The sequence below is a fragment of the Eumetopias jubatus genome, unplaced genomic scaffold, assembly GCF_037043125.1.
Source record: "Eumetopias jubatus isolate StellerSeaLion01/CBP00866 unplaced genomic scaffold, mEumJub1_p1.0 scaffold_11, whole genome shotgun sequence".
Lineage (NCBI taxonomy): Eukaryota > Metazoa > Chordata > Mammalia > Carnivora > Otariidae > Eumetopias > Eumetopias jubatus.
The window spans coordinates 114819617-114963795 of NW_028274817.1; positions in this window are offsets into that span (position 1 = coordinate 114819617).

Genomic DNA, 144179 nt, shown 5'->3' on the forward strand with positions numbered 1-144179 from the left:
CCAGTTATGACTACATTTTGGGGGGAGGGTGAAACTGCAATTAGATTAGGTATTAAACCCTAGTTTAGGAGCTCAGCCTAAGTGATGCAGTCTTGGGCCTGTGGTTTTAACAGTGTCCATTGATGGATAAATGGATAAAGAAGATGTGGTGTGTGTGTGTGTGTGTGTGTGTGTGTGTGTGTGTACATATATATATGTAGTGGAATATTATCCAGCCATTAAAAAGAATGAAATCTTGCCATTTGCAACAACGTGGATGGACTTAGAGGACATAACGCTAAGTGAAATAAATCAAGAGAAAGACGAATACCATATGATCTCATTTACATGTGGAATCATAAAAAACTCAAGCTCCTAGATACAGAGAACAGACTGGTGATTGCCAGAGTCAGGGGATACCGGGTGGGCAAAATGGGTGAAGGGAGTCATTAGAATTCAAATCAAACACAAACTTGTACATAAACAAGTACAAACTCGCAGTTATAATATAAATAAGTCCACGATGTCATGCACAACATGGTTGACTACAGTTCACAGTACTGTACTGTGTTTTTGAAAGTTGCTAAAAGAATAGATCTTAAAAATTCTCATCACAACAAAAAGAAACTGTAACTGCGTGGTGATGGATATTAACTAAACTTATGGTGATCATTTCACAATATATACAAATATTGAATCATTATGTTACACACCTGAAACTAATATAATGTTATATGCCAATTATACCTCAATTTTTAAAAGAAAAGTAAGGAAATGCCACCCTCCCCGTCCGGGATTATAATGAGCTGACGTCTATAGAGGGGTTTCTCAGCTGTAAAATACCATGATCACAACAATTATCGTCATTAAAATTATTTCAGTTTGTCAGCCTCAGGTAACTCTTTCAAAATGCTATTTTCTGAGCAGAGGAGCTAAGATTGGAAGGTTGGAAAGTTCTGTGCATGGCACCGATGATCTGTGCCAGCTTTTCTGCACCCCTGAGCCTTTTGTGCACAGTCTCTCACAAGCCATTGCCTCTTCATTCCCCAAACACAGACTGAGGACTTCGGCTTCAAGTATTCTGGGCACTGTGGAGAGTGCAAGGATTAAAAAGTGACTAAGTAAGGGGCGCCTGGGTGGCTCAGTCGTTAAGCTTCTGCCTTCAGCTCAGGTCATGATCCCAGGGTCCTGGAATCGAGCTCCGCATCGTGCTCCCTGCTCTGCAGGAAGCCTGCTTCTCCCTCCCCCCACCCCCCCTGCTTATGTTCCCTCTCTCACTGGCTCTCTCTGTGTCAAATAAATAAATTTTTAAAAATCTGAAAAAAAAATGTGACTTAAGTAGTCAGGACCCCTACCCTTCACAAGTCATAGTATGCAAAATTTAACTGCCCTGTCACTTAAAAGAAATTTAAAAACCCAACTAACTTCCTCACCTATTTTTAAGTTGACATCTCAAATTTTTCATCAAAAATAAATATTTATAAAGGTTAGAATTACCAATGTATTATAAATATGAACATTTAAAAGTACCCAACAGGGGCACCCGGCTGGTTCAGTCGGAAGAGAGTGCAACTCTTGATCTTGGGTTGTGAGTTGAAGCCCCACGTTGGGTGTAGAGATTACTTTAAAATCCTTAAGGGGCACCTGGGTGGCTCAGTCAGTTGAGCCTCTGCCTTCAGCTCAGGTCACGATCCCGGGGTCCTGGGATCAAGACCTGCATCGGGCTCCCTGCTCAGCAGGGAGCCTGCTTCTCCCTCTGCCTCTGTCCCTCCTCCCTGCTCATGTTCTCTCTTTCTCTCAAATAAATAAAATCTTTAAAAAAAAAAACTTTAAATAAATAAATAAAGTATCCAACAGGATCTAAATACCATTTAATACCTATCATCATCCATTTTTTAAATATGGAAATTTTACAGTATTTCTTTTCCTCCTCAATCTCATATTTCCATTCTACTTCTCCCACAGCATTTTATCCTAATGATGTTTATTTTTATGTTTAAAAGACCCGGTCATCCTATAACACACACATGCGTGCACGCACATGTGCGCACACACACTTTTTTCCATGTGACCATCCAGTTCAACTTTCTCACCAAAATATAGCTGAGGCATGGCACCATTAGTTTCAAATTCTAGCTCTATTGAATAATAGTTGTATTTTTAGGTAACTTATTTAACCTCTATGAACTTCAGTTTTCTCTTCCATAATATTGGGAAATTAATGTTGCTTATTTTATGTAAGGTTGCAAGGATTAAATGAATCAGTATATTTAAACACTTAGTTCAGTGCCCAGTGTATAGTAAGCATTTAATAAATGATGGCAAATTATTAATCTACAATGCATAATACCTCTTCACTCAGCATGTAAGAGAGCCACCCTGTGCAAGATTTTCCATACATACTAAATCCGTGATATTTTGTCCAACCCTTCTTTTTTTTTTGAAGAATAATTGACATACAATATTGTATTAGTTTTAAGTGTACAATATAGTGATTTGATATTTACACACATTAGGAAATAAATGGTCTAGTTACCATCTGTCGCTTTACAAAATTGTTACAATACTATTCATTATATTCCTGTGTCTTATTTATTTTATAACTGGAAGGTTGTACCTCTTAATCCCCTTCACTTATTTGTCCATTCAGCCTTGCTTTTTTACTCCTAGAGTCCCTAACACAAACTACTAGTTTGCCAAGGATTCTTTTTCCAAAACTACTTCAAAATTTGATGGATGAGCAAATCACTACTTTCCTCCTGACTGTCTGCCCATTGCCAGGACAAACTGCCAAAGTTTTTCATGTAAAAACACCAGAAACTAGAGCTTTCTGGCCATTTTAAGGAGCTATGAGGAAATGATAAACTATCATGTATGTTTTTCCCTACATAGTTCTTTGTAAATCACACTGTAGCTTCAGGTTACTTTAAGATGATTTATGGCTAATCCTTTTTTTTTCTTTAAGTAGGCTCCATGCCCAATGTGAAGCCCAACGTGGGGCCAAAACCCACAACCCCAAGATCAAGACCCGAGCTCAAATCAAGAGTCGGACGCCCAACCAACTGAGCCACCCAGGCGCCCCTATGGCTAATCCTTAATCAAAAGTCACTTCCAATGTGATCGATGCGTTCTGTTTTTTGGGGTAATCCTATTAACTTAGGGTAACTTTTCAAGTGAACCTTTGCTAGTAACAGTGATCATCTCTGGGTGCCTGGGTGGCTCAGTTGGTTAAGCGACTGCCTTCGGCTCAGGTCATGATCCTGGAGTCCCGGAATCGAGTCCCGCATCGGGCTTCCTGCTCAGGAGGGAGTCTGCCTCTCTCTCTGACCTCCTTCCCTCTCATGCTCTCTCTCTACCATTCTCTCTCTCTCTCTCTCAATAAATAAATAAAAAATCTTTAAAAAAAAACAGTGATCATCTCTTTGGTTTCCTTAGGAACACACTGACAGGAAATGAATGCATATGATGAAAAGAAAAACAGAGTGGTCAGGGTGTGGAGCACATTGAATTCTCATATAGGGCTGGTGGTGGTGTAAAATGGTACAGTTACTTTGGAAAACTTTTGGTAGTTCCTTATAAAGTTAAAATCTACCTATCCTATGCCCAAGCAATTCCACTCCTAGGTATTTACTCAAGAGGAACAAAACCATATGTCCACTGAAAATTTGCACAAGAATATTTCTGCTTTATGTGTACTAGCCAAAACTCAAACATCCAACAAGACAGTGAATAAACAGTTTGTGGTCTATGTGTATAATGGATTACAACTCAGCAACAAAACAGGATGAACCACTGATACACACAGCAACATGGATGAATCTCAAAAACATTATGTTAAGTGAAAGAAGCCAGATATAAATAAGTACATATTACAGAGGTTCATTTATATGAAGACCTAGGATCTGTGTTCATAGAAATCAGAACAGTGATTACCTATGGATTGACTGATTACAATCCTTGATTGTAAAGGATTACAAAGAACTTCATGGGGTGATGGAAATATTCTATGTCTTGAATGGGGAAGGAGGTACATGGGGGTATATCTTTGTCAAAACTAATCAAACACAACACTTATTATCTGTGCGTTTCATTAGAGGTAAATTATACTTAAAAAAAAAGAATACTGAGTAAAAGAAAACATAGCAGTATCCAAACTTAACAATTGTAAGGGATCTTAAAGATCATTTCATCTTAATTTCCTCTATTTTGATGCCAGAAAATTCTATACAGCAGCACAAGTAGATGACTGCTAAACTTCAACTAGAGAAAACACAAAACCACAGCCCAGTCTTTGCCATTTTCCGGCATCCTCAGCTGAATCACACTGCTGTCTCATGTTGGGCTTGTAGTTTAACTAAACTTTTTGCCCCGACTGGCTAGGACTTCTCGTGTGAACTCTTGTCAATCCCAGAAGCTCTCATTCCGGTTTTTCACCTTAGCATAATTCGTATTTACACTAAGCAACAACAGTTCTCCAGGGCCTTTAGAATTCCTTCTCCATATCGCCACCTGTGGCCCCTAGAGTTGTCATTATAAGTAGATTATCTTAGGCAATTTTAGGAAATTTGGGGAGAAATTACCCCAGGACCCTTGAAAGATTAGTCTCACATAAACACATTCTGTGAATTCGCCAGGAAAGAGCGGCATTACAGCACAAGAACAGGAAAGCCGGCGGAGGATCTTGGTTGCCCACGTATCTTGTGTAGGAAGCCTTGTAATCAGGCTGTCAGACTTGAAACCAGGGTTGGGAACACAGCACAGATCGTGGCTGACGTGGCTCTTTGCTTCCTGCCTCACGCAACGTGACAGCACGAGGTTGTGCCCAGACTGCTGCAACAGGAAAGAAGGTGGAGCAGTGACCTCCTCATGCCTGGACTGGAAGGTCCAGGAAAAGCCAAACAATCCCATGAAGGGAGGTAGGGGAGCACTGCTGTCCACAAGGAAAAAAAAGGGGGGGAGGGGGAATAATACAAATATGCTCTTGGGAAATAATGTGATTTAATCAATCCTCTGCTTCAGAAATATGAAATGTTTCACTTTTTGAATTTTCCTTTTTTTGGTTTTGTTTTCAAACAAGATGGCGAAAAGTTCACTGGATACACACAAATAGATATTAAAATCCTAAGTTCTTTTTTTTTAAAGATTTAATTTATTTATTTGACAGAGAGAGACACAGCAAGAGAGGGAACACAAGCAGGGGCAGAGGGAGAGGGAGAAGCAGGCTCCCCACTGAGCAGGGAGCCCGATGCGGGGCTCGATCCCAGGACCCTGGGACCATGACCTGAGCCGAAGGCAGACGCTTAACGACTGAGCCACCCAGGTGCCCCTAAAATCCTAAGTTCTAAGTTCTAAGACTATGGCCCCACTGGGTAAGGAGGAGAAAAGAGGGAAGTGGTTAAAGAGACATCCAAAAGGTGAGCCATGTACAAATGGGAAAGATTTGCACAGGTGCATGTCCCCTACCCCTAAAATAGTAATAGCAGCCACTTACTGAATGCTTACTAGTTGCCAGTTGCTATGCCAAGTGCCTCACAGGACATTGTCTGATAAGTCTTATTATTATCCCTATTTTATAGGAGAGGAACCTGCGGATTGGAGAGGTTATACAATTGGAATTGTCAATAGTAGGGCTGGGATTGGAACCCAGACAGTTTACCCAGTAAGTCTGAACTTTCCATCACCACATTATACTCCCCCCAGGCCCCAAACCCCAACACATCTCCAACACACCAATGTCTCTTCCAAAGGTTTGCAAGGAGAAATATAGCCCCAATTGTCAAATCTGTCAGAGCAAAAGCAAGTAGTATCTCAAGTAAGTTTTTGACCTTTACGCCTGCCCATGGCTGTACAGCAAACAATAAAAGGAATCAAGAGGATTGTTAAAAATTACAAGCTCTACTGAAAATAGAACAAAAGAACTATACCATTTTCATTTTAATCCATTTTTCTGGGTTTCTGTTAAGTCAGAAGAATTATCAAGTAATAGTTTATTTTATTTTTTTTAAAGATTTTATTTTTATTTATTCATGAGAGACAGAGAGAGAGAGGCAGAGGGAGAAGCAGGCTCCCCGCCGAGGAGGGAGCCCGATGCGGGACTCGATCCCAGGACTCCGGGATCATGACCTGAGCCGAAGGCAGACGCTTAGCCATCTGAGCCACCCAGGCACCCAGTAATAGTTTACTTTAAATTCAAAACTGACACAGACTTTAGAGTTAAACGAACCCAAACTAAGGAGGAAAAAATAGCCAGCAGGTGAATCACTGAGTTGAGATCTTTGTTATGCATTATTTTATTCCTAGTGCATCTTTCTGATGACCACTTTGCGTCATTCTGAGCAGCACTGCCTGCACTCACTGTCTCTCATCAGCAACTGAGTGTTCCTGCTATTTACCTCTGGTTCTTCCAAATTTGCTAAGAGAGGTCAGAAAGACTTTCACACTGAGTTTTATTTTTCAAATTCTTTCTCAAAGGCCTTAATATTTCTCCATAAAGATTCTGACTCTCATCTTAGGGTTTACCAAAGTATAATGTTTTAAATGTTGAAAACATGACTCTCCTACAAATATAAAGTGAACACGAATCACAGACTTCTTTATCTCAGGAAATCAGAGAATAGCAAGGTAGTAAAGCTGGTTCGAAGGAGAATCTGAGAGACTGAGTATATACAGGCACGGAAAGAAAGAATGAAGGAGTAAGATTACTAAATTAGATGTAAAAGGAGTGTCCTACAGAGCAACAAAAATGTAATCTTTGGGGTTATGTATTTTATTGGACAAAAATTATTTACATCTCAACCAAATACAAAAAAAGGTTCAAGTTATCACATAACCTCTCAGAGGCGGGGCCCTAATCAAGAGCAAATAGTAAATCAAGTAAAGGTATGCTTTATGCTTCACTCTGGAATGCAATAATCCTGGGATGAGCCTGTTAGGAAAAGCTCCCACATGTCACTTAAAGGACATGCAGTCAATCTTTTGCCTTATGTCCAAGTTTTAGATAATTTTTCCAAGCAAATTTTATATCTACAAAGTATTTCATTAGCAGTAGGCATGGAATTTCAGTTTCAGTCTTCAGAATTCTCATGGGCAAAAGTATTCTTGGGAGAACCTACTTTGATTTATGACTCTGGACTTCCAACCCCACTCCTGGAAATCAACTTATTCTAGATGGTGTCAGGTAAACTCACTCCAATCCTGTGACTCCGTCGTTAAATTTGCTACTAACTGAATCCCAATCTAATTCCATGCTCCCTCCCCTCTCTTTCCTGCCACTGAATCCAAAGACTGAAGGATGCGGTGAAAAACTACAGCTAAGTGTCTTCAGAGCAAGGATACGATCTTAGAGTCACCCTGCCTTAGGTTCCTCTGTGTTCACTGTTGATGTCTTGTCATCTCTTCTTCCTAAAAGGACAGTTGACCTTGGGGGCCGTGGAAGGTTGTACATTCAGTTTCTGCTCACATAGTGCCTTCTCTCAATTCACCTTCACCCCCTAAGCAGGTTTGTGTGGCTCAGAAATACTTCATGGAGGAGGCCATACCTGACCTTGTCCTTGGAGTATGTGTAGGACTTGGAAGCATGGAAAGAAGAGTTGAAGGCATTCCATGCAGGAATAATAAGGTGAGCAAAGGCATAGAGTGAGAACAAGAATGCAGTTACTGTGGCTTGACTAGAACCAAGGTTTGGGGATGTGAGAATTAAAAGTGACAAGCAGGGGGTTTAGGTTATATGATGTAAGTAGAAGGTAACATTTGTCAAGTACCTACTATGTGTCGGGTACTTTTGACACTCATTTTGCAATGCCAATTTCAAATATTATTCCTTATTCCCCAAGTCAACATGTTAGAGAGAGACCTTTTGAAATTAAAATATAGAGGCATGGTGCCTGGGTGGCTCAGTCAGTTAAGCGTCTGCCTTCGGCTCAGGTCATGATCCCAGGGTCCTGGGATCGAGTCCTGCATTGGGCTCCCTGCTCGGTGGGGAGTCTGCTTCTCCCTCTGCCCTTCAACCCACTTGTGCTCTCTCTCACTCCCGCTCACTCACTCTCTCTCAAATAAATAAATAAAATCTTAAAAATAAAATAAAATAATAAAACAAAATATAGAGGCAGAGTATTCCTTCTCCTAAGATTATATGCCTTCCATTTTCCTTATCAAGAAACCACCATCAGATGCCAAATTTTGCTAGAAAATTTGACCTGAGAGTAGCATCAGCTGAAAACTGAACACACCTATTCTCTGATGCTTGGGTCTTACATGACAGATCATGCTCCAAATTGCTATAGCCACCACAATAGTCACAATCTTAGCTAATGTTTACTGAGCAATTATTATGCACCAGGCAATATTGTATGTAGTTTACATGTATTGTCCCCTTCAAACCCCAAGACAACCTTATGAGGTAAGCACTGCAATTTATTTCCATTTTGTAGAAGAGGAGTCTGTGAAATGAAGAGATAAGCAATAAAGACAAGGTCATAGAGTTGGTAAGTGGTGGCACAAGGATTTGGATCCAGGCCTCTGACTCCACACTGAAGAGACATCTAGAGAAGAAAGCCTGCTGCACTGACCACATGACTGTGGCTTTTCCAGGATGTCACGTTTAATATGTGTCTCTTCTTACCTCCACCCTCCCAGTCGGGCCAGAAGCCAAGAGCCAACATGCGGATGAAACTGCTCTAACTGAAATAGTAGACTAACGACGGTGGTACCAAAGGCAGACTGGCTCAGTCAAGTGTGGGAGTGAGAAAGTGAGTAAAGGAATGAAGAGACAAGAAAAGGAGAATGGATACAGTGTTTAGGCTTGGATTCTAGAACTAGACGTCCTGAGTTCAAATCCTGCCTTCATGACTTACTAGTGGTGTGACCTTGAGCAAGTTACTAACCTCTCTGTGCTTTAGTTTCCTCATCTGCAAAATGGAAATAAAGAGACACCCCACCTGAAGGTCCTTATAAGGACTAAATGAGCAAATATTTGTAAAGCATGCAGAAAAGTGCCCAGCGTATATTAAGTACATAATAAACTGAATGAGGGAAACTGCAGGTGGGCCAATCACAGTGCTTGTTCATGGCTAGAGTCACACTGAGATGTTTAAAAATGGGATAAAAAAATAGAGAAACAGACTGGAGGCTAGATTAGTAGCTCCTCTTCAGGCAAACACATAGGGTTTCAAAAGCAGTCGGTCAACTTTGTTTGCAAAGCTACACCAAGGGTAGCAATTGGCATGTATTGGGAGTAGGCATAATTAATTTGCTTTGGTTCTAGCACAGCTGCATTGATATGTATCATAGTGTGTGTCTTTAAGTTCAATAACAGAAAAGCTTCTGAGTACAAGGGTTCAATAAAGAGTGCTGAGTATCTTCTGAAAGTAATTCAGTTTTCCTAGTGGGTGATTCATTCATCGTGCTGACTAAAAATGGCCAGTCAGGGGCGCCTGGGTGGCTCAATCGTTAAGCGTCTGCCTTCCGCTCAGGTCATGATCCCAGGGTCCTGGGATGGAGCCCCGCATCGGGGTCCCTGCTCGGCGGGCTCCTCCCTCTCCCTCTCCCCCTGCTTGTGTTCCCTCTCTCGCTGTGTCTCTCTCTGTCAAATAAATAAATAAATAAAATCTTTAAAAAAAATAAAAATAAAAAAAATAAAAATAAAAATGGCCAGTCAGCCACATTAGATAATATTTCCCAGGAATAGGAATTATCCCTATTTGGATAACATCCCACCAAAAGTATGTAGTGGCAGTCAAAATTGCTGGCTCGTATATATCTCAGTAAGTAACTGGAGAGAGACAAGATTGGTAGGCTGAGTCTTGCCACCTTAGCCAGATTCTCCTATTTTTTTCCTCCTGAAGATTTCTGCCTTCTGGACCAGTTAGATCGTGCCCTTTCCCTTCTAGGACCCTTTTTCCATAAGCCTCACTGTAGCATCATTTTATCAAGGAACAGACTTAATGGCACATGATGACTTGCATACCTGGGTGCTCATATGAGTCCCTTAACTGTGTATTATAAAAGCACGTGTCCTCAGACACCCTGCATAGTTGCTCTGCTACCATTATTTATCTTTTATTTTCTTTTCAATGGTTGCTCTGCTTTTCTTCATTAATTCCTTTCTTCTCAGATCATTGCTAAACGCCGATGTTCCCACCCATGCAATGAAATAGGTTCTAACAGGTGTAGCTGTTATAGAATATTAGAGAAAGCAGGTTGAGAGAAACCGAATTATTTTTAGTTCCATGAAGTTCATCTAGATTCCATGTGACATTTAACTGTTGTACTAAATAAGCAAAATACTCTAGCAAAATTTAAAGTTTATAGAACTATTAACAATAATTTATCAAGTTATTCTTTTTTTCCTAAAACACAAATTTTGCTGTTAAAATTTTTTTCTACATCTTTTAATGTGATATTCTTATATCTTAGAGCCAAAATTTTCTTCAGTTGCTTTAGTTTTGAAATGTATCAATTGACAAATTGGCAGATTCATTTTTCAGACTGGTTACCTATTAGAAATGCTTTCACTTCTTCCTCAGATTTCTTTAGATTTTTCCCTAGATTTCTTTCCCTTTTCCCTTTACGGATGGGATATTTCCTTCTTGCTGAGGACTCTCACTTCTCCTCAACACACATAAAACACAAAGGTTCTAAAAAGAAAGCATGTAGTTTGATTGTAAGCAAAGAATCCCAACAGGAAATTAGTTATAATTTCATATTACTACTGATAAACACCAAGGTGTTGCTTGCCTTTTGTTAAGGGATTATTTGTATCTTCTGTTTTACCAAAATTACCCTATGTGAGGGTGTTTGGTTGCTAAGTCCCTTCCTAGTATTATGCCAGAAATATCCAAGACAGGTGTGCTTGGGTGGTTCAGTCGGTTAAGCGTCTGACTCTTGATTTCGGCTCTGGTCATGAGATTGAGGCCCGCATTGGGCTCCCTGCTCAGTGGGGAGTCTGCTTGAGATTCTCTCTCTCTCCCACTGCTCCTCCCCCCCACAAAATAAATAAATAAAATCTAAAAAAAAAAAAAAAAGAGGGGCGCCTGGGTGGCTCAGTCATTAAGCATCTGCCTTCAGCTCAGGTCATGGTCCCAGGGTCCTGGGATCGAGCCCTGCATCGGGCTCCCTGCTCAGTGGGAAGCCTGCTTCTCCCTCTCCCACTCCCCCTGCTTGTGTTCCCTCTCTCACTGTCTCTCTTTCTCTGTCAATTAAATAAATAAATAAAATCTTTTAAAAAATTAAAAAAAAGAAATATCTAAGACATTTAACTACAGTCCCTACAAAAGATGCAATTTTTTGTTTTTCAATACCATGCTGCTGATTCACTATCAGTACATATATATAATACACATATATTGTCCCACCAAACAGTTGCTTGGTCCCTTTTCTGATAAAGATATACAGATGTGCCTGTCAGCTGGCTGACATCAGGGGAGCAGGCTGTGTCCATTTGCTGTCTTCAAGAAAAGATAGGTGATCTATAAAGCTTTCTAACATAGAACCTTTGCCTTATCTAATAAGTAGACTTAGTGATTCTTAGTCCTCGATTTTTTAATCTTCCTATTTTTTTCCAACTGCTTCAAGGTGTATCATGAAAGCTTTTAAGAAATTAGCAAATGAAATTAACTTTGGTTCAACCTACACTTGGTTGGATGTGTTCATTTTGAAGGTAGTACACATCCATTAAATTAAATTAAAATGTGATAGAAAATTAAAAGATAGGGAAAAAAATCCTATCTTTTCCTCTGTAGTAGAAATAGATACTGATTTTTAAAGGTCTTGTAGACTAAAAATAAACAAAACAAAAGCAAAAACAAAAAACAAACTCGATATATATGTAATCGAGTATTGAAAGTTCTAACACTATTCTACCCTCTGTGGACTGTAATCCCTAAAACTGAGCCATGCTGTTATAATCACGTTGACTAACTCAAGGAAATGAGCCGACAATGAGATTGCAACTGTCAAAAAATAATCAGGAACAGAAAAAGGTTTTTAGGGGTGCCTGGGTGGCTCAGTTGGTTGAGCAGCCCCTCGTGATCTTTCTCTCTCTTTCTCTCTCAAATAAATAAATAAAATCTTTTTTTTAAAGATTTTTAAAAATGTATTTATTTATTTGAGAGAGAGAGAGCAAGCAGAGCGTGTGAGAGAGAACACAGGGCGGGGAGGGGCAGAGGGAGAGCGAGAAGCAGACTCCCCGCTGAGCAGGGAGCCTGATGTGGGGCTGGATCCCAGGACCCCGAGATCATGATCTGAGCTGAAGGCAGACACTCAACCGACTGAGCCACACAGGCACCCCAAATAAATAAAATCTTTAAAAAAAAAAGAAAAGGGTTTTTAATATTAAATAATATTCCAAATGTTAAATATCAGAAAAACACGCAGTCATGGTAGGTCTCTTTCTGTCTCCCAGGTTCTGAGATAAATGGGGACTTGCCTTAGCTTCAAGCAATCTTAGCTTTTACCCAGAGATGTAAAAATGCCAAAATTAGTCACTTTTATCTCGATCATATATGATAGCAAATACTCCTAAGGCTTACCTACAGACCTAAGGTATATATTAAGATAACTCACAGATGAAACAGACTTACCATAGCATCCCATGGTACCCGTGGGTTAAAAGAAAAAAATATATACATGTATTTACATGTATATATGATCTATACGACATATATACATCTCCCAAGAAGAACCCGGTTTCTGCTAAATTTTGCTTTTTGTAGGATTTCATCCTACTAATTCTCAAATCAACACCTCTACTAAATAGTTATTTCCTAGCCTTCTTCCTGTGAATATTTTGGCGTACTAAGAGGAAAAATGGTTTTTGTGCAATTAATAAATGGGCATTTTCATTCAAATAAAAGGTGATGTAATTTTCATTAGCTATTATTTTCCAAAATGCTCAATATTTGTGTGCACTCAGCAAGGATCTTAAGCCAAAATAAGATAATTACACAGCCAACAAATATAAGCTCAGCAGGGTTTCATCAGGGACTCATAATGGCTCTAGAAATGTGATTCAGGCCTCATATGTGCAAACAATAACTGACAGATGCTGCGTCAAGTTCGCAATGGACAAGCATTCTTTCCACCATTCCCACCTAGAAGCAGAGTTTATTTTGCCCCCATGCCCACCCCCAGATCTGCATCGGGTTGGAACTGCTTTACCAACAGAATAACAGAATGTAGCAGAAACGATGCTGTACCCATTCCAGACTTAAGCCTTTAAGACACTTGGCAGCTTGGCTATCTCTCTTGAAAGCTAGCTGCCATGTAAGAAGTGGACCACCCTGAGCCCATCATGCTCTGATAATCCCCAGCCACATGGAGAAACCCCAAAGGATGAGACACTATATAAAAAAGGAGCCAGATGAGCCCCAATGTACCAGATATGTGAATGAAGAAGCTCTCTTGGGAGTGGCCTCTCTACCCTCCATCCCCCTACCCCACCCCCACTCCCTCCTGCCTCATTGGCTGGACACAAAAAGCACAAAGGAGTTGTCCTGCTAAGCCCTTTCTGAATTCCTGACCCATAAAACCGTCATCAAAATAAAATGGTTGTTTTAAACCTCTCAGTTTTAGATTGGTTTGCTAAAACAAATGGATAAGCTAAGAGATGATTCCTTTTGCATTACTGAAAGCTCAGCTTTAAATTAACTTTTAAAAGTGAGGGGAAATTAAGTACAAATTGGATTTTTTTTCCCTGTAGACTAGTAAATTAATATTAGGAGAATTATTGCCTTTTTAGCTAAATTTGACTTCACTTTTCCTTATCTCCTCTAATCTAGTAAATGAAGACACTAGATTTTAGCCCCTAGCAGAGAACACATTCTCACAGCTCTGCTGCAGGACTGGTTGTCAGCAGCACTGGAAAGAAAAGCAGCAGCCCCAAGAGCCCTTATTAGGTTCACTGACAAAAAGAAGAGGGCACGTTGAAGTGTCAGAAATACGTAACTTCAGAGATGGCCTCAGGAAAAAAACACCTGTGGAAGACTGACAGAGACAGAGCCATTGATTTGTTTAACGATATTTATTGAGTATTGACCTTGTGCTAGAAATCTGAAGACACACACCAAAAAAGCCCCTACCCCTGCCATCAAGGAGTTTGTTTACCTGCTAGGTGAAGAGACAGGCAGGTAGACAATTACATTACTATGCGATAAATCCAAAAACCAAAGTGTGGGCCCAGTGAAGCAGGCTGAAAGAAGAAAGAGCCTGGTGTCCATAAAATTAGGTTGAATGAGAGGAAGTTGCCAAGGTTCAACTGGTTTTGATATACCAATATGGTCATTTCTTACAGTTTCACCTAATACTTTGGTCTATCTAGGACACAGTGTGAACAGGCAGAATATTGGACAATAGGTTGGAAAAGATGACCAGGCCATTTCAGATTCAAAAACAAAACCAAGGCTTCTTGATGTCAAGATAATTAGATTGCTTTTTATACTGGAGGAGACATTAAGTCTTTTAAGGAGAAGAATAAAAGTAGGAAACTCTTTCAGAAAGACCACCCTTTATTGTGGCTCACTTAAAACAAAAAAGAGTCTGTGCCTTTTAGAGAGATATTCTCAAATATTTATGGATGAAATAATACAATGTCTGTAATCTTCCTCAAAATAAGGCCAGAGATAGGGGAAGTTGATGGAAGTAGAGATGAAACAAGATTGGCAATGAATCTGATCATTGTTGAAGCTGGGGCAATGGGTACATGGGGTTCACTAGATATGCTGTCTTCTTTTGTATATGTTTTTAACTTGCCATAATAAAAAATAAAAATAAACAAATACAGAAAAGAAAAATATAAAAGGAAGGAGGGAAATAAGAAAAAAGAAAGAAAACACCCTTGTTGCAGTGTGGATCAATTTTGTGTGTGTTGTGGGTTGTATTAGTTTCTTAGGGCTGCCATAAAAAAATTAGCACAAACTTCATAACTTAAAACAACACACATCTATTCTCTCACAGTTCTTGAGGCCACAAGTCCAAAACCAAGGTTCTGGCAGGGCCACACTCACTGCAAGGGCTTGAGGAAAGAATCCGTCCTTGCCTCTTCCAGTTCCCAGTGGCTCCAGATATTCCTTGGCTGGACACATCACTCCAATCTCTGCCTCTATCTCATATCATCTTTCCCTCTGTTTTTGTGCTCTCTTCTCTTCTTACAAGGACACCAGCCGTTAGACTTAGGGCCCACTTCAAAGCTAGTATGAGGTTATCTCAAGATCCTCAACCCTATTTCCAAATAAGGTCACATTCTGAGGTTCCAGATGGACATGAATTGAGGGGGGCACATTTCAACCCATGACAGGGATATACACTGGAAGTAAAAACTGAAACTGAAGATAGGAGGGAAAATTAGAAAACCAATGAGTAATAAAGTTCAGAAATAAGAAAAGCTAGAAGGAAGGTATTGCCTGGGGGGATTCAGTTGGGTTTCACATGCAGATACATATGCCATAGTTGCTAATATGGGCAGCAAGTTAATGATCGAGGTAAGTTCATGGAGCAGCAGGAGGCCAAAGGGAACCTAGAGTCAACAGGAGGAGGGGGTTGGGTAGGGAAGGTTTCTAAGGACTCATCAAGTGTTGGCAGGCAAAGGAGGAGGGGGAGGCTTCACGCCAGAGAACAGTGGGAATAAAGACATAGAAGGAGAGGTCAGTGCGATGCCATGTGGAGAAAACAGTAAACAGTTTGGTGTTGTTGGAGTGTCAAATGTGAGGCAAGGAGAAGCAAAAGCAGAGGCTGAAGCAGTAGGCAGGGGCTAGATCAAGGACAGCTATGAAAGCCATCCCCATGAATTGAGGCCTTTTCTTGCTGGTTTTGTGGAGCCATTTCAGGGTTTAAGCAGGGGACTGGCATGACCACATTTTCCTCTTAGAACGACTCACCTGGCAAACAGAATTAAGGGCAGATTGGAGGCAGAGAGCTTAATTAGGATGCAATTGTGTTCCGGGCAAGAGATGATCGGGGCTTGACCTAGGGTAGCCATTGTAGATTCAGAGAGGAGGGTGTGGAATCAAGAAATAAAAGCAACAGGCAATTCACGGGACACTGGGGATTAGGGTAAGGGAAGAATCAAGGCTACCGACCAGAATGGGTGATGAGTGATGGTGATGTCACCCATTGAAACAGCGAATACAGGAGCAGGTTTGTAGTACAGATGATCGTGAGTTTGTTTTAGAATACTTTGAGTTTGTGGTACCTGTGGTACATGCAGGGGAAATAGCCAGCAGGCAGGTATAAATACATGAGTGTGAAATTTGAAGGAAGGGTCAAGTTAGAGATACAGATGTATAACGCATTAGGATATTAAAGGGGGTCAAAACTGTGGGAGGAGCTAAGAGTCCCAAGGTAGAAATTTCAGAATGAGAAGGAAAATGGGCAAAGGATGGAATTTGATATTCAACAGAGGCACATATAAAGACAATATATAATAAAGGTGGCACCACAAGTAAATGGGAAAAGGAAAGCTGTTTAATAGATGACACAGGGAAAAAAATGGCTCACTGATGAAGAAAAATAAAACTGTACTAATACACACACAAAGATTGATAAACAAACATGAAATGTTCAACTATAAACCTAATAGATGAAAAAGTAAGAGGAAATTTTTGTGAATTAAGAGTAGAGAGCTTCTTAAATAAGACCTAAAAAGCATAAGGCATAAGACAAAACAAGTTGATTAATTTCATTTAAGGGTATCTGTTCAATGAAGAACAGCATGAACAACATCAATCAACAAATGACAAAATGGAAGATATGTGCAATGTCAAACATTGACAAGGAAGGAATATCCAACATTTTCAAGAAACTCCTAAAAATGAATTATAAAAAGGAAGCAACTTACAGAAAGCAAAAGCCAAGGACCAACAAACAATATGAAGAGATGTATAAATCCATTAGTAACCAGAGAAATGCAAATCAATAGGATAATGCTCTATGGCTTGACAATCACCGGCAACAATAAAGAAACTGGATAATGCCCAGAAAAGTAGGATACAGGGATCCACATGCACCGCCAATGGAGTGACCTGGTGAACCTGTTCTCTATGGCCATCCTGCAGAATTTTGCCAAATGGTACAACTTCGTCAACTTCTATGAGTACTCAACTACTCAAGACTGCTACGAAGTGCATACTATTTGATCCATACATTACCCTTCCCGAATAATTCTATGGGGGAGGTAAGAACTTCGCAAGTGTTAAAAGTTGCTATTTAAGAATAGTCACTATAGGGGCGCCTGGGTGGCTCAGTCAGTTAGGCATCTGCCTTTGGCTCAGGTCATGATCCCAGGGTCCTGGGATCGAGCCCCACATTGAGCTTGGCATACGGCTCTTTGCTCAGTGGGGAGCCTGCTTCTCCCTCTCCCTCTGCCTGCCACTCCCCCTGCTTTTGCTCTGTCAAATGAAAAAATAAAATCTTTAAAAAAAAAGTCACTATAGCATCATTTATAATAAAAAATCGGTGGGGCGCCTGGGTGGCTCAGTTGTTAAGCGTCTGCCTTCGGCTCAGGTCATGATCCCAGGGTCCTGGGATCGAGTCCCGCATCAGGCTCTCTGCTCTGTGGGAAGCCTGCTTCTCCCTCTCCCACTCCCCCTGCTTGTGTTCCCTCTCTCGTTGTGTCTCTCTGTCAAATAAATAAATAAAATATTTTTAAAAAATTGGTAAAGCTTTAAATGTCCATCAGTGGGCACCTATTAATTATAAAGTACTCATACACAAAAAGTATATTCAGCTTGAATGCAAAAGCACAACTTAAGGGATAAAAAAGCAATCTGACCAGTCCAGATTCCCACATTTTAGTTATGGTATAGTTCTCTATGGCAGCAGTTACCAGACTTTTTCTGTGAAGGAAAAGAAAATACATATTTTAGACTTTGGGGGCATATGGTCTCTATCACAAGTACTCAACTCTGCCATTGTAGTGTGAAAGCCGCCACATATAAAACATAAATAAATGGGCATTTATTTCCAATAAAACTTTATTTATAAAAAAGGTAGCAGGCTGGATCTGGCCCATGGCTATAGTTTGTCTACCCTTGCTCTCAGAGGAGGAGATCTTTATACGTTCTGGTTCTGCAATCAGTTACTTAGTCTTGGGTAACACTTTTTTTTTTATTAAAGATTTTATTTATTTATTTGAGAGAGAATGAGAGAGAGAGCGAGCACATGAGAGGGGATAGGGTCAGAGGGAGAAGCAGACTCCCCGCTGAGCAAGGAGCCCGATGTGGGACTCGATCCCGGGACTCCAGGATCATGACCTGAGCCGAAGGCAGTCGCTTAACCAACTGAGCCACCCAGGCACCCGGGTAACACTTCTTCTATCCTATTTCATCTTATTATTGTGAGAATTAAATAGCATACGTGAACACAAATTAGCCGTTAAATGATATAAAAATATAGCCTGCTTTTATCATTTCCAAGTGTTTCTATCATTACGTTTACTTCACTCCAGCCTTGTGACCTGCCTCTGAAGGTAAGTGTTTGATAGGCTTTTATCTGAGAAGCATGTTAAACATTCACAAATCATTCTACCCAATGCTGGTCTTTGTTCACAGTCTTGCAGCCATGAGTTTCATCAAAGTCTTATTTAAAAGTCATCCTCAGGGGCGCCCGGGTGGCTCAGTCAGTAAAGCGTCTGCCTTCGGCTCAGGTCATGATCCCAGGGTCCTGGGATCGAGCCCCGCATCGGGCTCCCTGCTCAGCGGGAAGCCTGCTTCTCCCTCTCCCACTCCCCCTGCTTGTGTTCCTTCTCTCGCTGTGTGTCTCTCTCTGTTAAATAAATAAAATCTTTAAAAAAATAAATAAATGTCATCCTTAAAAGAAAAAAGTTATCCTCTTCAGATCATTCCTGGATTATTCCCATTTTTATAATTTGTAGAGCTATGCAGTCATACAGATCCTTATGCATAGAAGGGCCCCATGTTTGGTATGGGGGAGGAAAAATAATTTTCTCTCTACCCTCCAGGTTCTTTGCTGAGGCCCCCTGTAATAAAAGACAGATTAACAAGAGAAAAACAAACATAAGTTTAATACCATATATACTTCCTGTATATATGGGAGAGACCCAGAAAAACTCAGTACTTCCCCAAAATGGCTCAAGTCACCACTTTAAACATCATCTCCAGATAAAGACAAAGGGAAGGGGAAGCTGGTTTCAGGAGGTGACCAGGCAAAGGACAGTGGACAAGGGTAAGGTCATTATGATGAGGGAACAGAAGGCTAGCTGAGGACAAAGCAGAAGCTGACACCCCACAACTGCCCCCCTCTATGGGATCTCTGTGACATTCCTCAGGCACTCCTGGCTGCCCTAAAGCTAAGGAAAGGAAAAACACATAGTTAACTTGTAGAGATCACAATCCTGCAAGACTTGAGTCTCCCTCAGTTTACAAATGTCTTAGCAATTTACAAGAACAAAGCATTTCTATCAATGGCCTAGCTTCCAGAAGGAAACATAGATACAATTAAACGTCCTTATAACCTGCAGCCCATTGACAGATACTTGATGCAGCCAGAGTGTAATGTTCCTCCAGGAAGTTTCCAACTATCTTCATGTTAATGCCTTGCTAGAGGGAAAACAACCTTAACTTGACAAAGGCAAGGCCTCCAGTATCCTGTGAGTCTTTAGCATATGAAAGTTCTTTTGAAAACCTCCCTTTTCCTTACCTCCCCCAACCCCATAGTATATAATCAGCCACCGCTCACGACCCCGGGGCAGCAGCTCTGTCTGCCCACAGATCCCGTCCCCGAGCTTTAATAAACCACCATTTTGCACCAAAGACGTCTCAAGAATTCTTTCTTGGTCATCGGATCCGGACTCCACCCCACCGAACCTCACCTATATTCCAAAACCACATCAATTATGCAGATCTAAGTCCTTGCCTTCTCCATTGAAAAGAGTTTCTAGAGATTTGGTCATCCTCCTTTTCCCGGTACTGGCAGAGAGACACCCTTACAAATGGAAATTTACCTTATAAATGTAAATGTATCTTACAAATGGGTAACTTTTACTCAGCTTCACAGCTTCCCCTGCATTTTTTGTTTATTGAAAATAATCAGCTGAAGATAGTCCTTATGCCAAAGAGGCATATTTGTGGGTGGCAAATTCTGCACCCCTCACTGGTTTAATGTTCTATTGTTTCTGTCTTTAAATTCTTAATTTTTGAACAAGGGGCCCCGCATTTTCACAAATTATGTAGCTAGTCCTACTCTTACACACCAGGAAGAAAAATTAATTTCCCATTCCACATTTTTAACACCTTCAAGCCACAAAATGTTTGTGGTGATAAGAAAACTTAAATGACCTCTATTTGTATGTATAGCTCTACAGAAATGTTTCCTATATTCTTTTGTCTCTTGAGTCTAGTCCACCTCAATGAAAAGAAGGAAAGCTCTTTATGTTGTTTATAGAACCCCCCAAATTGGCAGAAATAAAATAACAAATTATGGATGCTTAACTATACATATTAAAGGTTATTTTTGTCCTCTTTTTTTTTTTAAAGATTTATTTATTATTTATTTTGAGAGAGTGAGAATGAGAGAGAGAGAGAGAGAGAGTACATGAGAGGGGGGAGGGTCAGAGGGAGAAGCAGACTCCCCGCCGAGCAGGGAGCCCGATGTGGGACTCGATCCCGGGACTCCAGGATCATGACCTGAGCTGAAGGCAGTTGCTTAACCAACTGAGCCACCCAGGCGCCCGGTTATTTTTGTCCTCTTACTGGAAATATAAAAATACTTGATCCATAAGGTAATCTTAATATTTTTCCTGTTATGATAGTATTGAGAATTTAAAATCAAGTCATAATTATATACTCTTTGCATAGTTATAAATAACTTAGTTATTTTGTGGTCAAAATGCAAAGACATACTTTTAAAGTACTAAATTAAACTCTTCCTAGGAATTCATCTTGCTATTCACATAGAAAACAAGAGGGTGCTGGTTTGAATGTGAAGACAGACCCCCCCCCCCAGAATGTGCCACTTTGGCATGTGGATTACTTTGAGCAGAAGGCACTTGAGACCCTGCAGGCTCAAGAGAAACTTTTGCCCTCTCTTAACCACACAGAAGCAGCAAACTGGGGGTCTTTTCCAGAATAAGGGTTATTAACAGAGATAAATTTTATCAGAGTGACCGATCTGTATCATAGGGCAAACATCTAATTACCAAACATCTGCTCTTCTTATCACCCTGTGAAGTGCATTCCTTTCCTCTGAAATCCCAGACCCCTACCCCCTCTCCTTAGTTCAGAATGATGTACATACCTCATTTTGCCTGTCTTTGGAATTTCCATCTATGTGGATTCCCCATACCTACACCTATTAAATTGGATTTTTCTCCTGTTAATCTGTCTCATGTCAATTTGTTTCTTAGTCCAGCTAGAAGGACCTTTGAGGAGACAGGAATTCTTGCTTCCCAACATATGTAACCCTAAAATATGCCCTTTTGGCATGTGGATTATATTGAGTTTAAGGCGATCAATACCCAGAAGACTCAAGAAATTTTTACCTCTCCCTTAACTACCTAAAAGAATTTAGATAGGGGGCCTGCCCTGGAAAGAGAGCTATTACCAGAGATAACTTTTTTTTTTTTAAGATTTTATTTATCTCTTTGACAGATACAGCGAGAGAGTGAACACAAGCAGGGCGAGTGGGAGAGGGAGAAGCAGGCTTCCCGCGGAGCAGGGAGCCCGATGTGGGGCTTGACCCCAGGACCCTGGGATCATGACCTGATCCGAAGGCAGATGCTTAACGACTGAGCCACCCAGGTGCCCCACCAGAGGTAACTTTTTGTTACCTCTGTTGAAAGATCTGTATGGCAGGGCAAACCCCTAATTAACAAACATCTGCTCTTCTTATCAGTCTGTGAATTATCCTCCTTCCCTCTGAAGCCCCAGGCTCCTATGCCATTCTTTAGCTCAAATGACTAAGCCTCATTCTAAGCCTCAACTGGCTGACTTGTCCTTGGGTCTCATATTCTTATGGGGCTCCCATACACATGCAATTAGTTTTTCTCCTGTTAATCAGTTTTACATCAGTTTACCAGATAAAGAACCTAGAAAGGTAAAGGAAAAATTTTTCCTCCCCAACAAATGCTTCAGTATTTTACTGATACTGTCTGGTACACAGAGGAGGATCAGTTGATTGCATTTGCCCAGAAAGCAAGTGTGAAGAACGATTGCTGTCTATTTTAGAAGAAGAGAGGAAGCTGCTAGTGGGACACAGGCATTGCCTAAGAGTAGCAGCAAGGTTTCAGCAGTCTGCCTTTGGTTTCTAAATCACACTGACCAGTTTCCAGAACTCTACAATTAGGTATTCAAAAGTAAACAGAGAACTGCATTGTTTCCTTTAAAGGGAGGGCTACTTTTTGATTTATTTATAATGGGGATAAAACACTCTTTCTTCAAAGAAAGCATATTTAGATACAATGAACCAATCCACTTTTTGTAAGTAGCTTACAAGTCAAGGGAAGAAAAAACAATATGACTTCAATAGTGTTTTAGTCATAACAAAAGGTTGTTTAAAATTAAGTTTCTACAGTCAGGTAAGCCAGTATTTGAGGGTGAGGTAGCCCTAGAAATTTTAACCCAAGATTCACTCTGTGCTACTTATGAGAATGATCTAACCTAATTACAGAAACTGTATACAAATATGTACATATGCATAAATGCACACATATATATACACACATTCATAAAATATTCACACACATATGCACACACATAGTAGCTGTGAATGTTTTAATTTTTCCTGACCATGTTATATAAAAAGCATTTCTCAGTTATAGCTGTTTCTTTACAATTTATAATATTCCCACGGCTTGCCATATGAATATCCATCAGTAGCATTTTTTTTTAAAGATTTTCTTTATTTGACAGAGAGAGAGAGTATGAGCAGGGGGAGCAGCAGAGGGAGAGGGAGAAGCAGGCTCTCTGCTGAGCAGGGAGCCCAATGTGGGGCTTGATCCAGGAGCCTGGGATCATGACCTGAGCCGAAGGCAGCCACTTAACCGACTGAGCCACTCAGGTGCCCCCATAAGTAGCATTTCTAAAATTTATATGGGTGTTTCCCTTCCTCCTATTCCAGATTTTTTACCATTTACCTTAAAATGTTAATTTCTTTGTGAAAGCACAAATAGTGTCCATTTAAATAATTAAAAGCCTTAGCTGACAAAAGGTAGTTAGTCTGGAATTTCCTTTAGTACAGCTTTGGATATGGAGGAAGATTCAGCAAATGGATTTAAATCAGTCAGTTTTCAATATTTAAAACTTTAGAAAATATTGGAGCATTTAGACCTTGAGATGGATTCATCCCATCATTTATTTCAAAAATCCAAGTTTCTATGTATTTCATGGTTGGCCATCCTAGTGATAGAAGTTTTATCTTTCAGGAAAGAAGCTTGTAAAAATGAATAGCTTTTATCCTGAGTCTTTGACCTGAGCAGGGAGTCTCTGCTTTCTGAAAAGTCATTTTTATCTGGCATTTTCTTATCTAAACTTTCCATTAATATCTACCATGCATGGTGCTCATTATAAAGACATGTAGCTTCTGAATCTTAAAAAAAAATTTTTTTTTTAATTTTACTGTGTTAGGTGTTTAGTATTTTATTGGATTTTAGGCTTTGAAAATTACTATTCCATGTATGATATACCAGAATTCTTGATAATGTAGCACACATTTGCTAATCATGCCAGATAATAAAGGAGTGTTCTATTCCCATAAGAAATTACACATGACGGCACTCATTTCCATCATTTATAATCAAGGGTAAGTTATACAAGCTAAATTTTTTTTTTTTTACTCTGGCTCAAAATTAATTTTAGTGGATGGGGAGCTGATCCATTTAAAAAAATTTTTTTAAAGATTTTATTTATTTGACAGAGAGAGACACAGCAAGAGAGGGAACACAAGCAGGGGGAGTGGGAGAGGGAGAAGCAGGCTCCCTGCTGAGCAGGGAGCCCGATGCGGGACTGGATCCCAGGACCTGGGATCATGACCTGAGCCAAAGGCAGATGCTTAATGACTGAGCCACCCAGGCGCCCCTTACATTTTTTTTAATTAAAATTTTATTTATTTATATGGGGGGGCACGAACAGGGGGTACAGGCAGAGGAAGAGGGAGAAGCAGATTCCCCATGGAGCAGGGAGCCCGATGCAGGACTCAATCCCAGGACCCCAAGCTCATGACCTAAGCCGAAGGCAGATGCTTAACCACCTGAGCCACCCAGGCGCCCTGATCCATTTCTTTAAATATAGTTTTAACTTATACATACTACAGAGTCTATATGAAGAAAACTTTAAAACTCCACTGCAGAGCACAACAAAGGAGAGAGAATTGGAATCAACTTTAAAATATATCTGATTTTTCAAGGGAAAGAGTCAATATCTTAAAACTATCAATTTTCTACTAATTTTATCAGAAATTAAAGCATGATAAAATGACTATAATGAAAATAGTTTGATTTTGGCACTTAAAAGAAAGATCAATGTAGGGGTGCCCTATATTAAAGATTTAAATTTAATAAAAATTAAAGCAAATATACAGGAAATCTCAAAGTTGTCTTTTTAAAAAGTATAATCTTGAGTAGGAATGTATTTTCTAATTAAGATGCAAAACCCAGGTGTCAAAAAACAGTGGCCCTCAACCTTGGCCACACATTAGAATCTGCTGAGGAACTTGTAAAAACTTTCAAACCTTGAACTCCACCCCAAATAAAATGATTCAGGACCTCTAGGGATGGGGCCCAAATCTGTTTTTGTTTTGTTTTTTGTTTAGGTGATTGATTAATACTTTTTTAATGCTCTATGGGTGATTCTGATACATGCTTAGACTTGAGAAAATTGCCACAAAATAAAATCTTTAGATTATCCCCACTCTGGAAACTATTCCAGATATTCTTTGCCAAGAGGGGCCCAACTGCCATTTTTATTTTGCAGCTGCCACCCTCCTCTCTGAGGCTTGCTGCTTTCTTGGCTTTCACCTACAAACAAAAGGACAGATCCTTTCCATTCTCAGAATGCTGAAAAATTTTTAAGGGTCCCTCAGTAGAGATGCTGGCAGAAAACAGAAGGCATGCTCAAATTGAGTCATTTGAGAAAAGTTTAATAAAGAGGTTGCATACAGATGGAACCATTCATATCTTGGTTGTGGTGGCGATTACATGAGAATCTACACATGTGACAGCATTTTATAGGACTATATAAAAAAATCAGTAAATTTGAAAACTAATGTAATCCCAGTAAAATCTACATTCTGGTCCATAGTATGATATCAATGTAAATTTCCTTATTTTGATACTCTTTCCTTTGTAAGATATTATCATTGGGAGAAGCTGGGGGAAGGTACACAGACTCTCTCTGTACTATTTCTTCAAGTTCTTGTGAGTCTATAATTTTCCAAAATAAAGTGTTAAAAAGAGAGACCGTATATGAGGATGTAAGTGAGGAGCAGGAAAATCACACAAGGGATGCTGTAGCAACCCAGAACTCAACTGTTGGGCCCAGTTTCCCACTCCCAGGCCTGAAATAACAAGAGGAGTCATTGGGAGCAGGCGTGAGGAGGGGGGAATGAGAGAGAGAGAGAGAATGAACACAAGCTGTACGAAAAGGGCTATCTGACAGGTGCTGTGACCTTGAGACAAGAGATGTCAAGTGAGCTAAGACATGGAATTCATTGAAACTGGGCTCTGGTTCATTGTCTGAAATTGATCAAAAGTAGTCTGGGGTCATGAGAGGAATTGTAAAGTTTGGAAGAGCCACTGGAAGGAAATTTATGAGGCAGGGTAAGATTTTACAAGGAGTCATTCTAGGAAAAGTAAATAATTACCAAACACATTTGTGATCATCTTTTAAACAGTAATAAATCTCACAAGCATTATATGATTGTATTAGTTGGGACTCTTCAGAGAAACAGACTCAATAGGATATATGCATCTACAGAAAATTTTATTATAAGGAATTGGCTCATGTGATTATGGAGGTTGAGAAGTCCTAAGATCTGTAGTTGGCAAACTGGAGACCAATGTCTAGTTCCAGTCTGAGCTTGAAGGCCTGAGAACTAGCACAGCTGATGGTGTAAATTCCAGTCTGAAAGCTGGCATACTCAAGAGCCAAAAAACTGGATGTTTTAATTCAAGTCCAAAGGCTAGAAGGAACTTCCCAGCTCAAAACAGTCAGGTAGGAGTCCTCTCTTACTTGTGTGAGAGTCAGCCTCTTTGCTCTTTTCAGACCTTCAGCTGATTAGATGAGGCCCACTCATATATGAAGCACAATCTGCTTCAGTCTGTCTGTCAGTTCAAACGTTAATCTCATCAAGAAATCTCTTCACAGACACACCCAAATATCTGTGCACCCTGTGGCCCAAACTGACGCATACAATTAACCATCACAATTATGGACATGCATATTTTTCTTACCAAGGAGTAACTCATCAGAAAAGATAGTTGAATGCCCCATTACTTTGTTTCACTCATAGTGAGATACTATGACTAATAAAACCCTTGGATATGGTCACTGAAAGAGTCTGATGAAAAAATTTTTTTTCTTTCCTCACGCTGGCCATCCTTTCTGCAAGAGTGAAAAATTAATTGAATTCAAATATATTTTGCACATTTTGGAAATGTGCTCACTGGCCTAAGAGGTTCATCTGTGTTTTCGGTTGGCCCCAGTAAGAGTGTACTCATACATGCCTATTACATTCCAACGGCAATCAACCTGATATAAACTACACAGAGCTCTTAATCTAAGAAGTGGTAAGTTGGAGAAGTAACACTCTGGGCACTAATATTGCCTATGCTTTTGTAAATCAATGTTACTTAATTTTTTTAGAACAGTAGGTAGCTAACCTCAAATCCCACTGTGCATGCCACAAACTACACCCAAAATACGATTCTTGACACAACTGCCACTTTTGCACTCAAGAGGCTATTGGTTTCCTCCTGGATCCTCCATCACCAGGGAAGGTAGGCTGAGACCACACACAAAATATCTTTGGTATAGGAAAAAAAAAAGGCCAAGTATCTACTATATGCATGAAAAATATTCCTTTTCATGCATTTGTTCATTTAGTCAACGGGTATTTACTGAGCACCTACTATGCACCTGGAATCATGACATGCTGGTATCTGGTGTAAGAGTCCTTTCAGGTAGAGGGAGCAGAAAGTACCAGGAAGCCAGACCATGTAGGGCTTCCTTCTAGTCCATGGCTACTCAGAGTGAGATAAGAAGCCATATTCAATTACCTTTCTACAAAAAAAAAAGAACGAACGAACGAAAGAAAAAAAGAAAAAGCTTTTTATTTTTAAGGTAAAACGTAAAATGAATAAATTATTTTAAAGATTTTATTTATTTATTTGACAGAGAGAGAGAGAGCATGAGCCAGGGGGAGAAGCAGAGGGAGAAGCCGACTCCACACTGAGCAGGGAGCCTGATACAGGGCTTGATCCAGGACCCTGTGATCATGACCTGAGCCAAAGGCAGATACTTAACCACTGAGCCACCCAGGTTCCCCTGATTAAATTATTTTAAGATAGTAATGTTTAGAGAAAGTTTTAAACAAACTGTAGAAACTTAGTGTTTTCCATCTGTGTCCACACATCCTAAGGTGACTCCCAGTGAGTCACACCCTTGTATAACCCTTCTACCACCACCCCACTGAGTATGAGTGGGAACTGTCACTTGCTTCTACTAAACTGAATATGACAAATGTGCTGGGATGTCACTCTTATGACTACTTTTCGTTACATAAGTTTCCATCTTAGAGTGGAGAGAGAGACTCTCCTGCTGGCCGTGAAGAAGCAGTCACCTTGTGACCTGCCTATGGAGAGGGCCATGGGGCAGGGAACTGTGGGAGGCCTTTAGGAACTGAAGCCAGTCTCCAGCTGATAGTAAGAAGCTGAGGGTCTCAGTCCTACCACCACAAAGATCTGAATTCTGCCAACAATACATGAGTTTGGAATAGGACCCCAAACTCCAGGTGTTTTTCTTACCAAGGAGTTCTGTACCAACTGACACCTTGATTGCAGCCTAGTGAGATGCTGAGCAGAGAAACTAGGTAGGACCTGGACTACTAACCTTCAGGAACTGAGATAATAAATGTGACTTGTTTTAAGTCCCTATGTTTGTGGTATTTTGTTACAGCAGTAGAAAGCGAATGCACTCTCTAACCTTGGTTTTCTCCTTAAGTTTAAGTAAAATTGTTTTTCCAACCTTCCTGGAGCCAGTTCTCTCTTGGGGCTTGTTCATAAGCTCAGGAACATTAACCAGTTCGGCATCAAAAACCCTTTTGGCTTCTCATAACCCCCCGTTTCCTGGTGAATATTCCTACTGCCACAGAGAAATTATCACTGAGGAACACTGATAATAGAAGTGGGAGACAGTATCTAGATTTCAGCATTCTTCTATGAGAATGTTCTTTTCTTCTTTCTTATCTTCATGCTCTCTACTTTGATGGCTCTCTTGGTTTTCTCAAAGGAAATCATGTCTGAAATCACCTATGTTGATGCTAAGTAAATAGGCCAGTGTTATTCATTTCCAATGAAGACTAGAGTTTATCTGCTACATTGTTTGACACAGAACAGGCACACAACAGCCCCAGCATGAAGCGCAGAGTTTTCTAAGAAGTAAAACAATGAGATAAATCAGATTGCTCCTAAATCATGTGCTGAAGTAACAATCCAGCCAAAGGCAGAACTTTGGGAGGATCAAGATTGTAATAACGGGAGGGGGCCTGAAGGGATGGAGTGGACATCCTTAGCGGCCCAGCCCAAATCCTAGGTACTGGCTGGCGCATCAGTCCTCCAGCAGTTATGACTATCAACTGCTAATAGGTCACAGCCTCCCCCTTCGAGAATTGGTTTTAGTCAAAAGGAAGCTGACTTACCCAGGACATTTTACACACACACACACACACACACAAAGGAGAGACAGCCCACAACCAATGATTGTCACGGACATGGATCTATTTTTAAAAAGGCAAGTGCTTTGTTACTGTATGGGTATATGGGACCACACTGTGGTGCTACTCATGTTCCAGAGGTCCCTGTTGGATCACGCTAAGGCTGGTCTTCAGCTGAGACCACATTTAGTTTTTTCCTGCTTTCCCCACTCATCTCCTAAGAGCCCCTCTTCAGGAAACCACTTGCACAAGAATCACCATCTCAGGTTCTGTTTCCAGGAAACCTAATCTAAGACAGAAGAGCTTCTTGGATGTTGGCAATGTTCTATTTCCTTTTTTTTTCTCATTTGACAGCTTTATGAGATATAATTTATGTACCACACAATTCATATATGTAAAGTGTACAATTCAGCATTTTTTCACATTTTCAGAGGACTGTGCATCCATTATCACCATTTCACTTTGCAACATATTCTTCCCCCCTTAAAGAAACCTGGTACCCATTAGCTGTCACTCCTCATTCCCAAACACCCCTCCCCACCCAGCCCTAAGCAACCACTAATCTACTTTGTATCTCTACTGATGTTGCCTATTCTGGACATTTTATGTAAGTGTCATTATAATATGTCATCTTTTGTGACTGGCTTCTTCCACATAGCATAATGGCTATAAAAAAAAAAGTGGACAGTGATGTTGTTGTTGACAATAACAGTTGTGGTCAAGGTTCATCCATGTTGCAGCATGTATCCACACTTCATTTCTTTGTATTGCTGGATAATATTCTAGTCTATGCATATACCATATTTTATTTATCCATTCATCTGATAATAGACATCTGGGTTGTTTTCGCTTTTTAGTTATTAGAAATGATGCTACTATAAACATTCATGTATAAGTCCCTTACGTGGACATAGGTTTTCATTTCTCATGGACATAAGCCTAAGAGTGGAATTGCTGAGTCACATGGTAACTTACTTTATTTTTTAAATATTTTATTTATTTATTTGACAGAGAGAGAGAGACATCGAGAGAGGGAACACAAGCAGGGGCAGAGAGAGAGGGAGAAGCAGGCTTCCTGCTGAGCAGGGAGCCCAATGGGGGGCTCGATCCCAGGACCCCGGCACCATGACCCGAGCCGAAGGCAGACACTTAACTGACTGAACCACCCAGGCGCCCCCATAGTTTAACTTACTTTAAACTTTTCCGAAGTTTAAACTCAAATTCTTTTTCCAAAGTGGCTATACCATTTTACATTCCCACCAGCCCCATATGGGGGCTCCAATTTCCCCACATCCTTACCAACACTTGTTATTATTCACTTTTAAAATTATTAGTATAGCCATCCTAGTGGGAGTGGAGTAGTATCTCACTGTGCTTTGATGTGTATTCACCTAATGGCTAATGCTGGTAAGCATCATTTTTGTGATTATTGGCCATTTGTATATCTTCTTTGGAGAAATGTTTATACAAATCCTTTGCCCATATTTTAATTATGCTGTCTTTTTATTATTTAGTTGTAGTGTTCTTTATATATTCCTTATATATGCATATATATGTATATTCTTTATATATTCTACATACAAGTTCCTCATCAGATAAGTGATTTGCAAATATTTTTCACCATTCTGTGGGTTGTCTTTTCACTTTCTTGATGATATTGTTTAATGTTCTGTTTCTTGACCTGGATGTGGTTACATGTGTGTATTCACTTTGTGATAATTTAATAAAACTGTGCACTTTTCTCCCAAATCTCTGCTCAGGTCCAGTCAGATGAGGGCAGCAGGAGCCTCTCCTTTTCCTTTCTAGAAGAGATTTTTCCAAAATTCAGATTTACAAGGGAAGGTTAGAACTAGTTCTTGGAATATTGTAACTCCTTTTTTAAAAATTTTATTTATTTATTTGAGAGAGACAGAGAGAATGAGTGAGAGCACAAGCAGGGAGAGGGGAGAGGCAGAGGGAGTGGGAGAGGGAGAAGCAGACTCCCTGCTGAGCAGGGAGCCTGATGTGGGGCTCGATCCTAGGACCCTGAGATCATGACCTGAGCCAAAGGCAGACACTTAACCGACTGACCCACCCAGGTGCCCCTGGATATTGTGACTCTTATAGACAGCTATTATGTCCTGTCTTCAGTAAGATCTGTTTGCCTGCACTTTGGAGAACAGCCTGGAGGAAGCAAAAATGGGAGACTAATGAGCATGCTCTCTCTCCAACTCAGGGCATGTGGAGATGTTCCATATCTCTGAGACTCTGAGACATAAAATCTCCTCAGGGCCTTGGGTCTTTAGGAAAGACCATGCCCATCACAGACATCCAAGTTTGCCTTTGTGATGCACACCCTAACTTACCACCAAGGTCTTTGAATCTTCAAACACTTCAGTGATGCTAATTTGTATGCACTTGTTACCACACTGCCCTTCATTGATCTAGTCTAGTTGTATTCAAACTTTTGTTTAATACTAGACTCCAATAAAACCGAACTGCTCTGGTTGGAGCTGGGGGATTCAGAGCCCAGTTTGAAAACCACTACCTAGTAAATATTTACAGTTAGTGTGGCTGTGATCTGTAGCAGTAGCCTGTACAAAATGACTGTGGATGATCACAAATAGGTAAAAAGACATTGTCTAAAATATTTTGGAAAGATGCAGGTGAGAAGTAGTGTTAGTTTAGCAGAAATATCAAGGATTCTGGATCCTAGCTCTCCCTCCATCTGGGCTGGCTCCAAATCTTTAAGAGCTTCTACTAAATGTATCTAGAAGAGTAAAATTACAAACATCCAAAATGTCTGACAACAGGGATTTAAAAATGTTCAGTATAGATCTGCATATTAACTATATATTATTTTGAAAATTTACACTAGAAGGTTAAGTTAAAAGGGTAGACATGCAAATTTCAAGTGCATTCTTTTCTTTTTTTTTTTCTCAAGTGCATTCTGGAGGACTGTGTAAAATATGTGTGTATAAATAAGAACAAAGACAAAAACAAAATTCACAAAGGAGAACCAGACTGTTTGGTACTACGGTGATTTATAAGGAGCTTTAAAATTTTTCAATAACATTCCTTTTAATACTATATTATCTTTTAATTTAAAAAGCCTCAAAAAAGCCTTATTCTTTTTTTTAAGATTTTATTTATTTATTTGAGAGAGAGAGAATGAGAGAGAGAGAGAGCACGAGAGGGAAGAGGGTCAGAGGGAGAAGCAGACTCCCCGCCGAGCAGGGAGCCCGATTGTGGGACTCGAGTCCCGGGACTCCAGGATCATGACCTGAGCCGAAGGCAGTCACTTAACCAGCTGAGCCACCCAGGCGCCCAAGCCTTATTCTTTTCTGAAAGATAAATTATAAAAATGTAAAAAAAAAGTACATATGCTATAAGAGCAAAAATGTCTTCTGAAGTGCCAAGCAGAAGAAAAGGTTTTTTCTCTCACTGTGGGGCCAAGGGCAGGCCATCCCAAGATGGGCCACTTTGGCATGAAGATTATTTTGAGTTAAAAGCAATCAAAACCCAGCAGATTCAGGAAAATCTCTTAACCTACCCCTCAACTGCCTGCTTCGACCAAGAAGACAGCTATTCACAGAGAGTCGTCTTCACCTAGGGAACTCATCTGCCTCATAGGGCAACCTTTGTTTTCCAAACATCTCCTTTCACCTTCCTGCCAATAGTCTTTCTCCCCTTACAATCCCCAGACTCTTGGGATGCCTGAGTGGCTCAGTCCTTTAAGTGTCTGCCTTTGGCTCAGGTCATGATCTCGGGGTCCTGGGATCGAGTCCCACATTGGGCTCCCTGCTCAGCAGGGAACCTGCTTTTCCCTCTGCCTGCTGCTCCCCCTGCTCGTGCTTTCTCTCTCTCTCTGACAAGCAAATAAATAAAATATTAAAAAAAAAAATCCCCAGACTCTTACCCCTCTCTTTAGCCCATAGAAGCCTCTTGTTGCCTCAGTGTCTTTAGAATTTCATTTCTGTGTGGATTCCCCATACTTATGGAAATAAATTTGGTTTTCTCCTGTTAATGTGTTTCATATCAATTTGATTCTTAGTCCAGCTGGAAGGATCTTGAAAGGCAGAGGAAATTCTTCCTCCCCAACAGTCCCATCAGCATCATTAAGATGGAAAATCAAAAGTTCCCAGGAACAATTGTTGGAGCCATGGGGATCCCAGTTGGAAATTTCATAACTGCTTTCTCAAGACATTATACAGAGGAATTATGAGTATAAAAGACAGCTTTGCAAGTGATAAGTTCTGCATGTTACAGAATACCCATAAAGCTAGTTCCTTAAATTACTACAGTTTATATGAGAATTCTCCATACTCAAATAATCATGTTATTTTCTAGCACAGATTTTTGTTTAAGCTTCATTTTGAAATATTCTTAATTGGCTTACTGATTCTCCTGAGTGTCTCTTATATATCACTTGCTGGGAATCTAGCCAACGTTTAAGAATTTTCTTTTCTTTTTTTAAAGATTTTATTTATTTATTTATTTGACAGAGGAGAGACAGCGAGAGCAGGAACACAAGCAGGGGGAGTGGGAGAGGGAGAAGCAGGCTTCCTGCCGAGCAGGGAGCCCGATGTGGGGCTCAATCCCAGGACCCTGGGATCATGACCTGAGCCAATAACGACTGAGCCATTTATTTTCTTTTTTGACTAATGGGAAAGAAAAATCATTTTCCCTTCACCTTTCTAGGTTCTTGGCTGAGACACCCGTGTAATAAAAAGACAAATTGACAGGAGAAAAACAAACAAAAGTTTAACAACATATACACTTCCTGTACACATGGGAAACACCCAGGAAAACTGAGTGTCTCCCTAAAATGTCCCAAGCTGCCGCCTTAAATATCTCCAGCTACAGACAAAGAAGATGTTGGGGGTGAGGCAGCCAGTTAAGGGAGGTTATCTTGCAAAGCACAGTAAACAAGGGTATGGTTGTTAGGCAAATTTAAGTTCTTGCCTCCTCCATTGATAAGAGTTTCAAGAGATTTAAAGTAATCCTTCTCTTCCTGGTACTGAGAGGGAGACATCCTTACAAATGAGGATTTGCCTTACACATGTCAATGTCTTTTACAAAAGAGTAACATCCACTGCTTTCAGAGTTTCTTCTGTGTCAGCTGTTTCTTACAAAATAATCAGCCTAAAATAATCCTTATGCCAAAAGGCATATTTTGAGGTGGTATGTTTTGCTCCCCTTCACTAATAAGCAATATCCTTAAACTTGAGAAGCTTTAGCAAAGTGGATGGCCTAGCATGTTTCCAAAAACATAATACTCACAGCCACCAGATTGGCATGTTCTGCTTAATTTAGGAAGAGTTAGGAGAGAGCCTTGGGGGGGGATTTGAAAGAGCAAAAGAACTAATATGACATTCTCAAATTACTAACATCTTCTGTTTTGAAAGCGAAAGGCTATTTGTTTTTAACCAATGGATCCGTGGATTAACATCTGAACTAATGTGGGAGAAGAAAGGAACATTTGCAAACCACCCCCTTCCATATAGTTCTATAACTAAGGTTTTTTGGTTTTGTTTTCTTTTTACCTCAAAGAAAACTGGAAGAACAATTTAGGATCTTTCAACTCCGCTGAATGTGTTTGAGATCTTTTTTTTTTTCCCTCCTTAATTGAAGTATAGTTGACACACAATGTTACGTTAGTTTCCAGTGTTATGTTTGAGATCTTTTATTCAGTTTTTACAACTCTCTTTGAAAAGCTTCTACACTGGAAAAAATTCCATGATTAAGAATCTCAGAATCAAGAGCCTTCCCTCCATCCCCAAGCAAAAGGTGCCATGTCTTACAGGTACACATTTTACAGACAGGCTTACTTTCTTTCTACTTTTTTCCTCATTATTTATCTCCCCACCTAATTGTCAATTTTTACTGTGGCCCTGAGTCGGGGTATTTATGGACCAGGAATAAAGTCACCCTCAACATGGGAACAGAGAAGTAGAAGACGTTGAAGGAATCAGAAGCCAGGCCGAGTTCTTGGGCAAAAAGGCAGCAGAAGAGAATAGATAAATGGTCTCATGGTGTAATCTTAAGGATTACTTAATATTTTCTGGAAGGCCTGAGAAAGTTCCTGGGTCTTGATAAGTAGTTTTAATTTAAGCCAGGAAAGTCCAACCCAATAAGGTACCATCCCTTCTACTATCAGATGACCCTCCTTCAGTGTGATGGCTGATGGAAAAGGGGGATGTTTCTTATTGTGAGGCCAGTAAGTGAGGTAAATATCAGTGTTAGCCTAGAGAAAGATGTCCAGAATAGTTTGTCAAAGCCAGGGTACCCAAAACAAGAACTCAGGAAGCAGGGATGATGAAAATGTGAGGAACAGCTCCCATCAGGCAAATGAGAAGAGTCTGGAAGTCCAGAAAGAGGAATAGAATGCCATAGTTGGGCCCTCCTGTTTGAATGGGTGGAACAGCTCCATTTGATGATAAATTGAAAACGTAACAGGACTCTGAAAGTCTGTGTGGATAATTGTTCATTCTAGTTGGATTCAAAAGATGACAAAAAAGACAATGGAACTTAGGAATTGAGGGTATCAACAACATCAAGAGACTGTTATAAAACAAAATTCAAATGAGTAAACTTTAAAGATCTTACTGGCTTTATTCAGTGATTCATGAATCCCTGAATAGTGAATCACTACCGTCTGGTAGATAGAAAGGAACACTGAAGAGCTAAACAAAACGGAAAACTTATAGGCAGAAGGGGGTACAGAATAAGGAAAGATTGGATTACCTCTTCTTTCTCTGGGGGATGGAAGGGGTCTTTCAGGTGGATTACATTACCAGGAAATTCCAGATTTACTAGTTTAAAATTACATTCCTGAAAGAGGTTGAAACTGCAATTAAGTTAGATATTAAGTTTTGGTTTGGTGACATGAGCTTAGCACAGCTTGACTCCACTTTGGGCCTGTTGTCTCTTTTTTAACAACCCTTATTCATGAATCATTCTAGGAACAAGTTCCCGACCCCCTCTTTATTTCCTAAACATGATGATGAGGTAATTTCATGAATACATGAATAGTTATGTAGTGGTGGCTAAACAACTAGTCTTCCAATTAGTAGCTCATAAAAATGTGTTTGCTTCAGTTTCAGTTGTTTCAAGACCATTTATGCATCCATATTGGGTATTAGTCAAAACTCCCTTTGTGGCAAAAAGCTAAAATCCAAATCAAACTGTCATAAACAAAGAAAGGGATTTATTAGCTCACCTAGCTAAGAAAGTTCTGAAGATAGCTCACAGAACTGAATGAGGAGATACAAAAGCCAACCCCAAGGTAGGCTGTCAGAGCTAGGGAATGTAAAGCAAGGGTTGAGAGTTACAAAGTCAAAGAACCAGGGATGATGAAATGAAAAGGAACATGATCCAAAAGGCAGATGAGAAGAGTCTGGAAGAAGTCCAGAATCAGGGGCTAGAATGAGGAACTCAATGCCCTCTAGCTTTCCATCTATCCCTCACCTCTACTGATTTCTGCTTCTACTTGTGTATTGTTCTCTATTAGAAATAGTCTTGCTATCTATGGTAAATTAAACACCTTTCAGCAGTCCCTGACATACATCCCAACACAAAATCCAAAAGGAAGAGACATCTCCCATGCACACACACTTTGAATCTAGAGAATTCTAAAACAACAACTCTAATTGGCCTAGCTTGGGTCACATGGTTATCCCCTGGACCAATCACTGTGGCTACTGTGTCAAATGCCCATTCCTGTGGCAAGGGAAAACAAGGCACTGTAACCGAAAATCCTACCAGAATGCATGGAATGGGGAGGTGGGTGGGTGGGGAAGAGAAATTCCCCAAAGGGAAGAGAATGCTGAAACAGAAGGGGACTATGGAAGGATCACGGACAGATGAGAATTAACAGCTACCTGAGTCCTTATACATCTTCCATCCTCCATATTATCAAAGGATGATTATTCCTGAGGGCAAGCCACATTCAATCATTGACAGCAATAGTATGAAGCCATTTATCTAGTAATGTCCTTCATTTACAATTACACTCAAAAGTATAATTTTTTAAAGAGGAAAGCTGAGGGTATTAGTAAAAGTGTAATAAAACTTACTATTTCCATGTTGTAGTCAGAGCTCCAGTGGTGGAATGGAATATGGAATCACAGAGTTTCAAAGCTAATTGAGACCTCTCTTCCAATTCCTCATATTACAGGAGAGGAAGCTTGGCTCTGGGGACTTCTGTGCCCAGACAATTCCCAGGGCTTGCAAGGAAAAAGGCCAGGATGAGAACACAGATCTGTCCGCCAACCCAGTATTCTTTCCACTGGAAAGAGCAGTATCTAAATACAAATAATAGCCCATTTTTCTACTTTTAAAATGGAAGAATATAGCATATTACCTTTTTCCATGAAGGATGTCTGCTTATTCATGGAAAATTTCATTTTCTACCCAACATAACTCCTTCAACACGACACTGATTGCATATTCCTTCAAAGTTAAGTGAACCAGTGGAGTTCCCCTCAAACATCAAAATGTACTTCATTAAAAATAAGAGAATCGAGCTAAAAAATATTACTGTCAGCAGACCACACACACACACACACACACACACACACACACACACACAAATGTTTTGAAGGAAGAGGGTGTAATATATGGAGGTTTACATGATTTTAAATAAGCTTGAATTATAAAATTTCCAAAAAACAATGCTTTATTTATATTTAAATTTTCTCATGACTTTTTATAAGGCAAATACATAACAAATTTAAATCACACAACCAAGTCTACACATTGAAAAAGGAGAGTCTAATAAAATATTGCTCTTCAGTGCCAAGGAAGAACAGAATATGGAAGGCAAAATATTCGTTTTCCTGGAAACTTGAGTAAGAGTCACCTTAGGTCTACTCATTTAATGTAATTTTTTAGATAAGGCTATTTTTTAAAAGGGAATTTTTAATATTTCAGGCATTATTTATGACAGTAGAATTAGTTTAAAAGATAATAATGGTCCAGTTTATACTCACATCAATCACAAGGCCTCTTTAATTCAATTCAATACATATTTTTTGACTCTCCCCAAGTTTGAGGTCTTTTAAGGGATAAAAAGATAAGGCATCCGTTCATGAATCCAGTCAACAGATACTATCTCTGTGCCAGGCACTGAGATCGGAATAAAGCATGAAAAAAACAAGTATGTGTAATGCACCGTAGAAAAGGAAAAATTCTTCTTACTACTACCCTCTTAGGTTCTCTGGCCGGGGCCCTATAAACTCGACTGACAAAAGACAGATTCACAAAAGAAAAGCACACAAATTTATGTAATAAAAGTTTTATAGGACATGAGAACCTTCATAAGGAAATGAAGACAGGAAGAAACAGTTAAAGTTGAGTGTTTTTGTACTAGGTTTGATGAAGAGTGGAGAGTTGTGAGAAAATGTGCCAGGACAAAAGGGCATGAACTAAGGGTAGTAAATTGGGGAAAACTTAGCAGGGCCTCTTCATTCAGATTCCTCTTAGTGTCCTTCCATCTTTGAGATAAGGATGCTCCCTTCCTCCAGGTATTGGAAGGCCTCCTCTCACTTGAGAGTCTTATTATCTGCCTCAGAGTAGAAGGGGGAGGTCAGAGAGTCCTTCTTGCACCCGCCATTTCTCACACTCTTTCGATTTAAAATATTCAGTATGCCAAAGCACCATATTTTGTGGTAGTATGTTCTGAATGCCATCACTACTTTCAAGGAACTGATAAGTCAAGTCCAAGGGGGCAGACAAGGGAACAGAAACTTAGCAGAATGCACTTAAGAGGATAGGGAGGCAGGGAAGAGAGACTCTAACTCTGCCTTTGTGTCAGGGGAAGCTTCCCAAGATCTGAGACCGCTGAGTTCCAAACAGGGATTCCTAAAGCAGTTATCATGGTACCCCTCCCACATCCATTGGTTGTCATCCTATGTAGACGGTCTCTTTGTGCAAGTACCTAGACTTTCTGCTTCAGGGCCCTCTTAATCCACAAGAGCAAGCTTGTCCCTCACACCAGATAGGCGGGGGAGAACAAAGGGGTTACAGCTATGAGAAGCAGCCCTCAACCAATGGAGAATGGGATCTTGTGGGTAAATATCCCAACTGCTTCACCCTTGGATGAGGTCATAATGCCTTGGGAGCCCCTGAGGGATAGAGCCCGGTTGTCCATGGGAATAATCTGCTCATTAATACACGTCATATTAGCTCCCTTCCTTTCCTATTTTACTTTCCTATACCCCTTCCAGTACTTCCTGGTATTCTCCCAAATAGACCACTTGTACTCAAATCCTCACCTCATAGCCTACTTCTGGGGAGCCTGACCTAAGGAAATATACAAAGCAACTGGGAGATCTACTCATCAGCTAAATAAATCATGGTGGTTTTAAGGCACTAAGTTTTGGAGTGTTATGGTTATGCAACAAAAGCTAATTGATATAATCCAAAAAATAAAAAGAACCAAGAAAAAACTATAACCGAGGTATGTAGAAAATCAATAGAGCAGTGGTTCTCAAACTTTACCTTGGATCAGAATCACTTGGAAGACTGATTAAAACACAGATTGCTGAGCCCTACCCCCAGAGCTTCTGATTCAGTTGATCTGGGTTAAGGTTTAAGAATTTTCATTTCTAACAGGTTCTCAAATAATGCTATTGCTGCTGGTCCAGGGACCACACTTTGAGACTCACTGGAGTTCACAGAAGCCAAAAGACAAAGTATTTCTAGCATAGAGCATTATTCAACTCTTTAAAATGCTACTGAGAGATCTAGTCAAATGAAGACCAAACAATAACTATAGGATTTCATAAATTATGACCAATGGTGACATTGACAGTAGCAATTTTGGGGGGGGGGGTTGGCAGTCAGTTTGGAGTAAGCTGGGAAGAGAATGGGAGGTGAGAAAGTGAAGACAGCACAGAGACAGCTCTTGCAACAAAAATGTTGGAGGAGTAAAGGGAGATACAGGGTCGAGGAGATTTTATTTTTTTATTTTATTTTATTTTTTTAAAGATTTTATTTATTTATTTGACAGAGAGAGACAGCGAGAGCAGGAACACAAGCAGGGGGAGTGGGAGAGGGAGAAGCAGGCTCCCTGCTGAGCAGGGAGCCCGATGCGGGGCTCGATCCCAGGACCCTGGGATCATGACCTGAGCCGAAGGCAGACGCTTAACGACTGAGCCACCCAGGCGCCCCAGGGTCGAGGAGATTTTAGTTTGGGGAAGTTGGGGATACTAGGGAGGGTTTGTATGCTTATGGTAGAAATCCAGTGGAGAAGAAAAAAGTGATGTACAAAAGAAAGGATAACGGAGCAAGCAGTCCTTGGGGATGGAGGCAGAGCACCTTTGATAGAAGAAGGCATATAATTTCCATCATAGCAGTATGAAGAATGGCAAATATGGAAAAGATGGCCTTCTGTCTAATGACTTCAGTTTTCTCAATTAAGTATGAGATGTCATAAGCTGACAGTGTGGGGAGGGAAAGGGGGATAGCAGCATTAGGGGAAAAAATATGAGATTCTAATCTCTTGAACTGAAAACAAAATCTTCTTGCTCCCTGAAACGAAAGTGTCTGTCAACATGAATGTCACTTAGGGATAAAGACATAGGACATTGACATGGGACATTTATTTCATGCAAATAATTTGCACACCTTGTGCCTAGATGAAAAAGGAACTGAGTATGCATGTTACTGGATCAGAACTCAGTATACTTTTTTCCAGTTTTGTTTTGCTTTGAAAAGATTCTGGATATTTTCTAGGAATGCATGAGAATTATGACAACCAAGGCTGGCTGGGAATTACTGACAATGGTACGGGATGATTTCTGGAATATGTGAAGGAGAAGTTGCAGTCTAGTGCGTCCAGTGACCCTCACTAGCACCCTGATTGCAACTGCACTATGAATTCTCATTTCAGAAAGAACAGGCTTTCAGTTGGGATTTAATGCAATTTTAAGATCTAATTCTTAGTGATTCATGAAATATGACTATTAGGAAGATGGTCTTATAAAAATTGTCCATCCAAAACTGTGTGTGAGAGCTGCTTAAATGTAATGTCTGGTATATTTTCACTGGTTAATTTTATATTTGCTTTAGTTTTTTTATTACTTAAAAAATATTATGTTTTCTGGTTGTCTCTGGTTGACTTTTTTAGTTTGTTGATGATTTTGAGAGTGCTAGGTGAGGTACTGTGTGTGTGTGTGTGTGTATATATCAAATATTTATATATATATCAAGTATTTATATATATATATAAAACTACTGATGAGATTAACATCAAGTTAGAGATTAATAAATGTATACTCAGACTTGTGAAAAAGTTCCTTTTGTCAGTAGTCTGACCTAAATGGTTTGGCTATTTCTAAAGATGAATGGGACAGAAGTCTATCCTTTGGCATTGGAGACCTCCTATGAAACCAACATTTACTTTTTTTTCAATGTCCCGTTCCATGCACTAGGGCCTTTACATCTTGCCTTCCAAGAGCAACCCAGGGCTTCTGTGAAGTGAGCTGGTACCAAGTCCTGTGTGTAGTGCAAAAGATGGCGTTTGTAGAGAGAGAGAAACCAGAGGAGCCCTTCATGACAACAACCACAGTTTCCAAATAGGTTCTCTAAGGAGATATAAGAGAACACTATACAACAGGTCATTCAAGAATGAAAAAGTAAAAATGAACATTAGGCATGCTCCCACAACTTCGCCTTTGAAGCACTTATCCCAAATGTAATCAGTGAAGTGATTATGTAATTATTTGTGTAAAGTTTGTCAAGCCCCTCTGACCGAAAGTTCTGTGACGGCAGGACGATGTCTTTTTTGCTCACCACAGTATTTCTGGGGCATAGAACAGTGTCCAGCATACAGTAGACATGCAGTAAACTTGATGAAAGAGTCAGCAGTGAAGGCAATCTGATATAAAGGACAGAGGGTGGCCAAGCAGACCATCAAATGAAAAACAAACAGAGCTGTTTGGAAAGAGAAGGTTGGAATGCACAAACTATCCTGAGCTGTTCAAACTCAAATATCTAGAGCAGGAGTTTTACAATTCTTAAAACTAGTATTTTCCCTGACAACCATAGTTGTCATTCTCTATTTATGGGGATTTGTTCTATTGTCCAGAGCGATTTGACCTTTGGGTACCTCTGTGCTCTTCTTTGGAGAAAAGCCCATTTTCCCCCTTTTCAGAATCCATGTTATGCAGTGGAAGTGACCAAAAGGTTGTAAATAGGAGAATGGCCTGATCAGATTTGGATTGTTAAGAAATCACCCTGGGTAATACATGAAGTATTGAGGAAGAACTTGGAACCAGAAATCTCACTCTTCTTTTCACCTGGCTCCTGTTGTCAGAGTTTTGAGCTTTTGTTCATATTATTCCCTATACCTAAAATGCCTGTATTAGTTAGTAGATAGGTTTGGATGCATGTAGTGGCTTACACAATAGGAGTTTTCTTCTTTCTCTCAAATAGTCCAGAGGTAGGTAGGAGGCCCAAGGATAGCGTAGCAGATCTATCCCATGAGGGTACCCAATAACCAAGTCTCTATCATATCTGACACTATGCTGTCCTTATTATCATGGTCTAAGATGATGTGATACCATGATCACAGTCTAATCAATAAGATGAAGACAGGAGGGTAGGAGAGTGCATAAAAGCATGCCTCCTTCCTTTTATGGATGGTTTGCCTAAGTTTCTGTCTTTCTGGCCATCTCACTGGCCAGAGCTTAATCACATGACCACAACTAGTAATTAGGGAGGCTGGGACAAATGTAGTCTTCATTCTGGGAGGCCAGCTGTCACCTCTCATTTGGCTTTTGGTTCCCATGTTCCATTTACCAGTCCTCCAGAAGTGCTTTGGGCAAGTCAAGCATTCTCTGGGATATTTGTAAATTCTAGGTGGACAGATAGACAAACCACATGGGGACCCTCAGATCAATTGCTCTAGGTATATTTATTTTATTTTAATTTTTTAAAGATTTATTTTTATCTATTTTAGAGAGAGAGAGAGAGAGAGAGCCGGGGGAGGGGCAGAGGGAGAGCCGGGGGAGGGGCAGAGGGAGAGGGAGACAGAGTCTGAGCACAGAGCCCAACCCTGGGCTCGATCACAGGACCCTGAGATCATGACCTGAGCCGAAACCAAGAGTCGGATGCTTAACCAACTGCACAACCTAATCGCCTCTAGGTATATTTATTTAGGGCTGATTTGAAATACCATTAAATAACCTTTTATTTAATCAACACCATAAAAAATCTTTATTAGTCATTAGGATCAAATAACATTTAGTGAATTAGTTACTTAGTTAGAAAGGGTTTAAAAAAAAAAAAACAAGGGGCGCCTGGGTGGTTCAGTCATTCAGCGTCTGCCTTCAGCTCAGGTCATGATCTCGGGGTCCTGGGATCGAGCCCCGCATCGGGCTCCCTGCTCCGTGGGAAGCCTGCTTCTCCCTCTCCCACTCCCCCTGCTTGTGTTCCCTCTCTCGCTGTCTCTCTCTCTCTCTCTCTCTCTCTCTCTGTCAAATAAATAAATAAAATCTTAAAAAAAATAAAAAATAAAAAAAATAAAAAAAACCCCAAAATGTTCCCCATGTTTCTTCCAAGTCAGACAGAAATTGATAATGCAATAGTCTCACAAAACTCATATTATTTTAAAAACAATGACTTGTTTGGTATAGTTACAGAAAAGAATAAGGCCCAAGTAAAGAGAGACAGACCATGGAGTGAACTGCAAACAGGTACCCAACTGAGTCTATGAGGGGAAATAGCAGAGAGAAAGGGGTTGGACATAAAAAAAAAATCCCAGTTTGTTTATGAGCAATCAGAGGCTATGATGGTAGATTTTAATATAAAGATAGGATCATGGCAAACTGCTTCCTCTGAGCTTATCCCCCAAACAGATGCAAATGCTTGTAGTCCTGTCTCTAGAGTCTAGATAGGAGCCTTGCCTAAGTAAGGGGGAAATGTTAATTAAAACTGTGCATCGGTGTATATGTGTGTGGCAGGGGGAGTTTGATGGGGTTGTGGGCTAAGAATTCCCGAATTAAAACCAAATAAGAATGAGATGATTAAAGTAGGAACAAGTGAAATGTAGGTAGGTGTCAGGGCTCTTGAAATAAGCAATCTGAAAAAAATCAAAGTAACAAAAAACGGAGACTAACTATTGTTAAATGGCTTCATCTCAGAAATATACTTGTTGCTGCTTTGGGCAACAAGAGTGATTATCCTTATTTAAGAACAATGGGGGCTGAGTTTTGGACAGTGACTAGAGGCTTGTTTACAAGAGAAGACATCTCAGAAAAAAGATGGTTACATGGTACATTTATCTCACTCCTTTAGAACTGAGGAGAATTGATTTATACAAATGTTTATATGTTATACCTTAATTTAGTGCAATATGAATTGTATTAATTTGGGAGGGGGGCATCTTCCTAAAGGCCACAATTAAAGATATAGGGTCTTGGGGCACCTGGGTGGCTCAGTCATTAAGCGTCTGCCTTCGGCTCAGGTCATGATCCCAGGGCCCTGGGATCCAGCCGCACTTTGGGCTCCCTGCTCAGTGGGAAGCCTGTTTCTCCCGCTCCCACTCCCCCTGCTTGTGTTCCCTCTCTCTGTCAAATAAATAAATAAAATCTTTTTTAAAAAAAGATATAGGGTCTTATGCAAGGACATAACATTTAACTTTTAGTGCCAAATAATATTCCTTCTAGTCTAGAACAACCCAAACGTCATAGAGATGAGAGTCATAGTTTCTTCAAGTGAGGAAGAACCTTGAAGATTTCTTAAATCAACTTAACCATCACCACTGCCTTTTTACAATGTATCACTTGAATCACTCAACTTTTATTCCTGATAGGAAACATTACAAAGAGGTAGACTTTTCTAAGTTGTTACACAATTAATAAACCACACATTACAGAATACAGTAAAAATACTAGAAATTCACAAAACAAAAAACACTATGAAAGACTGTTCAGTGTCACAAGATGTGCTTAGTGACAAGGAAGAGAATTATTAATAAGACCACATTATGTTCAGTTTAGCCAAAAAAAAAAAAACCCTCATAGTTTAAACTTCTTCCCTTCACCTCTGAGGGAAAAAAATTTAATATATTCAGGTACATTTTGTTCCATCTGTGTGCTTGAAGATTATAAACTTAGGGCTAAAGGTATTCTATAGAGGAAAAAAATTATATATAAAATTTAAAAGTAATTCACTTAGCATAATACTCTCTAGCTCCAACCACAACATTGCAAATGATTACCAGAGGGGAGGGGTATGGGGGGTGGCTGAAATAAGTGATGAGGATTGGGGAGGGCACTTGTGATGAGCACCAGGTATTGTATGTAAGTGTTGAATCACAAAATTGTACACCTGAAACTAATATCACACTGTATGTTAACTAACTGGAATTTAAGTAAAATTTAATAATAATAGGGGCGCCTGGGTGGCTCAGTTGGTTAAGCAGCTGCCTTGGGCTCAGGTCATGATCCCAGGGTCCTGGGATGGAGTCCCGCATCGGGCTCCCTGCTCAGCGGGGAGCCTGCTTCTCCCTCTCCCTCTCCCTCTCCCTCTGTCTGCCGCTCCCCCTGCTTGTGTTCCCTCTCTCTCTGGCTCTCTGTCAAATAAATAAATAAAATCTTTAAATAAAAAATTAATAATAATAATTAAATTAATAAAAACTTGAAAAAAAACTTGATAAATCACTATCGCAAAGGGAAAAAAGAAATTCAGTAGATGGTTTCCATATGGAATAAATAAAAGTAAAATTTAAACAAAGTAAGACTGATCAGATTTTACTTTTTCGGGGGGGAGGGAAGGAAAATTGAACACATAACCTTGACAGGTATGGAGCTATGGAAAAGCTTAAAAAGTATGTGTATATGAATTGAGAAAAATTTTAAACTATTAAGTCACTACTTTAAAACAACTCCCCAAAGTTGGTTTCTCATGCTGAGCTTCAAATATTATTTTAAATAGACATAAAAAGAAAATAGTGCTTTTATAAAAGGCAAGGTAATTTATGTCCAAATTTGTAAAGGAAATACAAGCAGGGGGTTCTTCTGCCTTTTCCCGGAAACATCGACGCTGAGACCCAGGATGAACCTCTGACCCTCCCTCTGCATCACTATGATAGGAAGAGGTTAAATTAAATTAAAAGAATGGTCTAAGGACCAACTTTTTCTTCAGATACTTGTATTTCATAAAATAAAAGCCAAGTAGTTGAGGAAATTTTTACCTTTATTGAAAACTTTGTGTATAAGATTATTTAAATTCTTTTTATTTTTTTAAGTAGGCTCCACAACCAGTGTGGAGCCCAGCATGGGGCTCAGACTCAAGACTGTGAGATCAAGACCTGAGCTGAGATCAAGAGTCGGATGCTTGACCAACTGAGCCACCCAGGCGCCCCTATTTAAATTCTTTAATAAGTAGTTTTCATGTAAGTCAGTTGGCTCAGTGACATGTACGGGGTGTGTATGTACACATAACTACTTCACGCATCCAGCTTTTCAGACCAGACCCTTGGAGTAATCCATGACTGCCTCCTCCGTTTTCCTCATCTCCAAAATCAATTCTTCAATGAATCATGGCAGCTCTACCTTCAAAGCAGATCCCACATTTGACCACCTCTCACTGCTGCCACTGCCACCCTCATTGTCCAAGCCTATCAACTCCCCCACCTGCCACAGCCTCCTAACTGGTTTCTCCACTTTCTCTTCCTATAGCTCCCCGGTCTGTTCTCCACAGAGTAACCTTAAAGAACTTTGTAAAACCAAATCAAACCATGTCAGTCTCCTGCTCATAATCCTCCAATGGCCGTCCCTGTCATAGTCCGAATAAAACCCAAACTCCTTCCCAAAGCCAAACAGTTTTATATAATTTGGTCCACGCTTTTCTCTCTGACTCTCCTCATTCTGCTCTGGCTAGCCCCCATCCACCCAGTCTTCATCCTGGTCTCTATAAATAGTGTCAAATACTGTGCCTTCAGAGATGCTGTCCCTGACCACCTCACCTGAAACAGCTACCAGCTGCCCACTCAGTGTCCATCTCTTCCTGCCTTTTTTTCCCATAATACTTGTCATTCACCTTATACATTTATGGTGGGTTTTCTTCTCATGAATATATTACTATATTCTTGATTGCAAAGTTTGTTGTGTGACAGCTTAGAAAAGTCTTTTTATAATGTTTTCTAAAACATGAATAAAATTTTAATGGTTCCAATAAGAATTTAAAGTAAATAACAGGTCTCAGTTTTGGGTGCCTGACTGGCTCAGTCGGTAGAGCATGCAACTCTTGATCTCGGGCCTGTGAGTTCAAGCCCCACGTTGGGTGCAGAGATTACTTAAAAAGAAAAAAAAAAGAAAAAGAAAGAAATTGTGGGGAAAAAAAATAGGGTCTCAGTTTTCTTTTAGCTTCAAAATGGCAGTGGTGGTGGTAAGTTAGTTTGAAAATCTTCATTTTTTATCTGTCCTCACTAGAAAGCAAGTTCTATGAGGACACAAACTTTGTCTGTCTTGCTCACTTCTATACCCCCAGTACATGTAATAGCGTCCAGCATTAAGATAATGTTTAATAAGCATTAACAAAATTATTTTTTAAAAGATTTTATTTATTTATTTGACAGAGAGAGGGAACCCAAGCAGTGGGAGTGGGAGAGGGAGAAGCAGGCTTCCCGTGGAGCAGGGAGCCCGATGCGGGGCTCGATCCCAGGACCCTGGGATCATGACCTGAGCCGAAGGCAGACACTTAACGACTGAGCCACCCAGGCGCCCCATTAACAAAATTATTTAATTGATGAATTAAGTCAACGGGTATATACTTACATATGCACTGACCTTGGGGCCGCTGGAAAACCTGGGTTCACTACCTGGTCACATCCATTTACCCACGTTCCATACAACTGTTATCATTTCCTAGTTTTATGTGATGAAAAATGAACTCTTCCCAAATAAAGAAATCATCAAAACACAGTGCTGTGGGGCGCCTGGGAGGCTCAGTCGTTAAGCATCTGTCTTTGGCTCAGGTCATGGTCCCAGGGTCCTGGGATCGAGCCCCGCATTGGGCTCCCTGCTCCATGGGAAGCCTGCTTCTCCCTTTCCCACTCCTGCTTGTGTTCCTGCTCTCGCTGTGTCTGTCTCTGTCAAATAAATAAATAAAATCTTAAAAAAAAAATAATAAAAAACACAGTGGCGTAAGAAGTACTGGGATCTGTGGGCATACACATCGCAATGCAGAACCCAGACTGGCCCTGCTGTGGAAAGAAGAAGAGATGGGGTCAGGGAATCTTCAGAGAGGTGCTGGCACCTCAGTGAACCAAGTAAAACAAAGCGGGAAGGAAATTCGAGCATAGAACAGAGAGAGCAGACCAGTTGACAACCAAGTTGGTCAGTTGGATGGTGATGTCGCTCTCTGAACCGAGAGTACATGAAGGGAAACAGGTTTGATGGGGAGTTTAATTTTGATCATTTTCGCTGCCTTTGCACAATGTACCAGTTCAATGATATAACTAACTGATCAGTGCTCTAGCTCTGGAAAACAAAACCAACAAAAATATTTCTTCTTCTTTTTTTTTAAGATTTTATTTATTTGACAGAGAGAGAACACAAGCAGGGGGAGTGGGAGAGGGAGAAGCAGGCTTCCCGCTGAGCAGGGAGCCCGATGCGGGGCTCCATCCCAGGACCCTGGGATCATGACCTGAGCCGAAGGCAGACGCGTAGCGACTGAGCCACCCAGGTGCCCTCTTCGTTCTTTTTTTTTTTTAATTTTATTTATTTATTTTAGAGAGAGAGCATGCACAAGCAGGGGAAGGGGCAGAGGGAAAGAGAGAGAATCTCAAGCAGACGCCCTGCTGAGCACAGAAGCCTGACGCAGGGCTCAGTCTAACAACCCTGAGATCATGACCTGAACTAAAACCAAGAGTTGGACGCTTAACCCACTGAGCCACCCAGGCGCCCCTATTTCTTTGTTCTTCATGTGGTAGGCCCGTTAGTTATTCATCTTGTAATCTCTGTAGCTTGGTACAATGCCTGCCACATAATAACTGCTTAATTTCTTTCCTTGAATTACATTGAATCTTCTGATGGATACATTTTTGGTAAAGTTTTAATTAATTCCAGGTTGACAAGTGAGAATTGCTTTTCTTTCCTTTTCATTAGAGGTCTCCACATTCTAAGATCTTCTTCTTGAGCTTCTGTACATTCTTCTCCACATTTTTACCTCCATGTAAACAAGCACCTTCTTTGCATAGCATATGCTCCATAAATAGGTATTCTTATGGGAATATTTGTTCTCTTCTGATTCAAACATGTGCCAAATACAAAGACCCAGCTTTAGAATAGGGATCAGTAAACGATTTTCTATAAAGGCCCATACAGTCTCTGTCAAAACTACTCAACAGTCATTGTGGCACAAAAGCGGCCACAGACAATACATAAACGTGTAAAAATACATGGCCATGTTTCAGTAAAACTTTATTGTAAAAGCAGGAAGCAGGCTGTATTTGACCCTCAGGCTGTAGGTTGCCAATCTCTGCTATAGAGTCATATAAACACAAGTATATATAGGCATACATGTAAATAATATATAGATATGTACAAGTTATAAAACTCATTTTAGCAATTTTGAGGAAGAAAAAAGACCAAGATCATATTCTTACAAGACTGACTGAAATAAAACCTTTTCTAAACTATACTACATTCGTTTCTCTTTTATATTTAACAACATCAGATTCAAAGCACACCCCATAAGAAAAGACCAGGGCATCATTTCTGATCTTCCTCACTGCCAGCATTCTCCTATGTTACTGACAAGTGTTCTCTTTTCAAAAAGCTGCAGTCCAAATAATTTCTTTCATCTTCACTTTCACAGAGCAAGTTAATACCTAATTAAAATGCCAACTCAATTAAAGATGAAAATCTCAAGTTAGTATTGACACCATTGAAAAAAAGGGCTAGGGCACCTGGGTGTCTCAGTTGGTTAAGCGTCTGCCTTCGGCTCAGGTCATGATCCTGGAGTCCCGGGATCGAGTCCCGCATCGGGCTCCCTGCTCGGCAGGGAGTCTGCTTCTCCCTCCTCTGACCCTCCCCCCTCTCATGCTCTCTCTCTCTATCTCATTCTCTCTCTCAAATAAATAAATAAAATATTTGAAAAAAAAAAAAAGAAAAAAAGGGCTAACCTCTCAGACTTGAATGATTTTTTTATAGTTTTTAAAGAAACCCAAATCTAATATTGTTTGTCATGTTGCCCACCAACCGGAGGTAGGACTGAGTCACCGGGATCTGTCTCTCTCTGTGCTATAAAAAGAAGCTTAATGTTCTGGTCAGGAACCACTGAAACTTAGTATTGATTTTCGTGCTCAATTTCTCTTCTAAGTCTTGGTCTTTCACTTGAAGATAATTTCATTACTATCAGGAAGCTCAGGCAACATGGAATGAACAGTAGGAAACTAAGTTCTTTAAATGGATTTGGCCTCTTACTTCCATCTGCTAGCTTAGCCAGGCTGCTTTCCTCAGTTAGAACGTGGTGCTTCACCACCTCTAGAGGAATATCCTTTTGAACATATATAGTGCTTTTGGAAGAATTTAAAATTACCTCTCATAGCAAATAATTAACTGAACATCCATGGGCAAATTGGAAAGATCTTGCTTTCCAGCCTTCTCTCTATGTATTTGATTTATTGATATCTGAGGCTCTTGCCAATTATTGGCAGAAACTAATTGGTTCAATGACAATTCCATCCCCTGTTTTTTTATGAGGTAGCAACTCTCGAGCAACCATGCTCTTAATCACATCTATCCCACAAGAAGGTAGAACACAAAGCTTTCTGTAAAACTTTGGTCTTCAAAGGAAAAAACAAAAACAATGAAAATGTCCAGCAATAGGGAAATTGTTAGATAACTTACAGCAAATTCATATGGAATATTCATTCATTATTCTTCCAACAAATGTTTATGAGGCACCTGTCAGGTGCCAAGCACTTTTCAGATACTGCGGAAAACAAAAGTGAAATAACACCAAAAGGATCTCTAATCCCTGGCCTCTTGGAACTTACATTCCAAAGGAGAAAAACAGCAAAAGCCAAGTAAATAGATAAATGAATAAAGATAATTTCACAAAGCGGTAAGTGCTAAGAAGGAAAAAATGTGATGTTCTGGAAGGATTAGAAAGCAAGGAAATGTCTTTTCATAATATGTTTAGTGGTAAAAGTTAGACTATAAAACATCAAGATCCCAACTACATAAAAATCATACATTTAAAATATCCTTGAAGAAAATGTTTTAATATTAATAAAAATTATCTCTGAGTTGTGGGGTTATGGATATCATTTCAGATAGGATAGGCTAGGTCTTGCTGCAGGAACAAATAACTTTACTATTTCAGGGGCTTTAAAACAGCAAAGGTTTAGTTTTCATCATCCAGGTTCTGTTGATGGTTCTAGGTGACTCTCTTAGACCGCTTTCCTCTTTCTGAAGGCTCAGTGTTACATGGCCATACCAGCGTGGGTTTCCACGATCACTGAGGCGGGGGAGAGAGAGGTGGGGATTCAGACACTGGCAATTAAACGCTCTTACTTATCAGTGATACAGGAACTTCCACTCACATTTCATTGGCCAAAGCAGGTGCCTACCTTCAAGGGGGTAGGGAAATACTATCCAACATGTGCCTAGAAGGAAAGGAGAGGCAATGACTGGTACACAGGGTAACATGGGCCCACAAGTATTTTTTACTTTCTTTTTTATACTTTTCTATGTTTTTCATATTGGTTTAGTGAACATGTATTTGCTTATGAGTGAGGAGGAAAAGGGTTTTCTGTGAAGGAAAACTGACTCAGATTAAAAGCAGATTATTCTGTGCTTAGGTAATTCCCTGGGGGGAACTGTTCTCAAACTTTGAAATACCACTCATACCCTAAACAAGAAGAGGTAGCCTGTGGCTTTCTGATCAATTCATCAAGTTCTTAGAAGTGATAGGAATTAAACATTTATTGGGTGCCCCTTTCCTTTAAAGGCTTAGATATGCCTGTAGTTATTCAATGTAATATGGTTTTAATAACAGGATTGGAAAAGGTCACAATATGATAATTTCTGAATTTGGGGTCCTGTCCTCTGTAGGTGAGCATTTGTATGTTAGTCTTAACTACCCCATTAAACATTCTGGCAGAAGAGAAAAAAGAAACTAAAACAGCTCTGGCCTGCAGTTAGTTCTAGATGAGAAGGAAGTGAGGGCAGAATCTCTTCCCAGCATGCAGCACACTCCTGTGCACTTGTTCATGGCAAGTGTTTAATCCATTTTGGTTAAACTGACTGGAGAAAATTAAAGCATCATAAGAAACAGACATTAGGGGCGCCTGGGTGGCTCAGTCAATTAAGCGTCTGCCTTCGGCTCGGGTCGTGATCCCAGGGTCCTGGGATCAAGTCCTACGTTGGGCTCCTTGCTCAGCGGGGAGCCTACTTTTCCCTCTGCCTGCCACTCCCCCTGCTTGTGCACGTGCTCTCTCTCTCCCACTCTCTCTCTCTCTCTGACAAATAAATAAAAAAATCTTAAAAAAAAGAAAGAAACAGACTTCGGACAAAAAACTAAGGGTTTGGTTATTTTATAGCAATGATTCTCAACTGGAAGTGATTTTGCCCTCAGGGGACATTTGCTAAAGTCCAGAGACATTTGTGGTTGTCACAACTTTTAGAGGGGGTGGGGGCATCTAGTGAGTATAGGCCAGTGATGCTGCTGAACATCTTGCAATGCACAGGACAGTATCCCCTGCCACACACACGTAGACAACAAAGAATTATTCTGTTCCGAATGTCAACAGTGCCGAGGTTGAGAAAGCCTGCTTTAGGTCAGGTTCAGAGCTGTTACCGAGGGTATCTCTGAGCTCCAAAATCACCCCAGAAACTGAAGTTTTCTGCTCATTTGTCCATCAACCAACATAAAGTCCTCTCAGTCTCCTAGATTACCACTATATTCTTACTAACTTTCTGGAACAGGGTGAGGGGGCTTTGTCTTCCCCTCCTCCCTCAGCATTAAGAAGTCTATATACACTGATGTCATAATATCACTCTACATGGAAGCCCAGTGTTGACATGCAGCATTAGTCATTGAATCTCACAGAAGCTCATCAGTGTCTCCAGCCAAACCTTCCTCTTTGTTCTGACTTAAATAAAGCCTCTTTAAAAGGGCTCTTCTAAAAGCAATCCAGTAAGATGCTACAAAGTATGCCAAATCCAATTACTTTCTGCATTCTTGCCTACTATTTGGAAAAACCAGTCCTCCCTAAGCCACTAAGGTCATTCAAAAAACATGCCAAGGTGACCACATTAAAGGAAGTGGAATCTTAATGAAGGCCCTGACACCCACAAAGTACTAATGAGAGGGCAGGATTGGCCTCTTAGTCAAGAGTCTCAAGCGTGCCCAGAATATTAACAGACATTTTTTATTCAGAGGCAAATGGCTCTCTCACAACAACAGAGATGATCCACTAATGTCTGATTCAGATGTTTTGTCACAGAATGAATCAGCAGAGCTGTTAATAAGTACTGCAATAGTATACAGCATGAACAATACTGGCTTTCAATGTGTTCTCTGTTTTCATGGAAGCAGTTTTCTTTTGGCTCAGAAGCTGATATGTGGTCCACTCTGATGATGTTTTCTACCTCTCACCAAGCAAAGTGCATTAACCTGGTGGGCAAGGAGCATTAAGGATGCTATGGAAGCCACAGGTGAGGAAGGAGGAGGGGGTCTTGATAGATGCTGGGTCTCCCTGTGTAGTCCAACTCTCTTACCCAAGACGTTGAGGGTAAAATGCTAAAGACAAGTGCATTTGTTTTCTATGATGCAGAACAGATTACCACAAACTTAGTGGCTTAGAACAACATACATTTATTATCCCACAGTTTTCATGGGTCCTTAGCTGGGTCTCCTGCAATCAAAGTGTTGGTGGGAAGAGGGGTCTCATCAGAGACTCATGGACTTCTTCCAAGCTCACTCAGATTGTTGGCTGAATCCAGGTCCTTGTAGTTGGAGGACAGAGGCTCTCAACTCCTAGAAGGCATCCCTTTCCATAGTTGTTCACAATATGGCTGTTTGCTTCTTCAAGGCCAGGAGGAGAGCATCTTGCCTGCTTCAAGTCTCCTCTTTCAGGCAAGGTCTGCACCCTCTTTTATAGGGCTCCCCAGGTTAGATCAAGACCAGCCGGGATATTCTCCCTTTTGATTAACTCAGAGACAACTGCCTGGGGACATTCATTACATCTGCAAAATCCTTTCACCTTGGCCATACCCACACTCAAGGGAGAGGATTACACCCAAGGTGTGGATTCCAGGGGGTGGGAATCAGGAGAATCACCTTACAACACCGCCTCCCACAACAGACTTGTGCCTGTTGAAGCTGACTGCACTGACTGAGAAAGAGAGTGTATATATGTCGGACATCAGAATTCATATCCAATCCAATAGGAGGACAGCTTAGAATAATAAGCCAAAAGTAGCACAAAGAAACTTGAGACCCATACTTAGCTTTTAACACAGGAGAACGAGCTTAAAAGCAGTTCCTGGAAAAAAGACTTGGGTTTTAATTGTTTATAAGCGCAATAAGTAATGTTTGCATGATGTGATTTTTTTAAAGCTCAAAATGTAATTACAGAGCAATAATAAATATATAGCATCCAGATCAAGAAAGAAAACATAAACAGTGAGCATGGTATCACACATACTAAACTGTATCTGGAAAATTTTTTTGGCAGTTCCGGGTTTGACATTTTAAGCTGAACATTACTCAAAGGAAACCTTGAAATCAAATCATATGAAAAATGCTTGAAGGAACTATGGATGTTTATAAAAGAAACTGAAGAGGAAACAGAATTGCAACTGTGTACAAGTTGAGGAAACAGAACTAAGACTCATAGATGAGAGTTACAAGAAAACGTATTTTCCTTCAGTATAAGAAATATAGTTCTAGGGGCGCCTGGGTGGCTCAGTCGTTAAGCGTCTGCCTTCGGCTCGGGTCATGATCCCGGGGTCCCGGAATCGAGCCCCGCATCGGGCTCCCTGCTCCGCGGGAAGCCTGCTTCTCCGTCTCCCACTCCCCCAGCTTGTGTTCCCTCTCTCGCTGTGTTTCTCTCTGTCAAATAAATAAATAAAATCTTAAAAAAAAAAAAGAAATATAGTTCTACTATGTGGAGTTGTACACAAAGGAAATAACTTGTGGGAAAGAGAACTAATATTCAAAGCTAATCCCATCCACGCATGCTCTTGATTCCTTTCCTACCTCCATTAATTATGTCCTTTCTCACTTTACCTTTACCCAACCCATCTTCTCATTGGTGATCATGCGTAGGTTTTCCCCATCACATACATAAAGTAAACGTCTTTGGCCTCACATTCCACCAGCTACTCCCTCCTTCTCCCATCCCCTTTGAAGCCTGGCCTTCTGAGAGAGTGGTATGTGCTTGTGATCGGCCCTCCATAGCCTTCGCTCCTCTGTCAGTCCACCCAGTCCGGCTTTAGGCCCGCCAAGCCACCCAAACAAATCTTTGTACTGTCACTGTGGATAAATGCTCTTTGCAATTCCTCTTGTATGACACTATTGACCACATCCTCCCTTTTGAAATAATCTTTCCTTGGTTTCTCCAGTATTATACTTTCGTGCCACTTCTCAGATCCCTCTGGCCACTCTTCTAAGCCTCCTTTGTGGTCTCCCTCACATCTAATGTACACTGCTGTGCACTAATGTTCCACCAGGCTCTGTCCTGGTCTACTCTGTTCTCTTTTTACATGGTATCCTTTGCCATTTCAGTGACTCCTAGTGTTCTAACTGCCATTTATACCTTGTGAGACCTTACTCCCAGGGTAACTCTCTCTTTTCTGAAATCTATGTCTCTATCAGCAAAGACCAACTGGAGGGCTTCACTGGAAAACCTCAGAGTCACCTGAAACTCAATGTGGCCAAACTTGAAATCATAATAATCCCCCACCTTGGCCCACCTCCAACCCAAACTCTCCTCCTTCAGGCTCCCCATTTCAGAGAATGGTTGGCAAGATGTCATCCTGGTCCTCACTCTTATCCTTACCATTTCTTCCTAGCCCATCAGTCTGCAAGTCCTAAGGACACTCTCCAGATCCATCTAATTTTTTTCCATTCCCACTGATACTACCTCAATTCAAACCATCAACTTCTAATGATTATATCGTTAGCATCATCTTTAACTTCACTAACATTTATTGAATGATTACCATGTACCAGGGACTGTTCTAGTACCATAAATATATATACACACACATATATACATGTATATGTGTATATATATATTAATACATATTCCTCAAAACAACCCTATGAGAATAGGTACTCTTATTTCTCCCATTTTATAGAGATGGAAATTGGGAAACTAAGGCCCAGAGAGATTAAGAACCCTCCCCATGTTCACACACCCTAGTACGTGAAAAACCAGGATGTGGACACGCAAGCTTAACCAGTTCACAACATGTTGTAAGGCCTAATCAAATCTTTCCTGAATTAATATGCTAAACAGATTAAGTAAATTCTAGTTGATTGAATGCAAAAGGGATTTTGGCTGTGGGTGATAGACTGGACTACAGAAGTATTTCTCGGTTAATTGCCTTTGGGTAGAACTTTAAAAAATTTCCTATCAATTGTCTCATATTTCTGTCTAATACAACACCACATACTTGGTGTTCACAGCAATATCAAATACAATAAAAGTTTCTAAACACTTACTCTCCATTTCTGTACTCAATCGTTATGGTCCAGCTTACTGGACCATACTTACAATCTCTTAGATTGTGGACTGGCACCAGTCCGTGAATCGCACTTTGAGTTCCACTGCATTAGAGGACCCATGGGGTCTCTTCCAATTTGAAGATTATATATTCTTTTTTTTTTTTAAAGATTTTATTTATTCATTTGACACAGAGAGAGAGAGAGAGAGAGAGAGAGAGAGAGCACAAGCAGGGGGAGTGACAGGCAGAGGCAGAAGGAGAAGCAGGCTCCCCGCAGAGCAGGGGAAGCCCAATGTGGGGCTTGATCCCAGGACCCTGGGATCAGGACCTGAGCCAAAGGCAGACGCTTAACCGACTGAGCCGCCCAGGCGCCCAAAGATTATATATTCTGTAGCATTATAATCAAAACCCAAAGGGGCAAATTCTTCTTCCTTGAGAGTTAATAATGAGCCAGTGGAAGTCATCTACTCTAAATTTACCAACCAGAAGAGTGGTATATGCTAAGTGCTGTGGTGAGGAACCACACATACATTTAAAAAGATGCAGAATACATGTTCCTCAATATTAGCATAAATCTAGCAGGGTGGATTTGACCAATACCTCCAAAATGAGGAAGAGAGAAGAGTGTGGTTCAAAATATGTCCTATAAGAATATACAGACAGAAGACCTCCTTCAGGTAGCAATTATTAGGGGATATTTTAAATATGGAAGGCTATTCAGCAGTTTTTTTAAAAAAATTGAGAATTGCGGGGCGCCTGGGTGGTGCCAGTCGGTTAAGTGCCCAACTCTTGGTTTCAGCTCAGGTTGTGATCTCAGGATTGTGAGATCGAGCCCTGTGTCAGGCTCCAAGCTCAGTGAGGAGTCTGCTTAAGATTCTCCCTCTCCTACTGCCCTCCCCCCCCATGCTAGTGCATGTGCGTGCTCTCTCTCTAAAAAAATGTTAAAATAAAATAAAAATTGAGACTTGCTCACACATACTGAAAGTGAAATATATCCAAGAGATTTTAAGTGAAAAAAGCAGCCAAATATGGTCAACCTGTGTAAATTACTATTGCCAATTTTATGTCCAATGAGAAACTTGTATTTGGAATATACAAAGAAGTCTTACAACTCATTTATAAAAAGACAAATAACCCTATTAAAAAATTGGCAAAGGATCTAAATAGACATTTCTCCAAAGAAGACATAAAAATGGCCGATAAGCACATAAAAATATGTTCAAAATCATTAGTCATTAGGGAAATGCAAGTCCAAATTACAATGAGATTCCACTTTACACCCACTAGGATGGTTATAATCAAAAAGATAGACAATAACAAGTGAAGAAATTGGAACCCTCATATACTGCTGGAGGGAATGTAAAATGGTGCAGCCATTTTAGAAAATAGTTTGGTAGTCCCTCAGAATGTTAAACACAGAGTTACCACGGGGCCTAGCAATTGAATTCTTAGATACATATGCAAGAGAAATTAAAACACACATCCACACAAATGTTCATAGCAGCATTGTTCTAAATTGTTAAAAATAGAAACAACCCTAATGTCCACGAAGAGACAAATGACGAATGGATAAACGAAATGTGATATATCAAAATAATAAAATATTATTTAGCAATAAAAGGAAATGAAGTACTAATACATGCTGTAACATGGATGAAACTTTCAAATATTATGCTAAGTGAAAGAAGCCAGTCACAAGGGATCACATGTTGTATGATTCCATTTATATGAAATGTCCAGAATAGGCAAATCCATAGAGATAGAAAATAGATTAGTGGTTGCTGGGGGCTGAGAGGGGGAGGGAATGGGGAGTGACTGCTAATGGGCACAGCATTTCTTTATGGAGGGATGAAGATGTTCTAATATTATATTGTGGTGACAGCTACACCTCTGTGAATCTATAAAAAAAATTTGAACTCTACATTTTAAATGGGTAAAATGTATGTATGTGAATTATATCTCAATAAAATTTTTTAAAGATTATTTATTTATTTATTTGACAGAGAGAGATACAGTGAGAGAGGGAACACAAGCAGGGGGAGTGGGAGAGGGAGAGGGAGAAGCAGGCTTCCTGCGGAACAGGGAGCCCAATGCGGGGCTTGATCCCAGGATCCTGAGATCACGACCTGAGCCAAAGGCCGATGCCTAACCAACTGAGCCACCCAGACGCCCCTCAATAAAATTGTTAAAATAATTTGTTTTTATGCATCTCTAAACTTAAAGCTATGACCCACTGTTCACTAACTCCACTAGCGTTACAAAAAGTAAAGAATTAAAGCGGAGAGCGATTTTATCTGCATAAGCACAGGTTAGTGAAATGCCTCAGGCGAAAAATTAGTACAACAGGTCGATGCAAGACAATGTTTTATTAAAAATAATAACATACCAGGGGCGCCTGGGTGGCTCAGTCATTAAGCATCTGCCTCGGCTCGGGTCATGATCCCAGGGTCCTGGGATCGAGTCCTGCATCAGGCTCCCTGTTCCGCGGGAAGCCTGCTTCTCCCTCCCTCACTCCCCCTGCTGTGTTCCCTCTCTTGCTGTGTCTCTCTCTGTCAAATAAATAGAAAATCTTAAAAAAATAATAACATACCCTTTAAAATACAAGTTCCTTTCTTGCCTCTGAAAATTAAAAGTTATTCAGCTATTTGTATTTCTGAAACTAAAGTGTTTTGACAGTTCCTAAGTGTGAGATATATGGAATAAATATCTCAAGAAAATCTATTGAAAAAGAACTATTCCAGGGGTACCTGGGTGGCTCAGTCAGTTGAGCGTCTGGCTTTGGCTCAGGTCATGATCCCAGGGTCCTGGGATTCAGCTCTGCGTTGGGCTCCCTGCTCAGCGGGGAGTCTGCTTCTTCCTATCCCTCTGCCCTCTCCCCCCAACTCACGTGCACTCTCTCTCTCTAATAAATAAATAAAATCTTTAAAAAAAAAAATGAAAGAAAAAGAACTATTCCATAAAATCTTAGAACCAGAGCTCACTCCAAGCAGGCAAGAGGTTGAATGGGCAGCATGACCATCACTTGAACATGTGACTTATCTACTTCGGGTCACTATATACTCTGGAAACCATGACATGTTCTTTAATTTTCAGTTTTAAATAATTTCAAATTTAGAGAAAAGTTGCAAAAAAAATTAAAAGAATTCCCATGTACGCATTATCCATATCCATACTTACTAATTTTATTTTATTTTTTAAATTTTTTTATTGTTATGTTAATCCATATTGACTAATTTTACATAATTTGTCACATTTGCTTTAATCATAATCTCTGTCTCTCCTTCCACCCCCCCCTTTTTTTCCTGAACCTTGCAGATAGCATGCACATTTACCCCTTAATCCTTCAGTGTGGATTTCCTATGTATCCTAACATATTCCTAACATATAATCTTATATAACTACACTACAGTTGTTGACACTGGAAAAATTAGCATTGATGCAGCATTTTATCTTATCTATGTCCATGCGCTAATTTTACTGATTGTTTCAACAATGTACTTTACAGCAATTTCTCTTTAGTACAGGATCTAGTCCAGTATCACACACTGCATTTAGTTGTCATGTATATTTAGTCTCCTCCAATCTGGAACAATTCCTAAGACTTTCATTTTTATTTTTGTCTTTCATCAATACTTTTTTAGTATTTTTTTATTTTTATTTTTTTATTGAAGGATAATTAACATACAGCATTATATTAATTTAAGGTATACAATATGGTGATTCAACAATTCTATACACTTCTCAGTGTTCATCAAGATAATAAATATTTTTTAAAATTGTTTATTTATTTGAGAGAGAGAGCATGAGTGGGGGGTGAAGGGGCAGTGGGAGGGGGAGAAGCAGACTCTCCACTGAGCAGGGAGCCCGATGTGGGGCTCAATCCCAGGACCCTGGGATCATGACCTAAGCCAAAGGCAGACGCTTAACCAACTGAGCCACCCAGCTGCCCCAAAATCATAAGTATTTTTATTTAATTCAGTATTTGTAAAGAGTATGGGCCAATTATTTTACAGAATATCCCTTGATATGGGTTGGCCTAATATTTTCTCATGATTTGATTCAAGTAATGCATATCTGGCTGGAATACTATGTAAGTGATGTTGTGTCTTTCTCTGGAGGCACGTGATGCCCATTTTGGCCTTATTGGTGATGTTGATTTGGGTCATTTGGTTAAAGTCTGCTTCCTTCACTGTATATAGGTTTTTTTCTTTCATAACTTATAAGGAATTAATGAGGAGATACTTTGAGACTATGTACATACCCTATTCCTCATTAAGCTCCCTTTCTCCTTGATTTAGCAAGAGAATTTAAAATAAGCCTCACAATTTAAAAAGTAGTCTCAACAACACAAAGAAATGGAAAGACATTCCATGTTCATGGATTGGAAGAACAAATATTGTTAAGATGTCTATACTACTCAAAGCAATCTACAGATTTAATGTAATCCCTATCAAAATACCAACAGCATTTTTCACAGAACTAGAACAAAGAATTCTAAAATTTATATGGAACCACAAAAGACCCCAAATAGCCAAAGCAATTTTGAAAAAGAAGAACGAAACTGGAGGTATCACAATTCCAGACTTTAAGTTATATTACAAAGCTGTAGTAATCAAAACAGTATTCGTACTGGCACAAAAATAGACACATAGATCAGTGGAGCAGAATAGAAAATCCAGAAATAAGCCTACAATTATATGAACAATTATTCTTCAACAAAGCAATAAAGAATATGCAATGGGAAAAAGACAGTCTCTTCAACAAATGGTTCTGGGAAAACTGGTCGGCGACATGCAAATGAATGAAACTGGATCAGTTTCTCACACCATACACAAAAATAAACTGAAAATGGATTAAAGACCTAAGTGTGAGACCTGAAACCATAAAAATCCTAGAAGAAAACACAAGTGGTAATGTCTCTGACATGGGCCATAGCAACATTTTACTAGGGGGAGGCAAGGGAAATAAAAGCAAAAATAAACTATTGGGAGTACATCAAAATAAAAAGCTTCTGCAAAGCAAAGGAAACAATCAATAAAACTAAAAGACAACCTATGGAATGGAAGAAGGTATCTGCAAGTGACATATCTGATAAAGGGTTAGCATACAAAATATATAAAGAACTTATAAAACCCAACACCCCCCCCAAAAAAAAACAATTAAAAAATGGGCAGAAGACATGAACAGGCATTTCTCCAAAGAAGACATCAGATGGCCAACAGACACATGAAAAGATGTTCAACATCACTCATCATCAGGGAAATGCAAATCAAAACCATAATGAGATATAACCTCACACCTGCCAGAATGGCTAAAATCAAAAACACAAGAGACAACAAGTGTTGGCAAGGATGTGGAGAAAAAGCAACCCTGGTGCACTGTTGGTGGCAATGCGAACTGATACAGCCTCTGTGGAAGACAATATGGAGTTTCCTCAAAAAGCTAAAAGTAGTACTACCCTATGATTCAGTAATCACACTACTGGGTATATACCCCAAAAGTACAAAAACACTAATTCAAAGGAATACATGCATCCCTATGTGTATAGTAGCATCATTTACAATAGCCAAATGTGGAATCAGCCCACATATCCATCAATAGATGAATGGATAAAGAAGTGGTATGTATATACAGTGGAACATTATTTAGCCATAAAAAGAATGAAATCTTGCCATTTGCAATAACATGGATGGAGGTAGAGAGTATAATGCTAAGCAAAATAAGCCAGTCAGAGAAAGACAATTACCATATTATTTTACTCATATGTGGACTTGTAGAAACAAAACAAACAAGCAAAGGAAAAAAATGAGAGAGAGAGAGAGAGGCAAACCAGGAAAGAGACTCTTAACTCTAGAGAACAAACAGATGTTACCAGTGGGGAGGTACACGGGGGGATGGGCTAAATAGGTGATGGGGATTAAAGAGTGCACTTGTCAGATGAGCACTGGGTGATGTATGGAATTGTTGAATCACTATATTGTACATCTGGAACTAACAAACACTGTATGTTAACAAAAAATAAAAATAGTCTCAAAATTCTTGACATGTACAGAAATTGTCTTCTTGCTACATGTTTGTATTGAAGTTGTCTTAGATTATACAGACTCAGGAGGGCAGGAACTAGACTGTGAAACTTACTTGATAAGAATGCAATAGTGATATGTGTTCATAATAACAATGAAAAATTCTTAGCAGCAGTGAAAGATGAGCTTAGATTGGAGATTTCAAATATGATACATCCACTCCATGGAATGCTATGCAACCATTTCAAAAATGGAAATAGTTTTATACATATTGAAATTGAAATATCTCCAAGAAACATTCATGTGAAAAAGTCAGGTTATATTAAAGTATGCACAGTATAATCCCATTTATGCTTTTTAAAACTATATTTGTACTTTTACATATTAATGTATGTAAATTTATAAAGACTAGCTTGAAAGAATACACACCAAACTGTTAACAGTAATTACCTCTCTCGAGACAAGTGGGAAAATGGAGAGGGCACGGTGCTTGCTCTGTGGGGAATAAGACATTCATTTTTTAGTCTAGACACCTCTGTTTTTAGAAGAGGAATGTATTTATGTTTTACTAAAGTATATATATTTTTAAAACATATATTTGCTAAAAACACCTACATTAGCATGATTTTCAAGATTTTTTTTGACAGTCTGATTACAATTCATGCAAATAAAAGGCCTTGCAGGTAAGTTTCCTTTACCTCTATTTTGCTGATATATATGTGATCTGTATATTATGATGTGTATATCTACATATATGTGTGATATGTATACAGTGCTTCTGAAAAATCGTTTTCTACCATTCCCCAACATTCCCAACTTTCACAGTTGTGGTTACTTAACCTATAGAGATCTCAGTTAATCATATTGAACTTATCAGTACTCTAGCAAACCAATAATTTAATTAGCCTCCAAGAACATTTACTAAACAGACCTCAGACATTTGCCCAGGGAAGTAGCAATGTGAGAGTACAGAGTTAACACAGTCACTCTTTGTCATTTCTATTGTGATTTATATGGAGAGTGTCACATACCATTTTACTTATAGCGGCTGCTATTTTGTAACTTGTTATTCATGGAAAATTTCAAAAATATACAAGAGTAAACTGTACCTCAATGTATCCATCATCCAGTTTTAATAATTATCAACTCAGTTAATTTTTTTTTCATCTCCCCCTCACCACCACCACTGTTGGGGGACAATTCTCCATGAGTCTCTTGTGTTTCTCTATATTTTGTGACCAGAGGTGCTGACTGCCTTGTTATGGACTCTTTTCAAGGATGCTTGTATAGTAAACAGTACTGGACAATAAAGATAGTGTCTCTCTTCAGAGCAGAGGGCAGATTTGTTTACTGACCAGTATAACAAAGATAATATCTCCCTCTGGGGCAAGGTTAGGCAGGTGTACTTACTTCCCATTATAAAAGATTCAGGCTCTCTAAAGTCAGGGGTCCCCAGCTGTGATGCAAGCCCACTGCTTGCACAACATCCACCTGGGCCACTTCACTTTGCCCCTCGGGACTTGGAAAGCAAGAGGGACCTGATGTGAACATGAAAGTCATGCTGCTTGCTATTCAGTGAATAATAAAGTCCTTTACCTCTGACCCAAGGGTTTCATGTCTTCTGCCAGCATCCATGAAACTGTGGCAGACTAACTTGTGAGCTTGCAAGTGGGGTAAAACCTAAGACTCTTCAAAGTTCTTGACATCTACTTCCTCTTTCCCAGATTTTTTTAACAAATCCCAGACACTACAGTATTTCATCCATAAATATTTTGGTGGGTAGAAACTATTTTGAATATTCTTTGAAACTATTATAATAAAAGATGATGGAACTTAATTCCACACAAGTGCTTATATACCTACACTAACACCCCAGGGACCAAGTTTGGTAACTACAGGCCCATGATCCCCTCCTCCAAAGAAATTCTTGGGACTAAATATATTTCAAAATCCAGACTTCAGATTTTAAGAAGGTCACAGAGAATGTAAACGATATATTAAATAACATTTGCAATGGGCTTCGGACAGCATACAATAAGCAAACATGGATATTTTTGCCATGAAACATGAATATTCACACAAAGTAGGATAGAGACTGTAATTAATCTTTCTTCAGTTTAGCTCCAACTTTGTCACCAAATATGTTACAAAAAACTGTTGCTTGTCAGAGTTTAGGAATTTTCAGGACTGCAGGTAAGAAACTATGGACCTGAACTTCTTTCATCAGGTTCAAGATTTAGGCCCTCAGCATCCTGATAAGCAGAACCATTATGAAACAAAAACAAACAAACAAACAAACAAAAAACCCTTTTCAAAGACCTTTTGTTAATGAGTTTGGCCTTTTTAAAAATAGACAGGGCCAAAATGAAGTTCTTTAATACACTGATAAGATTTCAAATCACACGTACTAATTTGACTATAATGATGTGTGATATTTTACCATGTTTCCATTTTGTGAGCATTAAACATTTCTGAGCTCTCATGATCAAAGTGGAAAATGAATGATAAAGTCATTGATGAATTCAGATAAAAAAAGGTCACATACAAAAATTAGAAGGCAGGATGTTTAATCAAGGATAAATAAAAAAGGGACCTGGGCCAGATCAAATCATGTCTGGACGATTAGGCGTTATTTATAGCTGTGTTCACACAGCAAAAGGAACAAGACGCACAGTCTGTACACAAATTGTGTTCATGTAAGATGGAGAAAGCACAATGCCCAGGAAGCATTTTTTCTTCTGTTCTCCTGCTAAGTATAGGCTGATAAACTTGAAGCTAACATGGATGAATTTAGGACAGATAAGAACATGGTCCCAGAACACTTGACTGCTCTAAATAATATCTACTCTTTGGGTTTCATGATTGCATTTTTGAGTAGGAGGAAAGAATATCACTTTATTTATTGAGTAGCCACTATGTATCATTTGCCGGGTGATTTATTTGTACTGTTATCCTTTTTTTTTTTTAAAGATTTTATTTATTTGACAGAGAGAGACACAGCGAGAGAGGGAACATAAGCAGGGGGAGTGGGAGAGGGAGAAGCAGGCTTCCCGCTGAGCAGGAAGCCCGATGTGGGGCTCAATCCCAGGACCCTGGGATCATGACCTGAGCCAAAGGCAGACGCTTAATGACTGAGCCACCCAGATGCCCCTTTGTACTGTTATCCTAATAAGAACAAAAAGAGTAAAGTTCAGAGAGATTGAATAATCTAAATGAATGAATGAATGAATGATGACTTTATGTGGACAAGCATTTGTTACAGTTTGCTAGGTGCCAGGCATTGCTATATATATTTTCAATACACAGATGAGTGTATTGAATAAATAAATGTATACATAGATGAAGGTCCAGGACTCCAAGTTTCAGAGAGTTCCCATTTTAGTAGGAAGGACAGATATGTAAGCACATAGTTATAGTGTAATTTCACACATGTGGCTGTTGTGACTCAGGATTTAAAAATCAGACTACAGCCCTTCGAGATTTAGTGGGGAAAAAAAGAAGGGAAATATTTTACCAATCAGAGGCTGGGGTTAACCCATCCTATTTCCTAAAAACACTGAAATTTAAGGCCTTCTTTTATATTCATATATAAAATAAGATGCCTTCTGAGAACTGCGTTGTGATTGACGTGGAAGAGGGTCTTCATGACCATTGAGTAGGCAAGGGGATTCTGGTGTCATAAATAGGCAAATTCAAAAAGCTACAGAAAGCAGTGTAGATAGCTGTGGGAGTATAGAGGATCAGAAGGTCAATGTCATTCTCTTTCATAAGTTCTCCTAGCTTATTTTATTCATCTACTCATTCCAATGATTGACAGCAAGCTAATCAACCTATAGTTCAAAGAGTGCTCCTTCTTACTGGAAAAGAGTAAGACCATTTGCCTAACTCTCACCACCCAGAAGTTCTGCTGACATTGCATATTTCTCAAAGATGCCAGACAATAATTTCATCTACTGGCTCTTTTGCTTGGCTTGGTGTAAACATAGGCTTTAGGTTCATATGTCAGCTCTGTCACCCTCTCTGATGTACAGTTTCTCCCTAGTAGAAAAAATTCTCTCCAGAATTTTTTTATATATAACCTAATCTTTAAAAAACCCAAAAACCTAAATATGAGACAATGACTTGGCAGAGTAGAGAATTCATCAATCATTAGATAATGGCATCCCAGAATTATTATTTTGCAGAATGTGAAATTGAATGATGCTCAAAACAATTAAACTCAGAAATAAATACATGCTCCTGTCACAAGAAAAGAGGTATATTTGTACAAATGTAATTGAGGTGACAGCAAAAGCAAAAAATAAGATAATTAAGAGCAAAACAACGCAGTTATAGTTGACCCTTGAACAACATAGGGGTCAGGGGCACTGACCCCTGGTGCAGTCAAAAATCGGCATATAACTTTTGATTGCCCAAAAACTTAATTACTAATAGCCTACTGTTGACCTGAAGCCTTCCTGATAATATAAACAATCAATTAACACCTATTTTTTACCTTTCTTTCTTTCTTTCTTTCTTTCTTTCTTTCTTTCTTCCTTCCTTTTTTAGAGAGAGAGAGTGTGTGAGAGTAGGGGGAGGAGGAGAGAGGAAGAGAGGAGAATCTTAAGTAGGTTCCACATCCAGTGCAGAGCCCAATGAGGGGCTCGATGCAGGGCTCAATGTGGGGCTCAATCTCATGACCCTGAGATGGCGATCCTGAGTTCATGACCTGAGCTGAAATTAAAAGTCAGATGCTTAAGCAACAGAGCCACCCAGGCACCCCACCTATATTGTATGTTATATGTATTATATACTATATTCTTATAATAAAGTAAGCTAGAGAAAAGAAAATGTTAAGAATCACAAGGAGGGCGCTGGGTGGCTCAGTCAGATAAGCATGTGCCCTCAGCTCAAGTCATGATCTCGGGGTCCTGGGATCAAGCCCTGCATCAGGCTCCCTGCTCAGTGGTGAGCCTGCTTCTCCCTCCTACTCTACCTCTGTGCTCTCTCTCTTTCAAATGGAAAAAAAAAATCTTAAAAAAAAAGAAAGAAAATCACAAGGAATGGGTGCCTGGGTGGCCCCACCTATATTATATGTTATATGTATTATATACTATATTCTTACAATAAAGTGAGCTGGAGAAAAGAAAATATTATTAAGAACAGACACTTTTCCAAAGAAGACATCCAAATGGCCAACAGACACATGAAAAAGTGCTCAACATCGCTCAGCATCAGGAAAATCCAAATCAAAACCTCAATGAGATACCACCTCACACCCGTCAGAATGGCTAAAATTAACAAGTGAGGAAACGACAGATGTTGGCAGGGATGCGGAGAAAGGGGAACCCTCCTACACTGTTGGTGGGAATGCAAGCTGGTGCAGCCACTCTGGAGAACAGTATGGAGGTTCCTCAAACAGTTGAAAATAGAGCTACCCTATGATCCAGCAATTGCACTACTGGGTATTTACCACAAAGATACAAATGTAGGGATCTGAAGGGGTACGTGCACCCCAATGTTTATAGCAGCAATGTCCACAATAGCCAAACTGTGGAAAGAGCCAAGATGTCCATCGACAGATGAATGGATAAAGAGAATGTGGTATATATACACAATGGAATATTATGCAGCCATCAAAAGGAATGAGATCTTGCCATTTGCAACAATGTGGATGGAACTGGAGGGTCTTATGCTGAGTGAAATAAGTCAATCAGAGAAAGACATGTATCATATGACCTCACTGATATGAGGAATTCTTAATCTCAGGAAACAAACTGAGGGTTGCTGGAGTGGGGGGGGTGGGAGGGAGGGGGTGGCTGGGTGATGGACATTGGGGAGGGTATGTGCTATGGTGAGTGCCGTGAATTGTGCAAGACTGTTGAATCACAGATCTGTACCTCTGAAACAAATAATGCAATATATGTTAAGAAAAAAAAAGAAGATAGCAGGAGGGGAAGAATGAAGGGGAGTAAATCGGAGGGGGAGACGAACCATGAGAGACGATGGACTCTGAAAAACAAACTGAGGGTTCTAGAGGGGAGGGGGGTTGGGGGGATGGGTTAGCCTGGTGATGGGTATTAAAGAGGGCACGTTCTGCGTGGAGCACTGGGTGTTATGCACAAACAATGAATCCATGGAACACTACATCAAAAACTAATGATGTAATGTATGGTGATTAACATAACAATAAAAAATTTAAAGTAAAAAAAAGAAAATCATAAGGAAGGGGTGACTAGGTGGCTCAGTTGATTAAGCAGTTGACTCTTGGTTTTGGCTTAGGTCATGATCTCGCAGTTGTCAGACTGGGCCCCACGTCGGGCTCTGTACTCAGGGTGGTGTCTGCTTCAGATTCTTTCTCCCTCTCCCTCCAGCTCACACTCTCTCTCTCTCAAAGAAAGAAAGAAAAGAAAATCACAAGGAAGAGAAAATAAATTTACAGTAATATACTGTATTTATCGGAAAAAAACCTGCATATAAGTAGGCTTGCACAGTTCAAATCCATGTTGTTCAAGGGTCAGCTATATATTCTACAGTCAAGCATATCTCCCACCCCACATCACTTTGGGTAATTCCTGCTGCTACCTTAGATACTGGCCTTAAAATCAGGTGACATGGGTATCATTTTCTTAGCCAGTTTGGAGGCTGACCCCAAGTCTCCTCCTATACTTCCCTCTGGAGAGGAAACATGTTAAGTGGGTTCTGATGGGTAAGAGGAGCGAGACCTTTCTAGAGAGCCCGGTGAGCACACTGCCTATCAAGATTGGCCTGGTGGAACCAGGTCAAGAAGCCACCCAGAACTGACCAAGTTCCTGGGGTTAGAGAAATACCACAGAGCTGGAGAGGGGGTCCAACTATGTCCCAAATGACAAAATGTGCATGTTTCAAAGTTCCATCAAGGACCAATCACGAATTCAGAAAAATCCAGCACAACTAATCTCTAAGGAGACCAGAGCGGTTGCCAAAGATTAACTTCACAAAGTCATCTCTACCCACTCTGGGAACTGAACCACCTCTGCTTCCCTTGGCACTGAGGTTGAGACTTGGGGGACAGTTAGAATAATTTGTCTTCCAGATCCTTAATGATTTTTTTTCTATGTCTTTATATGATCAGCAAAATCTGGATTTCATTAATCTCAAATAAACAATATTTCTTCCTTTACCCAAGCTCTTCTTCCCCTCACCACTCTCTGCTTAGGAAATTCTTCGCCTCACTCACTTCCCCAGACAACTTTCAGCAACTCTCAGTAAATTTTCCTGAAATCTACTCCGACTGTACTCCAAAAACAGTATGGAAGTACTTATATTATGAAATTTTCCTTAGTGATTTTTTTCTCTGTGCTTATTTCCATCACTAATCTTTAAGCTTCTTCAGTCATTACCAAAGTTTTACTCCTTTCTGGGGTGCCATGAGTGTATTGTGATGCTTGGCACCAAGTAGACAGTAAATTAATGCTTATAAAGAATAAAGTATTAAAAAATGTGGGCTTAAATTTTCTTGTCTCCCCTATATACCCATTCTGTTAGTAGTTCACACTAGTGTGTTTTATTTTTGTACCCCCCATTATTGTGTTATACATTTTGTAATTTTCTTAAATCCTTACTTATTATTTGTAACAGGAAGCTTCGGATATAGCTCCCAATGATTCCCACCTCCTGCATGCATGCTCTTGTGTAATCCCCCCCGAGTGTAGGTTGGACCTAGCAACCAATAGAATATAGTAAAAGCGATGGGATCTCACTTCCAAGATTAGTTTACAAAACACTGTGACTTGTACATGTTCTCTTGCCAGCACCCTCTCCTGTCCATCTGCTTGCTCCCCCTGATAAGGCCAGTCACCATGTATGAGATGCTCTATGGAGAGGTCCACATGGCAAGGAGCCAAGGGAGGCCTGGTGAGGAATGGAGGGCTCAGTCCAGCAACTCATGAAGAACTGAATCGTGCCAACAACCACACAAGTTTGAGCTTGAAAAGTAGATCCTTTCCGGTTGGGGCCTTGAGATGACTACAGCCAGTGAGATGCTGAAGCAGGGGATCCAGCTAAGCCACACCCAGATTCCTGACCTACAGAAACTGGGAGGTCATAAATGTGTGCTGTAAGCCACTAAGTGTTGGGTAATTTGTATGCAGCTATGGATAACTGATACAGTATTTATCAATCAGCTAGGGTTCACCGATGATAAAACCCAACAACAAAGGGCCCAGTTTGCTGTATTTTTAAGCATAATTATTGGTTTGCAATATGTATCAGCAAATTATTCTTCAGAATTCAAAACTGTGCTTTTCGTTGATCAAAATGGCTCAAAGCTCACTTTATCAACTCAACTTTGCATTGATTTGGGCTTCTGAAAAGCACCAATTAAAAATCCAGGATACTTGTACACATTCATTCCATAAGCACTTATTGGGTGTGTACCATGTGAGTTTGAGGCACAATTTCTCCCTAGCGTATATAATTTTCTTTGGGTATGGGGGGCACACTGTTGAAAGAGAAAGTTCTTCCCCTCAAAGGGCTAATATCTAGTGAGGTGACAGACATCTAAACAGATAATAACTACTTCCATTTCAAGTGGTAGAAACCATAAAGGAATGTGTGCATTGCAGGCCTGTGCCCGCTGCAACAAGGCAACTAATCCAACCTGAGGAGTGGGGATGTCCTTCAGAGCCTAGGTAGAATCTTCAAGGACAGATGAGAATCACAGAGCTAAAGAGGAACAGGAAGAAGACACCAGGCCAAGAGGGTGGAATAAACCAAAGGATTTATCTAAATAAATTCCCCAGAACATTACCTTTGGTCAAATAGCACAGAACATATTCTTAATAAGTCATCTATTCTTTACAAGAAATGTGTGTCCCATTATTATTATGAAAAAGAAAAAACAAATGGAGGTAATTTGCACAACTGGATCAAGGCAATTAGAAACTGGACTTAGGATAATTTTCTTAACTGGTTGAAGCCAGTGCCTAGTTCATAAAACTAGACTTATCCTCTCTCCTTTATTTATGATTCTGAAATGAACTTTAAACTCCCTAAATGAGAAGATAATCAGGAAGTTCACAAATTAATGGCCATATGATTTCATTTCTTGAACACTTAGGCCCTGACTTCTCTCAATTAACTTAATAATTACCACAAAGAAAGCTCAAAGAACAGCATCCAAGGTGCTATTAAACCTAAACAAATACCAGCTTACACTAAAAATGAGTAAATAAAACAAGTTTCTAGAGCTGGATGTACAAATTAACCTTTAATTGGATATTAAAAGGGTTAATCGAATAAGTACATGATATATTTAAACTCTGGTCTCTCAAGGTTCAGTTTCCCTAGCAAAATTCTTACCCTTCTTATATTTCTGGAAAAAGCCTTCCCTGTTCTCCAAATGAAACATATTTAGACCAAGGAGTCCTTGCTTGATTCACATGTTTTTTACTTTTATAGTAATTATATCTTATACCAATTAGCAATAAACAAAATACTTTCCCGTGTTTGAGTTGAACTAAATTCATAAGCTTTTAAGGCTTAGCCACTTAAGCATGGTTAGACCCAAGTAAAATGCATAGGCTCGTCTATGGTATGTCCAATTTTTGCTGTACAACTTGGTAGTTAGACATGTTCTCTCATGGAGGACTGACGGTGATATAGGCCACACAAAAATCCCAAATGACAAAGAAGCTGGAGGCGGAGAAGGAAAGGATCTTGTGACTTTCTCTCGCTTCTCTCTAGCCAGGAGCAAGAGAGGAACCTCTGGGAGATTCTAGGAATCATAAGGTTGTTTACGTGCCCCCAAACACACACATATACTGACACACGAGCACACCTCTACACACCCCACGTTCTCCAATCCCACAGTTCAGCTTTATCTATTCTACTATAAAGAGAATAATGTGTTTCACCTGAAATCAGCTTGCCTGAAATTCTAAACTCAATATTCCTTTGGGTGAATGTAATATTTACCATTAGGTACTCTACTATATGTCTGGCACCTTTGAAATGTTATCTCTTGAAACACTTTCTTGGAGGGCCTTCCTCCACCATGAAATAAATCTGGTTGCCCATACCACCATGTTGGAGAGACCACAGGGACACAGAGATGCCCAGGGGTCCCCATCTGTTCTGCCCCCAACTGTTTGAATTTCCCCAGCACAAGTACGAGACATAAGAGTGAAGGAGTCTTTGAGACAGCCCCAACTTCAGCCACTGTGACTGAAACCATCTGACAGGTCCCAAGAGAAACTGCCGGCCTATGCCCAGTCAACCCCCATACTGGTAAGCAAAATAAATGATGGCTATTTTTTAAGCCCATGTGGCGGGGTGGTTTGATAGCCAGCAAGAGATAGCCAGGATAGTCTTTGAATTAGAAGAACATCTGTCTGGGTCTTCTGCCATTGCACCATTTTTCTGGTCATCTCAAAGATATGAACTGTTTGGCAGCCACATCCTAACCTCCACCCCCAGAACTCACTGTCTATTCTTCCTATTTTAGCTGCACGTTGAGCCCACCAAGACAACCTTGCTAGAGAGAAGAGCACTGTTCTCAGGTTAATAATGAATGTAGCTGCACTCGCTTCCCAAGTACCTGGCTGCCGGTGTTTATCCAATACAGCATCACATGAGCAGTCTAGTCAGCATTTCACCTTGGATTCCAAGATTTTACTCCCACACATATAGCTGTTCTGAAACTCTTTACTTAGAGAGCCCTTCCAACCCCAATGCCCTTAACAGCAACAGACACTTCCAAACCTTTTCATTTGTTTATTACAGCCCACTTGAACTACTGCCAGACTTGAATTGGCGATGCAATCTGGGAACACATTCTAAAACTATTACTTAACCCCCCACAAAAAATGCAGAATATTTTATCTTTTAAGAAAACATCCCAAATGAAAAACTAATCCACTAGCTCGAGGAGATGGATTTCTTAGCTTCAAGAAAGTGTTCATATATGCTAGGAGAGTTTAAGGTTACATTGGAACCATGAAGAATTATTTTAGCTTCAAAGAAGAATTTCTCTTATAAGCTAGGGTATTAAACACACAGACACACATAGACGCATATAAGAATATACAAAACTTAACAACCAAAAAACTGGCTTTCCTGAAAGGCAAACGGAAGCTATGACAAATTTCCCTCCAGGAGACTACAGACATGAATAAGACACACATTAACCATTTGATAAATGGTAGGTTATCACTGGAGAAATCAAGGCTTACTCAGTAAACTTTCCCCACAGGACCAAATCCAATGTGCCATAGCAGGTATCTGACAAACTCAAGGGAGCACTGCAGAGGCACGAAGCTAACTGCTATAAATGGCAGTCTGTTCTCCTGTATCAGTCCGCTAATGTCACGTTTATAAAGGCAATCTGGCACATGGAGAAGAGTAGGCTCTCAAAACAGCAGGGCCTTCTGCTTTCCTGCTCCTGCCACCCACTTGCTGTGTACACTCACGTCAGTGGTATAACCTCTCTGATCTTTGCTTCTTTTTTGATAAAATGGGGATTATGAGGCACACGGTTGTGGTAGGGGTTAAAGGAGAGACTACTGTAACCAGGAGATTCTCCTGTGCCTACCGTGTGTCCTGAGGGTACTTGTCTACAACAAAGCATATTAGAGGGGACCTGGGTGGGGGGATGGGTGAAATAGGTGAAGGGGATTAAGAGCACACTTCTCATGATGAGCCCTGAGTAACAATGGATAGAATTGTTGAATCACCATATTGTACACCTGAAACTAATATAACACTGTCTGTTACCTATACGGGCATTAAAATTAAAAACCTAGTAAAAAAAATACTGTAAATTGGCAGTTTTGAACTTAGAACACATGAAATATTAAATTCTTAATTATATACATCAAATACTAATACAATCAATTGCTAATATTTCTTATTAAGTTTTATTGTTCTATTTTTCCATTTTGGAACATTATACTATTAATAATATGTATTATTTAAAATACTTTTTAAAAACTCTCTGGTCAAAGAGTCAAGAGATGTGGTGTTCTTCCCAACTCTGCTCTTTGGACAATATATGATCTGGCCAAGATGCTTTTATTTATGAGTTCCAGTTTACTTTTGGAAAGAAAGGGAGAAAGGGAGAAAGAGGAAGGAAGGAAGGAAGGAAGGAAGGAAAGAAAGGAAGGAAGGAAGGAAGGGTAGGTTTGGATTTGCTGATATTGTGTCTCCTGACACAGACATTTTAGCAGTTGATGACTCCAAGTTCATCTGAGTCTAATTTGTTTCCTTTGTCCAAGAAGGTTGACTTGAGCAACAAAAGCAAAAATTAATAAGTGGGACTACATTAAACTAAAAAGTTTCTGCACAGCAAGGAAACCAACAAAATGAAAAAACAAGCTACTGAATGAGAGAAAATATTTGCAAGTCATATATCTCACAAGGGGTTAATATCCAAAATATATAAAGAACTAATATAACTCAATAGCAAATAAACAAATATTGTGATTAAAAAATAGGAGGAGGATCCGAATAGACATTTTTCCAAAGAGGACATACAGATGGCCAACAAGGACAAGAAAAGATGCTTAATTATCAGGGAAATGTGAGTCAAAAACACAATGAGGGGCGCCTGGGTGGCTCAGTTGGTTAAGCGACTGCCTTCGGCTCAGATCATGATCCTGGAGTCCCGGGATCGAGTCCCACATCGGGCTCCCTGCTCGGCGGGGAGTCTGCTTCTCCCTCTGACCCTCTTCCCTCTCGTGCTCTCTCTCTCTCTCATTCTCTCTCTCTCAAATAAATAAATAAAATCTTTAAAAAAAAAAACCACAATGAGATATTACCTCACACCTGTTAGAATGGCTATCAACAAGAAGACAAGAAATAAGAAGTGTTGGTGAGGATGTGGAAATAAGGGAACCCTTGTGCACTGTTGGTGGGAATGTAAATTGGTGCTCACACCATGAAAAACAGCATGAAGACTCCTCAAAAAATTAAAAACAGAACTTCCTTTTGATCCAACAATTCCATTTCTGGGTATTTAACTGAAGAAAAGAAAAACATCAGTTCAAAAAGATATATGCATCCCCATGTTCACTGCAGCATTATTTACAATAGTCAGGTTATGGAACCAACCTAAGTATCCATCAGTGCATGAATGGATAAAGACATTACGGTACACACACACAGACACACACACATACTGGAATATTATACAGCCACAAAAAAGAAGGCAATCTTGCCATTTGTGACAATGTGACAACATAGATGGGCCTTGAGGGTGCTATGCTAAGTGAAATAAGTCAGAGAAAGATAAATACTGTATGATCTTACTTATATGTAGAATCAAAAAAAAAAAAAAGCTGAGCTCACAGAAACAGAGAAGATGGTGGTTGCCAGAGACAGGGAGGTTGGGGTGGGCAAAATGGGTGAAGGGGGTCTAAAGGTATAAACTTCCAGTTAGAAAATAAATAGGCCATAGGGATGTAATGTACAGCATGGTGACTATAATTAATAATACTGTTTTGCAGGGCACCTGGGTGGCTCAGTCAGTTAAGTGTCTGCCTTTGGCTCAGGTCATGATCCCAGGGTCCTGGGATCGAGCCCCACATCGGGCTCCCTACTCAGTGGGGAGCCTGTTTCTCCCTCTCCTGCTCCCCCTGCTTGTGTTCTCTCTCTCTCTGTCAAATAAGTAAAATCTTTTTAAAAATAAATAAAAATAATAATACTGTTTTGTATACTTGAAACTTGCTAAAAGAGTAAATCTTTTTTTTTAAAGATTTTATTTATTTATTTGAGAGAGAGAGAATGAGAGAGCACGAGAGGGAAGAGGGTCAGAGGGAGAAGCAGACTCCCTGCTGAGCAGGGAGCCCGATGCGGGACTCGATCCCGGGACTCCAGGATCATGACCTGAGCCGAAGGCAGTCGCTCAACCAACTGAGCCACCCAGGCACCCTAAAAGAGTAAATCTTAAAACTTCTCATCACAAGAAAAAATTTGTAACTATGTATGGTGACAGATGTTAGATTTATTATGTTGATTATTTTGCAATATATAGAAATAACAATTCATTTACATTGTACACCTGAAACTAATATAATGTTATCCATCATTATACCTCAATTTTTTTAAAAAATAAGTTGCCTTAATAAAGAATTTATTAGTGGCTTATGCTGAAGCCAATGGTCTAGAGACCAGTGGTATGCTTCTAAACGTTTACCAATGTTGTCTCTCTGGAAAAACAAAAACAAAAACAAAATCCTTGATTTAGAGCATTTATCAATTTCCATGGTATAAACATTCCCATCATGACCAATTTCAAGCTATCAGCGAGACATCACTAAAGGTGGACTAGGAAAGAGATATACCCAACTGGCTTTCGTGGAGCTGGCTCCAGCACATTCCTGTGCCAAACCTGCTGGATTGCCCTGCTCACCCCTCAGTTCACATTCAGTTCCTGAGCAGTAAGAACATCACAAGGAAAAACAGCTCCAGGTATCAGGATACTTTATATTTTCAGCTTCAATTTAGGACAGAGACATAAATAAACCCTTGTTTACCACACAAAATGTACCACTAAATTCACCGTCAGTTTGGAAAAAAGGGTTTTGGAGACGAAATACTGCACTGCAAACTCAATCTCCTTTTCTTACACTCCATTTTAATCCTTCGCCTACTTTAAAACATTCCTTAATCTCAGACTATAAAAGCCACACATGACTTCTAAAGGTTCTAAGTGAGAAAATTAGCAAAAGCAAATTCTGTCTTTTCAATTCCTTAATTCCCATAAGAATGAAATTTGTCAGTCAATCATCAATTTAATCATGGACGAACTGTGAATACAGTGTTCCCATAGATGCTGAAGTTTAGAGTGCCCCAGGATTCAGAGCAGGCCTACAAATGACAACCAAGCATGAGCATGCTTTAACACCTGATACATCTTCTATCAATTGCCAAAGCACTAAAGCCCTGTAATCCATTCTAGGAGAAAACTCTCAGGACATAATTCACACCTTATTTTCTCACAAACCTGACATCTTTGATCATCAGACTTCTCCGACCTCAGAGATTTGACGTTGAAGAAACTTTCAAAACCCGGTGTACTAGTAGGAGTAATGTCAGCTGATATCTGACCGCCTGGCATACTGCCTTGTACAGTAGCTCCCAAAATTCACCAAAAGATTTAGAAAGGAAGCTCCTACCTACTTGCACCCCAGCAAAGCATTTAAGGTTCCTAAATTGTCACTCTGAGTCATCATGGAAAGACCATTTTGATCTCATTATCTTCTGTGTGATGTAAAGAAAATACATATTTTAGAAACATTCTCATCAAGAAGTTTTAGGGGCACCTGGGTGGCTCAGTAGGTTAAGCATCTGCCTTTGGCTCAGGTCATGATCTCAGGGTCCTATAATCAAGCCCAGATTTAGGCTCCATGCTTAGTGGGGTTTCTGCTTAAGATTCTCTCTCTCCCTCTCCCTCTGCCCCTCCACACCCCACCGCCCACTCTCTCTCAAGTAAATAAATATTTTTAAAAAAACACTTGGGGCACCTGGGTGGCTCAGTAGGTTAAGCATCTGCCTTCGGCTCAGGTCATGATCCTGGGGTCCTGGGATTGAGCCGAGTGTCGTGTTGGGCTCTCTGCTCAGCAGGGAGCCTGCTTCTCCCTCTCCCTCTGCCTGCCACTCCCCTTGCTTGTGCTCTCATTCTCCCCCCACCCAGCTCTATCAAACAAACAAATAAATAAAAATTTTAGAAGTTTTTAAAAGTACAGTCTTTAATATCTAAAAAATTTAGGGGTGCCTGGGTGGTTCAGTTGGTTAAGTGTCTGACTTTGGCTCAAATCATGATCTCAGGGTCCTGGGATCTGCCCCGTGTCAGGCTCCCTGCTCAGCGAGGAGTCTGCTTATCCCTCTCCCTCCACCTCTGCCCCTCCCCCTGCTCGTGCTCTCTTTCTCTCTCTCTCAAATAAATAAATAAAATCTTTTAAAAAATAAATTAAAAATAAAAAATAAATTAAAAATTACTCATATGAAATAATTTATTCCTTGGAAATGTGATATTGCTGTAGTTCTATACCTTAAGGTACTAACATATAGAATGCCTACTGGAGTGCAAGGCATTTTGGAGATAAGGACTCATAAAACAATATAGGGAATGTTGCTGTTGTTCTTCCCAGAACTCTTTACTCAGCCCATATATCCAACCCCCACACACCAGTGAGTGTTGGCTGTTAATAGCTTGCAGCTGCCTCCTTCTCTAAGAAAACTGTCATTGTCTGACTGGGAGTCGTGTCACTGGGGAGGTCATCCCCTACAAGAAGCAGCTTATTCCCATTAACTTAGTGACAAGGATGTACAAAAGTCCTTCCATGCCCACATTTGCCTAAAGGTGGAACCAACTTTGTGGTGCAATTTGTGCTCTAGAGCTCCCCAAAGGATCAGACTGAGAGAGTCTCCAGCTGAGATCACAACCTTGCTTGACTCCTTCCCTTGTCCTGTGCTGCTCCCCTCAATTCCCTTCTGAGAAAATTTCCTCAATACGGTATTTGCAAAAAAGTCCACATCTCAGGATCTACTTCTGAAGTATCCAACCTAAAACAGACTTACACCCTTTTTTTCAAGACTATAAGCCATATCTAAAAGTTAGCTCAACTATTAATTGGCCACTGATTGCATGTAGAGGATTAAAAATAAAAGGGGATTTAGAGAATATGTCCATTCCCAGCTAAAACAGAATAATAGGTGCCAGATGTAATTTCTTGACAGATACACCAAAAAAAAAATGGACAAAATGTATGGAAAATGGTTTTATGACATTAATACCAGGTAACAAAAGACAATGATCTCTAAAAGACAAAACAAACAAACAAACAAATGAGATGTACCCTAAGGTTGCTCAAGCTTACTACATGAAGAAAAAAAACTCAGGACAATCTTGGCAGACTCCCAAGTTGAGAGTATAGAGCTGGGAGGCCACAAAAGCCAAGGCCAGAGTTACTAAAGAAGAAAAGGCTACACAGAAAGAGCACTCTGGAGATCTGCAGAGGGTCCCCCCTGACTATTCAACTGAGTATAGGTCAGTACATACACATGAGGAAAGGAACACCAGAGAAGTTTAAAGGGAGAAATCCCTGAAGATCACACAGGACCAGGAATAGTGCTCATTCCTAGCTGGCTGTGTGGGAAACTTATAATTCACAGGGCACTGGGTAGAACACTAAAAAGGGTTTTGCCTCAGTAGTAGCAGAAAAACAGCACTAGACTACTCAACAATGCTCTGACCTCACCTAACAACACTTAAAATCAATACTCAAAAGTATCAAAATGTTTCTAAGTGACTTAGCTGCACCCCAGAACAAAGCTCAAGAATATTTATAGGAATCCGAAAAATATATAGCACTCTACAAGGTAAAATTTACAATGTTTGACATCTGGTAAAAAATTACCAAGCATGAAAAGAAATGACCCCCCCCCCCCAAATCAATTAAAACTGATTCAGGAATAATACAAACACAGGGATTAAAAAAATTTATAACTGTATTCCATATGTTCAAAATATAGAGGAAAGATTGAATGTGTTAAACAGAGATGGAAGATTGCAAAAAGACCCAGTCCAAATCCCTAAAGATTGAAATTATACTGTCTGAGATGAAAAATACACTTGATGGAATTAATGGCAGGTTAGCTACTGCAGGAGAAAATATTAGTAAACTTGAATACTTAGTAATAGGAACAATCCAAAATGAAAAACCCAAAGTTAGAGATTTGTGGGGGGAGGCAGGGGGACAGAGAATCAGTGGTCTGTGAAACAACTTCAAATGGACAAATATAGGGGCAGCTGGGTGGCTCAGTTGTTAAGCGTCTGCCTTCGGCTCAAGTCATGATCCCAGGGTCCTGGGATGGAGCCCCGCATTGGGCTCCCTGATCAGAGGAGAGCCTGCTTCTCCTTCTCCCACTCCCCCTGCTTGTGTTCCCTCTCTCGCTATCTCTCTCTCTCTGTCAAATAAATAAAAAAATCTTTAAAAAAAATGGACAAATACATATATGTAATTGTCATCTCCAAAAGAGAAGGGGAATGGACAAGACAAAACATCTGAAGAAATAATGGACAAAAATGTTCAAATTTGATGGACTTTAAGCTGACAGATTCAAGAAGCTAAACAAACCCCCAAGTGTAAAAATGAGTAAAACCACATAAGACACATTATAATCAAAATTTTAAAAACCAGTGATAAAAAGAAAATATTAAAAGCAGCCAGAGTAAAAAATACATTTTAAGTACAGGAGAACAAAGATAACAATGATAACAGTTTTCTCATCATAAACAATGCAAGCCAGAGGACACTGAAATGATATTTTTGAAGTTCTGAAAGAAAAAACTGTCAACCTAGAATTTTATACCCAGCAAAGTATCTTTTAAAAAATGGAGGCAAAAATAAAGATTTTTTTTCAGGCGTACAAAAGATGAAAGAAATCATTACAAGTAGGCCTTGTATATAAGAAATAGTAAAGAAGAAAAATAATAATAGATGAAAATCTTGATCTACACACATTAAAAAAAGAGTACTGGAAATGGTAACCATATGGGTAAATTAAAAGTAATTTTGTCATTATGTAAGTCTGTTTAAAAGATAATCAGCCATTTTAAAGCGAAAATAATAAAAATGTATTTGGGGTTCATATAATATGTAGAAGTAAAATATAAGAAAACAATAGCACGAAAGTCAGGAGGGGAACAAATGGTACATTGCAGTAAGGTCTTTAACTATATAGGAAGTAGTATAATATCACTTGAAAGCAGACTGGGGTAATATTTTGTGTTACCCCATGGGTAACTTTTTGTTATTTTAAATTATTACAAAGTTTGTGTTATTATAAATAACACAAAAAGTTAAAAGACAAAAAGCCACAAAAGAGACAAAATGAAATAATAAAAATTACTCAGTTAATCCAAAAGATGAGAGAAGAGAAAAGAGGAGCAGATAAAAGATGGTAAAAATAGAAAATAAATAAGAAGGTGGTAAATATAGGGGCACCTGGGTGGCTCAGTTGTTAAGCGTCTGCCTTCAGCTCAGGTCATGATCCCAGGGTACTGGGATCGAGCCCTGTATCGGGCTCCCTGCTCTGCCAGAAGCCTGCTTCTCCCTTCCCGTTCCCCCTGCTTGTGTTCCCTCTCTCGCTGTGTCTCTCTCTGTCAAGTAAATAAATTATTTTTTAAAAAAGTATAAAAAAAAGATGGTAGATATGAGTGCAACCATATCTATAATCACATATGTGGTGGTAAGACTCTAAGATGGCCCCCAATTATCCCTGTTTCCTTGTATTTATGCCCTGTGTAATGCCCTCCTCTTGTGTGTAGATGGAACTTGTGACTTGCTTCTAACCAAGGGAATATGGGATGTTACCCTCATGATTGTTATATAAGACTAGAACTTCCATCTTGCAAGCAGATTCTCTCTATTGACTATTCCCTTTGCTAGCTTTGTTGAAGTAAACCATCATATGAAGAAGTCCATGTGGCAAGGAACTGAAATTGACAGCATGCAAGGAACTGAATTCTGCCAACAATCACATTTGTTTGGAAATAGACTCTTCTTCAGTTGAGCCTCAGATGAGACCCCAGCCCTGCCCAACACTTTGACTGCAACCTTGTGAGATATCCTGAAGCAGAGGACTCTGCTAGGCTATGCCTGAATTTCTGACTCACAGAAACAGTGAGATAATAAATGTGTTTTGTTTCAAGCTGCTAAGTTTGTGACAATATTATTCTGCAGCAATAAATAATAAAACATTAAATGTAAATGGTTTAAACACCCAATTAAAATGGAGATCATTAAATTGGATTAAGAAAAAAAAAGACCCACTATATGCTACTTTTAAGAAATGTACTTTAAATATAGACACAAGTAGGTTAAAAATTAAAAGATGGAAAAAGATATACCATGCTATTTTGATCTAAAAAAAAAAAGGAGTTGCTACATTAATATAAGGCAAAGTAGATTTCAGAGTAAATATTAACAGGAATAGAGGGTCATTTCATAAAGAGCCCAATTCAGCAAGAGGACATGACAATCTTAAATTTGTATGCACCTAATAACAGAATTATTACCTAAATTAAAAACTGACAGAAGTATAAGGAGAAATAGACAAATCCATAATTTTTTTTCTTTTTTTTCTTTTTCTTTTGTTTTTTTTGTTTTTTTGTTTTTTCTTTATCTCATTTTTTTTTTTCTTTTTTACAAACCCTTGTGTCGAGGGCTGACTTTCAATAGATCGCAGCGAGGGAGCTGCTCTGCTATGTACGAAACCCCGACCCAGAAGCAGGTCGTCTACGAATGGTTTAGCACCAGGTTCCCCACGAACGTGCGTTGCGTGAGGGGCGAGGGGGCGGCCCCCTTTCCGGCCGCGCCCCGTTTCCCGGGACGAGGGGCTCTCCGCACCGGACCCCGGTCCCGATGCGGACAAATCCATAATTATACTCAGAGATTTACCTTTTCTCAATAATTGAAAGAACAAATAGACAAAACAAATAAGGACATAGAAGAGTTGAACACCACTATCAACCAAACGCCTAATTAACATTTGTACACTTCAAAATATTGCAAAATACACATTTTTTTCAAGTGCACAGAGGACATTTACCAAAACAGAGCATATTCTGGCCCATCAAACAGATCTTTTGTCTCTTTCTCGGTGGTATTCTTAAATTATAGGCGCTAAAATTTCTATCTCTACCCTTAAACTTAATCACTGAAATTGTCAATGGGATTTCATGGGCAGGATGATGAGCAGGGCAAATCTCTAATATAAAGTGTGCCAGATGCTTGCTTTGGGAAAGGAAGACTTTCAAGAGGCAAATAAGATGGAGGTTGAGGGGACACTAGTTCACCTTCCTCAGAGTTCTAAGAGTCAGCTGAGTTAGAGGCTTTAAACATGGTGTGTTCTGAATGGAACTCCCAAGTGGTCTGGACTAATCTATGCTCATAACAGATTAAGTCTTCTGTTACCAAAAAGGTTGAAGCCTAGTTACTTTTGGCTCAAAGACATTATGTATATTCCAAAAGTTTGTTCCTATAAGATGGCATTTAGATCATCAGTAATACTATAAGAATAATAAACAAAAACCTCCAAGAAACCCAGTATCTCACTGGGAGAGAGACTTCTATCAGTATCTTTCACAGTGACATTACTGTGTCCAGGGGTGGGGAAATAATTTGGCCTGCAAGAGAATTTAAGATGATGCTATATAACTTTACTTGCTCACCCCATGTGAAATCAATCAATAGTCCAATTCAACACTGCTACAATGTTGAATTGATGACTAGCTATAAAACCAAAGCTATTAATGGGAAGATAATTCACACAAAATCACACCAATAGTGAACAAATGAGAAACTCCATAAAAAGGAAAAATGATGTGTAGAGGCTGCTTTTGGGCAACCGGCTTGAGCGATGGAGACCTGAGTAAGGTGAAAGGGCCCACAGTGGCCACTGGGCTGAATGCAAATAGGCTCATTAGGTGACCCACCTCGAAATAACCATAGACCCTCGCTGACCAAGGGGCTATTTACAACCAGGCACAGGTACCAAAAAAAGAAAATTCCATATGTTCCCATATATCCCTACCTTCCCCCCCCCCTTAAATACAGCCCCTCACCACTGCCTCCTGGCAGACAGTCTCTCCTCTGCGGTCCTGCCCACCACCCCCTTGCCATGTATCCAATAAACTTCTATCCCCTTTGTCCTGCCTCTGGCGAATTATTTTACCACCCATGCCGCCGGCCTCCACCCGATCAGGTTGCTCCACACCATATTTCTCTTTTGTGTTGCTACAGAAAATCCTCAGGTATGTGCAAAGCATAATCAATTTCTGGAAGTTTCTGGAACAGGTTACAACAATCCTAAAAAGCTTCAGGTTATTCAAATTCACTTTCGTGCTCAGTAACTTTGGGCAATTTTGCAAAGAAAAGAGTAAGATCTGGGTAACTATAGCACAGATTATTTTTTTAAGAGAGAAATCTTTTGCAAATTGGTACAGCCATTCTGGAGGACAGTATTTATCCAAATGTAAAACATGTGTACCTTTTAGCCCCCACATACTCACTGCTCAGATATGTCTCCAAAAATGACTTCTCAGATATGCCCACGAAAAGATATGTATTTTTAGAACCCTTTTCTAGCAAGTAACACAAAATCAATGCACTCCAGCTTAAACAATAAAGGGGGTTTGTTGGCTCACAGGCTTGGAAAATTTGAGTGCAACATGGTTCATAGCTGGGGCTGTTTTTTGGGAGGTGAAGGAAACACCAATAGAAGAGTAGAGAAGTAAGACCAGTGAGAAGAGAGCCGATACAGGGTCCAGTATCAAGCTAATTTCCAATGTGGACAACTAGAGTTTAATTCCACTCAGGAAACCCTGAGAGCCAGCATAAAACATATGCCTCAGAGGTAATCCACCCTACAGGGGAGAGGTACTTAGTGAGTCACTGGTTGAGAGTCATCCTTGAGGGACATCCATTCCATTCTGCTGAGTGGATGGCAAAGGGGACGCCAGTAATAAGAGAAACCCCTCAGGCAGAGAATTCAGTACTGACAGTTAGAAGTCAGGCCAGTGTGCACTGAAGTGGTAAAGACAAGTGGATATGGCTAGGGCACCAATAGCATCTGCCTCCGATGGACTTCAGGGTTGGGTGATCCAGCAGCTCGACAACATAAAGATTCTCTCCGCTCTGATTTCCAGGGTTAATTTTATCCAACCAATGTTTTCCATAGTGTTCATTAAATGATTATCAGTCCCAATTGGGGCTAAAGATATTGTAGGATATAGAAAGCACTTCAGTGTCCATGTTCCAAGAAACAATGCTTATGTTTAGCCCAAAAGGGCCGAACTGAGGCACAGGCATACCTCTGATTTTGCTACATGATTTAAATCGGTCAGAATCAATCCTCAAAGATAAGGATGGGTTGTCTTCCCTAGACAGAAAACAAAAGCTGGGTACTATTGAGAAGGGAGAAGCTGGAAGTGGATGCTGGGTAGTTCAACCACAAATGTATAGTGATATGTGTGTCAAGATATGTGTGTTAATTGCAACCTTTTTTACAATAGCAAAAATCTAGGAATAGCTGAAATATATGTCAATGGGTGACTTAAATTTAAACAAATTAGGGTACATTCTTATTATGGATCCTTTGCAGTGGTGGATCTTTATGCTTCTGATGTAGATGGGCCTCCAAAATATATCATTAAACAAAAAAAAGCATGTGTAATACAGTGTGGAAGGTAAATCACTTATGTAAACTAAAAAGCAGGTAGACGAATACAAAATTTGTTATGTTAAAGCCTAATCAGCCAAAGACTACTAAGGAAGGATAAGCTTGAAATATGACAAGTTTCAACTTATTGTGTCTATGCAGTGAGGGAGGTCCCTCCAGGAGAACTATGGAGTGCTGCTCAACAAGAGGGAAGAGAGAAACATCTTTTATAAGGTTTGGGTTCTCACTGAAGGATTATGAGGAGGGCTCAAGAGAGTGGAGATCAATTCTGGGGTGGTTGCTTTACCAAGGCAGTGTTAGAAGGGGAGTTCAACTAGGGATTGAGCGCTGTCTTGAAGTTAGGGGACTTTAGCAGGATTGGGTCTCTCGATAACAGATGAATGTAGTGAAGTGGGGCTGGGGGCTGTTTTTAGTAAGAAAGCAGGAATCACTCACAGGGGGCACCATTATGGCACTTTATAGCTGCTGCACAATCATTGGAGAAAGAATGTTTTCTATTAACTTTGCATCTCATTTTATGTGTCTGTCCCCCTAGCTTTAATGACAGAAGGGCTTGCTTTTTTTCCTCCCAAGTCTGAGTTGATTTTTCGCTCTTTCAATCCCAGATAGGTTTTTACTCTTTCTTAAGGAATAGTAAGAAACTGTTAATAGTAGTCACCTCTGGAAAAATAAATTGGGTTGGGAAAGTGAGCAGTAAAAGATGCCTGTGCTATTTGTTTGTATCATTCCTTTTTACTTAAATTTTCTAAACGTGTATGGATGTGAATTTTGGTACATTTTAAGTGTTAACATGGATTCTCTGAGCAGTGAGAATATGACCTTTTTTTTAAAAAAAAAGATTTTATTTATTTATTTTGAGAGAGAGAGAGAGGGAGAGAGTGAGCACGAACAGGGAGGAGCAGCAGAGGGAGAGGGAGAAGCAGACTCCCGGCTGAGCAGGGAGCCCGATGCGGGGCTCGATCCCAGGACCCTGAGATCATGACCTGAGCTGAAGGCAGACGCTTAACCGACTGAGCCACCCAGGTGCCCTGAGAATATGATCTTTTTTGTTTGTGTTTTTTTCCCCTTCTTTTTATTTATCTGTGTTTTCTCAAGAATTAGTGTTATTTTAAATAACAACAAATAGACACTCCCTGCCTCCCAAAAAGTCCACAGTCTGACTGTTGCCACAGTGTAAACCTGGAGCTCAGAAATGAACCTGGCCAAACAATCCCCCCTGGCCCCTTGCCTTCTAATGCTGCTACTTCCTGCTTCTCTTGGGTCATTTGCTCTATGTCCAATCCTTGTTCCACCAGCTCTACCCCTAACAAAGGGTAGCAAATTTGGAGTGAGACCAGTGAGAGAGTGAGCCTATCACGTCACAAAGTGCCTAGATACTGCACTGAGACTAGAGAGCACAGTTCCAACAATAAACCTCAACATTAAGATCTTGCATCTCTTTTTCCCCTAACTCAACCTTCTCCGAAGACCATAACACCAATCAGTACCAGCAAATGATGTGTTATTGTTGCATCCTCCCCCTGCTAAAGACAGACACTTGTAAAATTCCAATAGAACTGTAGATGAGAAAAAAAAGAAAAGAAATATAGCTGAGGAGCAGGTCTGCTCATTTTGTAATATACCATGGGGTGACTAATAGTATAGATAACTTAGGGGAGAAACCAAAAGACATAAAGATACTTGCACTTTGTTGCCTAAAAGTTCAATAAAGTGTCTCACCCAAGTGCCGTCCCTAAGTGCTTCCCCCATTCACAAAGGGATTCTTTCATTTTAGAAGATTGGCTGAGAATGTTATAATTTGGGGGACTTGCCACAAAAGTATAATGCTTGTAGTCATATGTCTAGGATGAAGAACGAATGGCATGACAAAAGAGAATAACTTTCTTGTTGAGCCATTATAACAAAACCAATGACAAATATGGGGAGCCCTCTGCGGGAGCATACACTGTGTGGTTTTATGACAGTCCCACCAGATCGTTATTTTTAAAGGGACTGATTCAGAAAGTTTGCTAGTGATATACAAGGAGCATTATCTACTCAAAAATAGCATGAGCTTTTCCAGGGCCAAGTTCAACTATTCTTTCTAAACAAACAGAAAAATCTACTATAATATTGAGTCCCTGATATCAAATTTCAACTATTTTGTAAACAGTTGAGAAATAATGACTTCAGTTGTTTTCCTGTCTTTGCTGTTAATAAGGACCCAAATTATCAGCACCTCCAACAATCTCTGACCTTTTAGGCTAGTGTAATGATGTTCTAAAGACAGTAAAGAGTATACACGCTGTCATTCTGCCAACTCATAGCTCCAAACTTGTTAATTGAAAAATCTCTGTACACTAATGCAAAAAAAGTTCAAGCCATTAAAAGTAAACAAAACAAACTTTTATTTTCCAATGTGCCATTTTCAATAAACACACCAAATATTTTGAAAGATACTCTGAAGAAGTGAAAATCATTTCTCCAAGGAAATGGTTCCTTCACAGATTATCTGTTTCTTCTTTAGTTAATGGGAATATTATCCCAAGGAATTTATTTTTTTTTTAAAGACTTTATTTATTTATTTGACAGAGACAAAGATAGCGACCACAGGAACACAAGCAGGAGGAGTGGGAGAGGGAGAAGCTGGCCTCCTGCAGAGCAGGGAGCCCGATGAGGGGCTCGATCCCAGGACCCTGGGGTCACGACCTGAGCCGAAGGCAGACGCCCAATGACTGAGCCACCCAGGTGCCCCCCTCCAAGGAAATATTTTAATGGGATTCAAAGAAGTACAAGAAATATACAATATATTATTGCATGGTCAGTTTTCAATCATACACTATTGAGTTATTAACAGAAAGTCTTGGGGTACCTGGGTGGCTCAGTCGTTAAGTGTTTGCCTTCAGCTCAGGTTGTGATCCCAGGGTCCTGGGATCGAACCCTGCATCGGTCTCCCTGCTCTGTGGGAGGCCTGCTTCTCCCTCTCCCACTCCCCTTGCTTGTGTTCCCTCTCTCACTGTCTCAGAAAGACATGTATCATATGACCTCACTGATATGAGGAATTCTTATTCTCAGGAAACAAACTGAGGGTTGCTGGAGTGGTCGGGGGTGGGAGGGATGGGGTGGCTGGGTGATAGTCACTGGGGAGGGTATGTGCTATGGTGAGCACTGTGAATTGTGCAAGACTGTTGAATCACAGATCTGTACTTCTGAAACAAATAACGCAACATATTTTAAGAAAAAAGAAAAAGAAGAAGATAGCAGGAGAGGAAGAATGAAGGGGAGTAAGTCAGAGGGGGAGACGAACCAGGAGAGATGATGGACTCTGAAAAACAAACTGAGGTTTCTAGAGGGGAGGAGGGTAGGGGGATGGGTTAGCCTGGTGATGGGTATTAAAGAGGGCACATTCTGCATGGAGCACTGGGTGTTATGAACAAACAATGAATCATGGAACACTACACCAAAACAAATGATGTAATATATGGTGATTAACATAACAATAAAAAATTAAAAAAATTAAAAACAAACAAACAAACAGAAAGGCTTATTCTCAAGTGTTTATTGACATAATTGGTTGAAAACCACCATCACACAGTAGGAGTTATTGTAGTCAGAAGACCTGAGCTAAACTCAGACCATCATTTTCTAACTGTGTAAGTGGGTCTGCCATTCATTGTATCTGAGCCTCCTCTGAAAAACAGAGACAGTATTTATTTATTTATTTATTTATTTATTTATTTATTTATTTTTAAGATTTATTTATTTTTAGAGAGAAAGAGCATGAGCAGGAGGGGCAGAGGGAGAGGGAGAGAGAATTCCGGGCAGACTCTGCACTGGGTGTGGAGACTGATGCAGGGCTCAATCTCATGACCCTAAGATCATGACCTGAGCCAAAATCAAGAGTTGGATGCTCAACTTACTGAGCCACCCAGGTGCCCCCTAGTGACTTGCTTCTAATGAGTAGAATGGTACAAGTGACAGTCTATGACATCTGAACTTAAGATATAAAAGGCACTGTGACTTCCTCTTGCTCTCTTCCTTTGATCAACCACTCTGAGAAGCCATGTCATGTAGATACTCAAGCAGCCCCATGAAGAATCCCACATGGCAAGAAACTGGGACCTCCTACCAACAACCAGCAAGGAACTGAGGCCTTCTTCCTCCAGTCATTGCATGACCTTGGCAATGGATTCTCCCACCCTAGTCAAGCCTTCACATGACTGTAGCGCATGTCTTAACTGTAACTTCTTGAGACAATCTGAGTCAAACACATCCAGCTAAACCATTTTTAAATTTCTGACCCACAGAAACTGTGGAGTGATAAACTTTTGTTGTTTTAGGCCAGTAAGTTTTGGGGTAATTGTTATACAGAAATAGATAGATAATACTCTGGCCTAACAGGAAAAATACAGCTGTGAAGACAAGTACAGTATGATTCTCTTTTAAGTATACATGGGAAATTTCCAAAGAAATTTAGAAAGAAATGAGAGATTTGACTTAGAAGCTTACAATAACATTCTTTTAAAGCTTCCACATTTTCTGGGTTATAATGCAGTGAGAAAAAGCTGTAATTTTTTGCCAATCACAATAAAAGCTCTGTAGCCATTAGAAGACCCTCTGAGAAGTGAGAAAACATCTGTCTCAGTGGAGAGTAATCATCCATGTGGGAGAATGTCACAGGCATCCTTAAACTCAGGCTCTATATTCATCATTTCAGACCGAAAAAAAATCTTAGGCAAGCCTACAGTTATTAAAAATCTATATTATAGGGGCGCCCGGGTGGCTCAGTCATTGGGCGTCTGCCTTCGGCTCAGGTCATGATCCCGGGGTCCTGGGATCAAGCCCCGCATCGGGCTCCCTGCTCGGGGGGAAGCCTGCTTCTCCCTCTCCCACTCCCTCTGCTTGTGTTCCCTCTTTCACTGTGTCTCTGTCAAATAAATAAAATCTTTAAAAAAAAATCTATATTATAAATATCCTGTCCCCTCCACAAAAAAAAAAATCCATGTTTACCAAAATGATTTAAGAGAACCAAAGCTGCAGAAGAATGGAGTTAAGACTATAGCATGAGCAGTCTTCAAACTGGGGTTATACAAAGACTTTTCAAGAGGTACATGGGCATAAATAGTTTTGAGGAAGTCAATTTCAACTCAACTTCTATATTTATGCAATACTTCCTAAAGTGATCTGCCTGAGATACACATGATATGTGGTCTTCTTTCCTACCTCTCCTTTCACAAGCATCCTTTTCCATGTTTCAGACAAAGGCATAGTTCTATGAACTCCCAAATCTTATCATTATGCCTTATCCCAGAGTGTGAAAACTTCAGGGGCACAGAAACAAAGGAATAGTTTAAATATTGGTGTTTGCAAACTTCATTTATTTAAATCACCATAAACTCACAGTAGGATTTATCTCTTTCTTATACATATTTTTATTGAATGAGAAGGACAGTAAGACTCATGTTGGGATGTTCTATATTAAAAAAATATTGTAGTGTGGGTAAGGGACTGTGGGAGTGATAGCAATTTTCATTTAGCAACCTCGCCTCTCAATTCCATCAACTGTTGTAAAATAATGCATTGCTCCTGAGGATAGGTTCTGTTGAGACTGTTGCTGAACAAAGATATGAAATCACTGTTTTATGATTATCATTTATAGACAAAAGATCCAGACTGAAAAAAAAAATCCAACTTTCTCAAATGATGAAAATTCAGAGTATCAGAGAAAAGGTACTGTCATTCGAGCTGGTTTTGGAACCCTTCTACATATTAATTTTTCTCTCTTGAAAATACTATATGATTTAGAAAAGGTTGTGAATCTAGGAGCACAGTTCATTCTTTTTTTTTTAAGATTTTATTTATTTATTTGAGAGAGAGAGAATGAGAGATAGGGAGCATGAGAAGGAAGAGGGTCAGAGGGAGAAGCAGACCCCCTGCTGAGCAGGGAGCCCGATGTGGGACTCGATCCCGGGACTCCAGGATCGTGACCTGAGATGAAGGCAGTTGCTTAACCAAGTGAGCCACCCAGGCGCCCCACAGTTCATTCTTTATACAAATTATTTATTGAGTAGCTTCTATTTACCAGGCACTGTTTTAGATTCCCAGATGCAATGGGACAAAAGATAAGCAAAAATCTATGCTCTCTTAGAGCTTATAGAAAGGAGAGACAAACAATAAACAAAATAAGTAAATGGCATAGCACATTAGAAAGTCATAAGTGTATAGAGAACAAGAGAAAAGGAAAGAAGGTCAGAGAGTGCCAGGGGACATTGGGGATTTTTTTTTTTTTTTTTTTTAAAGTAGGCTCCATGCTCAGCATGGAGCCCAGTTCGGGGCTTGAACTCACAACCTTGAGATCAAGATCTGAGTGAGATCAAGAGTCAGATGCTTAACCGACTGAGCCACCCAGATGCCCTTGGGGATTTTAAATTAGGTGGTCAGGGATGGCTCCATTTAGAAGATGACATTTGCACAAAGACTTAAAGGAGATGAGGGAACAACACTTGTGGATATTTAGGTGGAATGTGTCCTGAGGGGGTGGGGGGCATGTGTAAAGGCTCTGGGGCAAAGTATGCTCAGCCTGCTGAAGGAACAGAAAAGAGGCCAGTGTGGAGAGGAGTAACCAAGAGGGAGAATAGAAAAATGAGAGGTGATGGGGTAATGTAGTGTCAGGCCATGTGAAATCTTACAGGCTACGGTAAGGATTTTAACTTTTACTCTGGGTGTGGGTTTTGTGGAGTGACACAATCTGACTTAATATTAAGCAGCACACTAGCTGCTGTATTGAAAATAGACTATAGGGAGCAAGGGCAGAAGCAAAAAATCCAACAAAGCAGTCATCACAGTAATCCAGAAAGAGACCATAGATGCTCGGTCGAAGAGTGTAGCCAAGGACATGGTAAAAAGTGAGATCCTGGATATATAGTCTGAAGGTCAAAAGCGTTTGTTGATGGACTGGATGTAGGGTGTAAAAGAGAATAGCTCTATATTTATTAGAAAAATTAAGTTCCTAGTTAAACAGATTTCTGAAAAGGAAACTTCAAACTCATTTGGTTTCATTTGTAAATTATATCACATTTATGGAAGAAATCACACCACTCTTACCAAAACTCTTTCAGAAAACAAAGGATGAAAGAATCCTGCCCAATTCATTTTGTGTGGTCAGTATCATCCTAATTGTAAAACCTGATAAAGGCAGTCCAAAAAAGGAGTTTATAGACCAATAACCTTCATGAACATAGATGCAAAAATGTCCTTAACAAAATATTAGCAAATGGAATCTAAAAGGATATCAAAAGGATAATACATGATGACCAAGTAGGGTTTATCGCAGGAATACAAGGTTGTTCAACATTTAATGTCAAGGCAATCCACCATATTAACAGAATAAAGGAGAAAAACTATACCAATTTGAATAGATGCAGAAAAAAAAATCCATTCATACAAACTCGTAGCAAACTAGGAATAAAAGGGAATTTATTCAACCTGATAAAAAATAACTTAAAAACCTGCAACTAACTTCGTATTTAATGGTGAAAGTCTGAATTTTTTCCCTCAAGACTAAGAAAAGGAAGGCTGTTCACTGTCATCACTTCTACTCCATATTGTACAGGAAGTTTCAGTCAATTCAAAATGGCAAAATGTAAAAATTAAAAGAAACAACAGGTAGAAAGATTGGAAAGGAATATACTGGCTGATGACAAAATTATGTACAAAAGCCTAAGGAATCACAAAATAAATGCTAGAATAAATGAATTTAGTGAAGTCACAGGATATAATGTTAATTTAGAAAACCTGTTAGTGTCACAGTTGGGAAATGATACTTAAAAATTGATTCCAGGGCGCCTGGGTGGCTCAGTCAGTTAAGCATCTGCCTTCGGCTCAGGTCATGATCCCAGGGTCCTGGGATCGAGCCCCGCATCGGGCTCCTTGCTCCGTGGGGAGCCTGCTTCTCCCTCTCCCTCTGCCCCGCACTCTTGCACATGTGTGCATGCACACATGCTCTCTCTCGCGCGCGCGCAAAAATAAATAAATAAAATCTTTTAAAAAAATAAATAAATATTGGGGCGCCTGGGTGGCTCAGATGGTTAAGCGTCTGCCTTCGGCTCAGGTCATGATCCCAGGGTCCTGGGATCGAGTCCCGCATTGGGCTCCCTGCTCCTTGGGAGCCTGCTTCTCCCTCTGCTTCTCTCTCTCTCTCTGTCTCTCATGAATAAATAAAATCTTTAAAAAAAACATTTAAAAATAAATAAATATTGATTCTATCTATAGCATCAAAAATTATGAAATAATTCTAGCATCCCATGTTATATATAATATACATAACATAATTATAACATAAAACGTAACATAATAAGTTTAATAAAAGATTTCTAGGATCTCTACATTAAAAAGTATATAACATCACTGAGAGAAATTAAAAGAGATCTAAATAAATGTTGAGCTATATCAAACTACAGATCAGAACAATCCATATTTATATGCAAATGTTCATAGTGGCTTTATTTTTAATAGTTGAAACTAGGGGCTCCTAGGAGGCTCAGTCGGTTAAGCGTCTGCCTTCAGCTCAGGTCATGATCCCAGGGTCCTGGGATCAAGCCCCTCATGGGGCTTCCTGCTCAGTGGGAAGCCTGCTTCTCCCTCTCCCTCTGCCACCCCCCCCGCCCCGCCCCGCTTGTGCTCTCTGGCTCTGTCAAATGAATAAATAAAATTAAAAAAAAAATAGTTGAAATTAGAAACAGCCCAGGTGTCCATCAATAAGAGAATGGATAAGCAAACTATGATATATTCATATAATGGAATACAAGTCAGCAATAGAAGGGTTGAGCTACCAATACACACTACAATATGCACAAATCTCAAAGACATTATGCTGAGTGAAAGAAGCCTTACACAAAGGAATACGTATTGTATGATTCCATTTATATAAAGTTCTAGAACAGGCAAATCTTATCTATAGGGAAAATAATTAGGACAGCGGTTTCCTGGCAGAGAAGTAGGTGTAAGGTGGGGGTGGTGTTTGCCGAGGAAAAGGCATGAAGGAACTTTCTGGAGTGATGACAGTGTTCTATACCTTGATGGGGGTCTGTATGTATCAAAAACTCAGTGGATGTATGCTTACGATTTGTGCATTTCATTGCATGTAAAATTTACATCAAAAGGAAAACTTTAGACAAATACCAAACTCTAATTGTTAGTATGAACACTGCAGGAGATGGAGGGAGCGTACAGATGTTTTCAATTTACTTTGGAAAGCATCAACAAATAAGATGACTTGATACAGGTGATAAAACAAGTATAGTAAAATATATGTGGTATGATCCAGGTGACAGTATACAAATCATCACCATAAAATTCTTTCAACTTCGCAGTATATTTGAAAATTTTCACAATAAAGTCGTTTTAAAAATTAAGAGCCTATACATAGCAATGCTAATAATTAAAAGTTTTTTTTTTCCAAAAAGTACAATACTTGTCTATTGATCTGGAGTTTGATGTAAAATAATTAGGCAGGTCTGATTTATCAGGAACTCATTAATTCAGTGAAACATTAAACAGTTATTTATTGAACATCTACTATGTGCCAGATACCTGAAAGAAAGTGAAAGTGCGTAACAGTCCACTCAAATAAATAATTATCTACTTTTATCCACAGTAACCTACTTGTAAAGGAATGCTTTGGGGAAATGAGCTATGACAAGAAAACCCTTCATTCACAGCTATTCTCTTATGTTACATTTTGCCCAACAGAGAAGCTATTTTCAACATGGAAAATCAATACTGTTAAATAGAAAATAATAGCACAAATGCCGGTGTCAATTTTAAACTGTTCCTTGAACATATTTTCAAACTTGGAAGCAGAAAAATTGAGACTTAAAGAGAGGGCCTCACAAACATATGATTTTTAAAGTGTGGGTATTATGCTGACAGATCGAGAGCTCTAAATGTCATTTCCTCACCAGAAGCTATTACGCACAGTGCTTGCACAGGGCTGGAAGACCTAGCAACAGGGGGGAGAAAGAGGTTTCCAAGGCAAGAGCGCTGTTTGTTTCAGAGCTAAACTTTAAATTGCCATGCCTGGAGGTCTACACCAGGAAAATGAATAGCCAGCCAGTGCCTCAGCCTAATAACAGGGCTTGTTTCCCTGAATGACACTGGATTTATTAGATACATATTTTAAAATACATGATTGTCCACTGTGGTTCAAGTTACATCTTGAGGCGGAGCTCAAACACTGACGGACGTTTTTGTAGCAAAATATATTCTGGTCTCTGAATCCACTGCTTCTCTCAGATGCAAAAGCCAAGTTTTAAGTCGGGAATCGGAAATAATGCCAGTTACATACTGCTCTAATTCACATCACAGCACCAAACGTGACTCCGAGCAATTTAGATGCTAAGGATCATGGTTGAAGAGACAGAAGTGAGAATTTGCCAACCAGAGAATTTGAAGCCCTTGCTTGACACTCGCTCTCAAGCAGCACTGGGTACTCCGAAATGTATTTAGGCTTCATGACTCATTTTCCCCTTCTTTTTCCTTGGGGATGGTCTTACTCCCTGTTTTGCCCAAATTAGCCCTCAAAGCTTCTATTATTCCAAAACCTGACTAAAACATTTCTTTTTCCTTCAAGGGCCTGGAGGAGAAGGGCCTTGAATTTTATCTTTATCATCTTTCCTTTAATTTCTTCTCTCTCCCCTAAGAATGAGGGTAGTTTTGAAAGGGGGAAAATGTGACAAAAAGGGTTATTTTCTAGATAGAAATGGAACTGGGGAGAGATACTTGTCAATGTTTGCTTCAGAGGTGAACATAGGTGGGGCAAGTGATATTTGTGGCTTCTCTAAATTCAAATTTTGAATATTTTCTTCTCCTAGGCAATGAAGCCAACCTTCTCTGCTGCTTCTCTGAAACACTACCTAGTGTCTGTGGTATGAGCCCAGCAACCAGCTTCTCCCTCTCTCCCTCAATTCACTGAAGTGCCCTCCAACAGACAAAGAAAATGATAACTAAAGTACAATATAGACAGTTCTTATCCCCTGATAAAATACAACACACACAAACACACACACACACCCCCCACACAGATGCTTTTCCTATGTTTGTCCAGAGGGTTTCTCCACATCACTGGCTCTAACATATGAGCAGAGACCATAAATAAGGAGATGTTGCTCCATGAGACAAAGGAAAAATCAGGCTCAGAACTCAGTTTCCTTTTATTTATTTTTTAAAGACTGTATTTATTTTATTTGACAGAGAGAGAGACAGCGAGAGAGGGAACACAAGCAGGGGGAGTGGGAGAGGGAGAAGCCGGCCTCCCGCCGAGCAGGGAGCCCGATGCGGGGCCCGATCCCAGGACCCCGGGATCATGACCTGAGCCGAGGGCAGACGCTCAACGACTGAGCCACCCAGGTGCCTCAGTTTCCTTTTATGTTAGTATGATTCTTTTATCTCTATCTGGCCTGCTAGGTCACAGAATCTTGAGACTTGGTGTCTCAAGTCATAGGACAATAAGACATAGGACAAAGTCATAGGACAAATGCCCTTTATCTTTACCAATCCCCACCCTACAATTCACATCCTAAAACTGACCAGGCAACAGGTCCTCATCTTATCCACTGCTCTCATTTCTCCAAATGGCTGTCTTAAAATTCTGTTAATAGGAAGAAAGTATCTCTCCTATTTAGTCTTGCCTCAAAGCATCTGCAGGCTAAAATCACTAGCTTTCCCCTTGCTTTTAATTCAGCCATTGAGCCAATCCAAACCTCTTTATATTACCAGTAGTCTTTGTTTACTCCACTGTGTTTTCCCAATTTTTAGGTATAATATTATTTGTATTATTTTTGTAGCAACTCAAAAAGCCATACTAAGGACTTCGTTTGTTTTCTCTTGGCCACTGTTCAATGAAAAACACAATCAAATTCTTTCCTCAAGAGGTAACATTTGTTTTGATAAACAATACTTTCATCTCATAATTGCTGCTGTAATAAGGATCTTTTTGCTCTCAAGTGATCAAAACTCAGTTCAAATTTACTTAAGCACAGGAAGAGGGAATTTGGGGGCTTCTTTCATCAACAAATCCAAGCGTCATCTGGCCAGAGCCCAGAAGAGCCTCTTTCCATTCCTTGCCCCTTTCTTCTTCTGTGTTGGTTTTATTTTCCAACAGTTCTCTGCAAGTGGTGACAAACATGACCACCCACAGCTCTGAGACCAAATCCTACGTCCTTAACCCTACCAGCAGAGAGAGAGAGAGAGAGAGAGATGCATTCCCAATAGCCCATAAAATCCCAAGGAAAGTAATGGAGATCAGCTGGCAAAGGTTTTCCTCACTGGGTCCCAGCAGAACAGCTGAGCTTTAGGTCAGAGAGAGGAGAACACTGCCGCTAGAAAGACAGGAAGTTCAAGGACATCAGCTCTGATTTCCTGTGGGACACACTTTATCCTACCAGCCTGCTTTTAGGAAAGTACAAGAAGATCCTGTCCATCTGGCAATTGGGTTCCAAATCAGGAGTCCAGGGATGAACTCACGCAGTGGTGAGACACAAAATGTGCAAACAATACCTTCTGAAAACAATGCCCTCTCCTTTGTTCTCTGACCCAGAAGAGTGCATAGATCCCAGACAAAGTAAAAATGGTCATGTGCAGACCTCTGGGGACTTGGAGTTCAAGGTTAAGAGACAAGGGACCTGCAAAAGATTATCTGGAATGAGATTTGGTGGTGGTGCCAGCTATTCATCTATTTCAAATCCCTTTTAAAATTATATGAAATAGACTCTAGAAACTTTCATACTTTAAGTTCTGAAGTTTTAAATCAAGTTTTTGTGATTTTTATTTAAGCATAGGAGGATGGTGGTTTTAAAATAACTATCCCTGAAGTTTTATTAAAATAACACAGCTGTAAGTAAAGAGTATTACTTTCCAGATCTCAATTTGAAATGAAATGCAGACCTTCTAGATTTTAATGCATCATAAGCCACCAATTTCATAAAATTGCATCCACTTTGCAAAGCTCATATCACCCCATGGAAGCAGCCCTTTGGAAAGGGATGAAGTATTTGATTTTCTAATGTTCCCATTTAGCCAATTATAGGTAGGTTTTCATATATCGTTTCCTTAAAAATATTACAAAAGCACTTTCTACTATGGTTCTAGTATAGATGGAAAAATTTTTTTTAAATATTTATTTATTTATTTGACAGGGTGGGGGGAGCTAAGGGAGAGAATCTTAAGCAGACCCCGCACTGAGCACAGAGCCAGGGCTTGATCTCTTGACCCTAAGAGCAGGACCCTGAGATCAGGACCTGAGCCAAAACCAAGAGCGGGATGCTTAACTGACTGCACCATCCAGGCGCCCCTGGATGGAAAATATTAGGCATTAATTGCATGGAAATTAGAGGAAAATTTTCAGAAAATTTCAGATTAGAAGATGATAAGGTTAAAAAAAGAAAACATTTTCCTTATACTTAATGTGGCCTCAATTGCATGAAAACAGCTAAAATGTTGACAAAAGAGATAACCTCTAACTTTAGGAAACGCTACATATAAAAAGAAGATAATTGTTGTAGGGGTGGGAGGCAGTTTTCACTTCAAATGAGACATACATATATTGAGATATTCATGCCAGAGTAACCAGATAACCTCAGCGTAACCTCAATATTTCTACACAATAAGAATGGACAAACCTCTAAATTTTACCAGTTTCCATAACTTTTAAGAGCTCCAGGCTTAATAAATCTACAAAAGGTAGGAATTAAGGAAAAGTCAAATGTTGATTTAAATAAAAAATGCCATTATGTAAAGATAGAAAAAAATGAAAATAGGGATAAAATTCTGAATTATTGCCTAAAAACCCTTTCCAAACACTAGTTTGATACCTATATCTGAGAATGTGATCGCCAACCTCCAAAATGATCCCCTAGCGATCCCTGTCTCCTTGTTCATGTTCTTATGTAGTCCCCACCCAATCTGAATAGGGCTGACCTATATAATCAGCAAGATATGAAAATAATAGCATATGACATCGAAAGTCAGGTCATAAAGACATTGTAGCTTCTGTCTTGCTCTCTCTTAGATCACTCACTCTGAGGGAAGCCAGCTGCCATGCATCATGACACTCAAGCAGCAATTGGAGAGGCCCATGTGGCAAGGAACTAAGGCCTCCTGCCAACAGCCATATGCGTGTGCCATCTTGGAAGTGAATCCTCCAGTCACAGTTATGCTCTTGGATGACCGCAGCCCCAGGTGACAGCTTGACTGAAATCTTGAAAGGTCCTGAGCCAGAACTGCACAGCTAAGATGCTCTCAAATTCTCAGCCCAACGAAACTATGAGATAATAAATGTTGTTTTAAGCCATTAAGTTTTGGAGTAACTTATGATGCAAAACAGAAAACTAATACAGAGGATTTTAGTATTGTTTAAGTCTATAAATATCTTAGAACTCTCTAATTAAAATCAATTGATGAATCATTAACTTAATGGATAATGTTCTTTCTGTCCAAGGATTTTTGATGATTGTCACGTACAGCTCCGGCTTGTGAAACTCCTTTTAATAATGATCACAAACTCACAAAATTTAAGATTATTTGATACTCCTTTACAGAACATTCAAATTATTTTATAACTACAACTAACATGTCAGTGGGTGGTTTTCCATACAGCTGGGCTAAGCATTCCTAGTTCTAGAAGATAAAATTGAAGAGGTTTATTTTCTGTTTATGGAAGAAACACCATTTTCTGAATTGTCTGGAAAAGACTTGAGGTACTTAATAATGGTGGCATTGTCCTTAAAGATCTAGTATTTGGAACTGCCAAAGAGGTTTTCATTTTCCCTAATTATCATGAGTTCGATCAGAAGAGACTTGGTAAAACAGTTAAATCCAAGCATAGACTTTCAAACCCCTAATATAAGCATGGCTCTAATAGCAAATAAAAAAAGATAAATATAAAACACAGTCTCAATGAATGGGCAGGTGGAGCACAGGGGATTTTTAGGGAAGTGAAACTATTCTTCTGTATGATGCTATGATGATGGATACTTTTGTTAAAATCTAAAGAATGTACAACACCAAGTGACCCCTAAGGTAAACTACGGACTTTGAATGATAATTATGTGTCAATGTTGGTTCACTGATCGTAACAAATGTGCTACTCTGGTGGGCCATGTTGGTGGTGGGGTAGACTGTGGGAAGGGAGGGAGGGGGTATGTGGGAACTCTCCATACTTTAGACTCACTTTTGCTATGAATCTACAACTGCTCTAAAAAATGAAGTCTTTTAATAAGACGAAAAAAACCAGTTTCTGCCATCCAGAAGCTTTATTTGTTCAACAAATAGTCACTTAGTTTTTCTTTTTCTATCCTTTTGCATTCCACCTTTCTGTGTCTTTATGTTTTACATGTGTCTCTTATAAACAGAACATGGTTAGATTTGGGGTTTATTTACTCTAAGAAGCTCTGTCTTTAATGAGGGATGTTGAACCATTTATGTCTGTTGTTACTACAACTGTATGTGATTTCTTTTTACTGAGTGTTCTATCTATCTAGGGTCTTCTTTGCTTCTTTTTTTCCTCTGTTTTCCATTTACTTGGGAGATATGCATCTTCTTTCTGTTATTTTAGTAAAAAGATTTAATATACTTATTTGACCTTAAAATTTTGACTATAATCTCATGTTTAGACTCCTCCTGACAATTCAAGGTACTTAGGACCCTTTTACTCCATATGGACACATCCCCACTGTTCCATGCTAGGTCATAAAATATTTAATTCCACTTTATTTTGAACTTTCCCTTCCCCCTATAGTCATTATTGCTCTTATGATTGTGGGGTTTTTTTTTAAACAGTCATCAGTTATTTAAAACCACCAACATGTTTGGGGTGCCTGGGTGGCTTAGTCGGTTAAGCATCTGGCTCCTGATTTCAGCTCAAGTCATGATCTTGGGGTCCTGGGATGGAGCCCGGGGTCGGGCTCTGTGCTCAGGGAGAGGGTGGGAGGGTCTGCTTGGGGATTCTCTCCCTCTTCCTCTCCTCCCCCCCCACTCTCTCTCTCTCTCTAAAATAAATATTTTTAAAAATTTTAAAAATAAAATAAAATCACCAACATTTTGCCAATTTATTTGCTCAACATGACTTCTTAGATATTGATCCTTCTTTCTAGATTCTATTTCCTTCTTCCAGAAGTACATCCTTTAATATTCAGGGTTTGTGAATGGTCAACTCTCTCAGACTTTATTAGGAAAAATCTTTATTTCACCTTTAGTTTCAGTAAGTAGTAGTATTTTTTTTTAAGTTTTATTTATTTATTTATTTGAGAGAGAGAGAGAGCATGCAAGAGGGGCAGAGGGAGAAGGAGAGAGAATCCCTAACAGACTCCCTGCTGAACATGGAGCCTGACGCAGGGCTCAATCCCATGACCCTGAGATCATGACCTGAGCTGAAATCAAGATCAGGCACTTAGCCAGCTGAGCCACCCAGGTGCCCCAATAGTAGTATGATTTTTAAAAAATGTTCCTGCTAGCCATTTGATTGTTCTTCCTTAGTCTACATTATCTGACACTTAATTCTCCCTCATTCTTTTATTTATCTCTTTTCTAAACTCACATTAGTATATGTTGAGCATTCTTTTTCTATCCTTCACATCCCTTTAACCTCTATTTCACAATTTCTCTTCTTTTTATCTGTGTAAGCTGAATTCTGGGTAAATATTTAAATCTATATTCCAATTCCCTAAGTATTTCTTTAGTTGTCTTATCAGTGGTTCAATCTGGCTCAGCTACAAATAGCATTTATATAGCCAAAGTATTGAGCTAACTAAAATTATAATGAAACTATGCTGGGGAAAGGGGTTATAAGAAATGTTCGTGTGTGGGGCGCCTGGGTGGCTCAGTTGTTAAGCGTCTGCCTTCGGCTCAGGTCATGGTCCCAGGGTCCTGGGATCGAGCCCCGCATCGGGCTCCCTGCTCAGCGGGAAGCCTGCTTCTCCCTCTCCCACTCCCCCTGCTTGTGTTCCCTCTCTCGCTGTGTCTCTCTCTGTCAAATAAATAAATAAAATCTTTAAAAAAAATAGTCTATTGGGGCACCTGGGTGGCTCAGATGGTTAAGCGTCTGCCTTCAGCTCAGGTCATGATCCCAGGGTCCTGGGATCGTGCCCCACATCGGGCTCCCTGCTCCGTGGGAAGCCTGCTTCTCCCCCTCTCACTCCCCCTGCTTGTGTTCCCTCTCTCGCTGTGTGTCTCTCTCTCTCTCTGTCAAATAAATAAATAAAATCTTTTTTAAAAAATAGTCTATTTTTTTAAATTAGCATGTTACACCAATTGTGGTTTGAAAGTACAATAGCAAGGTAAAATGACATTCTCTAGGTACTTGCAGTAAATTCTAAATTTTTGCTGACTACAAATCTTTCACCATTAATTTGCCATGTTGAAGTTTGTAAAAAGAAACCCCTAACCTACATTTGTTTCTATATCCCATGCTATAATTTATAAAGTTCACAAAATACACAAATGCCAGGGGGAAAACTCATGTTGATAAAATGGTTTGATATTTTTAACTGATGCAATTTTGAAAACGGTTTTGTTCGACACTTTTCACTCTTTATAAAAATAGTGTTTTTCAAACTACAGCAGTAAATAACAAATCTTACCAGGAACTCAACAGATTTGGAAATACTTGTCCACCATTAAATAGTTCTTTCTACCCACCTGGTTAAGAAGACAACTTTCTGCCCAAAGTGTCAGAAATGGCTTATGGAAAAACAAGAAGGTGGTAAACTCTGAGAAAGCACCTGTTATGGTTTTTCTATTGACTTGATAGAGGTTTGTTTGCTAATGGAAAATTGGTTCAGTTGTAAGATGAATACACTCTGGAGATCTAAGGCACAGCAATGGTGATTTTAATTAAGAGTACCATACGGTGTACTTGAACTTTGCTAAGAGAGTAGATCTTAAATGTTTTCACACACAAAAATGGTAACTATATGAAGTGATAGATGTGTTAACTAACCTCATTTCACAACACATACATATCAAATCATCACATTGTATACTTTAAACTTCCACAATGTTATTTGTCAATTATATCTCAGTAAAGCTGGAAAAAATAAAATGCAAAATTTACCAAAAGGAAGAAAATTCTATTTCCAGGGGCTCATGTTTTATTCCTTTTGGAAGCTATATGTGTAAAACCTCTCATTAATATTTTTATATTCATTATCTGTTGAAATGACAATATTTCATTTTAACAATATGTTTAATTTAATATGTCCTAAATATTTTTTGTACTGATTCTTCAAAAATCTGGTATATATTTTACACTAAGAACACATCTCAATTTGCACTGGCCACATTTCAAGTGCTCATAGCCACATGTGGCTAGTAGCTATCATATCTGATAGCCCAGGTCCAAACCATCACCTTTTATGTCCAAGCAAGACTGAAGATTGCAGAAAGAGAATTTACTATGAAGAATGTCAGAAAAGCACGAAAGACTGATCAGACATGCCTAAGTTAACATTTCAGACAAGAGGGCTTCCCTTTCTCTCTCTGTCCAAAAGGCCCCTTGATCAGGATTGAGCTAGAGCATCAGCAAACTTTTCTGTAAAGGACCAGATAGTAAATATTTTAGGCATTGCTGGCCATAGTCTCTGTTGCAACCACCCAACTATGCTGATGCAGCATGAAAGCAGCCATAGACACATTCAACAAGTGGGTATGGTTAAATTCTAATAACACTTTATTTAGGGGCACTAAAATTTGAATTTCATGTAATTTTCACATGTCATAAAAATTTTTTTTCAAACAGTTCAAAATGGAAAAACCATTCTTAGCTCATGAGCCCTATCAAACCAGGTGGTAGGCCAGATTTGGCCCACTGGCTATAGTTTTCCAACCCCTGACCTACAGGATGGGGATGAAGGAAGGGAGTGCTAAGAGGTTGTTTTACTTACAGATATTTGTTGGAAACTAAAAACTAGAACTTTGGAAGCTAGAGGAAAAGAATGTAAAAAGAACATAGGACTTAGTGGCCAGCCATCTCTATTTTGACCCTAATTCTGACATGGGTACGTTCTCGTACCCTGGTCATATCATTGATCTTCTCTGGTCCTCAGCTTCTTCCTGCCAGCTAAACAATTACCATGGCAACCTCAAGGAGTCCAACAATAGCTCATGTACCCACATTGTGTTAAATCAAAATTGGTAATATTTTGAACCGAGTCTGCACAAATTTACCATTTAAAATACAAAAGGAATGGCTCTGTTGAGAAATGTATAGGATTGCAGAGACTAATAGGTTTAACACTGCTATACTAATTTGGAAACAATTTGTACTATAACTAAGTCAATAATCATTATCGTTTATGCATTGTAATAAAAAGAAATTCTATGTGACAACCCTGGAGCCTAATTCTAATTGTTATTCATATTTTAAAGAACTAATAGATGAGTGTTTTGAAATATTCAAATTTTCAGACTCTCAACTATTAGTTCAAATATGTGTAGTTGTGCAGTAGTTCACACTCTTTCTTATTTTGCCTTTTTTTTACAGATCCTCCATTAAATCTCAAGAAGGCAAGCTCAGCCAAACCCTTAACCTAATGTAAAATAACTGCTCAGCCATAAAACCTGAGTTTTCCTTACTGCATTAGATTTCAGAATTAAAGTGCAAATAGAAAGATAATTTGTTGATCCTATTTCCCTATTAAACATTAAGATGACGACTTTTTTTTCATAACGACCTATGCCAAGAATTTCAATAACAACAAAAAAGCAACAGAATTAGCTACAAGTTGCAGGTTAAAGGAGACAGTATGGATTGGCCTCCCACAAACTGTTCTCACCTCTATCCCTTCTCCCTTGAATCTCTCTATCATAAAGACTAAAAAGCTAAAGTTGATTTAACTTCGAATATTGTTCAAGTTGGCCATATGATGTGGTTCTGGCCGTGAGATGTGGCAGAAATCCCTGAGCAGAGTTACTTTATCTGAATAAAAATAGGAGAGGCCCTTTGTCCTTCCTTCTTCTCCCTGCCTGGCACATAGAAGTAATGCCTGGACGCATTGCAGCCATCTTGCAACCCTGGTGACAAAAGCCACTTGCTAAGTGTGGCAGAATGGGAAGCTAGAAAGAGCCTGGATCCTTAGACAGTATCCTTGAGCCCCGGATAACAACCTGGACTGTCTCCCTTGGTATTTCTTGTTTTGTGCGAATATAAATTCTTCTTACTGGGCACCTGGGTGGCTCAGTTGGTTAAGCGACTGCCTTCGGCTCAGGTCATGATCCTGGAGTCCCGGGATCGAGTCCCGCATCGGGCTCCCTGCTCAGCGGGGAGTCTGCTCCTCCCTCTGACCCTCTTCCCTCTCGTGCTCTCTGGCTCTCATTCTCTCTCTCTCTCTCTCTCTCAAATAAATAAATAAAATCTTTAAAAAAAAAATAAAAAAAATTCTTACTTACACAGCCTCTGTTTGCTAGGTTTTCTAGGTTTCGGGGGCAGTTTTTGGCAGCTAATTGTATTTGGAACTGATAAACAAGCAAAACAAGGCAGGATTTACACATTGTTACACGTTAGTGACTCTCGAACTAGAGCACAGATCAGAATCACCTGGAAGACTTATTAAAATTCAGATTTGGGGCACCTGGGTGGCTCAGTCAGTTAAGTGTCCAACTCTTGGTTTCAGCTCAGGTCTTGATCTCAGGGTTGTGAGCTTGAGCCCCGCATTGGAGCCTACTTAAAAAATAGCCAAATAAATTAAAGTAAAATTCAGATTGCTGGGCTCCAGCCCCAGGGTTTCTAATTCAGTAGGTCTTGGATGGCGCAAGAGATTGCATTTCTAACAAGTGCCCACGTGATGCAGCGGCTGCAGCAGGAGCAACACTTTAAGAACCCCGGGATTACACAACAGCATTTTGTAACATAACACAACGTAACTTAACACCGGATCCTACCTTCTGAGTTCTTGTTTCCCCACTGCTTTGCTTTTTAAAAAATAAATTTCTGCCTGGTCTCCAGACCAAATACTCCTTAGTAATCTGCACTCCAAGTGTAAAATAAGTCACAAAAAGATCAGCAGATATTATAGTTCTGCTCCTGCCTGAAGCTAGAAGATAGGGAAAGAGCCGTCTAGCACTTGCCAGGCTACACTATTTGCCATGTCATTTCCTGGCACATAATTATGCAGCTTGCTGACAACTATTCTACTTTCTGTCCTTCCGTAAATTGTAAATGACAGTTTGGAAGCTGTTGGCTGAAAATTCTGAAAAAGAAATCTTTACAAGGAGAGGCAAGGATAAAAATCACGGTCAATTTAGAGTGGTTGCTGATAAGCTGGCCCTGAGAAGCAGCCTCAAGTTAGATCGCTTTGAAAGAAATGGAATTTCCTGTCCTTTCCTCTTCCCCACCTCCACGCCTACCACTTAGAGTCTCAAAGCATGTGATCCACTCAACAATCCAAATTTCACCATAAAGAGTTCAAAAGTCTCATGCTCGGAAGCCTGCTGCTGCCTGCTAGAATAACACCTGGTTGAATTTTATACTTAGGGTAGAAAGAAAAACTCCTTCCATGCCGACGCATTGCCCTATGCCCACAGCCTGCCCCCCTCCCCATATGACATGTTTCAAAAGTCCACTGCAAAGAGCCATCCTTTGAGAAAAGCAGTTCAGCCATTTTCCAGGTCTAATATTTGGTCAGCTTTAGCTCTCCTCCCTGGAACTGGTCAAAGTAATCCTTCTGCCCTCACAGCTACGTTTTTTTTTTTTTTTCCCTTAAGCCATGCTTTGTTAACCAGCTAGGGGAGAGGGAGCCATCTAATTCATGCATCGCTCATCCACTCCCCATTGTGTTCAGGATATCAGCGAGTGGGACAAAATAACTAGCCTATGTTAAGTAACCAAGTCTGGCCAGGCTTCATAGAAACACAGAATTCGGGGACCAGAGCAAAGCTCATTAATCTTCCTAGGAATGACATCTAAGACCCTGACCTTCTTTACTACTCAGTAGCCTGCCCAGTCTACTGAGCTAACAATTCACAGATTCCCGGAACAGACTTTCATGACTGCCTATATTCCTTCAAACATTTGCAGACCCTAGCATGTTAGGGTCCCTGCAGGACAACTGGGTATGTCATGTGTTTAAAAAAAATCCTAGGTAAAAGTCTGAGGCTTAATGAAAGTTGGATCTTTAGTACCACTAATAAGAATGACTCTCGGGGCACCTGGGTGCCTCAGTCATTAAGCATCTGCCTTCGACTCAGGTCATGGTCCCAGGGTCCTGGGATCGAGCCCCGCATCGGGCTCCCTGCTCGGCGGGAAGCCTGCTTCTCCCTCTCCCACTCCCCCTGCTTGTGTTCCCTCTCTCGCTGTGTCTCTCTCTGTCAAATAAATAATAAAATCTTAAAAAAAGAATGACTTTCTTTGGGGCAACCGGGTGGCTCAGTCGGTTAAGTGTCTGCCTTCGGCTCAGGTCATGATCCCAGGGTCCTGGGACTGAGCCCCGCATCGGGCTCCCTGCTCAGTGGGGAGCCTGCTTCTCCCTCTGCCTGCCACTCCCCCTGCTTGTGCTCTCCGTCTCTCTCTCTCTCTCTCTCTTTCTCTCTGTCAAAAAACAAATAAAATCTTTTTAAAAAATTGACTCTCTTTGTAGGAGTGTTTACTAAGTGCTACAAATCTTCCACTTGCTTTGCATGGATTAATTCGTTCAATCTTCACAACAACCTGTGTGTCAATATTATCACCATTTTACAAATGAGGTAAGTGAAACACAACAATTTAATAAATCATCCAAGGCCTTCTAACTAGTAAGCACAGGATCTGAGATTCAAACCCAAGCAGTCTTTCTGGAGAAACTGAACTTCATTGTTGTTTTTGGCCTCCTATATAAATGTACTATATCTGAGATTCTGCAGAGCTACTAAAACTTTCTGAGGGGCCCCTCAAAACTTGAAGGTGCACCCTAGGCCCAGTATGTTTTGAAACTCACTCTAGTGCCATCATGCTCCCCAGCATCTGGCCCGGAAACACTTCCCAGCCTTTAGGTATCATCTTTCACAAAGCTCCTAATATGGCTATTTGGCCTCTACCTGAATCAGACTTTGGGAGAAACGGGAAGAGGTCTAAGAAGAATCAGACTGGCCTGCTAACCTTGGGCAACTATCAATAGAAATAAAAATATCACAGACACTGTGAATCAACAGACTTGGGTTCTAGTCCTGACTATGTACTGTCTGGCTTATGTCAGACAAACAAAGCCACCAATATTTATTGAGCATTGTTCTGGCTATCTACTTCTTAGTAACAAAGTACCCCAAAATTAGTGTCTTAAGAGAGCAGCAATCATTTTGTTTTATTTCATGATTTTGTGAGGCAGGAGTTTGGTCAGGACTCCACTGAGTGATTCCTCTGATCCCCATGTTATCAACTGGGATTCCTCAGTGGTATTCAGCTGATGGATGGGCAGATCTGGAGGGTCCAAGATGGCTTTTTTCACATGTCTGCAGTGATGGCTGTGAGGCTAGCCTCAGTTAAGGCTTTTGAGTAGAGTGCCTGTAGCTGGCTCCTCTACCATGGTGGAATCAAGATTCTTAGCAGGTGGCTGCTTTCCCTCAAGGTGAGCATTCTAAGAGGCTTGGTAAGCTGCAAGGTGTATTATGTCCTAGCCTCAGAGCTCCCGAATATCACTTTGGCCATAAGCTATTGATTAAGCAAGGGCTTAATCTAGAGACTAAGGGCTTAGTCTTAAACTAGACTAAGTCTAGTCCCAAACCAAGGGGAGGAGAAATAGATTTCACCTCTCAATGGGAGGAGTCACAAAGAAAGAAGCCATGTTTGATCTACTGCAAGCACCTACCTTGTGCCATGCACTGTTCTAGTTGGTGGGAATTCTATAGAGACAAAGACGTACAAGGCCCCTGTTCTCCTGGGTTAGATGTGCACCTTTCAATATAAAATGGAACATTTTTCTTATGAGACTGTCTTTTCCTTGACTGTTCATTTAAGATAGGGCCCTTCTTGATCCCCCAGGAGGATAACCTGGTGCTATCAGAGCCAGATAGTAAGTATTTTTGGCTTTGCAAACCATACCATCTGTTGCAACTACTCAACTCTACTGTTTATAGTCCTAAAGTAGCTATAGACCATTCATAAATAAATGGGCATGACTGTGTTCCAATAAAATTTTACTTACAAAAACAGGCATTGGTCCTGATCTGGCTTGTAGACCATAGGTTGCCAACCCCTGGCCTAGCAGATAGATAATAGACGCTCAGATAAATACTGGTTGAATGGATGATATTTTTTTTTAAGATTTATTTATTTATTTTAGAGGGAGAGGGCTAGAGCACGAGCAGGGGTGGGGGGCAGAGGGAGAGGAAGAGAGAGAATCTCAAACAGACTCCCCAATGAGTGCAGAGCCCAACGAGGGGCTCAGTCCCACAACCCTAAGGTCATGACCTGAGCCAAAATCAAGAGTCAGACGCCCAACAGACTGAGGCACGCAGGCACCCCAAGTGGATGAATTTTTAAAGCCTGGAATTTGAAGAAGAAACTATAAATGAATACTTGTGTGAGCTTTCATTCCCTCAAATGCTCATCTGTTCCTTTCCACACAGGTTTAGAGAAGCTCAAACTGACATTCAGGTCAGCCCCACAGGATCTCATGGACATCAAGGGTTGAGGTACAAAGAGATCAGGCCATGAGACCCATAATCTAAGCCTGGATTAGGAAAAGCAGTTAAAAAATTTCCAAGTATACACATCATAATTTGTGAGAGATCAGTAATTCAGGTTAAGAACTCAGGAACAGGGACGCCTGGGTGGCTCCGTCGGCTAAGCATCTGCCTTCGGCTCAGGTCATGATCTCCAGTTCCTGGGAGAGAGCCCTGCACTGGGCTCCCTGCTCAGTGGGGAGTCTGCTTCTCCCTCTTCCTCTGCCCCTCCCTGCTACTCATGTGCTTGCATTCTCTCTCTCTCTCCCTCTCAAATAAATAAATAAAATCTTTAAAAAAAAAAAAAGAACTCAGGAACAGAGGGACAGTGTGTCAATTCTAGCAACTGATTTTATTTTATTTTTTTTTTTAAAGATTTTATTTATTTCTTTAACTGACAGAGAGAGAGAGAGAGAGACAGCGAGAGAGGGAACACAAGCAGGGGGAGTGGGAGAGGGAGAAGTAGGCTCCCCGGGGGAGCCTGATGCGGGACTCGATCCCGGGACTCCAGGATCATGACCTGAGCCGAAGGCAGTCGCTTAACCAACTGAGCCACCCAGGCGCCCCTCTAGCAACTGATTTTAAATACCATGTTTCATCAACTCTAAGATACCATTTATGGGGGGAAATGCTGCCAATTAAATAATGAAACACCTTAGCTGTAAAATGCATCCCAATTTCGGAGGTGTTAAAATGTGGCGGGGGGGGGGCGGAAAGAATGGCAGAGAACTGATAAAATATCATAAATTTCCTTATTCATTTGTCCAGAAAACAAACCAAAGCAAAGTATCATTTATAGAGTGCCTATAAGTCCCAAGCACTTTCCATAAATATTTCTGTGCAATCCTCACATCCATTTAAAGTGGCTCATTATCCTCTCTGCTCTCTGCACGCCTGCCTCCCTAAACCACTTTTGATTTGTTGGACAGGCCATTCTCTTCCCACCCAGGTGCCTGTGAATATTACTGGCTCTCTCTGGACCCTAAGCCCTTTCCCACAGTTCAGGCATCCACCCTTTTGTTTCTGTCTCAAGAAAACATTTTCTAAGCAAGATGTTCATGTTAGTTGTAGTTGAGCAAATTTTAGATGTTATTAACTCTAAGACACACAACCATTATACCACTAAGAAAGAAAACCCCATTGACAATTAAATCATGACCCACTAGCAGGCATAATACACATCTCAATTTCACAGATGTTAAAATGTGGGAGGAAAATGTATGCTTTGGAACTGATGAAATCTGTAGTTTGATACAAGTCAGTGAATTTTAGAAAGACTTGATACACGTGCTGAAAGGTAATGTCACTTTCCGTACTATTTGTCTTTCTGAACAATGGATGAGATGAAGAAAATTTTACTCACAAGAGTTCCTAGCGAAGCTGCAAATAGCAGGAAGGCTCAGGAAGCTCGCCCCTTGTTGGAGAACTTGGAAGGTGAAGGGAGAAACATGAGGGAAGAGTAAGTGGGGGTGAGGGGGGAGAGAAAGTCAGCTAAGAGCTGCGAAGATAATGGAAAGTTCAGGAGGCAATTGAAAATCTTCCTCTATGAGATCCCCAAAGCTGGATTAAATCTCCATGCTAACCAGCCCATATATGGATTAAAAACAACAAAAACAAAACAAAACAAACAAACAAACAAACAAAAACAACAGGCAGAGGAACCTTGAACTCTGGTAACTTCAGGGCAGAATCAAGATGACCAACATGAGTTCAGCCATGGAGATGGAGGGGACCCTGTGGAAGTCCAGCCTGGAACTGAGAACACAGTGGGAAGAGCCCCACATTTGCTCAAGCTGTGCAACTGTGGGGTCCCCGCCACATTAATCTCCCAGAGCCAGAGATGGATTTGAGGTGATCCAGGACACATGGGTTCATCTTCTCCCTGCTTGGATGGCAGAGGAGCTGCAGTATTAGAATTGTTCTGAAGGTCAAGAATCTACAAGCCAGAGAAGCTAAAGGAATTTGACCCTTGGAATCAATTTAGGGATCCATAGCTGGTGACCACTCATATTTGCTAGAAATATTGATGCTGTGTGCTATAGACTGAATGTGTGTCCCCCAAAATCACATGTTGAAACCCTAATCTCCAATGTGACAGTGTTTGGAGGTGGGGCCTTTGAGAGGAAATTAGGTTTAGATGATGTCATGAGGGTGGAGCCTCCATGATGAGACTGATGCCTTGATAAGGAGATGAAGAGACCAGAGTGCATGCTCTCTCTTTCTCTCTCCCCACCATGTGAGCACACAGCAAGAAGGCAGTTACCTATAAACCAGGAAGAGGGCCCTCACCAAGAACCAGACCATGCTGGCATGCTGTTCTTGGACTTCCACATCCAGAAATGTGAGAAATACATGTTTTTGTCTAAGCCACTGAGTCTATGGTATTCTGCTATAGCTGTCCAAACTATGACACTGTAATTTGCAGTCCCAACGAATGGTTCTTCATGAGACCCAGGCAGTTCTGAAAACGACTGGCCAAGCTATCCAGGCTGAGGTGGCAGAATGAATGTACTTTCCAGCCTGTCTCAAATTAGTCTCACAGTGATTTCAAGTAGAAACAGAAGCACAGAATGTCTTCCTAACGGGGTCCAGGAAATTAACCCCAGTCAGGAGGGAGCCACAGAACACTCCCAAAAGCAGAAGATGTGGGCTCAGGCTCTGGTCTGTTTATATTCCTCCTAAGTGTAGGTAGCAAGGGCTCAGCGGCATGGGCTGATGGCCCCCCAGAGACAAAATCCTCCAGCACTAGAGGGCTCTAGACTGACAAAGGGCTAACGGTGGGCCGGTAAAGTACTTGCATAAAGGAAGCCAAGTGGGGAATCTGGAAGCTCCATCTCAAGGGAATCCAGAATCAGGACTTGCTGAGTATTGCCTCATGAAGAAGTAACCATGCACTCCCAGATTTTCCGATAAAAGAGATAAATGGAATTCTGATGTCCATAGTAATTTTCTGGGTCTTTAAAAATTGAAAACTAATTTAATTTTTTTCATAAGACTCTGAGACTAGTCTGAAGAACTGATTTATCCATCAGGCTTCCTGTTCACCATCTCCAGGCAGGGCCTTTCAGGGAAGTCTAGCCCTCACTTCACTCTCTTCTCCTTAGAGGAACCTTCTATAATCACTTCGGAGTAAAGGCCCCAGAGGAGAAGTGCCACTAAATGTACACTATGGCGTTAGAGGCAAGAGGTAGAGGAGCTACTAGGGGACGCTCTAGCGCGCTGCTCACTACCTGGTAGCAAGTGCAATTGATCGCCCCACCTCAAGGGGTGTCTTCCGACGATTCAACACAGGAAAGTCAGAAAAGGGCAGGATGGGGATCCAGACAGAGGGCAAACAGAGGCCCTGGCCGCAGGAGGAGTCGATTTGAGGATTTGAAGCCCGTAAAGCACTCAGTCTACTTAGAAACTAGTGGAACACCAAGGTGGCTGGACCAGGGTAAATGGGTCAGAGTGGTGTGAGATGAGGCTGGAGGAGTGGGCTGAAGCCAGATCACAGGGTCGGGGGGCGCACGCTATGTGTATGGGCTTCGTCCAAGAGCTGTGGGGAGTTACTGGATAGAAAGAAGCAGGGGCATGGCCTGACCTGATCTGTTTCACAAGGATCACTTTAGAGCAGGGTTTCTCCACATGGGTATTACTGTCATCTGGGGTCAGATCATTCTTTGTTGTGGGTGCTGTTCTGTGCACCGTAGGATGTCTAGCAGCATTCCTGGCCTGTACCCACTAGATACCAGTAGCAGCCTCCTCCCCTACTGTGACAAACAAAAATGTCTCCAAATATGTCTAAGTGTCCCCTGGGGGGCAGAAGTGCTGTAATGGAGAACCGCTGCTTTGGACGATGGGTCCAAAGGACACCAAAGGTTGTAGGGAGACCGGTTAGAGGGTGCTTAGAGAAATCCAGGGAAGAAAGAATTGTGACTGAAACTAGTGTGTGGTTTTGAGAGAGAGAGAGAGCAATAATCATAGTTGCTAGCTTGCCTTACAACAGACTATCTGGTAGGTACTATTAGCACCCCGTTACGGAGAAGAAAACTGAGGGACAGAGAGTTTAAGAGACTTGTCCCCAGTGGGAGAGCCAGGACTCAAGCACAGGCAGGTGGGATATGTTCTGGAGCCAGAATCAACAGGACTTAGTGATGGCATAAGGTGGGAGAAGGCAAAGGGGAATGAATGGAAAGGTTACTCCAGTTTGGGGTATAAGTAATGGTGGGTGAAGGCTACATTTACCGAGCAAAGAATGCTGTAAGAGGAACGGATTGTCGGCAAGAAGAGGGGAAGTAAAAAATTCCACTTTTGGACAATGTTACCTCTGAGGCTCCGGTAAGACATCCAAGTAAAGGGATCAAACAAGCAGTTGGGAGTGGCTTAGAATTATTCTGGATAAAAATTCTGGATTCATTCCCATTTAGAGTTTTAGTTTCAGTTGTGGCTAAGATCATCTACACAGAGTGGAGGTGAGAAGGAAAGTTGTGTAACCCTCCTAATGCTTTTTCTGCTCCCTTTTGCTTTCTCCTCCTCTCCTGAATAATCATCTGGCTGACCGGCAACTCTTTAAGGAGATCATAAAGGCCAAGTTTGGCCCTCCAGTCATTCATCCTATTGCACTATTCAAGACACCACCATTATTTGGCATTTTCTTTCCAGAAGACCTGTAACTCAGAGAGGTCTATAGTCTGTTTTTCATATTCCAGGCCATAAATAGCTCTCAAACCCTCAGATCGGTTAAGTATAGGTGGTGTAATTAGTGACTAAGAGTTCCATCTCGGAAGTCAGAATGCAAGGGTTTGAATACCAGCTCCATAATATATCAGCACATGAAAGTGGGCAAGTTACTCGAGCTCTCCAAACCTCAGTTTCCTCATCTGTCACATGGGCTTGATAATAGCTCCTGAAGCTCGTTGGCTTGTTTTGAGAAATAAAGGATGCACATAGCAGGGTGCCTTGCCCATAGGACCTACTAAATAAACATTAGCTGTTCTTATTAATTCACATGAACTATAACTAAATGGGCCACGTTGCTTGTAAAAGTAAGAGAAGTCAATTCAAAGCACTGACAGATGGAAAAGATCATGGTAGTTCCTCAGCCTAATTAGGTAGAGAAATGCTAGAAGGAGGCAAATTTCTGTAGTGTGGGTAGATTGTGGTTGCCCATGTGGTCAGATGCTGTCAAGAGCCCGGAAGGGGTCTTTGCCTCATCCTCATACTTCATATTTCCTGACGCATAAAATCCCATTTGCACAGGACAAAGCCTTCCATTCCCGTGTTCAAGGATTTGGGGAGGAGTAAGATGGTTAATGTGATCCTCACCAAGTATAACAAAAGCAAACAAGGCAAACCTCAGAAGACAAATCTCAGCTCCTTCTCAGATCTCTGGACAAGGAATAATTCCTTTGCTTTTGGACAATAAATGGAATGTCTCTTTGTTGCTGAGATGATAACAAAGATACAGGCCTGGGCATTAAGGCTGGGCCACGGAGGCTCTCATTTCCACTGTGTGTCAGAACCACCAAGTGAGATTCTGAATGATACCTATCTATCATTCAGATAGGGCCCCACTCTCAGAGATTCTGAGGCCACTGCTGGGATTACACCCACTTTGGAGTACTGTCTGACGGTTTCTTATGGAGTAAACGTACACCTGCCCTATGATCCAGAAAATTCACTCCGAGGTATACACTTAACTGAAATGAGCGCTCATGTCCACCAAAAGACATGCACAAGAATGTTCAAGGCAGCTTCATTTATAGTAACACAGAAATTGGAAACAACCTAAATGTACATGTATAGTAGAATGGACAATATAGTAGACACATGCCATGGAATACTACACAGCAATGGAAAAGAGCACACGTCTGATACCACAGCATGGGTGAATCTCACCAGTAACATTGAATGAAACAAGCCAGGTACAAGAATACTCACTCTATGATTCCATTTATATGAAGTTCAAAAATAGGCAGGATTCATCTATGGTGAGAGAGGACAGAAGAGGGGTAACCCTTGGGGGAAGGTGCTGAATGGGAGGTGTTCTTCTGGGGTGCTGGGAATGATCTATATGTTGACCTGGGTAATGGTAACAGAAGTGGATACATATGTAAAAATTCACTATGTTGTCTACTTAAGACTTTTGCTCTGTGTGTGTATTTATTTATTTATTTATTTTAAATCTCAGTTACAAATAACCTTTAAAATCTCAAAATTATAAGTGATTCTCAATATATGGCCAGAATCGACAACTGCTACCACCAGGCTACCATGACGGCCAGAGTATTGTTCTCCTACCCACTCCCAGCTTTGTCCTCAATTTCACCACGTCATTCCTTGCTCTTATAAAACCGCCCACGAAGCTTCCGAGAGGCCAACAGAGAAAGCACTAAGTGCATCATTTAAAATTCCTAGCAAGGCTATTATCTTCACTAGTTCAGCTTTCCTGCATTCTGCCATTTGTTAATGGGTGTTGAAAAGTCTCTTGTCAGTCTTTAAACTCTGCAGGTGAGGCCCATATGTCCAGGAAGAAATCTATGGCATAGGGGCGCCTGGGTGGCTCAGTCGTTAAGTGTCTGCCTTCGGCTCAGGTCATGGTCCCAGGGTCCTGGGATCAAGCCCCGCATCGGGCTCCCTGTTCCATGTGAAGCCTGCTTCTCCCTCTCCCACTCCCCCTGCTTGTGTTCCCTCTCTCGCTGTGTCTCTCTCTGTCCATTCACAATAAATAAATAAAATCTTTAAAAAAAAAAAAAGAAAGAAAGAAACCTATGGCACAAACAGCTCTTAACATTCCCCTGGTTTAGAACTTGTGAAATCTCTCTTCTATTCCCGTGTTCAAGGATTTGGGGAGGAGTAAGATGGTTAATGTGATCTTCACCAAGTATGACAAAAGCAAAGAAGGAAAACCTCAGAAGACAAATCTCAGCTTTTGGACAATAAATGGAATGTCTCTTTGTTGCTGAGATGATAACAAAGATACAGGCCTGCGCACTAAGGCTCTGTCCATTCGCAATAAATAAATAAAATCTTTAAAAAAAAAAAAAGAAAGAAAGAAACCTATGGCACAAACAGCTCCTAACATTCCCCTGGTTTAGAACTTTCCCTGTCTTCACTGCAAGTCCAAGCAAGGAATTATGAAAAATTAGAAGTATGTAGGCGCCTGAGAAATAATCCACTCTGAGGCCTAGACAGGTGAAGTGATTTGTCTTCTGTCACCCAGGAATCTCCTGACATTCGCAGTACCTTGATGCCCTGACACTTTGCCATTAGTGTGCATTTCTGAATATAGAAACTGTCCCCAGAGCCACCTGGTGAATGCTGGAAGTGATAGCAGAGGTCTTGGGAGGTTTGGTTTTTGTCTACTGAACGTTTTCCCACCCAGGCATTAGCTAAAAACACATCTTTTATCTTTAGCATTCCACTCTGTTGACACGGCACCAATAATCCTAGGGCCCTTGTGTGTGCCTGGTCACTCAGGTGAGGGTGCCAGGTTACCCCAAGCTATGTCAGTCTGAAAAGTGAACAGTGAAAGAAGGGTAGAAACGTTACAGTGCAAAAGACACTAATCAGATATAGGGCTGTGATCCAAATTTGCCTCCGAGTTGATGTTAAATCATTAACCAGTTTGTTAATCTATAAAATGGGAAAATGAGGTAGGCTTCAAGTATTTCAAATGAGACAAGGCTTATGAAACTACCTAAAGCCTCTACCCAAACATCCAAGGCTCTCTCCCTTTTCTTCATGCTGCTAAATGGGCCTGTGAAGTCAAAGGAGGAGAACAGAGGTGCGAATGTGCTGATGGATGGTTTCTCTACCAACATATTTTCCAGCCAAAGACATCTTGTTAATAAGCTACTGTGTATACTATAACATATATTTCACAGTTTATTTACCTCCTGCAGGATGTCAAAATAATTGGCCTATAATATTTCTAACATATAGTCAGCCATCTCTGGATTTATTACGTGAATATACATTTGCATAATGATGACTGAATTTACACAACATGCATTCTTCCAGAATTTAGGCTTCCATTACTCTTTCTTTTAAAATCACAAGTCTTGGGGCGCCTGGGTGGCTCAGTCGTTAGGCGTCTGCCTTCGGCTCAGGTCATGATCCCAGGGTCCTGGGATTGAGCCCCGCATTGGGCTCCCTGCTCGGTGGGAAGCCTGCTTCTCCCTCTCCCACTCCCCCTGCTTGTGTTCCCTCTCTCGCTGTCTCTCTCTCTCTCTCTCTCTCTCTCTCTCTGTCAAAATAAATAAATAAAAATCTTTAAAAAACTAAAAAAAAAAATAAAATCACAAGTCTTGTTACAAAATGCAAGAGTCTCTAAGCATGGTTACCATTTTCTTCAGCATAAAAATAAGTGATAGCAGCAGGGTTCCAACTGTTAGCCTAGAGATGAGAGATTAGTAACCACTGATAACAAACTTGGAATTTTTCCTGCATTGGTCAGAGAAGAGATGGTCATGGCAGCAACCCTAGCCTCAGTAAGACGGCAGAACACCTGAGGCAGAAGCCCTGCTACCACCACCATTTTATCTGTTGGTGGGAAAGACTTTGCCTACCCTAATCCAACGGGGGTGGAAATAGAGAGGAAGTGGCCCCAGTAGATACTAAGCTGGCACTGTTGCTTGGCTGTCCCAAAGCCATTCCCAGCCCCATTCTCCCTTGCTGCCTCACACTAGTGCTTTCACATATTCCCTTTGCAGCTCTGGGTTGCTATATGACCCAGCTCTGGCTCATAAGATACAACTGAATTCTTACCTTTATTTGTCCATAGGGTATATCCCATTATATAGTCAAGGGGTGCCTGGGTGGCTCGGTCAGTTAAGTATCTCTTGATTTCAGCCCAGGCTGTGATCTCAGGGTTGTGGGATCGAGCCCCATGTTGGGCTCCATGCTGGGTGAGGAACCTGCTTGGGATTCTCAATCTCCTACTGTCTCTGCCCCCCTCCCCTCAGGGCACTCTCTCTCTCTCTCTCTCTGAGGAAAAAAAAAAGAATATACGGTCAAATCACTGTGTTGTTTTTTTTTTTAAAGATTTTTATTTATTTATTTGACAGAGAGAAACAGCGAGAGAGGGAACACAAGCAGGGGGAGTGGGAGAGGGAGAAGCAGGCTCCCCGCTGAGCAGGGAGCCCGATGTGGGACTTGATCCCGGGACTCCAGGATCATGACCTGAGCCAAAGGCAGACGCCTAACGATTGAGCCACCCAGGCGCCCCAAATCACTGTGGTTTTAAAGTCATTTGAAATACTTTTTGTCTCTGTACTTTTCGCCACTGACTTATTATACTTTTGGACTTGTTTGTTTTATTTTGCCTTTTTACTTTTAGGAAATTTTTTTTAATTTAATTTTGTTTAGAGTTATGTAAAATACTGGCATGATTCCAAAGTCAAATCTACAAAACATATCAGAAAATCCAATTTCTATCCCTATCTCCTCTACCTGGTTTCCTCCTTCTTCCAATGTGTAGCTATTTTTAAAGTTTTTGGCTTATTTTTCCAAATTTTTTTTTCCTTTTCTTTTAAAATAATTTTAGATTTACAGAAAGTTGCAAAGATAATATGGAGAGTTCTTCTATAGCTTTCATTCAGTTTCCCCAAATGTTACATCTTACTTAACCATGGAAATTTCTCAAAACTAAGAAATTAACATTGGTATAATATTATTGACTAAACTACAAACTTCTTTCAGATTTCATTATATTGTTGTTGTCCCACTGAGGTCTTTTTCCTGGGCCAGGACCCCAACCAGGATCCTGCACTAGATTTAGTTGTCATGACTCCTTAGTCTTCTCCAATCTGAGATGGTTTATCAGTCTTTTTTTGCCTTTCATGATTTTGACACGTCTGAAAAGGACTGGTCAGTTAGATTATGTAAAGTTCCTCAATTTGAGTTTAAATGATGGTCTTCATGGCTTTATGCATTTTGGGCAAGAAAACCATCAGGAGGCACATGATGTCAATTAACCCCATTACCAATGAGTTTAATTTGGTTAAGGTGGTGTCTGCCTAGGTTTCTCCACTGTAAAGTTATTATTTTTCCCTTTGTGATTACTAAATATTTGGGGGGAGATACATTTAAACTACGCAAATATCTTATTTCTTGTTAAACGCGCCTTTTTTTTCTTTTTGAAGCTGGGTGATGAATACTTGCAGATGATTGTATTTGTGTGTGTTCCAAAATCTCCATAACAAAGTTTTTTTAAATAGCTTTATTGAAGTATAATTCACATACTATATCTGCTTAAGCTTTTCTCCACTAATTTTAAAATCCATTATTAATTTTTGCTCAAAACAATTATTACTGTAGCTTTTGCCAAATGGTGAGTTTCTATTTCCATCATTCTTTCCATATTATTAAAATTTCATCAAAAAAATAACTTTTTCGTCTCCTTCATTTATCATTTTACTCAATTATTTACTTATGTCAGTATGGATTCATGGATAGTTATCTTATTCTATAGGTTATAATCCATTACTATCATTATTTGTTTTGTTGCTCGTATTTTCTCAGATTTGGCCGCGAGAACTCCTTCAAGTTGACTCACATGGCCTTTCAACCCATCCCCATGATTTTTTAGCACTTTTACTTTCTGATACCACAAGATGTTTCCTGTATTTTCCCTGCCCCAGCCCTAGAATCAGTCATTTCTCTAAGGAGTCCTGGTTCCTTTTTCTAGAGAATGATTTTTTAAAACCAAGATTTGGGCACTATATGTGCTCCTGGATACTGGGGTGTCATTGAACTTCATCAAAATTATTATTATTATTTGCTCTGCAAAAGGTACTGTTAAGAAAATAAAAAGACAAGCCACAGACTGGATAAAAATATTTCTAAAACATACATCTGATAACGAACTTGTTCGTAGACTATTAAAACTTCTCAAAATTTTCATAGTAAGGGGGCATCTGGCCGGCTCAGTCAGTACAAGCATGCGACCCTTGATCTCAGGGTCGTGAGTTCAAGCCCCACATTGGTGTAGAGTTTACTTAAAAAAACAAAACACAACAACAACAAAAAAACCTCAACAGTATGAAAACAAACAACCCAATTTAAAAAATGGGCCAAGGGGGCACTGGCTCAGCGGGGAGTCGGCTTGAAGATTCTCTCCCTCAACTTGTGTGTGTGCACACACTCTCTTTCTCTCTCTCAAATAAATAAATAAATCTTTTTAAAAAACGGGCCAAGAATTTGAACAGACTTCACTAAAGATACACGGGTGGCAAATAAGCATATGAAAAGATACTGAACATTGTTAGTCATTTGAATATGATATGCAAATTACACCACAAGGAGATACTACTATACACCTATTGAATGACGAAAATTGAAAAACAAAAACTGACAGTACCAAGCACTGGCAAGGATGCAGAGCAACTAGAACTCTCATACCCTGCTGGAGGAGATACAAAATGGCATGGAAGACGGTGTGGCAGTTTCTTATAAAGTTAAACACACACTTAACGCACAAATCAGCAATCCTACTTCTAGGAATTTACCCAAGAGCAATACAAACTTATGTTCACACAAAAACCTTACATAAATGTTTATACTGGTCTTATTCATAATCACCAAAAACTGGAAACAACCCAAATATTCCCCTTTGGAGAATATAGAAACAAACTGATACCCTCATATAATGAAATCTACTTACCAATAAAATGGAATAAACTACTGATAAAACATATATAACAACATGGATGAATATCAACTGCATTATGCCAAATGAAAGAAGCCAGACGCCAAAGGCTACACCCTATATGATTCCATTTACATGCCATTCTGGAAAAGACAAAACTATAGGGATGGAAAACAGATAAATGTTTACCAGGGACTGGGGTTAGGGTACAGAATAATTACAAAAGGGCACCAGGGAATTTTTTAGGTCAATGGAAATGTTCCATATCTTGCTTGTCACGGTAGTTACTTAAAAGTTAAATGTAACAGGTCATGATGGTTACAAGCATTTGTCAAATTACATAGACCTATATACCAGAAAGAATGAATTTCCCGTATACAACTTATTCCTCAGTTAAGAAAAAAAAAAAAGGCAGGGAGGAAGGCAGACAAGAAATTCAAATCACATTTCTGGAACTCCAGATTAACTACGTCTTGTCAAAGGCTGCCCACAAACGTAACAGGGTGCCATTTAAATTTTCTATACCTTTTTGTGTTTCAGTGATCATAAGCCTGGAAATAGCCATGAAACATCATGTGGCTAAAATGCCTTGTACATTTGGAACAGGGTTTGACAAGAAAAGATGAGAAAAGCAGCTATTCTTCTATGCCGATAAAAGGTGTAAGAAGTAAACCATGTTAAGAGGCTTAAAGACCTGAGCTCTGGCAATCTTAATTTAAGAGATGCAGGTGGGCCAATTACTCCCGTTGAATAAAAGGCAGAAAATCTTCCCCAGCTTTGTTCAAGCCAGTGAGTCACTCTGAGTGAATCTATTCAGAATGATTCCTCAAAGTAACAGGCATGGCTCATTACTGTGGCAGAGAAGAGGTGTCGGCCCCGCTCTGAAGAACTTTCTCCCCTCTGTCCCTCTCTAAACCTGAAGTCAGGCATGTTTTCATCCTAATGTCTTTTTCCCCTCTCTCAATTAAACCCACATCTCCTTCTCCGTCCCTTACAGCCATTCTGTACTAATTAGGCCAACAGTTTGCAAACTGTGGCCCACGGGCCAAATCCAGCCCGCTGCATGTTTTTGTACAACCTGTGAGTGAAGAATGGTTTTTCTGCACTTTCTAATGGTTGAAAAAAATCAAAAGGAGGATAATATTTCATGAAACAGGAAAATTATATAAAATGTGAATTTCAATGTCCATAAACAAAGTTTTACTGGAACACAGCCATGCCCATTTGTTTCTGTATTATCTATGACTACTTTAGCTCTCCAACAGCAGACTTGAAAAGTGGCAAAAAACAAACAAACAAAAAACATGTCACCCACACAGCCTAAAATATTTACTCTCTGGCCCTTTACAGAAAAAGTTTGCCGACCTCTAATTTAGGTATTTTCATTCTCTTGCCCGTATGCTGATGTCTACACTACAAGTTTGTAAAAAGGCAAGGCTCAGCAGCATCCTTTATGCATTTGATCATGTCTCTATGACATTATAACCAATTGTACTCTTGCATAATACTTTTTGCTGCCACTAAGCAGAATAAAGACATGTAACATTGTAGTAGGAAAAGAAATAATTTGAGGCAAAAAGTGGATTTCTTGTTTCTAAAACTATCTACTTAAGGATTCCACTGTTAAGAGTATTCCAGTCTTGGGGCCCCCCGGGTGGCTCAGTCGGTTAAGCTTCTGCCTTCGGCTCAGGTCATCATCTCAGGGTCCTGCATCAGGCTCCTTGCTCAGTGGGGAGTCTGCTTCTCCCTCTCCCTCTGCTCCTCCCCTGCTTATGCATGCAAATGCACGTGCACTCTCTCTCTCTCTCTCTCTCTCTCTCTCTCTGTCAAATAAATAAAATCTTAAAAAAACAGAAAAGGACGATGAAGGGACAAAAACAATTGGTGCTAGATGCCAACGTAACATTATGAATAATGTCAATGCCTATGTACATGAGTGCCAATTTGATTGATGTTGAAAATGAATGTCGTAACATTTTTATATTTAGAAAATTCACCTATTAAAGGACCTATCAAAGGGTTTTCTTTGATTACTGATTGTTGCTGAGACCTATTGCTGGAGAACCAATACAATGAACTTTGGGTTTGCCTCAGAGACAGATCCAAGACTATAAAAGAAATAGGAATGACTCAAGCTTATGCTTTCTTTTGAAGACTAAGAGTCCTGGATAGAAGGGCCAAGCTGAGAATGGCAGGTGCGGGGCAGGGCAAGCTGGGAGGCCAAATTCAGCCAGTTAAATGGTGATTAATTTCACTGTCACCTTTGACCAATCCATTTCCAAACCAAATATCTATTATGAATTCGTTTATCCATTCAATAACCATTACCTGGATGTATACTGCATACGAGGCCATGTGCTAGGCACTGGAGATTTAATAGCACTGAATTAGGGGCCAAAGGCCTTAAATCTAGTCCTCAATCTAATGTTAACCAGTTGTGTAAAATGGGCCAATGCTGCTTTATGAGCTAGGTTTTTTTGTTTTTCTGTTTTTTTAAAGATTTTATTTATTTATTTGACAGAGAGAGACACAGTGAGAGAGGGAACACAAGCAGAGGGAGTGGGAGAGGGAGAAGCAGGCTTCCCACGGAGCAGGGAGCCCGATCCCAAGACCTTGGGATCATGACCTGAGCCGAAGGCAGACACTTAAGGACTGAGCCACCCAGGCGCCCCTATGAGCTAGGTTTTAAATTCACAAATGTTCTCTCTCCATTCTAATACAATTCTGTGAGTATGCCTCTTGAGTGTTCTTGGCGCAAATCAGGAGAATCTGTTTCTTCTAAGGCAGTGACTGAAAGGTTCAGAATTCTGGGGCACGTGGGTGGCTCAGTCAGTTAAGCATCTGACTCTTGGTTTTGGCTCAGGTCATGCTCCCTTGGGTAAGTCTTGGCCTCAGACAAAGAGATCTGCTTTGCTCTTTAATACCTAAAATGATTAAGAATAATGACCTCTGGGGCGCCTGGGTGGCTCAGTCGTTAAGTGTCTGCCTTCGGCTCAGGTCATGATCCCAGGGTCCTGGGATCGAGCCCTACATCGGGCTCCCTGCTCCGCGGGAGGTCTGCTTCTCCCTCTCCCACTCCCGCTGCTTGTGTTCCCTCTCTCGCTGTGTCTCTCTCTGTCACATAAATAAATGAAATCTTTTTTTTTAAAAAAAGAATAATGACCTCTGAAAAGAAAAAGAAGAAAACCTCTGATATCCAAAACTAATCTGATATTCACGATTAGACCTCAATATTTTTACACACTCATCTAATACAGCCAGGCCGTTTTTTTCTCCTGTTGGATATAAACAAACTGACAGAACACCAGTCTCAAACAAGGTTTCTCTGAGATCATGATAAAATTAAACAAAACAAGGCCACTTCATAATTCTGATTAAGCACAAACAAAAACAAGGTCACTGTGCCATCCACAAAACACCCAATCAGAAAAGTAGCCTAGCTTGCTGACAGCATCCAACCTAAACTCCCGCTTCCTTAGACTCCCCACTAACTCAGCAACTGAAGCCCAAATCCTATAATATATTCTTTCTAACACTCTCTTACTGAGGGTACCCCATGGTTCCCTGCAATAAGTGATAAACCCAACTTATTTAACTAAGTGTGCTTTCAGTGGTCTTTGGCTAAGGGGCACTGACACCTCCAAATACATCTTTTCCTCTCTCATCTGGAGCACCAAGAGACAGGCTGATAGAAATATTACAAAGGTACAAGCGTCCAAAAATTCTCATTACACACAGGAAGCTACAAAGACTTGGCAGAATGACCCTGCGCTCCAGTTGCCCCTTTTGTATCTTTTATTTAATTATCTCTTGGAAACGTAATCTCCCAAACCCGATCCATAAAAAGAAGAAACTGGACTAGAAGGGAATTTCCCAAACCGTGCTCTTTGGGAAACCACTGTCCCTTCACATGCTGATAGATGTTTCCAGAAAGGATTCTGTGGAAAAACAAGTCTGAGACGCTCTGCATTCTAGAGTAAATCCCCTGGTACAGCTCCAGTCCTAGTTCTATAAGCTACTTTGAGAGACTATTAAACCTCTCTTTACTTAAATCTCCGTTCCTTATCTGCAGAATAATTCTTAGAATATGCCCTGCCCATTCCCCATTGTTGGAGAGCAAATGCAAAACATGACGAGTATTTCAAAAACAGGAGAGCCCTCTGTTCAGGCAAGACACGGAGGCAGCACTGAATCTGCTGAAGAGATCCTTTAGGGCCAAAGCCTAGTCCAGAAATCAGGCCGAGAGGATGCATATGTGTCCTAGAACTAGCGTATTGAGGAAGGAGAGGCTGAGTCTTGTCCAGGGCTATGGCTGGGTGACAAACCACCTGAAAACTTGCAAAAAACAGCCATTAATTATATACATGGATTTTGTAGGTCAGAAGTTTGAATAGGGGATCATGCGAACAGCTTGTCTCTGCTCTAAAACGTCTGGGACTTCAGCTGGGGAAGTCTCAAATCCGGGAGTGACTCCATGACAGGGAGCTCCATTTATTTATCTTGAAGTCTTCCTCACTTCTCTGTCTGGTAGTTGAGGCTGGCTATTAGCTGAAACACTTACACATAGCTTCTTCATGTGGTCTCTCCACGTGGACACATCTGAGCTTCTTCACAGCATGGTGGCTGGGCTCTAAGAGAGCGAGAGGAAAGCGGATGGCACACTTGTGGTCTATCCGAGAAGCCACATAATGTCACTTCTGCCATACTTTAATGGTTAAGGAAGTCACAAAGGTCCATCCAGTTCAAGAGGAAGGGACACAGACCCTACCACCCAATACAGGGAGTGTCAAGGGCACACTCTAAGAAGAGCATGTGGGATGGGAGACATTGTTGTGGCCATCTCTGGGAAAATACAGCCACCTTCTCTGGGGCAGATGCAAAGTCAGTGAAGGAATATGGGTTCTTAGAGCCCAGCTGGAGGAAGAAGTAGCAAAGTCAGTGAAGGAATATGGGTTCTTAGAGCCCAGCTGGAGGAAGAAGTAGAAGAAGAAATCAAGACTTTTCTCAGATTTTAAGTCTAGGTGGAAAAAAGAATAACCACAAATAGGAAAGTTTGAGTCAGAGCTAGTTTAGGGGGAAAGATTATTTCAAAAGATGTTCCCGGTAGCTCGGCCCTTTGAATTTGGACATCTGACCCTGTTTACTGGCAGAGATAATGGAGCCAAGAGGAAGGGTAAAGATAGAAAATGGAAGAAGGAAAATTCACAGGGCAAGATTCTGGAGGAGACAGATATGACTAAAATACTTGGTGGAGGTTTAATTTCACAGGGAGAAACTCTATTTTTCTGCAACAGGAAGAAATAAAAAGAGAAGATGGGAGAAATAGAGCAGAACTCAGAGACAGACAAGACATTGTGAAGTGGAGAGGAGGGAAAACATGGTAGAATGGCCTATTTTCTAGGGGAAGTAAGAGGTAAGAAAATCTATTGGAACTAAGATGAGATGTCCTAAGGTCCATAAAGAGTAGTAATGACCAGGCAAGACACCAAATAGGACCTCTATAAGATATGGCTCAAGTATTTCTTACTTTTGAAAGAAGTTGAAGGACTGGAAAAACTACAATTACTGTTGATGCCGGATGATGGATATGTGGCAATGTATTATACTGTTCTCGCTAGTTATATGTATATTTGAAATTTTCATAGTGAAATATTTATTTATTCACTTACTTATTTTTAAGTAGGCCCCATGCCCCGAGTGGAGCCCAGCACGGAGCTTGAACTTAAAACCCTGAGATCACGACCTGAGCCGAAATCAAGAGTCAGACGCTTAACCAACTGAGCCACCATGCCCCGAGTGGAGCCCAGCACGGAGCTTGAACTTAAAACCCTGAGATCACGACCTGAGCCGAAATCAAGAGTCAGACGCTTAACCAACTGAGCCACCCAGGTGCCCAGTATACTTATCTGTTTTTTTAAAAGAAACTAATAAAATTTCATTCTTACTTGTGTGTTGTCAATAAAAATGTTTCCCCTAGCTCAATGGCTCTCAACAAGAGAAAGGATTTTCTCTTTGTCTTATACATATTAGTGTCCCATACAAAAGTACAATCAATTCAAATGTACCCATAAAATCCTTTGCCTAATGCTTTTTAAAATGCCAGTCACATACCTCAGTCAAGTTCTGAAATAATTTTGCTTATTTCACCTAAGAGCACATTATTACTTTTTGTTGAAGTAAAAAAATTTTCTTTTTATTACCATCATTATTATTTCTTCTTTTTTTTTTTAAAGATTTAATTGACAGAGATAGAGACAGCGAGAGAGGGAACACAGGCAGGGGGAGTGGGAGAGGGAGAAGCAGGCTTCCCACCGAGCCGGGAGCCCGATGTGGGGCTCGATCCCAGGACTCTGGGATCATGACCTGAGCCAAAGGCCGTGGCTTAACCAACTGAGCCACCCAGGCGCCCCTATTATTTCTTTTTATTATTTAAATTCTTTTTAAAGATTTTATTTATTTGAGCGAGCGAGCTAGAGAGAGAGACAGAAAGAGAGAGAGAGAGCTCGAGCACGGGGCAGGGGAGGGAGAGGGAGAAGCAGACTCCCCACTGAGCAGGGAGCCCAACATGGGGTTCAATCCCAGGACCCCAGGACCCCAGGACCATGACCTGAGTCGAAGCAGATGCTTGAGTGAGCCACCCAGGCGCCCCTCTTTTTATTGTTATTATTACTTAAGACAAGTTGGTTGCACATTGACTTCTATTCTACCCTCTCTGCAGCCGTACCCAAGTGAAGAATATTATAGGGCTTCTACTCTTGCTAGATTTCTTCCTGGCACTGGAGAAACATTGAGCTGGCAAAATAAATAGCTCAAATCTCAGAAACATATTAGAGTGATAAGGAATCCTGTATGCTTGAGAGCTCTAATCATCAGCTCATTTATATTCTTGGGGATTGAAGGAAACATATTAAGAAAAGATATTCTTGCCCTGTACAAAACTGTCACAGTCAGCTGGCAAGAAAGATTGAAGACTAAAGAAATATCCATGAAACAGCCCCTTGGTTTCCCGAAGCATGTCAGCAACACCCAGAATTCATCAAGTTCATGGTTCCACATCTTGGATTGTGAAAAGTGCCGAGGCAATGTGCATGATTTTGACCTTTAGTCAGTATCTCTTTTCTGCATTATATTGGGAATAATGAGTTGTCATAAACAGCATGTGGCTCAAGCCAAATTCTGAGAAAATTGCTGATGGGTTTTAGAAATTTGATTGCAAGCAACTCAAAACCTTCAGATGATTTTTTGACATACTGCAAGTATCTTAAAAGTAGAGTAGCCTAGCTTTCTAACTTTAGCTCTCACCAAACTAGCCATATGATGACCAGACTCCCGCTCAGGTAAGAAATGCTAGAATGAAGAACATAAGTAATACAGTGGATGAAAAAAGACCTGAACAGGATAGAAGGAGAGGGAGAGAGAGCCAGAGAGATTAATGAAAGGGAAGACTCAAAAGCACGTACTCGAAGTATGAGGGGTGGAAGACGTCATGCTCCCCTTGCTAAGGGATCGAAGTATTTCTTTCATATCAGGACAGCAATGCAAAGACAGAAGACAGGAAATGTTTCAGTCAGATACGTTTGGCTAGGCAAAATAATGTCTAACTTCACTCTCAATGGCCTTTGACAGTAACTGGAAGAATGCAAAAGAAAAATTACTGATTTCAAATGACAGCACCTTCTGACACCATTCCTCCCTTGATTGACATTAATCATGAGTTACTGTCCATAAAGACATTTTTATTTAATGAAGAAAGAAGGCATATGCCACCTTATGTTAGCATTTTACTAAACAGTAGTTCTGGGATTCATCTGCATGTACTGCAGACTCTGTCTGGAGCACTGAGCCTGACTGTGACACCTTTCGTAAAGAGGTTTAATACACGACAAATCAGGGAAAAGAGAAAGATTGAGAATGAGGCTGGAGTGAGACTGATGATGATTTCTTCTTCAAGTTCCCTTGCTTCCTTAGTGGCTCTCAATTATCAGCCCAATGTCCATATACACTCAGTGGCAAGGGAAGAGTCAGCCCATCCTTTCCCTTTGGGTTTTAGTGAGTTCCCCAAAGAGCTAGTCGAAGAGTTGGTTTTGGACGGACCACATGGAGATGCCACTCATGGTTCTGCCCTTGTCAAATTGTCCCAGGAGAAAGCCTTGTCCATGTCGAGGCACACCAGTACCACCACATAGCCCTGTACCCTCTGGACCTGTGCGACACAGACCCCATGGCCCCGGTATTGGAGGCAGGGCCTACGGTGGTCCAGCTCCAAGGCCTGACAGAGAATAACTCTTACGTTCAAAGAGCAAGGAGTAGGTGCAGACATTATTAACTCAGCAAAATTGATTCCAGGCCTTGAACATGAAGCAAATGTTGAAAGGCAAATATAACTTTTGTGTCCAGGCCTCCCTTGCATGGTAGACTGAATAATGCCCCTCCCTAAAGATGTCCATGACTTCATACAAAGAACCTGTGGATGCTACCTTACATAACAAAAGAGATTTTGTTAAATTAAGAATCTTTCAAAAATTACTTTTTAAATTTATTTGTCAGAGGGAGAGAGAGGGAGAGAGAGCACAAGCAGGGGGAGCTGCAGGCAGAGGGAGAAGCAGGCTCCCCGCTGAGCAAGGAGCCTGATGATGCGCGGCTCGATCCCAGGATCCTGGGACCATGACCTGAGCCGAAGGCAGACACTTAACCGACTGAGCCACCCAGGCGCCCCTGAAATTAAGAATCTTGTGATGGGAAGACTCTCCTGGATTATCTGGATGTGCCCTTTCTATTCACAAGGATCCTTGTAAAAGGGACACAAGAGGAGTGAGTCAGAGTCAGAGAGAAAGAGATACGAAAGCAGAAGCAGAGAAACAGAGAGAAATTGGAAGATGCTACACTGCTGGCTTTGAAGATAAGGAAAGGAGCCATGAGCCAAACAATGCAGGTGACCTCTAGAAGCTGGAAAAGGCAAGGAAACAGATTCACCCCCAGAGCATCCAGAAGGAACACAGTCCTGCAAACCCATTTCGGACTTCTGACCTCCAGAACTGTAAGATAATAAATTCGTGTTGTTGTAAGTTACTAAATTTGTGGTAATTTGTTACAGAAGCCATAGGAAGCTAATATGTCAACAGCCTATGCAGACGAGATGAGATCTATTTACTCCTGGTCCCCAAATTATAACTTAAGTCCTATCTCACTTGTCACTAGAAGTCTAGGCTTTGTTTGACTTCCCTCCACAAATAAAAGGGAAGGTTTATTCCTTCTTGGAGTTTGCCCTGGTTGTTTCCCTCTGACTTAGTCCCCTCCTGGTTCAAAGCCACTCCTTCCCTCCACCCTTGGGGCCACGGAGGACCCTGCTGCGGGTCACTGTCCTCTCCCAGGATTCATTTACCCTGCATTCCTACATCACTCCCTTGTACCGCTCTGCCCAAAGCATGGTCCTGATCACCTTCCTTAATTTCCAAAGTGAAATGCAAGGCTGCAGCTCGTGGCAACCAGAAACTATTAATAAGAAATAATAAAACTACAAGTTGAGGGAGGTACAAAACAGAGGTAACTGTCTTAGGCTGGGTTCCCTAGAAGCAGAACCTAAGATGAGAATTCTTGGGCATGTGATTTCTTGGGAGAGAGAGAAGAGGAGTGAAGGAAGCAGGTTGGGGCAGAGGAAGGGGTGAAGTAATCATGAGGTCTCACTGGGAATTTCGCTTCAACCTAATCCCACAGGGAACGCTGGAGTACAACTGCCCCAGAGGACAGTAGTACTTTGAAGGCAAAGGAGCCGGCCTTGTGTACCTCTGCGTCAGTCAGTCACTGGCCATTGCCACTCAGGGGATAGGGTAACACAACTTCCCAGATGAGGAGACTCCCGTTCTGTTGAGGACAATTCTCCAGAGAAAGAGGCACCTATGAACCGTTAGCACACCACACTCACAGCAGCTACAGAATGGGGCACAGGCCCTTAAAGAGACAGGGATCTGAGTGGGTACCAACAGCATCCATTACAATGACTAAAACAGAGCTCACAACTGGTCCCGGAAGAGCACCTCTGCCCATCTCACTGGCCTCACCAGTGCTTGACAGAGTTAACCATATTCATCCTTTTTCCACTTTCTTTCCACTCCACCAACAAAAATGTCTTTGAGCTGGCTCCTCTCCCTGGAGTCAGAGGTCCCAGAGACATTTCTTTCTTGCTTAAAGACATCACCCAATCCTGTTTCAATTCCAGGAGTTTCCAAGATGATTGACAGCCCTATTCCCTAATCTTGATCCTAGGACTCCAAGAAGACACTGGAAGACAAAAGCTCCACATTAGTACATTTGGCCAAGTCCGACTTACATAAAATTGAGTAATATGCATGGATGGCACCAACAGTCCAATCTAAGTTGAGCCAATGTGAGTAGCAGGGTTCATTTCCCTTTTACAGCCTTTCACTCCTCCTTGGGGAGGTGAAGGTTAGTCCTCCACTTTATTCCTGCCATACACAAACATCTCCATGAGAATAAGAGTTAACATGCAGGCACTGAAATCTATAAGCCCCTTCTTAGGGAAGAACGAATCACCAAGAAGTGTTATTCATACTGTAGGTGGCAACCCATTAGTAGTCCTGAGAAAAAAAACTAATGAAAAGGGGTAGATCAGAAAAGATCAAAATTCATTTCAAATAACAAATGTACATATTGTTTCATGGAGCAAGTCTTTGTTTCAGTTATACCTTCATATATGTATGTATATTCAAACATTTGGATGTTTAGAGTCATGACATATTTCTTATGGGCAGGAATCAAAAAAAAGTTGGGGGGTGCCTGGGTGGCATGGTCCACTGAGCATCCGACTCTGGGTTTCAGCTCAGCTCATGATTTTGGGGTCATGGGATGGAGCCCTGAGTCAGGCTCTGTGCTCAGCAGGGAGTCTGCTTGAGATTCTCTCCCCCCGCCCCCGCCCCTCCAACTCACGTGCACTCTCTCTCTCTAAAATAAATAAATAAGTCTTAAAAAAAAAAGTTGGGGGGAAGAAAACCCTCACCAATTTAAACACTCATTCTAATATAGGCTTCTTGATGTCACTGGAGGTTTAGAAATCTCCATTTCTTGTTGTGGGTTTTATTTCATGTCTATGAAAGAGAAAGATCCATTTGGGTATTTATTTTCCCCAAAATGACACAACTCTCAACTCCATTCCACATCCTAAAGGTGAACAGAGCTCTACTTCTCTACAAAGGCTGCTTAAAGCTTTGAAATTATAACATTATGGGTTCAAGTGGGTAGAATTATGTCCCCTAAAAAGATATGCTCAAGTTCTAACTCCCAGTACCTGTGACTGTGACTTTATTTGGAAATACAGTCTTTGCAGATGTAATCAAGTTAAAATGGGGTCATAATGGATTAGGGTGGACCTCAATTCAGTGACTGGTATCCTTACATAACAAGAGGGAAATGTGGACACAGAGACACATAGGGAGGACACCAGGGGGCTACAGAGGCAGATATTGGAGTAATGTGTCTACAAGGCAGAGAATGCCCAGGATTGCTGGCAACAACCAGAAGCTAGGAAGTGGCAGAGAAAGATTCTTCCCTAGAGCCCTGAGAGAAAGCTGGCCCTGCTGACACCTTGATGTTGGACTTCTGGCCTCCAGGACTGTGAGAGAGTAAGTTTCCATTGTCTTAAGCCACTCAGTTTCTGGTAATTTTTTATGGCAGTCCTAGGTAATTAATACATGGCTTTTCCTACTTCCATCCTCAGCACTGAATTTTCAAAGATCTTGGGAAATATTTACATGTATCTGCTTGAATATTCATAAAACATCTCTGAAAAGAAACTGACAACACTGGCTGCCTTTGAGAAATGAAATGGATACCTGCAGGATAAGGCAGAAAGACTTTTTACTATAATACCCTTTTGGATTTTAAAGACTTTATTTATTTATTTATTTATTTATTTATTTATTTATTGGGAAAGAAAGAGTGGGGGGCAGGGACAGAGAGAGAGAGAAAGAGAGAGAATCTCAAGCAGAGTCCGTACTGAGCTTGGGCTCCACGTGGGGCTTGATCTCATGACCCTGAGACTGTCACCTGAGCCAAAATCAAGAGTCGGACACTTAACCAACTGAGCCACCCAGGTGCCCCACCCTTCTGAATTTTAAAGATTTTTTTTTTTTTTTTTTTTGGAGAGAGCGAGAGAGAGGACAAAAGCAGGATGAGGAGCAGAGGGAGAAGCAGACTCCCCACTGAGTAGGGAGCCTGATGCCGGGCTCGATCCCGGGACTCCAGGATCATGACCTGAGCCAAAGGGAGCCACTCAGCTGACTGAGGCACCCAGACATTCCCCCCCACACACCCTTCTGACTTTTAAACCTTGTGATACGTAGGGCGCCTGGGTGGCTCAGTCGGTTAAGCGCCTGCCTTCAGCTCGGGTCATGGTCCTGGGGTCCTGGGATCGAGCCCCAGGTCGGGCTCCCCACTCAGTGGGGAGTCTGCTTCTCCCTCTCCCTCTGCCCCTCCCCCTGGCCCTTCTCTCTCTCTCTCAAATAAATAAAATCTTTTATTTATTTATTTATTTATTAAAGATTTTATTTATTTATTTGACAGAGAGAGACACAGCGAGAGAGGGAACACAAGCAGGCAGGGTGGGAGAGGGAGAAGCAGGCTTCCCGCAGAGCAGGGAGCCTGACCTGGGGCTCGATCCCAGGACCCCGGGATCATGACCCGAGCCAAAGGCAGGCGCTTAACGACTGAGCCACCCAGGTGCCCCTAAATAAAATCTTTTAAAAAAAGAACAAAATAAAAATTTAGAAAATTTATGACTCAAACTTGACCTACCTGGGATATTTCCTCTCTTCTCCCATAGATCACTGCTGATGGAAACCCACTGCATCTTCTTAAACAAAAGGGTAAAGTCGTGGGGTGCCTGGATGGCTCAGTCAGTTGGATGTCTGCCTTCAGCTTGGGTCATGATCCCATGGTCCTGGGATCAAGCCCTGTGTCCAGCTCTCTGCTTGGCAGGGGGCCTGCTTCTCTCTCTCCCTCTGCTGCTCCCCCACTTATGCTCTCTCTCTGTCAGATAGATAAATAAAGTCTTTAAAAAAAGAAAAAAACAAAACAAAAGGGTAAAGTCTTAAGAAGATGGATCTCCCTCTTTCACAGAGAACCCATGGTTCATGCCATTTCCCTTTTGTACCACAAACACAGGAAGGTTAACTGTCCAGTCTTTTTTTTTTTTTTTTAAGGTTTATTTATTTGAGAGAGAGAGAGAGAGAGAGCAAGCATGAGCACGGGGAGGGGCAAAGGGAGAGGGAGAGAGAGAATCCTCAAGCAGACTCCATCCATGCTGAGTGCAGAGCCCGACATGGGGCTCGATCTCATGACCCTGACATCATGACCTGAGCCGAAACCAAGAGGCAGATGCTTAACCCACTGAGCCACCCAGGTGCCCCCAAATGTCCAGTCTTATCCAGAAATATCTTTAGTCATCTGCCTCTCTCTTCCAAGCTATTTGCTCGAGGATAGAAAGGTACAATGCTGGCAGCTGAAATAATGTTGCTCTCCATGATATCCCTTAATTACTGACTTAAATGAAGAGCCATTGTTACACTTCCTCATTTAAAGACATATGAGCAGATAATTCACATGGATGACTTAAGAAGAACAAACTCATCAGACAGTTTGAGACTGAATCCAACAAGGTATATGTAGTGAATTATATAATTTGAAGTGTTGGACAAAATGGGCCTGAGGGTCTTTCAACATCAAAGCCTCCAGTGGTGAGGGATGCAGTGTAACTCAGGCCCTTCAGCAAAACACTCCTGTAAGACAACTCTACACAATATTGGTGATCAATGCATATTTTATGAATCGAATCAAATTAAAAGGCTAAAATGAAGAATGAGAAGAGTCTTTAGAATTCTCAAGCATGTTTCCTCTGTAATGCTCTAAAAATGAGCACCAGGCTCTCTGGGTTGGAATACTGACTTAACTTTGCCATGATTTTTCTATGCTTCAATTTCCTCACCTGAAAAATAGAGTAATCATATCTGTCTCTTAGGGGTTGTTGTGGAGATCAATCGAGGTTCAGTATATGTAGTAGCTGCAGTTGGGGCTCTGCCTGGCTCCATGCGGGGCTCGATCTTCTTTCAGCTGGATTCCCAGCTGAAAAGAATGTTGGCTACCCCAGCTGCCCTCCTCTGCAGAACTGCCCTGGGTTGAGTAGCCATCTCCTCCTTGAAGTTAGCCCCTACCCCATGGCCCACAGCCAATGACCAACTGATATGGAGTGCAAAAGAGACCCTCTCCTCTCAAGGCAGGAATGACTCAAAGGTATGCCTTGCATTTCAGAGCCTCTCTTTAAGGAAGGGAGATCACTTCCTTGTTCAGCTTCCCTCACTCCTTTCCCTTCTTGCTTTCCCCCCTTCTCACAGGTTATTCCTGAAGAACACTCCCGCAATACATCCCATACACCTGACTTTCTGCCTCAGGCTCCACTTCTAAGGAACCCAAGCTAAGAGAGGAGGCAAAGAGCTTCAAAGTTAAGTGTATAAAGAGCCAATCATTTTCACTGTTATTACTTAATCATTCAAATTTAGGGCAAGCACAAAAATCAAAGGACCTCTGACATGCTCTAATCCAACCCAAAGGCTTACATAGCAAAGTGGCAATATAAAACCCAAAAAGAAAGAAAATTACTTGAGCGAGCTTACTCCCAATGTAATGCTGAGGACATAAATCAGGAGCCAGAAAGAGCTAGACTAGCCCCACTTAATTTTTTTAAGACTAGAGACCCTGGGGGCACCTGGGTGGCTCAGTCGGTTGGGCGTCTGCCTTTGGCTCGGGTCATGATCCCAGGATCCTGAGATCGAGCCCTGTGTCAGGCTCCCTGCTCAGCGGGGAGCCTGCTTCTCCCTCTGTCTGCCGCTCCCCTGCTTGAGCTTTCTCTCTCTCTGTCAAATAAATAAAATCTTTAAAAAAAAAAATAAGACTAGAGACCCTGTGGTATAACGCCTAAAATTAATATTATGTGCTGCTTTGACATCTGGTAAAACCAGGAAGTGGCTGACATGCAAGTTCGTCTCCCCACTCTGCTATGGAGGATAATGTCCTCCAGCCAAACAATTCTCCTTCTACAGGGATTGAGCACAGCTCCTGCGTATCCCTGAGCGGTGGGTTGCCGTTCCCTGCCAGCCTTTAGAACTATCCAAATGAGCCAGTCACATACTCCCACAGGAACGAGGAGTCACCTCACCCTCTTGATACCATAAAGCCTGCCTCTCACAGCCCCTGGTTGTTCATTCTGCTCCTGAATGCAATCCCCATGTAACCCTACATGGCATGCGGTATTCTCCTCCCCCAGACTGTGAGTATATGTGACCAATAAACTGTTGTCCATCTCATCTACCCAGTGGCGGGTGTTGTGTGTTCAGCCATCCCCAGAACCCTAGGTTGGAAATTCCTCCATCACCAGTGGGGTGAAATGGAGGCAATTAAAACAGACCCTTATTATCAGGGCTTGTAAGAATTCTTACAGTTTTTTAAACTTTGCCATTGTTTTGTTGGGCAAATGGAGAATTTTATATTTTCATATATGAAATCGAAAAAAGGTGTGTGTGTGTGTGTGTGTGTGTGTGTGTGTGTGTGTGTGTGTAAAAGAAAGAAAGAAGGAAAGATGGATACCTGGGTGGCTCAGTTGGTTAAGCGTCTGCCTTCGGCTCAGGTCATGATCCTGAGTCCTGGGATTGAGTCCCATGTCGGCTCCCCTGCTCAGCAGGGAGTCTGCTTCTCCCTTTGTCCCTCACCCCGCTTGTATTCTCACTCCCTCTGTCTCTCAAATAAATAAATAAATAAAATCTTGAAAAAGGAAGGAAGGAAGGAAGGAAGGAAGAAAGAAAAAGAAAGAAAGAAAGAAAGAAAGAAAGAAAGAAAAAGAAAGAAAAAGAAAGAAAAAGAAAGAAAGAAAGAAAGAGAAAGAAAGAAAGAGAAAGAAAGAAAGAAATAGATAGATAGATAGATAGATAGATAGATAGATAGATAGATAGATAGATTAGGGTAGGAGAAGTTGGAAGACTATCTCTGCAGCAAACACAGGAAAGAGGCTCTGTATGTGTGTGAGAAGTGGGGGTGGATGAAGAAGAGCTCAGCTCGGGCCAGAGAGAGAAAAGAAGAAATGAACAAGTTGATGCTGAGACGAAGGTGCGGCCCAGGTCAAAGCATCACTGCTTCTTGTTACACCACGGTGCTTCCCATTGGAACAAAAACTAAAATTCAGTGGGAGGAGACCAGTGCTCAAAGGTGAAGGAAGTAAAGGCACTTGGGCAGAAAAGAAAAATCAATGAGGAACTGGTGAAATATCTATTATTTGTCAAGAAATCCTGACACTGATTCTTATTCATGCAGATTTTGAGGGATGAGATATGGTTTCTCTCACCACTTTTAGCTAAGGTCATCAAAAATGTTGGCTGCCTTTTAGGCGTGCAATATCTCAACCTTGGTATCAGCACAGTTATGAGATCACTGGGGACGCTGAGGAGGTGCCCACTTTTAGAGGCTAACAGGAGAAGGCTTTCTGATAGTTCCCCATGCAAATCCCTCCTGGACTTCTAATTCAGCTCAACTCATGAATTATACACTGAGCGCCTATATTATACAACACCTAATGTACAGTGTTTCTCCATGTGCGCATCTGTGATAGATGAATCTATCTATCTAACAGAATCTGCCCTGTTAACAAGTCCACAGGTGATTGTTATGTTTGAGAAGTAATAATTGAAAAGATACAAAGGTGAAAAGGCACAGGTGAAGCCCTGACATTAAAATACAAGAGCATTCTTAAAAAAAAATTGGTTAGAGGGAGGGGGTAGTTGTTAAAGAAATAAGCAAGATACAAGAACACATAGACTGAGTCACAGTACTAATAGACCAAGAGAAAAGGCAGAAGCAGTCAAAAAGGGGATGAAGGTGAATGTTCAGCCTCCTGAAAGGTAGGGAGGTTAACCTGGGCTTTGAGGATGAGGAGGATTTAAATAGACACAGAAAGCATTCCATACATTCACACAGTGACGGAAATGTGCATGCAATTCAGCAAATATTCATTAAGTACTTAAAAAAAACAAGCATTGAGTGAAATAAGTCAATCAGAGAAAGACATGTATCATATGACCTCACTGATATGAGGAATTCTTATTCTCAGGAAACAAACTGAGGGCTGCTGGAGTGGTGGGGGGTGGGAGGGATGGGGTGGCTGGGTGATAGACATTGGGGAGGGTATGTGCTATGGTGAGCGCTGTGAATTGTGCAAGACTGGTGAATCACAGATCTGTACTTCTGAAACAAATAATGCAACATATGTTAAGAAAAAAGAAAAAGAAGAAGATAGCAGGAGGGGAAGAATGAAGGGGAGTAAGTCGGAGGGGGAGATGAACCATGAGAGACGCTGGGTGGGGGCATGGGTTAGCCTGGTGATGGGTATTGAAGAGGGCACATTCTGTGTGGAGCACTGGGTGTTATGCAGAAACAATGAATCATGGAACACAACATCAAAAACTAATGATGTAATGTATGGTGATTAACATAACAATAAAAAATTAAAAAAAAACAAGCATCACATCAAGTACAATGGTTGCCATTTTAATTTGGCCAACTCCTTATTTGAGGGAGACATTTTTGGTTAAAACTGACAAAAAAAATCCATTTTAAACTCACTCAAATTATAAAAACTACAACTAAGTGGCCCCACAGTATTTCTTTATTCAGGTGAAACTTGACCCACTCAGCTCATGCAGTGCCACCAAGGACCTGGTTTCTTCTAGTTTCTTCTCAGCCTTCCATGGTGTTGGCACCATCCTCAGGGCTTTCCCGCTGATCCCTTGGCTTGCCCCTCATTGTAGCAAAAGGGCAGCTCAAGGGGCGCCTGGGTGGCTCAGTCATTAAGCGTCTGCCTTCGGCTCAGGTCATGATCCCAGGGTCCTGGGATCGAGCCCCGCATCGGGCTCCCTGCTCCACGGGAAGCCTGCTTCTCCCTCTCCCACTCCCCCTGCTTGTGTTCCCTCTCTCACTGTGTCTCTCTCTGTCAGATAAATAAATAAAATCTTTAAAAAAAGGGGGGGGGCAGCTCAAGTCCAAACCTCACATCTTCACACCAACTCACTAGGATGACAGATGTTTTCTTTCTCTAGCGTCTATCTTTCAGCCCCATCCTGAATCATGTTGTCACTTGCTCTCCGCAACCCACTTCCATTGGTCTATTTCAAGCTCATCAAATAGGCTATCTTACTTCTATCAGAGCACATGGATTTCCATGGTGTATTCTTCCTCCTCTTTGCCTGGTTCATGGACACTCAAACTTCAGCTCCCAGCTTAAATCTTAGGACCTAAAATCAGACCTCCTTGTCATCCCTACCTACCAGACAAGGTCAGCCCCTGGTATATGCTCTCAATACACAGTGTAGTACTCCTTTGTGGCAATATATTATTATAACCATTCAATTAGTGTTTGTCTCTCCCATGAGAACAGAAACCATGTCTGGTTTTGTTCACCACTGAATCCTCAATATCAAAAGTCTGGACAGTGGGAACTCAATAAATATTAGTTGGTTGGATGCAGGGATGAACTTGGCTTTGAAACTTGGCCATGTAACTAATTAGCTATGTAACTTTCCGCTTTTTTGAGATTCAGTTCTCTCAGCCGTGAAATGAAAAGGTTGGACTAGTTGACCTTTAAGATCTTTTCTGAATTTAAAACACTGAATTCATAAAGTGTTACTGGCAAATATAACTGCAGGTATCATGAAACCAAACGAAATGCTGATGCTTTTGGTTACTCTGCTATCCTTTCACAAATGTTTTTGTTTTTGTTTTAATCTAATTCTGACTTTGTGTGGTCTCGTATGGTAGTTAGCGATCTGGAGAAGGTGGTATCCTACAACTGTTACCAAGCAGCTGGAATTGCCAGATAGCTAATACAAGTCAGAAAAAGATTTGCTGACAAATGAAATGTTACTGAGAGCATTTTACACATGTTCCTTTCCCCATCCCAAAACTGGCAATATTCGAAGTGAAGGGTTGATTTGATTTAATGCACTGTTAAAAATAAAATTTCCATCTTTGAGTGATGTTTAATATGGAACATTATGATATTGAAATAGTTTTCTTTTGAATTTATAAAATACCCTTATTGTATTCAAATTCATAGAAATTCATTTAGATCCTAAATATATTTTCATTCAGGGTCCAATTCATAACCATCTATTTGTGCCTTTAAAAAGAAAATACAATTCATCTTTTCACTTGACATGCCTATGAAGCACAAGATAAAATTTCCTACCTGCTCCCCCATTCAACATCTGGATCTGAACTATAATCTGTCTATAAATAAGAAATGAGAATTTTGATCAGGCAGCTTTGCAATCTGTTCAAAGCAGTCTGGGAATACTTGATTGCATAACAAATCTCCAAGTAAATTAAGTGGTGTTAGGGCAGTTTAACTACCATAAAATATTTTATTATATTCTATATTCCCTTAAAACTTTATACATTCTGATGAAGTGATGCAGCCAGAGTACTGATAAAGAGAAAGTACTATACGGAACTGTCCCTGTAAAAAGAAACTCCCCTTTCGGAGGAAACCAAGGCCCCATTGTTCCTTACATTTCCTCTTCTAAGGGGCTGGAGTAGGAACTGGCTAAGTGTTCCCCAAACCCGTTTCCATTTCCTCCTTGGCTCCCAAGTAGACTACATTTCCCAGCCTCCTGACCAATGGAATATAGACAGGAAGTCCTACACCCCATTTCTAGGCCCAGCCTATAAAATCCTCCCATGTAATCCTCTACCCTCTTTCTTCCCACGTGTTGAAGATGGCAGAGCTAGGTCTGCCTTGTTTCCTGAACACTGTGTGGGGCAGAGCCTCTCTCTCTCCCCTTTCTCAAGATTTATTTATTTATTTGAGAGAGAGAGAGAGCAGGGGGAGTGGCAGAGGAAGAGAGATTCCTGAAGCAGACTCCCCGCTGAGCATGGAGCCCAACGTGGGGCTTGATCCCAGGACCCTGAGATCATGAGCTGAGCTGAAATTAAAGAGTTGGACACCTAACCGATGAGCCACCCAGGTGCCCCCACTTTCTCATATTTTCAACCAAATTAGAGCTAGCAAAGAGGGACTGCATTATCATATCTCATTCTTAGTATCTCAAGCTTCAGAGCATAGCACACTACCAAACCTACAGACTGCTTTTTTTTTTAAAGATTTTATTTATTTATTTGTCAAAGAGCGAGAGAGAGCGAGCACACAAGCAGGGGGAGAGGCAGAGGGAGAGGGAGAAGCAGGCTTCCCACGGAGCAGGGAGCCCGATGCGGGCCTCAATCCCAGGACCCTGGGATCATAACCTGAGCCGGAGGCAGACACTTCACCAACTGAGCCACCCAGGCGTCCCCAGAGTGTTTTGTTTTTTTTTAAGGTAACATGAGTTTATCCATCTTACCTGTATATCATTTTGTTTTAATAGATTTTAGCCACTATGAAAACATAAAGGGTCAGGACCAGAGCAAACTAATCTCAGTGATGGGTCTTGTTATCAATTTTGTTTTTATAAGTCACCATCAATTGATGACACAGTGCTCCCTCCTTGAACAGAAGCTCCTTAACCAATTTCAGATCTACATTCAGCTGCTAGTTATGGAGACTAGAGATAAAAACGGTTTAGCTAAGACAGACATCTATTTCCCTCTCCATATAAAAGAAGTCTGTAGCTAAGCAGTGCAACTCCATGCTGTCATCCTGGACCCAGTCACCTACTATATTTCTATTCCTTCATTATTAGAGTATGACTACCATCCTCAAGGTCACCTCATGTTCCACAATGGGCATTGGGGATCCAGTCATCATGTCTGTGTTCCAGTCAGGATGAGAGGGAAGAAGTGAAAAGTATAAAGTATATATGCTAGCTATGTGCCCCTTTTGTAAACAACAAAAACAAAACAAAAAACAAAAAACCCCACCTTTCTCTGGGAAGTCCTACTGCATGCAGACAATTTCTCCATACAACTCATTGGCAACACCTTGCTACACAGAAGACTGGGAAATGAGTTCTTTTAGCTATGCAGGAAAATGCCCCAACTGTTTTAATAGAGGAAGGGGATAAATACTTCCCTTAGAAGTGGGTATTCTTTGTTACAGCCATTTGTTAGGTTTGGTTCTGAAGAAAGTTTTAATTAAAAAAGACTGATGAGATTTTTCCTGTGCTACCAGATGAATGTGTTCTATCTATGAGAGCTATTGGTCGAATTCAATTGTCTTCCATAAATTTGCACATACTGTTTATCGATTGCCTTGTCTATATAACCTACTCATTTTGTACTTTCTTTCCTCTCTGGACAAAAGTAAATTATTACTATTTTTTTCGTTGTATTAGAGGTCTTCTAGGCTATCTGCCCAGCCCACCAGCTCCCCTCTGTGAGAACTGCTCTCTCAGACAAGAGCAGTCCCTGAGTCATATTTATGACTACCTAACCTGCCCATTGGCCCTTGAATATTGGGTCACGGATAGAAATTTACCCAAGCTGAGCAGACCTGTTTCTTTCTTATGACAGTTCGGATCTGGGATCAAATTCACAAATCAGTCTCCACTGGCCATTTGAACAAAGGATATGTAAATTCAGAAATGATAGGGGCAGACATCTTCTGCCATGTTTATGCCAAGAGAGCCAGTTTGCAGACAGAGGAGAGGGAAGCAGGGGTGGTGCAGCCCTTGTTTTGCAGATCAGTGCTGTCTGCAGCTATCTCCCCAAATATTACATCCAAAGAGAGGAACTGGAAGGACCATAAATAGCTGGTATACCTAGTGTCAAGGGCTTACCTTTACTATTATGACCTAACCAATACAATCCCGAACATTTCCATCTGTGCTCTTTCCATGTGGTACATGAAAGCATGAAATTTGCTGATTTTTTTTTAAATGTGTTCCCCCATTCCTATCCCTAGTGCATATTTCTTTGAGTAGGTATCATTACTGCCCACCGGTAGCGTCATCCTGCCTGCCACATGTTATCACAGGTTATCAAGGGATAAAGATAGCGAAAAGGGGTTGGGCTATTGGCTTGGCTTGTTAGATTCGATCTGAGAAAGTGAGTTCAGTTGAGGTTCTACCTGTGCTAGGTCTTGCG